Source organism: Cyprinus carpio, chromosome B10 (genome assembly GCF_018340385.1).
Source record: "Cyprinus carpio isolate SPL01 chromosome B10, ASM1834038v1, whole genome shotgun sequence".
NCBI lineage: Eukaryota > Metazoa > Chordata > Actinopteri > Cypriniformes > Cyprinidae > Cyprinus > Cyprinus carpio.
In genome coordinates, this window is record NC_056606.1 from 9,795,918 (window position 1) to 9,940,096 (window position 144,179).

A 144,179-nucleotide genomic window follows, 5' to 3' on the forward strand; every position below is an offset into this window, starting at 1 on the left:
AATGTGACTCTTATAGTACACTATCTCTCTCTCTCTCTGCCAGACATGAGCTATCGGCCATTTTTATCAAGCAGAATACCACAGACGAGGCAGTGAACGAATGTGAAAGGGACAAGTAGTTATTCAAAAAGTGATTTTCCACTTGAACATACAGGAGAAGCCTCCTGAGGCCTAAGCGACTGTGGAAAGGGGGGGTGGGCGTTTAGGCCCAATGAACGGGTGAGGAGGCACAACTGTGAGGTGTGGCGTATGGCCGCTGTGTTTGTCAGGACTGATGGATGGGTCTAGGCTGTTTCGGGATCATAGATGATTGGAAGATTGAGTTCAGGTGGGATGTAATCGGGTGTTAAATGAGACAAAGAGACGTTTTATTGACACTATTGGGCAGTGGAGGAGTGTATATAGTTTGTAGCTGGAGTGAACAAAAATTGACATGATTGCATGTACAATATGTTTTTCATGTGCAATGTTGCATGTTCCTGGGGTTCCGAACCATTCCTGCTGTGCTTATTGACTTAGTTTGCACATAAACCTTTTTAATGATGATGCTGTTTAAATCGCGCCATTGATTTTAATGCACCAATTACATCTATAGTGTATGAGAGTCGATATGTAGGACAGCAGTACAAATGGCTAAATATGAGAGGGCTTTACTCCAGCAGTTTTCTATGAGTCTTAAGTGCCTATGATCTGTGAAACACCTCACTTTCCTGAAAAATGTGCAATCAATACTGTGGAGAAAACCTTTTTAGGGCTTGCAGCTACATGCATTTTCTGCTGAAAGAAAGAATAATCAAGTTTTTAACGCCTTGTGACTACAGGAAAAGCACGCCGCCTTTAGCATCATTATGGATGCTGCCGGAAAAGGTTGAAATTTGTGCATGCATCGATCTCCGCTTCTGTTTGTTTAGGTGCGGTTTTAACTATCCTTCCTTAAGAGGCACAAATGTGTCGTGTGATAGGAGGGGATGGCAAGAGGCGGCAGTTTTGAGATACGCCATTATTTGACAGTGTTTAATTGGAGAGTACATTTGAGAGGCAGCCGTCCCCGCCGCTGGCTTTGCTTCTAATTGCCAGCAGCACCGCGCTTAACGAAGCGAGCGAGAAGGAGCGTGGGTGAGGGAGGAACAGAAAGAGAGAGGGGCCAGGTTTCTATGGCAACAGCACATCAACAGTAGGCAGTAGCCGAGGGGGTAGTTTCATCTTGAAGAAAGACCCTCTCTGCAGAGGCTCCCTCTGCAACAAGAAACAAATGCCCCAGCCGCACGCACGCATGCAAAAAAAACCCCCAAAACAACAAAAACAGCGAAAAGGCTCTTTTTAAAGCTCAGCCTGCAGAGTGTGAGGCGAAAATATATCCATTAGAAGGAGATTAATGAAAAAAAACAGTGGGTCCTCCCATTGCAGCCTCGGTTAAATAAGCTGCTACGACCATCCCTGTATGTGAAATGTGCTTCTATGTGGTCCAGAAACCACTATCATCTTGATCTCAATTATTATTCATGCAGCTTCACTCGTTTCATCTGCCATCCCCGGGAACGCGTACGCTGTAGGTGATGTCAACAAGAAACTGAAGCACACCAGCAGAAAGGAAGGCTATTTGATTCATTAATCCTGACTGTTGAGTATCAGGTATTAAACGCTAATCCTTTGCCTTTTTTGGGGAGTTGTAGTTCCCCTGACGACCATTAGAGGGCAGTTTGGCCTTCTAACCGATTCTATTCATGCACTTGACAGCGTAATGTGCATTTCTCACATTCGCCTGTTTACTCACATACTTGCTCCAAGTATTTACCTCACTTTCCATCTTGTACGTTTGATATTCTTTTTAACTTGTTTATGACTCTCGCTTTTCACAGCGTTTGTTCGCTGGCTCACATCCATTTATTTTTATCTGTGAAAGCTATCATTTCAGAGGTGCGCGAATTACATTGTGGCATATCTATAAAGACAGCACACCAAATGAAAGCCGGATTGATTTATTGTCTTTCATCTCAGCGTTATCATCTTTATGGCTTCGTCTTTATTGTGCTGTCGAGTACTGGGAGGTCTTGGGTGTAACGGTTTAACTCCTTGTAGAGAAGAGAATTAGGTTTCCGAGACTGAGAAAATTCGAGGTCTTGTGTTTTTTGATCATTAATATTGATGGACAGCTTTTGTGAAGTGAGAGCTTCACATTACTAGATCTCACATTCGCTATTCTGTTCTATTAAGTTCCTGTCAGTCTGGCGAAACCGTAACCTTTTCCTCTTTCTCTGTTTACACAGGCAAAGAGACCCAGAATGGGAGAGAGAGATAGAGAGAAAGAGAAAAAAATGAGTCTTTGTCAGACCAATTTGCTTTATTAATGAAAAAGTTTTATGGAGAGATCACAGTCCCTAGATTCATTCTTAAACAATGACTCACCAAGCAAATGTATTTCTTTGTTTTTATTTTCTTCACTCATTTTATTACAAACTTTGCAAGGACTTATTACAAGGGGTTTGTTTTCAACATGCGGAAACGGAACAAAACAAAACACATGGGAATCAAACAAACAAGTCGGATCGGACAATCCACTGTTCACAATAAACATAAAATCTGATAAAGCCCTCGGTGACAGGAGCCAGTGAATGACTACGGTGCAGGCATACGACGGCCACATTCACACTGACTCGGCAAAAAAGATCAATCCATCCAAGGCAAGATGTGCACATCTCAATAAACACTTTACGATTTTTATATGCCATCGGCTTTTGTTGTAAGATTTAAAAAGCTTCACTTGCATGTACATAAAACTGTACAAAAACAGATCATCACAAGCATTTTTAGTCCTATATAAATATAACCAACAATTAAGGATAACAAGTTTTGAACTCTCCTGCAAAAGACATACTTTCAAGGCAGCTGTCTTCAGTTTGGGGTGAAAGGTGAAGATGAGTTTTGTGCAGTGAACGTCGCTTTAGTTCTCAAGAAAAGGTTTCTGAACCGGCACTAACATTTCAGCAAGAACAGTAAACGGTTTCTACCAATTATCTTTGGAATTCATGCTCAACTCGTTGCCTGCTTGACACCACGCACGAGGAATGTGGAGAGCTATGTACAGAACACTTTTTAAGAGATGTTTACCACAAACACCAGTTTTCGTTAGTCTATGTAGAAAAGTCTCACTCTAAGGACGAAGAAAAGACTCCCTCGTTCGTTACGGTTGTCTCATCACATCCAGACATCTAACAGTGAAAGAGCACACATCTAAACACCAGTTTAAAAAACAACCACGAGAAGTGGACACTCCTCCGTCCGTCCTCCGGCATTTTGGGCCGAAGGACTCCAGGAGTCTAGCCTTAGAATTACTAGGAATAAAATAGCCGAGATGAAGCCAGAGGAGTCAAAACCTGCAATTCAGACTATCTGACTCAGGCCGGCATCAGAGTGGAGGAAGGTCAGAACCTGCTCCACTCAGAGTTTGAGTAGATGAAAGCCTTTAAGTGGTGGTAGAGTTTTGTGGTCATCTCTATCTTTTAGCCATGTTAAGTCCAGGTCAGCGATCTCACACGTTTGCCTGGGAAGAGCGTGGCTGCAGCACGAAGGAAAAGTGAGCTGGGCTAATTACGCTGGATCATGACTCTCGCTGGATTTTTTTTTCTTTCCATATCAGAGTCACTAAATGGCTTTGAAAACAGCATAATGTGCTTTCTTTCCTTAGGGTGGGATAATCATTCGCCTTATTTAATCATGGCTACGTCCAGTAATTTCCATACGTTTCAGCCTTAATTATTCGGCGAGAGGTGCTGAAGGCAGTCGCGATGAGGTAAGTGCAGTGAAAAATGCGACTCGCTAAACAATTGAAGCGTTTGGACCGAGATCTTTTTCTGTGATCTGTGCTTCCTTTGGGGGCTGGAGTGTTCACATATGCCAACTGCACCACATTCATTACTCACCCTAATTAAGGAAATGCCCATCGTCAACCCCCTGCAGACAAAGCATGCTCGCCCAAGCGCCGGGATCTGGGCAGGTACTGTGCTGTAGTAGGTGCAGAAAAAGGAGAGATATTGAGGCGATGCCCGTGATGCAATAGTAATGATAATGTCCATCAGATATATGGTTCTTGAGCACACTAGATAGTCATTGTCAAAATGGTCCCCCAGAGATTCTCTGAAATGGAGGGAGACACAGCTTTAGAGCAGGTTAGATAGTCAGCACAGTGTCAAAGAAAAAAACGAACCCGAAGAAATACCCAATTGATGGAGGACAGAACATTTATGTAAAAACAATGTGGCTGAAAATAGGCAAATGGCGAATGGTGATGTTATCATTTGTAACATTTGTCATTTTTCGATTGTGGAAAAAAACATGCACAATTGACATGCGAAAGACAAGACAGGATTATCAGTCTAATTTGTCCATTGTGATTGTTATATACAACTGTTTTAAGGCATTGATACATTTGTTCTTCCAAAAAAGTCTAAATAGGACACAAAGATTTCATTTCAAACTGTAAAAACTATGTAAACAAAGAAAACAAGACCGTGAATATGAGTGTGGTGAAAATGGACCCATTTGATGGAGGCTTAGTGTGTTTGTGGACTTAACACACCGTTGAGTTAACAAAACTCTACTGATAATTTGAGGGGAGGCAGGTGGTCTCCTCCTCACTGAGGCTATGCTGTGTGAGCCGTAGGCGTCTTTGCGAGTGCCAGGCAGCATTTGCACTACATCGTGGGAGTTCAGGAGAGATTCACAGTGCCAAAAAACACAAGTTCTGCCACATGACACAAAAGTATGCACGCACATTCTCATCTGTTGAATAGCATGTTAATGTGCCAGAAGCCACATGTGTAACTTTTCGTGACAGTAGGTCCCCTGATGCACGAATGCACACACCGGCATATGTTAAGGTCTGTCATAGTGAGTTAATCGCTGTTAAACCCACTGCCCGCCCTCACCAAACACACAACTATACACTGTGCTGCAGTGCGCATATGGACATACAGTACAGCAGGTGAGGATCTGGATCCTAGACGGACACAACGAGGGTCATGGAGCACCAACAGGACGTTTTTCCCTCCACTCCAGCTCATCTTATCACATTCCCATATGCCCATTACAAACGTTCAGACCCTCGAAAGCAGTGGTACCGACACACACTTCAGGTGTTCAGGCTGATTTAGATGTAACTTTTGTCACTATTTTTCAACTTGAGCCTGATAGTAATATTCATATATACACCATAAAAATGTATTTACAGCGTTTTACATGTATAAAGACTGCTCTCCTCTGAGGACAGGATCAAGTTAAGAGTGTTAGACACTCTGGATGTGGCTCAAGACCCTTTTACAGCAGTATCTCCTGCCCACTTCAGCACTTGGTAATCTAGTAGAAGAAGCCATGAACATTCTGTAGGCTAGCGAAGCTAAACATTGGTTAGTCACATAAAAGTATGCGTTGGATGTTTTTGATGGTATGCAAAAACAGTACAAACAGTTAAAAGGAACAATAAAACATGTTAAAAGTGATAATAAATAGATGTATGAATGCATGAATAAATAAATAAATAAAATCAATCTACTCTGACATTATGACAATAGCGTGTTTTTCCACTATCCGATTGATATCCTGTTGCAAATTCGATGTTCTCTTTTCGCAACTCTGTCTCTGTAATTTCTGATACGCGTCGATCAAAGATGGTGGGTGTGGTTATCTCACAGGTATATCTCTCTTTTCGAGGCGTGATTGGAGCGGGGGCTGGTAGGCGGGAACTCTGATGTCACGCTCAAAGGCACCTCCTCCAGTGGGGCGTGGTCACTTGGGGTGTGGTCACTGCTGGAGTAGGCACTACGGGAAGGTGGGAGGCGTGGCCTATTCTCCTCTCCTCCCAGCCTCACGCTCCCATTGGCCAGGCGTCCCAGGCTCCCCCTCTCCTGATAAGGCACAAACGTGGACAGTTTAGGTGGGTTGCGGGTCTTGCGGACGGGCGAAGGCTGACCAGGCATCCAACACGCATCTGAGTGACCCAGCTCACTGCACTCCTGACTGCAGTTTCCCGTCATGGCAACATCAGGCAGTGAGCGAATATCTGTGAGAGGAAGGCACACAAAAAAGCAGTCTTTAATGATGAGTAAATGATATTAAAGAATAGCAAATCAAAACTTGTTTTGATATGCTTGAGTTAATTTCTACCGGGTGAATCACAGAGACACTACAGTTCACCTAGCGTCAAATGCAAGCAACTAACAGGGAATACACAAAAAGCTGCCAGTGGTTGCTATGCACTGTGGTGTGGTTGCTATGTGAGAGGCAGTTGTTGCTATGCACAGTGCTGTTGTTATGCACTGCATACTGGGATTTCTTCAGTGGCTACTGTGGGTCAGATTCTTCTGGTTTGATTCCTTCAAGTCATTTGAATTGAAATGGTTTCAAATGCCGACTGACGTTTGCTAGGTGCATTCAAATGTCTGCATGCCCACATACGTACTGGAAGTTTGGTGGCAAAAGGGCGAAAGTGCAATTCACTTTTCACTGCATTTATGTCCCTTGGGCTGCAATCCCTCGATATACATGTCTTGAATATTTATGTACATATACACATACAGGCACGCTCACATTCAGTATCCTACATTCAACACTAAATGAGACCCACCAAGGCCCCTGAAGGAAAATTCAGCGCTAAGGCTTATTGATTGGCAGGTCTGAAATTAGTGAGCCTCTGATTGCTATCCATTTTCTATTCCGCTGTTCCCTAATTAATTAAATAGGGCCGAGACCCAGTGACCTCATTCAGACAGAGCCACACAGAGAGCTACATTAACACACACTCCCTGTAATCCGCCAACCACATGCACTCTTTCTCAGGATCCGTTCCACTCTGTGGACCATGTTCCTCACCCTTGGGCATTCACAACAGGTTTTCAACCTCTCAGTCATGAACCCACCTTGGGTTGCTGGATATGGGGCCGTGGCCTTTTTATTCAGCATACATTTTCTAGCAGAATTTTTATTATAAAAAAATCTATAAAAAACGTAAAATAACAAAAGGACTTAATTCTATGACATCGCTAACAATTTGGGAATAGATGCGAGTGTATTCTTTCTGCTGTTTCCTATGTTTTTCATATTTTATCAATTCTCATTTTCTACAGACATTTCTAACATAAAAAAAAAACATTAAATAATAGATCAAATTAGCACAAAATCAACATTACACATTCTTGCCCATGTGCATAGGGAAACACCAATGCTCAGCAAAGTGCTGTGAATAAAATAAAATTTATTGGAATAAAACCAAATGTGGCATTTTCCCCAATGCGTCTTCAGGATGTAATGTTTAGTTCCAAAGATATAAAAATGTATAAAACAAAACAGCTTATACTACTGTTTCAGCTATTAAAATAGTTCAGTTTTGCATGTAATGGCAAAGTGATTATAAATCGTTTAATTTTTTTTTTAATCGGTTAATTTAGAAAAATATTTGGAGCATTTTTTGTTCGTTAAAATTTAAGTTTTTTTTTTTTTTTTTTAAGTAACGACCAAGCAGCCAGCGGCAGACAGTGAACCTATGTTTGATCAATTTAGCCTTATCAAATCATCACAAATTGCCTAAAATAAAATCTATAGATATAAAACAGTTCAAGCATATAACAATGTTTAAACATTAACCCTCTGGAGTCTAAGGGTATTTTTGGGGCCTGGAGAAGTTTTGTCATGCCCTGACGTTTGTGCTTTTTTCAGTTTCTTATAAATATCTAAATGGCTAAAGTCTAATCTCACTGTAATCAGCACAAACTAGGCTATAATAATATGTGAGCAGCATGTATGTACATGATTGTGTTTTTGAGAAAAAAAATGTTATGCGTGGTTAGTGAAAAACTAAAAATGTTAAATCACTTGAAAAAGGCAATAAAACACATACAGACCATTGGTTCCCAGGAATTTTGAGAACTGGAGCTTGTAGCCTAGAATTTTTTTTTTTCTAAATGATGTGAAAATCATCTTGTTTACTCACTTACAGAAAACAATATATTGATTTGAATTTTCTAAGACACTTTTTGTTGGTAAAAGTCATATGCGAATAGGCGTCAACTATCATGAATTCACACCTGAGAAGACAAAGGCCTGCATAATGAGCTGCATAATGAGCCATTCAGTCAGCTGTGTCACTGAGAGGGATGAGTTACAAGAAAGAATGTGAGGACAAAATCAATGTATATAATTTTATGTTTGTAGTTTATTTAGAATATATTTAATTATCCCACAACATAATTTAATATTCACTTGTGAGTGCAGTTAAACAGTTTATTAGGAAAAATCAAAGCTGACTTTCAAACTGAATTTTTTGCATCATTACTCCAGTCACACAATCCTTCAGAAATCCTTTAACAATCTTATTTTCTACAAAAAAACATTTATTGTTATTATTATTATTATTATTATTAATGTTGAAAAGACCTGAGAATATTTTTTTCAGGTTTTTTAGGGGGGATAAATTGAAAGAACAGCAATGTTTGTTACATTTGTTACAGTTACATTTATTGTTACATTTATATTATTTACATCAAGCTTTTGAATGGTATAGTAGTGTATATTGTTATTGAAACTTCATAATATTTCACTTGATTGTACATTTAGTCAGGAATTATAGTTTGGAAAAAGTCTTTGGAAAAAGTCTAACTAGTAAAATGTTTACACGTTATGTGAAAACTAGTACAAGTATATAAATAAATAAAAAGAGACTTACTCATGTTTATGAACTCTGCTGAATAAAGTGCTTCATTCTTTTTTCTGAGGAAATCCAAATCTCAAATCCTCAACCACATCACATCTTTTTGGGGGTGAATTATGTCTTATTCCTCTCATCGTGAAGCAAACAGTAAAATAATAAAAACTTGAAGAACAGTCTCGCTGCGTTGTCTTCTGTTGTGTGGGCGTATTCAAAAGCCGCGCGCTTCAGTGAAACATTTGAATCTCAAAAGCGCGCTCGGCGCGGGGGCGTGGTCGCATTATAAGATAATGAAGGGAGACGTGAAAAACGGACATCGCGTTGTTTTCATATGGATTACTTTATCTCAGAATATTTGTTTTCAGCAGCACTTGTTTATTTTGGAAGTAGTAGTGTTAGGCTTTACCCCCTAGTGGACGAAAACATCCCCAACGAAAACGTCCCTGAGTTAAAGTTAGTTTTAATGACGCATTTGTATCTGAAGATCAGCGCAGACAAAGGCTGCAGACAGCACTCCTTGTTTGTTATCTTTATTTTATAAGTGCACAAAGTTTTTGTTGTTATTATGTCTGTATACAAAAAAAAGTAGACCCTTTACAGATTCGATTGATGTATTGCACGTATCTGTACGATCAAAACTTAAGGTGTAATTTAAGTTCTTTTCGGGGTTATCAGGAGAAAATACCCCAAAACGCGTATACGCGTTAATCGACTCCAGAGGTTAAACATTAAACCTAGATAAATGTGCGTTATATCCAATAGTTTGTGTGGAGAGTGGAAGCTAAAGCATGCTTTGCAGGACATGAATGCACCAGCGCGATCACTTGCATTTTTTTTCAGTGGATACGCCGTCATATTTGCTCATAAAGGTAAGAGTAATATATCATTCATAACTGCACAGGGTCTACTTTTATTTGTATGCACTCACAATATCAACAAAATGTTGTGCTTTTATAAAAAAGCAACAGGAACACTTCACAAAAATGAACCAAAACTCAGCTAATACATGCCTCACAGACATGATAGATATATCTATAGAAAGCTTTAAATTACTACTTAATGAAATAAAACAAATCAAAAACAAAAACTTCATTATAATCATAATTATAATCCATAAAGATGCACTTCTCTCTAAAGGCGAGCTTAAGCCTATTGTGTTCATTTGACCGCATGAAATGTTCAGCTGCGCTGACGGCACGCACCATACATGCTGCTGCTGGCGGGACAATAAACACAGTCGAGCCACTCTTGACAGTCACGGTAGCACGGTCTCGTGTTGTTTTCACCAGCATTGCAATTTTTTTCATCACTAAATGATGGGTGTCTAAAATATAAAAATAAGGAGAAGCCTAAAACACTGGCCATGTCTGAACTATGATGTGAAAATTGGCCCAAAGCTCGGCCCGAGGGGCGTTGGGTCCGGGCTGAAATGCAGAGCTCTAATCCAAATAGTAAGCCAACTGCAAAACAGTGTGCATAGCACAAATAATACCGGACAAAAGAGGAGTGAACACAGAGGAACTTAAATACACAGTGATAAGGAACTAAAGGGTGAACAGGCATGCTGATTAATGAATGTTCATGGTGACTGATGAGTGGCAGGAAACTAGCGGGAAGGCGATATGAAACAAACAAGTCCATAAACTAAAAGTGATAATTAAAAAAAAAAAGCCACAGGCACACAGGTCAATTCATTAATTGCATTAATCACCTCTAAAAAATTTAAATCATTCAAAAGTCTGTATATTATTGAAATTAGCTCATCATTTGCCAATCAAATTGTTTTTCTTCAAATATATTTTGTCTATGGAACCAGAATACTTAAGAGCAATAGTAACCACTAAATTATTCATGATTCCCATCTTGGAATTCCCATAGTTGCAAGTATGTTTCATCCTAAGGAATGTGTTGCGGACCACAAAACATTAAGATCTGATCTGATCTGCACTCTCTGCCTGCCATGTTACCTTTCTCTCCACTTTCGATTCTCACCACAGTTCCAAACTACTTCATCTTCCAGAGACAGAGAAAATGATGAGACAAGTAGTGGAGACCTTTAAATGTGCAAGAGCTCTACAGATGGCAGCCCTGAGGCAGACGCTGGGGCCCAGGGGACGTACCTCCACTGGCCTTGAACATCCATGCAGCTTTAATGCACTCATTAAAAAGAGTTCTGTGCGGCTCCACCGGCACAACATACAGTAACTGACAGTTCTCTCCACACGAAAACACCACACTGACTCCACCACCGCACCAACGTACGTATGCTTCAAAAAAATCCCAATAAGCAGGGGCCGACATGGTCAAGACATCAAAAGAGGTCTGGAATAGTGTAAAAGAGGGCGTTTACTGGAGGAGGAAAGAGGCTTTATATCTCACCAAGTGGAATAGATCAACTCGCCCCTCTGGAACAAACACATTAGAGTCCTACAGTCCTGTTTGTGTGTGTGTGTGTGTGTGCGTGTGTGTGTGTGTGTGAGAGAGAGAGAGTGGGCTAGAATGTGTGGGAGAAAAAGTCTGTGGTGAACTTGGAATATAATTGCGTGTGTGAGGGATAGTGTGTGTGTAGGAAAAGGAGCATGTGTGTTAGATCAGCGGTTCTCAATTCCAGTCCTCGCGACCCCCTGCTCTGCACATTTTGTATGTCTCTCTTATCACTTCAGACGTTTGTTCTATTCGAAGGCAAGTGCCCTGAGAATGTTGACATCACAGGATATTCCGCCATGATTCCAGCTCGAAGCGAACATACCTGTATATGTTCCATTCAAAGTGCATCGAAGTGTGTGAGACGTGAATTTAAATTGTATTTATTTACAGAGGTATATGATGTCACACTTGTCCGTCTGTGAAGACGTTGCGCAGCACAAATCCATGAATGGATGTTCCGAAGTGAAGTAAACTTCAACAGATTTCCCCTGCTCAGGGAGTAGGGAGCAATGAACACTGTGTAGAGACCATGACAATCGGAACACAGTTCATGCACGGAGCTCGCACTGAACGAGATGATTATCTGTATCAGGTGTGCAGAGCAGGGGGTTATGAGGACTGGAATTGAGAACTGCTGTGTTAGACGATTCTACTGTCTATGTGTTTGTGAAGTAATAGTGTGAGCACTAGTGTTTGTGCAAGAAAGATGTGTGCTACAGATGGTGTTTGAAAGGTGAGGTGTTGGGAGTGTAGAAAAGTTTGTTTGTGATATCCTTGTGGCTCTATGTAGGCAGGTATAGCCTAGAAGTTGGTTCAGGTGAACTGGAAAAGAAAGCATGCATTTAGATGTGAAACCCTACTTTCCTAAATATATCTAATTATGCATGATTGATAAGTACACAATATTTAAAAATGGCTGATGAGGCCAAAGCTATGTACTGTACATGTAGGCAGGGAAATATAACCATTATTAATACACTCTAATATTTCATGATCTTATCATAATCAAATATATAAAAGTCCAGTCCCTCTTGGTTCATAAAGTTTATAAAAAAACCTGAAACTGTTTATTCATTGGTGTAGTATTTCAGTTGCTTACCATACACCTTATCCTTAATTCATCAGTAAGTGTGTTTACATGCACTTCACAAGTTTTATTCAGTTGATTCAATTTTACTCAATTCATCTTTTTAAAATATAGTTAATAAAATGATGATAACTGGAGCACATTCTACAAGAAAAAAAAAATTCATTATTTCTGTCTCAAAATTTCATGTTTAATTCAATGTGAGCATACACATTAATTGGCTGTAAAAGACTGTAGCTTGTTTATAACTGCCCTTCAAAGCTACGAGTAGCTTAGTGCATTCATAAATGTCATTTCACATCTTAAACGCATGTGTGTTTTGGCATTAATTGTGATTGGCATTGTGTATGGGCTTTGGACTACACTTTGGTGTTTTCTCTGTACAACAAAAGCTTGAAACCATCTAGGTTTACAGCCTTAATCACACCACACAACCTGGTAGAGACCAAAGCGAAGTCAGAAAAAGGAAAGATGAAAGAGCACAAAAAAGGTAAACTGCACGCTACAGGCGCTTCGCCGTGACCACCTTAGCATGCAAAACTCGCCCGTCCTTCATTTTAAGACACATGTAAGGGTGGGTTTGCAGTGTTCTTGCATCAGGGAACCAGTGGGATGACTGGTCTCCTGGATCTGTGGCAGGTTTCGTTTCTGTCTGATCTCCAGCCGAGGGGTAGTGGGGAGGGGAAATGGGCATGTTGCTCTTCCTGAGATTTCACAGAACACCTCCTGTTTGATCCAGCGTGCACACTTTCTAACGTACCCTCAGCCTTTTGCCCTCTCTCTGTCTCTCTGATCCTCTTTTTTCTAGTGCTTTTTCCGAATGACTCTCTCTACCTTGCTTTTCTGCTTTTATTCTCCCACCCCCTCCCATCCTCTTTTACTTTTTCTCCAATCTGCCACTTTTTCTTTCCCTTCGTTACCCTCCCTCCATCTCTTTCCTTCTACCTGCTGCTTCTGAGTGCGCCACTGTGCTCTAATCAGCCGGAAATTACAGTCCAGTTCACGTAAAAGCACACCAGACGAAAAGAATCTGTCTGACTCCACAATTGTCCATGGTTTTAATCAAATGTGCAAAATGCTCATGTAATTATAAGAATCTATTATCAAAAATCAGGTGCCCTGTGGTTAACCATGAAAAAAACAATGATGTCTATATTTCGGTAATAATTTGTGGCAGTCGTCTTCTTGCGGAGGGAAAATGACGCAGCTTGGTTTTGCCTGACATGCTGAGGTTATTATCAGACACAGAAGCTCCTCTAACAAGCTGGCACTGCTGAGTACATCATGTTCCTCTCTAGAGCAACCAGGAAAGACAAAGAAAATGAGAGAAATCAGCCGAGAAAATAACACAAAATAAGACAGATCTGGGAATCCTTCACATAATGGCAAAGACATCCCAAGAAGGATACATACATTTTCAGGTGCTGAAGCATTATGGACATCTATTATCCCATGTTGTCTCTGTGACAAGGCGATTTCTGAAAGCAGGTCGTTTCTCGGTTATAAAACCCTTCATATTTGGAGTGAGAGGGGCCTTTGAGGGCACAACAAGTAGCATTTCAACCAACTGATCATGTCTAACCATCCTTCAGTCTCTACCGACTCAGCATGGGGCTTTTGTTAAGCTAATCTCAGCCTCTAAATTTTTCACTCCAGAAAGTGCAAAAAAGATTTCAAGGAAGATTTGATTCATTATTGAACACAGTACTACTCTATTTTTGTACTTGTGAGAGTGTTGATTGCAGCTTGGAGCATTTGGGTTGCTGCAGTTGTCTTTGGTCTCCATTTTTGTTTGGCGTGCTGAGCCATGGCTTTCCAATTGAGGAAGAAAAGAGTTTATGATTTTTTTGTTGTTTATTATAGTAGAGATTATAGATGTTGAGGTTTGTGGTTTGTTTGGTTTTTATTTCTCATTTCCACAAGATTATGTCCCGTTGGAGAATATCCAACCCTGCACTTGTAAACATTTTCTACCTTAAAACAAATCTGAGTCACTTTTATTTTATTTTTAGATATTTATATTTTGTGGGAGTCCCACAAGTGATTTCTTTCTCCCGCTTCCTGGACGCACATCGTTATCTTCCCTCTTGCTCTCAGAGATTTAGAACTTTTCCCGTGCTGCATTCAGTTGTGTCGAATGCAGACCTCTACCTTCAAGAGAGGATAGGGAGAGAGGTTGGGAGGTGGTGCGGCCATTTTGATGAACTGATTAGCTACTCACTTCTGCCAGGTCCTCCTGATGGGCAGCAATTTTTGGGCTAGGGATCATTTTCCTCTTGGCGCCAGAGTGGTGCTGCTTGGCTGTAGCGTGTCCTGGGTTTTATTATGGTGATTGCTGGCGCTTGTATGGTCATATCTGGCTTTGATCAACACACTTTGGCACTATCAGTTTGCTGTTGGATTATGGGGTAACAATTAAAATCTGGCTTTCTGGTGTGTGACTGTATAATCACAAAGCATTAGAGCATGGAGCGAATGGGCCATGCTGTGTATGGCCGCATCAATACGTGCGAGGGAACGTGACTGTTTTCTGTCTGCAGATTTACAGCGTATGTTTGACTACAAGGACCGTGTTGCCTTTGGCTTGCTGGTGAAGATGGAGAGTGGACGCAGTGGACTAGCTCCTCTCAGCACTGCTGAAAATAAGGAAGTACATGTCAGAGCCACACAGCTCCGCTCCCTCTAGTGCCATCCATCATTGCAGGCCAGTTCAGTAGTTAGAGAGCGCTTCGCTGGCTCTCCGTGTATGCGTGTGTGTGTGTGAGATGGAGGTATGAGCTCCAGGGCATTTCTTTGCCTGTATGAGCAGCCCAACTGGGGTGGAAGTGGATTTGGCCGCAAGCCAGCAGTCTCTCAAAAGTGCCCTTTGCTCTACCTGCTCTAAGAGAGCTTTTCTGGGCAAGTCATTGTGGTGCAGAGGTGGTGCATGGATTTTGGTTGTGCATAACCCCTCCTTGATCATCTGATGGACTTTTTCCCATTTCAAGGGTTCTCAAAGGCAGAATTCATCAAATTTGGGTAATTTTCTATAATGGTGAATGTAAACTATGATCAATAGAAATTTTCCTTCCTATTTGTGTCAATAGCAGAATAAAAATAAAACTCACAATAGCATTTCCATGACTTTACCTTGGTCAGAAAAGAGAAAGATTTCAAATTTGCTGTCAGTCCCTACCTCTTCCCGCCGCTGAATTAAAAAGCAATCAAAAATTACCCCAAAATCTGTCATCATTTACTCACCCTCATGTCATTCCAAATCCCCAAGACTTTGCTTAATATTACCAAACATTTCTGTCCCACCTCCAGGTTACCAAAATTAAAGATTCAAAAGGGTTATAAAGGCGTTGTATATACACATATCTATGTATGTATGTATGTGTGTGTGTGTGTGTGTTTGTGTGTGTGTGTGTGTGTGTGTGTGTGTGTGTGTGTAAAAAAGTCCTCAAATTAAAAAAACAAAAAACAAAACAAAGTAAACAGTAATACAATAAAAAAGCAATGGACAAATACAACATAAAATATACAAGTGAAGCAAATAATGCTTTAAATAATTTTCTATGCAAGTCTGAAGTATTCAGCTACTTCAGAAATTGAACAATCAAATGTAAAATAAAACAGCATAGTCTTCACTGTAGGACTAAAACTTGTTTGGTTTCTTCTTTGTTTCTTTTGAAAGCTACAAAAGTCCTTCAGTCAAGAGCAGTGAGTGATTTTCTCTTTGTCTTTTGTTGTTTGATTAATATGAAGCTGCAGCAGAAATATTAGCCTGGCTGTCACTTTAAGAGCTGCATGGATCCAGTATACTGTTACATGTATTTTCACTCTCAACTGTGTATGTTCACTTAAGATATAAGCAACAAGGGTTTACGTGAATTAACACCAAGCACCGCATTTTGACATTTTTGCTTTTATTTGACCATTTGAGCATGCAACCTAAGCTAAAACTTTACTTTACTTGTGTTATGTTCTCTCTCAAAGTGCATGCACAGAAAGCCGCCTGAGGAACATTGTGAGATTTCTTTGGCACTTTTAACAACACTAATAAATTTAATAAATCAAGCATGTCCCGTTTTGCGAAAGTCACATGAATTTTACTTATTTGCACATTAAGTTTGGGCTTTTAAGGAGAGGTGAAAGCGCAACGCAGGAAAGGGTGAAATGTGGCACAATAATCATTTTATCTCGAATCGAAACTGAAATCAAAACATGATTTCAATTAATCACACAGCCTAATGAAAATATAATAAACTTTTATGTATGATGTTAATAACTGTGAAAATGTGTCATCACAGTCACAATTCAACAGTGCAAATAGGGTCCATTGGCCTGTGATGTGTCTAGTTTTCTCAGGAACCCCCTTACAGAGACTGTGAAGCTCCAGCCCGAGCTCAAATATGTTGTTCTTTCCTCTTTGTTTTGAGCTAATCGTCTGTCCGGCTTCGCCTCATCACATCCCATCAGCCACTGTTCTGCAATGTCAGTCCGCAGCAACCACGCATACAAACACCGTGGAGTATTTTTATGCGCTTTGTAAAATTATCCCCCACGTCTCTATAATGTCTTACAGTTTCCCTTATACTCTTCTAAATTAAGTCTATAATGTCAACGTTCCCAACTTTGCATGTTATTTATTGGGTTATGTTGTGCTATGTGTATCGTAATGTTCTCCATCTGTCAGACAATCAAAAGTGTTTACTGTTTGAGCAATCCACATGGCAGTATAAAAGGTTTTGCTTCTGATTAGCATACAGGCATGCATGCTCACAGAAAGCATGCTCAAATCAACCGCTCACAAAAAGAATATTGCATCTATTGAAACTTGCTGAAAAAAATCTTTTGAAGCACTAACCTTTCAGCTTTACTGGTGTTTATGAATTAACCAATATCTTGGGGCCATTAAAATAAATGATAACAGAAATGACTTCAGGCTGGACCACATAAGCAGATCGAGATGAAACTTGGATCAGAGATTATTTATATGTGGCACGAAGATGAGAAATCTCACTGCAGCAAAGGTATGCTATAGTTCCATATACAACATCCAGCCAGACTTGTCAGTCCACATAATGTAACCTAAGGAAAAATTGGGCGTGAGGTTTAAAAGGGCTTATTTGTGCTTTATTGTAATGTGACATGATGAGGGTATAATCAGTTTCATAGAGGCACAAACTGAAGGCTGATGTTGATGTTCCGTGAAGGCGATAATCATCTAATTTTTATCTATGATCAGCTCACATTGCTGAGACCCTATCAAGCCCTGAACCCACTGCTGTACTTTGAGTGATCCACTTTGTCCTAATGACAGATGTTATCTCCACCACTTGGGCCAGATCACCTCGCGGCCATTACAGACAATCCTGGGTAAACATCGGAGCGATAAGTGAAGGGAGGGCTGAAAATGGGCACTTGGAGAAGAGGAAGAGAGAGAGAGAGAGAGAGAGAGAGAAAGCAGATCAGATTGGACTGCAAATTCTCACTGTTTATTTTAGAAAATAAACAGCTAAATAATATTAAAATTATTAAAGGGTTAGAAAATTCTGTCATTAATTACTCACCCTCATGTTTCAAACCTGTAAAATCTTCGGAACACAAATTAAGATATTTTTGATGGAATTTGAGACCTGTCTGACCCTGCATAGACAGTAATGCAACTGAAATGTTCCCAAGTCCAGAAACGTAGCAAAGAGATATGTAAAATAATCCATGTGATATCAGTGGTTCATCCGCAATTATACGAAGCTACGAGAATACTTTTTGTGCAAAAAAAAAAAAATTATAATAAAATAAATAAAATATTCAAAATTTGTCTCCTCCGCATCACCCTGGTGCCATTTTGGAGAATATCCGCTGGACGTATGGTGTTCTGTGTCAGCTGCGTCACGCCGATATGCTGTTTCCGTTCAGATCAAATTACAACAATGTAGGCAGCAGATCCGGCGTGACGCAGCTGACACAGAACAGCATACGTCCAGCGGATATTCACCAAAATGGCACCAGGGTGATGCAGAGGAGACAAATATTTTTTTTTTCTTTTGCGCACAAAAAGTATTCTCGTAGCTTCGTATAATTACAGATGAACCACTGATGTCACATAGATTATTTTACAGATCTCCTTGCTACGTTTCTGGACTTGGGAACATTTCAGTTCAGTTGCTGTGTATGCAGGGTCTGACAGCTCTCAGATTCCATCAAAAATATCTTAATTTGTGTTCCGCAGATGAACGAAGGTCTTACATGTTTGAAACGACATGAGGGTGTGTAATTAATGACAGAATTTTCATTTTTGGGTGAACTAAACCCTTTAAATTAATAAAGCTTTGCTGAGGTCATTTATATCTACACCCCTCAGTACTCCTTTAGTGTGACACACACTTATGGTGTGTGCACACCAAAAACTAATGTAATTATTTGCGTGAGTAGATTAAATACAAAGTCAATGCAAAGATAGTACCCGCCTCAATTGCGTCTTCCATGCAAGTTTCAAGTTTCCTGACAAATTTTCAACTCAAGCTGGAAATTCGAATGACACATTGACAAGCAAACCAATCAGCGAAAGGCTTATTGACATGTCCGATTTAACATTGTAATCCAGGTGCAATTCCTGGAGAAGACAGCCACATTGTGTGCACCTCTGGATGATGTTGTGAACCCAGACATACTGTATCTGTGTTTAGTTTTCTGGCATATGTAGGACTTCCACAACAGGTACAGAACAGCAATAGTAGTTCAATCATGACAACTCTCAGAAGATTTTAGCATGGTGATGGATATTGGTCTTGGCGGAATAGATCTGCTACGCTGCTGCTGAATTGCTGCTGCTGTTGGTTATTGTTGTAGTTGTAGATTATTGCTGCTGCTGCTGCAACAAGTATAGGAACTTGCTACTGCCAATACATATGGCGATACAGCGCCTTGAGAACTTACGACGTACTGCTGCTGCACAAATTTCATATAAAATAACCTGTAGCAGATCTATACAGGTGGAGCTGGGGAAGGTGGAGGGTTTCAGAGAAACTCTGAAAGCGCACTGCAGGAATCTCTAGTGAATGCTAACCAGCCATATAAATGCAAGGCAGCAAGCTCATTGGCTGCATATGCAGCATGAACCAATCAGCTTGTACCAAGTCATTTAACTCTCTGAATATCATCAGGTACGCTAACAACCCATCAGCCTGCGCCATCTAGGGTTTCATGACCGAACTATATATTTATCTCCCACATGATTGATAACAGAAAAAATGACAGAAAGAAATGTTGACACTCCTCATGGTGCAATGTTTTTATTCACGCGAATGATGCAAAAACATTCCACAAGTAATCTAGAGTGAGTAACATGATGCGAATATGTGCTTCACTTTTGGCATGCATACACCAATAGACACAAAATACTTTTAAATGATTGACAAAATGAACTAAGCGGAAGGTGCTGCATGCTTGAGCTGGAGGATGCAGATTGATTGATTGATTGATTTATTTATTTATTTTTAATGCATTGAGCTTTCAGAATAAAAAGAGGAAAAACTGATTAAAAAAAGCAAACACTTCAAAATGTTACTATAGATATCATTCTTGGTGAGAACTGGCCTATTTTATAGGATACTATATATAAAAAAAAACTAAAAAAAAACTTGACATAATCTTACATAAAAATAACCATATCTGGCTAGTACTATAATCCCAATTGTTTTTTTTGTTTTTTTTCATTCGTTCATTCATCTTGTTCATAGCCTTGTTCACTTTCATTATATGTGCCTTAAAAAGAAATATGGGACAGTTTAAATTATTTTCTGAACCGGAACACTCTTTTAAACCGGGCTGTGACCCACTCTCTCGATCTCTTCGCACTCAGTTTGCATTCACCCAAACTCTGTAACACAGATACATCTGAGCCCTAGTTGGTTATTTTTTCCTGCAACTGCACTGTAACTGTAAACGGTGCAGTATAGAACAATAAAGGTGGTAAAAAATGAACAATAGAACAATGAGCACAATAGCTGTGCTGGAACCTACTGGCATTAAGGCCAGAGAGCCACTGACAGATCACCTCTTGAGGGTAACAGAACCAGGACACATTGTTTCACTCCTTGCCCCTCCACCTGAAACAACCACCAGGGAAAAAAAATACTGTCCGAAAAATCCAGAGCATCACATGCGCCTCTCTCTTGTGGGGAAGGTTGAGCAGAGAGCAGAGAGCAGAGAGGCTGGCTCGGGCCTCTGCAATCAATTCTACTAACAGGCAGGGACTCTGACAAGGCCCAACGCCATCTGTCTGAACAGAGCCATGCCCCGCGTCGTCACGCCACGCTGGCACCTGGGCAACAGCCCAAGCTGGCACCCACAAGACAAACAAGCCCCCTCAGACTAACACTCTGTTCTTCAGTCTGTCCCTCTCACTTCCTCTCTTTGAACACACGCATTGTCACATACAGAACAAACAAAGGGACGTCATCTTTGGTTCGCCCAACAAACTAGTGAACGATCACACACAAACACAAATCACTCCCAAAAATAATACTGACTGCCAAAGTGGCACGAGATCTGAACACAACATGTGATTGAAAAATGGTTTCATTAAAACCCAGAGCTTGAAACTAAAAGAGAAGCTGTCAACAGAGTTCAAAAGAAGTGCTACAAATATGGATTTTATTTTATTTATTTATTTTTATTTATTTTTTAAATAAAAAAAGATTAATGTAGTACATTCTACAGAAAAAAATACTATTTTAGTCTTTATACTGCATGCTTACGTCAATGTGTTTCTTGCTGTTGTAATTATTTGTGAAATTTACTAGTAATTTCTGAGTGAAAATTTTCAAAGTAAATCCAACACCCAAGTTTTGTCAGGGTGCTTCTCCACACCTGACTCTTAAAAATGTTAAAGTGCACTTGTTAACACCACACATCTGGATATATACCAGTTATAACATTCTTCTCCACCACGTATGCCTTGCACCATTCAGAACAAACACAGATATGTCATTTTTAGTTCACCAAACAAATTAGTGAATAATCAAACACAAATCACTCACAAAAAGACCAACAGCCAAACCAGATCGAGATTTGAACATGACCCAATGAAAAATTATTTCATTAAAATCCAGAGTTTGAAACTAAAAGAGATGTCAGCATAGTTTAAAAGGCATGCTTCAAAAACAAAAAAGTTGTACATAAAACCAATATTATTGTAATACATTTTACAAGAAAATACTATTCTAGTCTTTCCAAATCTTTACATTTAATTCAGTCTTACTTACTGTTTCTATGTAACTATTTGCAAAAAATTTCCCACCAATTTCTGAGTGAAAATCCTTCAAAGTAAATCCTACACCAAAGTTTTCTCAGTGTACTCTCAAGTGACTCTTTAAAATGTTAAAAGTACACTTGTTTACTACACAAGTCTGGATATATACCAGTTATGAAGTTCTTCTACATCGCCATACACGTACGCACTATCAGATACTGAACATTAGTACGCCCAGAAACTAGCAAACGATCACACGCAAACACAAATCACTCACAAACAAGACCAACCACTAAAGCAGCATTAGATCTGAATTTGACGTGTGACTGAACGAGCTCGGGACAAAATGAAAAGTGATTTCATTAAAACCCAGAGCTTGAAACTAAGAGAGAAGCTGTCAGCAGAGTTCAAAAGACACGCTACATTATTAGGACTTCATAAGGAACCCGAAACATCACAGGAACAAAGAAGAAAGAAAGAAAAAAAATCACACGGCATTGCTAAAGTTCCTCATCATTATGCAAATGCCATTTTATTCCATTTTATCTCTGTCTCTTTTTCCACTCTGGCCATATGTGCTGTGGCTCATGTTGGGGCTTCAAAAGGAGGCTCAGCCAGGCCACATGCAAATACTCCCATCTGGGGATCAAACAGCCCAAGCTGATCACCACACACAGGACACACTGCAGGCGCAGAGATGTGGTCAAACGTCACCGCTGACCTGTGTAAAACTCCCAGCGAGCTCTCAGAGAGGAAACCTGTGTACTTGCCTCTCCCTGTGGGACGAATGAGTGCCTGTCTTAAAGACTACAAAAGCAATCTAACACGAGTAGGACTCAATATCGGTGCCTTAGAAACCAAGCGTTTCGACAACCGTGTCTAATGAGCCTTTAAAAGCGTTTCTGAGAGTCAAATTATTCCAGACGCACACAAGACTGGATTGTCGCTACAAAAACTGTGATGTCGATACAAAAAACATGCTTGATAGTTCCTTCATAAATCAAAATTAGCAGCCCTAATCAGAGTCAAACAACCACTTATCAGGAAGGAATGATTCATCAGAGTCAATCCCTCCTCTTTTTCCTTCTCTCTTGAGTGGAGGAAGCCGCAATAAAGAGAAAATCAGCATTTGGGAGCATGTCATTGTTCGCTGACTGTCACTCAGATTGCCGAACATAAATGAGTTCTGTACACCTGGCTCGTCCAATCAAACGAGTCCAATTAAGAGAGAAGATTAAAACTCTGAACCTGTTAATGCAGACGTTCTCACTGCTAACACTGCCTGTCTTGAAAAATCATAATCAAAACTGGGTGTGCCCGTATGCCTTAGTACAGAAATCTCTATTTTGGGTGGCCACTTGTGTTGCCGTAATTTTAACACAAAACAGCATCTAGAGTGAAGCGCAAGCTGTTGTATTACACTGATATTGTGTTGTCGCCAAATTAGCAATGTTTCTTTATACAGGCAGGTTCATTTGTAATGCATTTACTGTAACTAAAGCAGATGGGGCCACATACGAACACACTAACCACTCAAAGCAATCACTGGTGAGATCTGCAAGAGAAATAAGTGGCCTGTCATATACTGTACACTTTTGATTTCATGTTCATTTTTCATCATAATGCTAATATGATGCTAATAAGCATTAGCCAGCACTTAAACTAATGATGTTAATCAATTCTAATAATGTCCACAATGATGACAGATTTATTAAAAGATTGTGTTCAATATAGCTAAAATGATTGACAATCATTCAGTCCATGGGAAACGATGACTTTTTCCTGTTTATTAACTATGGAGTCTAAAATGATTTCTAATTTACATTAATCTAATTATTATAAAGTAACTGTATCATTTATCTCCCTACATATGGTTATATAGCGATGCAAAATTACTCATCACTGCATAAATATGTATGGCTGCTTGGGCAAATGTTCATTTAACAAAATCAATGATTTTCTACAAAGTTGGTTTATGGGAAGTCTTTAGCCAAGCTCTGAACCACAACAGGAAAAAAAGAAAAAAAAATAACCACAACAGGAAAAAAAGAAAAAAAAATGGAAGCATTTTTTTAGCATCCAATTAACTGACAAAGGAATTATGTAAATATTTTACACTGCATTTCCCTATTTTGCGGGTCGATTGTTTGGTTGTGGAGGATTCAGCAGACTACTGCGATATGACATGTTTTATTGGAACCATACAGCATTATCTTGTAAAAATAAAAATAAAAAAAAAATAAGATTATTGGTTTGTTTTGCTTTCTACTTCAAAATTTCATGCTTAATTCAATGTGTTACCTGCAATTTCTTTGTGAAATTTACAAGTAATTTCCGAGTAAAAACAGTTTCAAAATAAATCTTACAGTACATCTCAGTGTACTTCACTTCAAGTGTTGAAAGTGCACTTCTGCATATATGCTGGTTATAACACTCTTCTCCATAATTTGATCAATTGTAAATATATGCAAACATCTCTTTTAAATGATATTGCCATTACATCTGCCTTCCACAAACAGTAATAAAGCAATGTTAATTGTGACAGGCATGTAGTTTTACAAATTTTATAAATAAGTTTATAAAATATTTTGTATGCATTTGGCCAATCAGCATACATTTATGTCACTGGTAGTTCCTTTAGAACTGTTTTAGACCCTACTCTGAAGGAGTAGCTCATTTGTTTCCCCCAAACAGAGTTTCTATAGAACTAAAAAAGTTCCTAGTTCCTGCCGTGAGAATACACCAAAAAGAGGATACTTCTGCTAATAGTTCTAGGAATTATGAAAATGTCCCTTCAATGCGAAAGCCCCTATATACTTACTATAATAATAACATTAAATTAACTAACCCTAAACTAAACGCCAATTCTAACTACATACACAAAAAATGTAGGATTTGCTTTGAAACAATTTTTACACAGAAATTGCTAGTAAAATTCAAATAATTACAAAGAAACTTCAAGCACTGAATTCAACATTTTTTTAGTAGGACTTCACATTCTTGTAAAACATGCTTCAGTAATCTTTCATTTACAATTTTGAAAAATAATTTTACAGTTTAGTAAGTACATGTTCTTGTTCTTAAATGTATAATTACACTGTTTAAAATAATGTGCAGGCTAATCTATAATGAGCCCCATTTACACAGAAAGGAGGTGTGCTTGCATCGAAAACAGTCAATTACTTCATTTAAATACAACAGAGAGCTATTTAAATGCATTTAGCACCTAGTTAAACTGGATTGTAAGTGGTTAATGCAGGTATTTGCTCTTAAATATTGTGCACAAAAGTGCTTCTTACATTCACCACACAGTACTTAAACATACACAGGAAGATCAGGGAAACATAGTAGAGAACAAAAACCAAGAGCAAACCAAAAACCAGAGCTAATGTTAAGGCCAAAATGAGAACTGTAGAAATCAATAGCAACAGATCATGTTACATGAAAATCAAATTGTGTATCACAGATCTCAGGAAGCCCGTCTGAGCCTTTTCTCTAAGGAGAAAAGCCTTGAGCAAGCGAGAAAGAGAGGAAGACAGATTGAAAGAGAAGAGAGACAAAAACGAGACCGACAACAAGGGGAAGACAGAGCAATAGAGAGAGATAGAGAGAAAGAAAGGGATACAAAGACTCAGAGAGACAGGTAGACAGACAGAAAAAGGGAGGGGAGAGAGAGGGTGCGTAAGAGAGCACAAAACAGAAAACATTTTACTTCCACTTAATCACCGAATCCCAGAATTTAAGACCACCGCCCCTTCTCTCCCCCACCATATACCACCAAATTACATCATACACTTCAATCTGGTCCAGGATCAAAGGGGAATCGCACGGGTGCCATGGAAACACACATCAAAGACTTCCTCTTCCAGCATCTAGTGTAAACCTCTGCAACTGAATGGTGTTCGCGCAGAGGAGACGTTGGGGTTTTGTTGACTTCTTAAGAATAAGAATATGTCTGACAACTGCCTGAGCTCAAATTTGATATTTACTGATTGAACGATATAACACTGCTGCAAACAGCAAAATGAGAGATGTCAATTACATTGATGTTAGAGACAAATGTTTTTTCTACAGCACAAAATAAGACTTCATTAGAATGGGCGTCACAGTTAGAATTCACAGAAAGTCTGGGTGTGATGTCACAAAATGGCAGAGACATTTCTCATAAATGAATTTGTGATTGGTGTACTTTTTGTTATTTTTTAGGATTAACATTTTAAGGGTTGTGAGTTCGAGTCTCGGGCCGGCAGGAATTGTGGGTGGGGGGGTGCATGTACAGTTCTCTCTCCACCTTCAATACCATGACTTAGGTGCCCTTGAGCAAGGCATCGAACCCCCCAACTGCTCCCCGGGCGCCGCAGCATAAAATGGCTGCCCACGGTGTGTGTGTTCACAGTGTAGTGTGGGTTCACTGCTCTGTGTGTGTGCACTTCGGATGGGTTAAATGCAGAGCACTAATTCTGAGTATGGGTCACCATACTTGGCTGAATGTCACGTCACTTTTTTTTTTTTTTTTTCTAAACATTAAATTAGGTTATGCACAAACAATTTCACATGATCTACTAATCATTTCTGGGATCTTGCAGGGCAGCAATTGAACAATATGTGTCTTGATTGTCATTATTACAATATTACATTATTATAATAACATTATTATTAGGTTCCAGGTTCTAATCCTGGTTTATTTAATTAATAAACCAACTGTACATTGGTGGATGCATATTTGGACTGGGGTGACATTTGTTTGAAATTTGTTTTGTGAATTCACTAGAACGGATAGCAAGCTGCTGAAAAGCAATAGATTAGAGTCCAAGTCTGAGAGGTGCGAGCTGGAGAGAAAATGCCACTGTTGCTTTCCACGACTGATAACAACCGCAACAACCATACAGAGGTAAAAATAACACATTCCAGCACCGTATAGCGGTTCATTACAACACACACTAACCAAACAAATTCATGCTATAAAAAAAACTTTCAAAAAGTTGTGGAGACAAAAATTAGCCATTGCTAGAAAAGTGGGAAGCACACACACACACACAAAATGCAAAAAGCATAAGTTATAGCTATTAGATCCTGCATTAAAGGAATGTTATGGTTTAAATAGTTAAGCTCTATCACCAGCATGTATACAGTTAACAGTTCATAAAAACAATTAAACACAATTAACTATTAACTGAAATGAAATATTCAAAAACATATTTTTTTAAGGTAGCAGTCAAGGCAACATTTTTCATTTTCATTTAAAGTTCAAGCGCTAAAATAAATAAAATTTAATAAAAACTATACAGACAAATGTATAATAGTATATCAATGATACTAAAATAACAGTTTTCTTTGCTGAATAATGTTGTTGAACAATATCCTCTTTGCAATGGGACATAATTTATAACAATTTAATTGTTTTTATTAATAACAACATTTTAAATATAATGTTATTATGTTGTTATTATCATTTAATGTACTACTGCATACATACTGGCCATTCCACTCTTGGAAAAAAAAAAAAATATCTGTTGACAAATGTCAAACTGTGTGATCGACAGTTTGTGGCTGTTGTGGTGAACGCAGTGCACTGTATATGCATAATATAAATCACTAGACTCTGCTCTGTGCTGCGCAACTCTGTCAAGATGACACCAATCAATCATTAGTCGATTGACAAACGAGCGGTGTAGTGACAGGCTGAAACATTAGCGGAGCTCTTGGTACGTCAGATTGTGGTCTTATGGATGGATTAGAGGTATCATGTATATTGCGCTCTGTATTGATAGCAGCTAACAATGGTTGTTGTGTCAAATATTCCGTGAAGGGCATGTGAAATATTACATCTTCCTTTTGCTCAGCCTGAGATATGGACGATATTCGACACATTGTCCCAGGCTGCAGAAATGATTGGTTTAGAGTTGCACTCGCTCACTGAATCAGGTGTTCACTGTATATCTAAAATAAGCAAGAGAACAATGCGTTGTGTTCCAGCACTGTCAATGAGAACTGGGAATCAAGAGGCCCGGTAACAAAGGTCAGAGCAAATCATAAAACACAATCGTTTCATGCACGAAGGGGCCAACGTCGGCAACAGAAAAAAGGAGACTTTTCATAACCAAAGGCCAAACTGCTTCGGCATCCACGGTGTCATTTCTGCTGTGGGCCACAGACGCACAGGAATGTGTGTGTGAAGTTCACATATTGCTTTTCATCCAGCTTAAACGGAGTGACCCCCCCCACCTGTCAATCATCACAATGGCAGTGAACAAAACCCTCTAGCTTGTCACCCTGTCATTCAAATCCCACCAAAAAAAATAAATAGCGGGCAGGAAGCAGCACCGTATGGTAGATGGCTAGAGGGGGTGGGGGAGTGGGAACAACTGCCTTTTTAAAATAATTTTCTCCTCCATTTCTCAATGAGGGATTTCTTTATAATCTCCCTGAGGTGAGAATCATATTTTAATTAGGTCTACCTCTTGTTAACAGTTCCCCTCCCTGCCTGATCAGTGTACGTGCTAGCAGGGCTGTCAGACTCACTCACGTTCAGATCAACCTGGATCAGATCTTCTCACTCTCACGACACCCCCCAAAAAACAAAAAGCCAGCTTGTGCCACGCTAGTCTTTAAAGGAGGAGTTCACAAAAACATGAACATTTAGCAATTTTTTATACACCTTTGTGTTGTTGTTTTTTCCCTAGAGAATACCAAAATAATATTTGTAGACATCAACGGGACCAAAAAAAAAGAACACTACAAAGGTTAAAACCACCTAAATTTAAAGCATTATTCTGTGGTCAGGTTTGCAAAATTGTCACTTTTTGATAAAAAAAAACAAGTAATTTGTGTGGATCTGATGAGTGCTTAAAGCATAGCACTGTGTTTATTTACACGCAAACAGATCACTTCATTAAAAGCGAGCAGTCTGTGTTTTCAGTGTCTCGCAGCAGCTTGGTTAGCAGTAAATGCTTCTCCACAGGACTCCATCTTTGCAAGTGCTGTGAGTTTGGTTCGCTTATAATCTGCATTTTAAAATGCAAGACGTGCCAACCATCTTTCCTAGTTTGTAATGAGAATTGTTTATAAAAACTGCTGTCAACAAAAAAGAAGCTTTATGGTCTCCCTGTGGTCTTCTGCCTAAAAACTGAAAATTTGAATGCAAAGAAATTGAGACATCGATGAAAATTATTATTGTAATTTTACAGTTAAATAATTTTTTTTTTTTTAATATATTTTTTTAATCATTTATTATTTTTATAATAATCCTAAGAAGAAGAAGAATATTAAATACCATTTTTTTTATTTCATAGTAAAATTGTATTATTGTGTTATATTACTTTGTCTTATTTAAATTTTATAATATAATTGAATAAAATATTTTAGTAATAATAAGAAATAAATAACTAATATTATTATTATAATTATTATTAATAATAAATACTATTGCTATTTTTCAGTATAAAAGTATTATTGTGATTATGTTAATATACTGCTTTATTAGCTTATAATAAAAACCAGAGCTAAAATAAAAACAAATATTTTTTACAGTTTATAATTTTTTTTATAATTTAATAAAAAAAAATTGAGTACAAAATACTATATACAGTAAAGTACAATAAAATATTATGAATAATATATTTTTGTTGTTATTATTGTATAGTTATTATATGGGTTCTGTGAAATACAACAGTGTGAATATTGCTTGTCAGACTTAAATTTCTGTTCATCACACAGAAGGTTGACAGTGTGGAGATATTAAAATTTTGCTGTATTACATGACAAAGATAAGAGAGTTAAAATAATATTATTACTCCCTCTATTCATGGCTTCATGATACTGGCCAAAGACCATCATGCAAAATCATGCATAACACATCAGACTAAGGTGAGACACACAAGGCAGTGTACAAACAGAAGGTTATGTGTTTATTTGCTGTAGGATTTTGTCTGTTGAACACAGAGCCAGTCACATGCAGTGCTGACATTTTACTTCCTAAACGGTTCCCCTGGAATCCGATGCATGTCAGTGGGGCTGGCAGACACACCCCACATGCTGCGCAGGACGTTGTGTTTCACAGAGCATGTTAAAACACTGACGTGAGAAGACAACGGTATATGTGACCCTGGACCACAAAACCAGTCTTAAGTTGCTTGGGTATATTTTTAGCAATAGCCAAAAAATGACAAAAATCATTAGGTGAAAGTGAAAGTCGTGACATTTGCCAAGTATGGTAACCCATACTCGGAATTGGTGCTCTGCATTTAACCCATCCAAGTGCACACACACAGCAGTGAGATGTGAACACACTGTGAACACACACCCGGAGCAGTGGGCAGCTAATAATATTAGGATATTAAGTAAAGATCATGTTCTATGAAGATATTTTGTAATATATCAAAACTTAATTTTTGATTAGTAATATGCAATGCTAAGAACTTCATTTGGACAACTTTAAAGGCAATTTTCTCAGTATTTAGATTTTTTTGCACCCTCAAATAGTTGTATCTCGGCCAAATATTGTCCTACCATAACAAACCATACAAGCTTTTTTACTCAGCTTTCAGATAATGTATACATTTTTTTAAAAATTACCCTTATGACTGGTTCTGGGGTCCAGGGTCACATATTTCACAGCTAAAATGTTAACACAAGTTCACTGAGACATCCATAAGGATATAAGCATGGTAATTAATCTCAACAGCACTAATAGAGCAAAAATCTGAAGATTTGTGTGAAAAACTGATATTATGGAACCGTTGCTGTAGTAATAGAGCTTAAATTGAACAGAGACACATTTGGAAGGGCAAGTTTAAAGTGGCAGCTGCTGGGAGGATGTTTCTGGTTATGAGAGCGACAATATAAATGAATTACAGGAAGAATGTCTAGTGTGTCTCCGGTGGAATTTAGTAATTGCTAAATGAAATTGACGTTAGACTATCCCACTTAGTCCTTACATTTTCTTTTTTGGATTCGTTTTCTGTCTCATTGTTTTATGACCCCAGCAGCTGCTGTGAGAGCAGTTTGGCTTCAGCAAAGAAGCTGTTTACGATAAGCACACTGTTGTCTGGGCAGACGTCAAAGTGCAGATTTATTCAGAGACCAAAAGCTCCATTAGTCTGAGTTTTTAATTAGCACACTTGTGTGAGAGGGTAATTAAGAATGATTTGCTGTTGCGATTGAGGGCTTGCTGATGGGCAAGACACAGACCCTGCTGAGTCTGCTTCTGACCCCAAACTCATAGATCTAGCTTCGGCCAAAACAAAGCAGTGTTGATGAAATTTGGGCAACTTTTCACTGGATCCAGTGTTACCCTGCCAAATGAGATGTAACAGAAGTCTAAATTGCCTACCGGTTTCTGGGTGTTCCATCTCTCCGATGCTGCCATCAGGGGTGGTCCGTTCGTAGTGGTCCTCGGGCAGGGCGAGGGGGCCGATACGTGGTCCTGAAGAGCTCTTGCTGCTGGGGGTCTCAGATTCTTCCAGACCACTGTCATAGTAACTCTGCTGAGAGGAGTCCTGCTGATCTTGCACGGGATTGGCTGTGGAGAACGTCACTCTGCGATGCGGGAGCTGTGATCGAGAGGAAAGAGGGGCCTTCAGTCCAAAACAATCTAATTATAACTTTAGGCCCCAAAACTAGGCTAATTGACCACTAAATTTGTAATATCACACTTCAGCAGACGGGCATTTTCAATATGTAATTTCCAGAGGGGCGGCTAATGAGGAAACATTTTTGTTCAAATTGAGGGGAAATGGTAAAGAGGGAATCACTTATTAGAGTATCTCTCGGCAGAGGGGAGAAAGGAATAAAACTATTCTTTGATATCACTGCTTAGGTGACCACATTGTTTTTCACAAGGCCAATGAGGATATACACTCATGCTGAAATACAGGGGCGGAGAGCTCATAAAACAGTGGAAATCACAGAATCCTGCAAAAAAGCCTCCATTCCCAATTCTGTGTGAGCTCACAGCTCGCCGACTGCAGGGAGGGATCGATAGTGCCAGGCTGCACACACACGTACAAACACACACAGACTGGCAAACAGAACCATTTTAGAGTAGGAATTAGGGCCATTAAGAGAGCAATTTCAGTTCATATAAAAAGCCCATTAACACAGCCATTTAAAACATATAGAGAGACCATTAACGCTACGTACTTCACCATCCCAAAGTCGTAAGGCTTTCTTTTCCCCGTCTAATTCAGCATGTTTTTTTATAAGCTCATTCATCAATTATGTTCTTGACTTCTCCTGAAATTTAACGTCCAAATTGTTCAGAAATGCAGTGCGCACACAAATATTGCTAATCTGTACATTTGCGTAGCTAGTCATGCAACATATTGCTCATTTACATACATGCTAGAGTTTTAGAAAAAGAAAATGACAGCATACTCTCCAAACGGTGTCATACATGTGCACTCCAATTACAGACAGCTTTGTTAATTATGAGAGGACTTTTTTGACGTGTTGCAAGAACGGTGTACGGTGTAACTGTAGATTGTTAATGGTTGTCCTACAACTTGCAGCTGCAACTTACTATAGAATTCAACTGAGGTGTGATCGCAACTATGCATACATAAATGGTTGATGGAATTCAAAGCCCATAATGTTTTATATATTAAATAACCATTTATTAATGTTGTATATACTTTTATGTACTATATATGCTAGATATAAACATTTAGGGGTTCGATTTCCAGCAACATTAACTATATTGTGATATATACTGTTACCATGATATTTAATTACTTGTACCATGATATAAGATCGTGGTCATTCTGCCCACCCTAAATCTATTTACTCACATCCCCTCATTGCTCATACACTGTACACACACTTCCACTGAACATTTGTACTTTGAGCTCACTCTTTACTCTGTCACGTCCATGAGTTGTAGGCCTGTTCTTTCGTGTGCTCCCTTGTGCCTTGGTATTTACGGTTAGTAAGACACTGTAGTGCGTAGACGAACAATCTCACTGCACAGTAATTACATCGACTTCCTTAGCAAACTCAGACATGGACTCACAGGATGAGTCCCTCTGTTGTCAGAGCTGTGTGGAAGTGTTGTATGTGTGCGGAAGAGAGAAAGAGATACAGGGGAGAACCATAGGGTGTTTTGTCTTGGGGCGGTAACTTTTTAATATATTTCATTTTTAAATTTTCTTATTAATTTCTAGTCTTTGATGTGCAAGGGACCGCATGCACACCATTCTTCGGGTGGTGCATGTTTAGTCATTGTTTTATCTATTGTAAAATGTGCTTATCATGCTTTGTAGAAAATGCAAATGGCACTGCTTGATCACTGTAAAGGGATGTGGTGATTACAAGGCCACATGTAGTATGCAAATTGTAGCGTTTGATCTACAGTGAGGGACTTTGAAAAGAAAAATCCTCAAGTGTGGTTTTATTAGGGAAAGTGCGTTATTACAGTTATGATATTTTAATTGCTAATATCGTTGCCATCCCAGGTACCATCCTGGAATAATGGCATTCTCAGCAACTAGAATTGTACTTCAGACACGCTGCTATTTAAATCTTAGAGAGGCATTTAGTTATTTAAATATGGATTCTTGCTTAAACTGCTCCTACAGGCATTGCTTGAGAGTCATCACTTTTATCAGCCCTTAGTGCTGGAAGCTGCAGCTCTGCAGTTCTGCAGATGGGGTAGAGTCTCAGCACACGGTCCAGTCTCTCTCTCTCTCCCTCCAGAGGGTGCACTGCAGAGCTGAGATGGGGGGGGGGGGGGTTGTGTAATGGGGGTAGCAGTGAGGCAGGACCAAGATAAAGGAACAGGCCCTTGGCTCTGGATGTAAGAGGGCCAGTCTCCATTCTAGCTGGCTTGAGTTCTGCACTGATGCCTGGAATAAAGTGATCCCTGATTAGAATCGACCTGCATGGATTTTCATGACTGTGAATTGGGTAACTGGAGTTGGGCACTTTGAAGGCAGAGGGTCTCGTAATAGAGTCTTGGATTGGAAGAAGACTCGGAAAGAGAATCTTAAGATTGTAGAGTGGACAGAGTCTTGGATTGGAGAGTGTCTTGTACTGGGCAGAGAATCTTGGACAGGTCAGAGAGTCTTGGATTGGAGAGAGAGAATTGGACCAGGCTGAGAGTCTTGCTTTGGAGAGACAGCCCAGAACTAGGCAGGGAGTCCTGGATTGGAAAGGGTCTCGGATAGGACAGAGAGATTTGGACCAGGCAGAAAGTCTTACTTTGGAGAGACTAGGCAGGAAGCATTGGATTGGAGAGGGATCTTGGACTGGAGACTGAGACTTATATTGTAGAGAGACTTGGACTGGAGAGGGTGAGTGCTAATCTGCTGTCTCCAGGACAGAAATGGAGAACTGTATTAGGGTTACTGGGACTGGCTGTTAAACTGGACTTGAAGCCAAAGAACGGTTTGATTATGCACCACAAATGTGACTGGACAAAGTAAAGAGACAGACTATATGCCTTTTAATGAACTGGAGTAAAACTAGAACAGTGCACATTGAAAAAAAATGGAATAATACAAACATGCAATACTGAATATGCAAGAGCATTTCACTTGACAGAAATAAAACCCAGAGATAGTGGGAGAAAATGGCATTTGCTGGGCTGGGGAGTCGTGTCTCTGAGCGTATAATGGAGTGCTGCCTGATATCTGTCTATTCATCACGTACGAGGTGTGGTTTGAGATGAAATACTCCACAAATGGATAGCCGATACACGGGGTGGTTTAAGCTGCAGGCAGGGCGGCGAGGCTGAGCTTTTCCTACCAGTGATTCATTCAGCCTATTACTCCTGCATGCTGTCATACCAAATGGCGTGAACTATGAGATTTGTCATTAGAAGTGGCAGCTCGATCCTCTGTACTCTGTGTAGGGCCAATGCAGGCTTTTACTGTGTCAGCGCTGCTGCAGCCTCAAACCCTGTACCAGTTTTAAACATTCTGCTTTAGGAGTGCCGCTTTCCAGGCAGGGAGGGAGATCTATTGAAGGAGAAGCTCTCATGTCTCTCAGACACAGAGGGGTTTGTATCTACCGAGCTTTGCTGGTGCAATTAGCCACTAGTGAATGCTAAACAGGTCTGACAATGGCTTTCTCCTGCCCTCTCACATTTCAATCACCAGCCCCTCTGCTTCTTCTTGTTTCATGTCTTCACTTTTTCCTGTTTTCGTGACCACCCCCTCCATTCTGTTACTTTCTCCAACACATTCCCAGAGTGCCCCTCCCCAACTCCCCATTTCTTCCTTTCTGTGTCTCTTTGAGAAGTCTGGACTCTTTGAAGACCCTAGTGTCACACTTCTTGCCTCCAAGCTATTGCACCTACAAAAAAAAAAAAAAAAAAAAAAAAAAAAAGGAAAAAGGAAAAACACAACTCTGGAAGATGGAAGAGGAAAAAGCCGAGGAGGTGAGAGTCGGATGGAAAATAAGAACAGATCCGTATGTGCCTACAGAACCCCCCCACCACCACCTTCTTTTTCTCAGCTGTCTGTGATTTTATGCTGGCTGCATCTCTTCCGAGGTGCACTCCTTCATTGTCATGTTTGTTTGCGCAGCTCATTTTTCCTCTGCTCTACATGGCTTCTGAAGCAGCGGCTCATTGATCCTCACACACGCCTGCAGCCCTGCAGCCTGAACGCTCGCTCAGATCCCCTTTAACTAACGCATGGCGGCAAGAGTTCACCCACCGACTTTAACCAAGCGAGAGCACAGTGGTTCACACTACATCTCCTACTTGGTGTGGGTGCACAAGGGCAGGAAAGATATCTAAATTAACCATAGGACAGCAGCTGAAAAAACAACCTTCAATTTCTAACATGTTCAAACAGCAGACAGCACAACAGACCTTTCCAGACATGTCAATGAAACATCTGTACAAAAAGTTGGGTTTAATGCCTTGAAAAAATTACAAAATGTTAAAACAAAACAAACAAACAAACAAAAAAAAAAAAAACATCCGTACTTCACTTTATTGGTCTAGGGCCAAAGTTTTAAATGAGGGACCACTGGGGATCTGTGAAGAGATGCAGTATAAAATATACAACATAGGCAGTGAATTCACTTAACAATAAGCATACTACTTTTATTCGCAGCCTTTTTGTTTTTTATTTCAATATAAAATTTAGAGTCTTAGTCACTCAGAGTACAAGTTAAAGGGAGTTTATAATTCAATGAAAACTCTGTCATCATCTGTAGAACACTAAAGTAGATATTCTGAATAAAGTTCAGGTAAATGTGCTGAAATAACACCTGAATTAACTTAGTGTTATTTCTATGCAAATTAAGCCTTATTCACAAAACTCGGTGGTATTTTCCTGCTGCAATGAGCACTGCTCTATTAACATGCACAAAAAAGCTGGTAGAAATCACAATTTTATGACAAAGAGATGCTTGTGCACATTTTCTACTGATCATGGCAGCAGTTTTTAATCAAATGACGATCAAATTATAGAGAAGAGCACTATAATTGGGCATACATTCTAATGCATGGTGTAGACGAACACACATTCACATTTGAAAGAGAATCACACCTTTATATAATTTACATAATTCTTTAGTGAATTGGGCACTAAGAAAAGACAGCGTGGGCAATTAAGCAGCACTAAAAGCCAGAATAATGCTTTCTCAGTGAATTCTTCTAGTGTTAATCTTGTCAATGAAATACAGACAGAAATGTTTGTTAAAGTTTTAAGATTATAAGATTTTTAATTACATTACAATGACGACATGATAATTAAACTAATAAAAAAAAATACTGATGATGAAAATATAACAAGCAGTGCATTAATCTATTACCATTGTTTCCAAAGAAGAAAAATCTAGATGGAAAATTATTTTTACAAGTTATTTAGGTCAAAAGGAAAACTGACAGCTAAAAGCTTTTTAAATAATCAACTCTTAACTATTTGAATGAATATTAACTAGAGATCTTGTATACTTGTATACATTTAAATTCCTAATAAATTTGTTCTTCATTTAAGTTGTTCTAAAGTGAATTAATCTTCCTTTAATATATTGTGGGTTCCTGGGTTGACTGTGAGTCTTTGTGAGAGATTTGTAAAAGTTGAAATGCCCTGGTCTAGACTATATTCAATAAATGATTATGGTGAGCGCAAGACATATAACATAATTTATGTTGTCTGCAACATCAGATGACACAGCCATCTAATCTAGAAGAATCTCTGTCCTGACTGGGAAAACATACAGTAGCCGAATCCGCAACCCAGCTTTGGCATTTTCTTGTTAGACTGCGATGGCTGTCATTGTTGACCTTGCCGTGAACCCATAACCTTTCAAACTCTTCGGCCTCCTGTCCATCAGCGGGACAAGATCCGAAACAAACACTAATCTACACTCTTTATAACACCTCTCCATCTCACCTTTACTTCCTTCACACCATCTAAATTTTAACCTTTCTCTCCTCCCAATTTCTTCACACCCTCTATATTTTACCTTTCTCTCCTCCCCGTTCTCACCTGGCATCTGTCACTCCCTCTCTGCCTCCCTCACAATCTCTCCATCTCTCCCCCACCCCACCTTTCTGGAACTGTAGGCCACCATTGGGATTTGGAGGAAATTGAATTGAATTATGAAGGAATTTCTCTGCAGTTCGATTGGCATCATTTCCCCCCTCACAATAGAACATCATTCTCATATCTCTTCGTGTGAGAGAATGAAAATAGGCCCGGGCGCCATTCTCTCTCTCATCCTTTTAAATTGAATTTTTCATATCAGAGGGCACCCGAGACATCTGCCGATTCTTTTAAGGCTGGGGAGAAAAACCCATTTCATAACATATGAGAGGTTTATACCTGCGATTTTCCAACGTGAAAAATCTGACTTTCTGCGAGAGAGAAGAGTACGGATCCGTCACAGCATAACATAAAATAATACAAGTCTCTTTTACAACACTAGAAGGTGGAGCTGTGTCAGTGGTGCGCAAGTGTCAAGTTTTCTGAATTATACCATTTAATCTGGGTGGATCAAGCAGTGGATATAGCATTTTCTGCAATAAGTCCTTTATCCTGAGGGATGCACTTGGTCAGCCCCACTGCAAGTGTTTGTATTCAGAGGTGGGCAAACACTTGGGCTGGGTGTCCTAAATTGCATTTCATTTGTGCTGTGTTCTGAAAGTCCTTGTTTTGAAAATATTGAGTGACACTGGGAGAGCCAGTCGGAATATTAAGCCACAACGTGGAGGTGGAAGGGAAAGGAGAGTCACAAAAAAGAGAGAGAAAAGCACTTGCGAAATTAATCCTCAGTATCCACTCCCAAGTGGACACCTTTTTCCTTCTTAAATCCATTTCTGAGTTAATATCTCAGTCCCTAAAGCTCCTGGCTGGAAGGCATGCATGAAGCTCAGCTTCAAATTGCTTTAAGGACCTGATATATAATGGGATTGTGGTGAGAGATGACAGCGTGCGCTAGACTTTAGGAGTTCCCTTCGGAATTGTTTTTTTGCATCACTATTAATAGACTATGATGGAATAGCTTGGAAGATAGTTCACAGTTAAAAATTATACTACTTAAAACAGTTACTGTATCACAGTGGTTTTGTAGAAGTACTGTAAAGGTGGTGTGGGAAACTGCCCTAGTTCTCAAATCCTGTACGTTTCACACATTTAAATTGGCCGCATTGACGATACACATGAGAACCAATGAAAAGCGAGCACAGTTTATCTTATTGTCTTGCTATGCTTACATAAACAAAGACGTTTTAGCATACATCATTAACATTATAAAGCCTACTTGGATACTTTAATTATCGACTAAATAATAAACACAATCAAAACACAATCTGCTACATGCATTCTGTCATCTGACTGTCTCTCATACTTTTTTTTAGTAAGTGAAGGTATGAATGTGAAGGTATACATTGATATGAAGCCTTAAGTATCATTCTAAAACGTTGCCCTTTAGGTTGTGGCTCACATGTCATTTTGCAGTGAAATCTTATATTTTTATAAGGTAAAATAATGTTTATATTTAAAGTAATATTTTAAGATTAACTTATGGACTGAAATATCTTAGCTAATTATTAGAAAAATCATGATATAATGTATATATAATGCATTTTGAGGAGGCCTATTAAATTAGCATAAATAGTAGAAACGATGGTATTACTCTCATCAAGAAAACATCTCTCAAAAGAATGAGAAGAAATAAGGGCGATGATGTCATTAAAAAAATGTCAAGTTATAGTGCTGCAGAGATATCAACCTTAATTAGCATTAGCATTACTAGCCACGGCCCGACAGGTGTCGTAATACCAGTTTCGGCCATGGGAGGCGGTATGCGGGCAACATAACCACCAGCCAACCTGCAATACACGAATAACTCGCACGGCTTGTGGGGCGTACTGGAACCTGATGTCAAGCAACCGCGCTCGGAATCACAAATCAAATCCGATAAGAAAAGGAGCCGAAACAGAGTAAACATCGGCACTGCTTTCCATCGCTGGAGACAACTGATGGACTTGAAAGAAATGAGCTTCGACTCCGAACTTGCAACATTTCTTTTGGATTGGTAAGTAAGATGCTGTTAGTATTTCGCTAGAAGTTTGTTTTTATATGTTTGCGTATTTTTTTTCGGGAAGTTATAACATAGAAATGTATCGAAGGCTGTTCGATAAACGTGCTAATGTTAGCGATGGCTAACCGTAGCTGCGTTTTATAATTAGCTAGCTATAACTTACCCACAGATCCGATCCGGTTTTCACCTGTTATCTACCAAAGCCTGTCTCTACCAAGCTGATGCTAAAATGTAACATTACCTAAGAAGCTTGAAATGTCTTCGATGATAATGAACCCGAGAGAGAGAGAGAGAGAGAGAGAGAGAGAGAGAGAGAGAGAGAGAGAGAGAGAGAGAGAGAGAGAGAGAGAGAGAGAGAGAGAGAGAGAGAGAGAGCCGGAGAGAGAGAGAGAGAGAGAGAGAGAGCGCCCAGAGCGGTCAAGTTTTTGAAAGCGTGTGAAAAGAGTCAATTGCGTGTGTCTCACGGTGAATGCTTGAGAGTTGGCAGCTCTGGTTACGTTGGTTGGCGCTAGCTTGGTCAACATCAGCTGTCTGGATGTTGACCAATGATGTTGACAGAATGCTGTCTGTCAAATTAATTTAATTGAAATAATGTGTCTATACAATTCAAATTGTAATATGAACAAAACGAATATGAACATATTCACTGGTAAAGGTGAAGGGGAGTAGCTTGAAGATGTCATGTTTCAAAATCACTTGACATCACCCAACGTTCCTCTGGAGGCAAAACGTCCTTTAGGCTTCGGCTATGGCTCTAGGGTTGTTGTGAAGGTAGGGGCGGAGCATAGAGACTATGCCGTTTCTCGTTAGAGTAGACCAATTCACTTTATTGAGGCATACTGCCCCCATCTGGTATGGAATGTGGAGTATGACTTGATTTTTTTGCCAGACATTACACATGGCTCCTTTAACTGTATGCTTTAAATTGTCAATGTATTGCATTGCATTATATTTTTAACCCCCACAATAAAATAATAAAACTAAGCATTTTAATATCATCTTACTAAGACATATTTTTGGGAGATACAGAGTGACAACTTATATTTATATGCATTTTATGTAAGTAGTATTTTGTACTATTATTTTATATATTTTATTTATATTACATATTTTTGGTTGTTATGTATCTGTAACCTATATTTTATTAGATTATTGGAGTACCATTTTATTATTATTTTTTTATTATATTGTGTTTTTATTTATTATTATTATTATTAACCTTTTTTGTATAATTAAATGTTATTTAAAAGTTACTCTGCAAAACTGAGAATAACAAAAACTATTTTTGGATCAAATATTTACTAAGTAAATACACCCAATTAAATACCCCCCCCCCAGTAGCACCACTACTGTACCTAGACAGTCTTTTTTTTATCTGTATACTTTCCTACCTTCTTATTTAAAAGAGATGACTAACCACACTCTGAATTTCCTTAACATATAAAATAAGAGAGACTATATTAAAAAATAAATTTTAATTAGAAGATGGAGATCTCTTTCATCTCCTGCTCAGAGCGCTCTGCCATGGCCATGGAACTAGGACAAAATTCTTTTATTGATCCATTTGAGCAAACCCGTGGTTTGGCAGCTGCCTAAGTGTGTTCAACCAGACGTAAAAATGACTCTTACTTTTTTCTTTTTTTTTCTGCAGCGAGGCCGGCTCGCTCGCTCATGTTCTTTCTCCCTTCGCTTCTGAAATCAGAAGGACGTCTTGTCTGGAGTTCTGTTTGCAAATATCAAAGGAATTCAAAGCATTTTAAAGATCCCAAGCAAATGATGGAGTAGATGATTCTGCTCACATCTCATCCTCCGCCTACTTTAGCCAGTGGGTGAAACAACACGGCGTAGAGCTGATGAATTCAAAGCTCTGTCCTCTTAATGAATTAAAAGCTGATTACAGATGGGTGAGTATAGCTCTGGCTACAGCTGGGCCTTGCAAGTGAGCTGAGGGAGGGAGTGAGAGAGAGTGAGAGAGGTTAGTCTTTAATGAAAAAAAAAAAAAACAGAAAAAAAAACCAGAGCCGGATAAAACCACTGCCGTAAGCCAGAAACAAACTATCTTGTGAAGCCTGGTAATCAGAAAGCATTGATCCGACATTTCCAATTAAGTGAGGATGCATGTAGAGTTGAGGAGTTTGTGATTACGCATTCATGCGTGTGCGTGCGAGGCAAAGTGTTTGTCTGTGCTTAGTGTGGTGTGATAATGGCTTGAAAGTCAAGGCATTCGCTCTCTCTCTCTTTCTCTCTCTCTCTTTCTCTCTGTGTTTCTGTGCATTATCTGAATTCACACTAAAACAAGCTAACCGAAGTTCTACACTGTACTCTGCAATGAATGGAGTCAGTTTGTATAAGCAGTTAACATATAATATAGTAGGCATTTATTGAATGTGCAACCAGAGGAAAAAAAGGAATTCAAATATGTAATATATATGTACAGTTGCAATCAAAATTATTCAACCCCCTTTGACCTGCATGGCATTTTGCTGCAGAGAACAAAATTTTATGAAAACAATCCAACAAAGGCATTAGTACACTATTAGGGAAATTTTTATTAATACACATTTGAGTAATTCTAAGAATGTTGATGAAGTAATGAAGTTACTGTGATGAAGTTGTAGAATTAATGATTCAAATTGGCTCTAAACATGAATGTTCAAAATTATTCAACTCCCAAAAGTCAAAGTCTTTTATTGCTTAAAACCACCAATAAACACTGCTTGGGGGTGCTTAGAAGGTTCTGTCACCTCTTTACTGCAGTCTTGGCTCATTTCTCACCTGAAAAAGCTTTCAGATCACTGATAATCTTTGGCTTTCACATTGCCACTGCTTTCTTTAAATTTAACAAAATATTTTCAATGAGAATTAAATCTGAAGACTTAACAGGCCACTCCAGGACATTTTACGACCGATCCCTAAGCCAAGCCTTAGCATATTTGGATGTATACTTTGGGATGACTGTCTTGCAAGAAAGTCAATTGATCATCATCTTTAGTCTTTGCACCAAAAGCATCACAATTCTTGCCAAAATGGCCTGATACTTCAAATAATCCATGATGTCCTTCATACAGTCATGATTTCCACTTCCTGCAACCGTAAAACACCTCCATAACAAGACTGATTCTCCTCCATGTTTGACCATGAAGGTGGTGTTCTTCTGCTCATTAGCTTTGCCTTTTTTGGACCAGACATACCGCTGATTCGTGGGTCCAAAAAGTTCTAGTTGGATCACTCCATAAAACATTCTTCCAGAACTCCACAGGTCTATGTAAATGAATTTTAGCATGTTCAAGTCTGCATTTTATGCTCTTCTTGGTCAAGAGTGGCATTCAGCAAGATGGCCCTAGATGAAGACCATACTTGCCTTGTGTTGTTCTTATAGTCTGCATTGAAATGTTTTTCCTCCTTTCATCGGGTCACCTTTCAAGTCTTTGGCAGTACATTGCAGGTTTTTCCCTCAGTTGCCGTGATCAAACATTTTATGATATTGTGCTTTTTCTTCAACACCCTGAAAGGTTTTCTGATACAACATATTTTAAGCTAAGGAATACGGCTACAAGCTGTGTCTCTAGGAATATTTAATGACATGGAAATCTTCATGTAGCCTTAGACTTTCTAAAGTAATAAAACTATTTCTTCACTATAGCTTCTCTATAGCTTTTGTGAGAGCTGTTGCCTTGTCATATTTGCTACTCAACTTCAGCACATGCATGGGCTAGGGATTGGCCTTCCAAGCAAAAATAATATTAGAAAATTGCTGGGTATTATTTGATTATTATTCGAAAATCGCACCCCTCCCCCACATGCACGCACAAACACCCATAAACAGAGAAAGAGGGAGAGAGACAGGATTCACGATTTCAATCTGTATGATAAACTGTTTAATTCAGAAGATAGGCTACCGAAACTCAGACCATATAATGATTGTAATGTGCTGAAACATATTAATATAATATAACATTTCCATTTAAAAAATGGAACCTCTAAAGGATTCAGCATCACCTCTAACCCAGTCGGGGGTGTTTTGTGGTCCGCACAGAACTTTGTCCTTACTGTAACCGTTATATGCTATGCAAGTCTTTTTTTTTTAATGCCATGCAAGTCTACAGTGTGTGCATGAGATAATGTGTTCTTCTGTTGTCTTTGACAGCTTTTAGGTATGTTATTGCGGCGCCAACCTCTGCTTACATAAATGTGTAACCACCGCATCAGCACAGAAAACATGGGGGAATTTTTTTAAGACAATAATCGCACAACCTATTCGATATTCTATAATTAAATCAACTAATCGAATATTCGAAAATTGTGATCCATCCCTAGCATGGGCTAATTGTATGTATGTGTAACAGCTCAAGCTAATTCTGTTTTCTAATAGAGTTTCTAAAGGTTTAATTGTGTTTTAAGACAATTTTGTTCCCCACCATACAAATAAGTGATTAAAAACAGCAAAGTTGAATAGGGGTTGAATAATTATGACATAGCTGTACTATTAAAAAATCTCATATCTCAAAATATTACATTTTATATTGACATTATCACTTTAAATATGCCAGTAAAGTGTTAAAAGTCCTTAATCCACAGAAAAGCTTGTATTTGTAAAGTACTGCAGAAAATTTTTGATTGAAACTGTATGCATACATTTTGCTTCCATAGAAATATTCAACCTAGGAGTGTGTGATATACATATAACAATTTAATGTTACAGAGTTTATTCTCCAAATATAAGCATGATTGCAAATGTTATATAAATTTAATGAACAGTTCAATTAACAGGAAGTTAATTTTAAGTGACTTACATTTTAGATACAACAGTTCCTGTTTTTGCTGTATTTTAACAATGAAAAGAGTTCCAAACAAAGCCACAGCAGAACTGTTTTGCATCTCTGAGCAACACTATGGTGTTTTGTTACTAAATTAATCAGCCAGTTGAACAAACCGGTGAAATGAATGATTCAATGAGTCAGTCATGCAGTGATATTATGTTTTGTATTTAAAGTATAAACAAAATCAAATTACAAAACCATTACAAATATCAGTTTTCAAAAATTTATTTTTAAACATCAAAACATTATTTATGGATTTGTAACTGCATGTTAAATGCATTCATGTCCTGCATTAAACAGTCTGTGTAAATGCATCTGAATGCAATGCTAAATGTTTAAAGTAAGAATATGACAAAAGATGCTGCATATATTTAATTAGGTTAGAAAAATGCCCTTATAAATGTAATAAAAGGTCAAATCAATTCAAACTTGTTGTAAAAGTTCATTTCAGTTATTGCTGTAAATTAACCACCTCACATAATATGAAGAATATCAAAAGCTTTTGGGAATCAGTTGTCCACAGCAGTCCCAAACCTGTCAAAATACCAGCACAATAACGTGCTCAGCAAAATACTGTCTAATTATCTTTAGACAAAATTCCAGAGAATGTAGAGATATCTCTTTTTTTGTCATTATCGTACACCCCTAATTCAACCACTTTAAATGAATAATTTTATATCTTTCCATTGCTTTTAATTTGATTATGTCATCTGTAATGGTTCATGGGATTGTAGTTCTTTCCCTTACTAAAGCAGATATGTACACAGTCTTGTACATTGCAGGTTTATCTGAATTTCAAAACCTTTTTTTTTTTGTTTACTTTAAATAAACCCTATAAAACAGATTCTGTTCTGACTCACATTCTGACTTTGAATGTGGCTCATCCAATCATATTTCATTTTATAATTTATACACATCTGTTACCACACAGTTGAATTCTAGGTAACACTTTATAAATAACTGTCATTAATAAATCATTAACAAACATTATGTAACGCTTAACGGATCATTAGTTAATATATAATATATAATATATATATGTTTATTTAAATTTTATTAATAAATGTTTTTCAAACATTATGTAACGCTTAACGGGATATATATATATATATATATTATGTAACGCTTAACGGATCATTAGTTAATATATAATATATAATATATATATTAAATGTATTAAGCATTACCTAATAATTAAAATTTCATGTAAATTAAAATGCTTACAAATGCCATTAAACTTCTAGTTCATATGATCATGCACATCTTGAAAATCTACAAATGATTTTAACAGATGTTATTCAATATATAGAAGCTTTTGTTAATGTACAACACTTTTGCTGCTGTTGAGGTGTGATACGGGTAAGGTTAGGGACAGGTTTAGTGGTATGGATAGGTTTAAGGGTTGGTTATGTTGTGGTGTGTTTAAGGTAGTGTTTTTGATTGGTTTAGTGGTATGGGTTTGTTTATGTTTATATTGCATTGTTTTGATAAATGGTGTATTTTCTTGAAAATTAGTTCCCCCCCCCCCTTCCTGTTGGTGTAAGATTTAAGGAATATTCTGTTTAATGATACACAATAGTATACTGATATATACAGGTATGTGTTGAATTAATAAAAACATGTTTCGCACCCAAATTACAATGTGTTATGTCTTTACCAAGCATTTTTGCTAAACTTAATTAACCATCCTTTAAACAAACGTTGAATGTCATTGAAAAGTCCAATGCCCCCACCCCCCAAAAAAGAATACATTTTTATGAACATTTACAAATGATGAATAGTCTCAACTTTAGATTGGGTGCTGCAAAAACATTAACAAATGATTATTAAATGATTTAAGATGTGCAAATAGTAGAAGTCTACACAACAATCAAAGACCAAATATGGGAATTTTACAGACTGTGATTGAGCTAATAAATAATATGCAAACATGAAAAGTGTGCGAAGTGCTTAAAATGATTAATTAAGCTACTGTATATTTTCACAACATTTGTAATGTAAAATGAGCATTAGCTTATATGTGAGCTGAAGTTTAATGATATTTGTTAGCATTCAAAAAGTACTAAACAAACAAACTTGTAATCATTGTATAATTTCTGTTAAAATCATTAATAGATTTTTAAAATGCATTAAAAGTTTATTGACATTTGTAAACATTAACTAATGGTCCGTTAAGCATTATAAAAGGTTTGTTAATGATTTATTAATAAAGCTTTTAATCATTGTAAACTATCTGTGAAAATCATTTGAAGATTAAAAAAAAAAAATGCATGATCACATGAATTGAAAGTTTAATGGCATTTCTACGCATTATAAATGATGATCTGTTAATCATTTGGTAATGTTTAATAAGTTGATTAGTTAACATTAACAAGCACATTATCTCATATTTCTAGATATGTGAATATATATTAACAGATGATTTGTTAAACATTATATAATGTTTGCTAATGATTTATTAATGAAAGTTATTATAAAGTGTTACCGGTCTATGAGCCAGTATTAAAGATGATATTGATTATTGTGTATTCTTATTTATAAAATTTTTATATTGGCCATTTGTTGGTTATCAGCCATCAGCTTATCATTACCTGGACAGAATTTCAATATCACTGCATCCGTAATTATTAAAAAATTGCCATCAGGGCCCAAGACAACATGTCATTGTCAAGAACACCCATTACCTGTGCTAAAAACCTGCGGCAAAGCTTATTTGCTTTTATATCCCCAGCCCCTTTTATGTTTGTTAATTAAATATTTTGGCTAATATGAAAATGCTTCCATTTCTGCTATTTTCTTCCATAATCAGCTTAAAAAGTGTGAGAAAAGTAGGCAGGTGTTGGTCTACATGTAAGTTTGCAGATTTCACAACATTTCAAGACTTAGTTTGCTTATTAATATGAATAAGCTTAAGGGTCCTGTCACCTGCTCCCAAACCCCTGGATAACACAGGGATTGAAATGTACCAGCCTTCCCAGAACCAGTGTTTTCTTTTGCAGTTCAACTCTCTCTCTCTCTCTCTCTCTCTCTCGGATTTGTTTCAAAGATAGCCCCGTCGTTTCTCATGGAAATCAAGAAGTGAGTCAGCTAGTTGGGGATTAGAATAGCAGATGGGAGGGAAAGGAGTTTTCTCCAAGCTGCAAATTTAAATATGCATTAGTTTTATTGGAGATGTTTTCAGCCAATCAGAAAGCTGGGATTTGAGACACTGGCTTTGCTGGGCTTTATAGGGGTTTTGTAGGTCAGTGGACTAATCGTGAGCCAGAGGTGATGTTCTGCAGCAGACACTGACCTCCATTACACTACTGCAGGACTTTAAGAGAAACAGATAGTCAGACATAGAGACGGAGATACTCATTAGTCCCATGTTAAAGCAACTCATTTCAGTACATTTCTGACCACAAACTGAGAGGCAGACTGGGAGCAGAGTCTGGCCTGAGTCTGTATGTAACACGACACTTCCGTGGATATAAAGCTCCAGGGACCTTATCAGTGCAGTGATCGTATCAAATACACAGAGCGCTTTCAACTCTTCTAAAACATCCAGACTCTCACAGTCTAACTGTAAATGGCATAGACATTCACAATTGGCTTGGAAAGACAAAGAAAGAAAAAAAAAAAACATAAAAAGGACCTGACACATGGTCTCGATCCCTGCGGACATATGCAGGCTTCACCACATTTTCCACTCTGAAAACCTGGGCAACAGTATGTGTTGAATCCACTTCCAGCTCAGGAATTAAAAAGGTTTTTTTTTCACCCTCAAATGTAAATTCTATCATCATTTACTAATTTACAACCTCATATTGTTTCAATGTCCAAGCTGTTGTATTTCATACAACTAAAGTGAATGCAGATGAGCTCTGTTAAGCTACAAAAATCAGGCACTGACTGAAACAGACTGCAAATTCATAGCATTATTTTGTTAAAATCTTGCCTTCTGTGGATATATCTGATTTGCATGCATTAAGATATTTTACTTAAAAATTAATAGAAAATTTAAAAAACAATTACAAAAATTGCAAGTAAGACATTAAATGTGAAAGTTTGGTGAAAAATTATATTTTATTGTAAAATGTACTTTGTTTTATTTACTTTTATTTTTCTTTCTTCTTTACAATTATTATTATTATTTATATTATATTATTATTATTTTTTTAAACAGTGTACTAAAATTTAAAGTGATTTTCAATTAGTTGGCCACACTACACGTTACTAACAAAAAGTAGCTAAGGGGACGAACATCTTTATGAATGTACAACTAGCCTATAATTTCAATGTATTGACTAGTCCATTTACCTGGCAGACAAACATGTAAACTATTGCTACTTGCTCTAAATCAGAAATAATACAACAAGAAAACACAAATGTATAAATCACAGTGATGAATAGCAGCATTTGGTTGAATTCCGGGCGATAAGACTAAAAAGCTGCAGGGGTTAAGATGAATCACTAAATTATTTCTTTCACCATTTGAATAATTTATTTGACCATTTTACTTATATAAACCATATGAATGAACTGAATGGCTAAAATGATCTGGAATTTTTTTTTTTTTTTTTTTTTAAAGCTAAATTACTTAAAATGCTACTAAAAATGTAGGTAAATTAGTGCTGTTACTTATAGTTAATTAACCCTGGTGCCAAGTTTGACATCAATGACATCACACAACACTGATCCTTGTGTCACTTGTCGCAGTGCATCTTGATGCATCTTATTTGAACATACAAAAATACGACCAAGATGCAATTGGGTAAAAAAATGGGTTTCCACAACATTATGAACCTAGCATCTGTAAATAATTTACAGATGCTAAGGCAATAACATCTATTGAAACGCAGGTTAAACATACTTGTGAAAATAATTATTCAGTGCTAGTTTCCTGGAGACACTGTTAACACCATTTATTATAATTATAATTTTTTCTTTTTTTTGTAGCACATTCACTGCTTGTTCCTAAAGAAGGCTCTCTGTGATCACACATTAACATTGTCTGTTAATGCATTATAATGCATTGACTTTATGCAGTGGCCATTGCTCTTTTGAACCCCAAACATCAACTAAAGCAATAGGCAGCTCTGGGAACATTATGATTTGCCATTATAACGCAAAGCTTTTCAATTATTCAAATTCAGTCTGACTTGTGATGAAGGCACACACATAATTTTAAAGTGCATAGCAACAAAACAGGCTTTGATTAAAGATACATCTATGCCAACTTGGAGATAAATCACAATCTTTATGCTGGCAACATTCCAGTGTGTTCATGCTCACTGTATGCACGTAAACATCTGCATACACTAGAGTTAGATCAATACTAACTTTTTGGCTTCATTATGATACTAGCCTCTGTTTCCTCAATACTGATACTAAATCAATACTTCATGCAACAAATAAACAGCCTTGGCAAATGATGAAATGAAACGAGGGCTGTGAATAGATTAAGTCAAATGTAAATAATTCATGATTAATAAAGTAAAAAAACTAAATGTCTAAGCAATTCATTTGGATGGCAAACATGATGGAATATTTATATGGCATCAAGATGGACAGGAAATGCAAACACAATGCAAAGCTGTTCTAATTAAGTAATATAAGAAGTTTTACCAAATTTAATGTTTTTTACAGTTTTTTTTCAATTGCTAACATCCTTTTGTCCAATCTGTAGTCACATTTTCAAAACACTATACACAATTAGAACTACATCAGTCTGTTGTGACCATACCTTTAACACAATTCATGTTGTTTTCACACAATATTCAGAAAATTAACACGTTTCTAAAATGCTTAAATTTTATTTTCACATAAGCTTACCCCATACCAAAATTATAGGTCTTTCTTATCTGTTTTTTTATTTATTTTTTTTTTATTTTTTTTACAAATGCTTAAACACAGCATGACAGAAATGAAGATCTAATGTTCCAAACTTTAAATATAGTATAAAGCCTCTACTTCTGCAACAACAGCAGCTCAAAAGCATTGAAAAAATATCTCTATATAAAATGTTGTAACAACTGATAAGCATTTTTAAGTAACAGATCACTAAAATATTTAGAAATAGCTGATTCCAGTCTCAGTTGGAGGAATAGTCAGGTGTTGATGCTCTTTCAATTACATCAGCATAGAGTAAAAAGGACCTTTTTGAATTGGTTTTGTGGGTGCAGAACAACACAAAGAATCAAAGAGAGAAAAAATAATGCCTGGGAGAGGGAGAGGAATAGTTAGATCAGAAGAAGAGGTAAGGGAGGGGGTAAGAATGTGTGCTGGACTCTGCATTTTTATGTTTGTTTGTTTTTCCCTCTTTCACATGTGGAACCTATGAAAGCTTATTTCTGCCATGGAATATAAAGGGTAAAGGGTTATTGTGACTTTTTTTCATCTCACAGTTCTGACTTATATTTCTTGCAGTTGTGAATTTATCTCACAATTTCAAGATGTAAACTCGCAATTCCAAGAACAGAAGTCCAAATTGTGAGATAAAAAGTTTTTACAACATTTACCGTTTTTGCTTTTTTATCCTGTGACAGAAACAAGCTTGCATAGTAACCAAAGGCCATGTATGTTGTAATTTTTGTTGATCACTGGCATCAGCTACCATGGGGCACCATCCAAATCCAACCCCCACCCACTGGAGAGCAATTTCCAATTGAATTTCTGCATAGATGACACTATTTTTTCTATTGTAAAATGGGTTTCAGTTGAAGGTAACTAAATTATAAAAAACAATGGATTTTTATATTGTCTATATGCAGGTAGAACTGAAACATGTATGTCAAATATGTACAAGAAAGTAATGCAGTTTTTGTAAAGCCATCAACTGTTAGTATTTTGACAGTCACTGTGCTATGATTGACTGTATGTTCCTATTGGATAGTAGAAAGGTAGTGCTAATGTTTTGTCCGAATGACTCAATTTTGAATTGGGTTTGCTGTGTTTTGATAGAGTTAGTATATGTAGAAAAAGGTATTCAGCATTTCGAAATGTAGAGTTTGTATTTATTTAACAAAATGTGGTTTTGGCCAGAAAATTGACTATTTGGCTAATTGTGTGATGTAGGTGTGCTGCTGTGTTAAGGGTTTAGAAAAAGTACTTTAAGTATTGGTAAATGCTTGTTAAAACTGTAAAAAAAAAAAAAAAATGCTGTCTGATGGTGTCCTCATTATTTGTTTTACAAAAATATATTTCATATGAGCATTGTAAACATCCCATCAGGGTTTGATTCATAGATAAATTACAGAATGAAACTGTGATAATTTCAAATCAGCTAAGTGCATAAAAAGCACATTTAATGAATCTCATGGGTAAACACATTAACATACGCTTCACGTTACACTTCCTGCACTGTCAAACTACATTGAATAGCAGCACATTGTCATCTGCCTCAGGTGTCTAAATTTGTGAAACGATAATAATTTTGGTACTGCAGTTCTTTTTAGTGACAATATTCCATGCAACTCTATGCACGCACACACATAATCACATCAAAGCCATCACATTTGATTGACTTCTGTTCGTATTTCTGTGAAAGTGTTTACTCATTGGTCGAAATGAGAGATTGATTGAAACTTGAAACCATCTAACAAAGAGACACTCAATCAGCCTGAAACATTATTAAAACATCAAACGACTTCAACACTCCTCCCCTCTCATTCAGCAGCACACAAAGGCAAAACACACTTCATTTTCTCTGTTTCTCTCCCACACATATACTCACACATGCTAACACCCCCCACCCACTGCCCCATCCTCATAGTTAATACATCAAACAGCATTAGCTCACAGTATTGGAGGCCTCAGACAGACATTTCTGACAGACCGTGATCTCTCTCCCTCACAAACACACACATATATACGCAATGTGCTGACAGTGTGTAGATTGTATCTGTGTTACTAGGCTTGTGTGATATCAAGTTGAAAGTGATGTGCTGTCTTACCTGCCAGTGTAAACTGCTGTAGGAAGAGCCAATGAGAAAAAATGAAATGACAAACATCGAGATCCTTTCGCTCCAACTTTTGAAAGCTCATATATATCTATAAGGCTTCATTATCATCACTAATTATCACTGTCCAAATGGGATGGAGAGGAATGCGTCAGTATTCACAAAAGGCCTCATTATCATGCTTTGCATATATGGCTAACACATCCATATTCATGAGTGTATCTTTTATTCGTTTGTAATGAAGGTTTGGATTAGAATGCTCCTGAACAAGCTTTATTGGCTCTTAAACCCATAAAGGCCTTTGGCGTCTAATGAAATGACCAGGTGGTCCATTATATTTCGCCTCAAAAAAGACATTAATTAGTTCACAAGCTGAATAAAACTCCATGTAATTAACACTGATGGACAGAGCTCTCGTCCATTTCCCCTTTTCATGGAAAATAGTGCGTGGCGTCCGTCCTCTTTTATTTCATCAGCTCGGTAATTATGCTATTGATATTCATTATTAGTTTTCAAACAAGCCTTTGTAAACGCAGCAGGGTTGTTAAATCTAGATAGCCAAAAATAAACAAGCCCCACTGTGGACTTGCTCCCACGCTCCGCCCAAGTCTGGCCTCGCTTTCTTATTTTTTAGCGTCGATTTGCTATATTCCCCTTCAAATGAAGGAATAAAGGAGACGTTTGCTGTGTTCCGCCGCAGCCGCAGCTCTCAGTAGGCATTAGAAAGGAATACCAGTGCTCTATGAAGTCCTAAATGCGCCCTGACAATCTGAGACCCACTTGTTATGCCAACTTGGTATTAGCACTGACACGGTACTATTTGGAAGCTGAAGTGGTGTTATCTTCAATTACCTGATCATTCTCTGAGTGAGCAGGTAATCCATGGAAAAAGAGTGTTTGGCTTTAAGGATAGAGAATGTCGACAACGTCTCTATTTTTTCACTCTGTTTTCCCCGTCGTCCTCTGTGGACACATTTCATTAGCCTAAACCAGCTGCGGTAGGAAACTCATTGGGATGACACTTAGTAGATGGATTTCTCGTGTTTGAGAGCCATCCGGAGAGAGTTCCTCCGGCCTTGGACGTGGGTGGGTTTGCTTGGGAGTGTAAATGCATAAATGCGCCAGTCGTTTCTGGAAAGCAGGGAGCACACAATCACATCACATCACATGACTGCACTCTGGTGTCTCTGGAGCATCTGAAAAAGAAATGAGTGTGGGCCATTATCTTTAACCCTCCAACAGTGCAGACACAACATCTTCTCGGATATAACCCGTTGAAGTCCTTCCCCCAAGACTGCGTTCAATAACGCAGCTCGTAACATCAGATTAATGAGGCCTGCCTGGCATGTGCACCAAACTCTCTCTTAATAACTTTTTTTGTGCTCTGCAGAACAACGCAGACCAATTTAGCAGAACTGAAGTGGCCTGATTTCTCCATAAATCTCCTCCGTCATTTGGCCTGCCACCGTGGTATCTTTATGGGGATGGCGAGATATGCCAGCGAATCTCCCTGGACCTATTTGCGATCTACTCGGCTGACTAAAGGTGTCTCAATGAGCGTGTGCGTGTCTGACGAGGAAGCGTGTTCGCCTGCCTGTCTCTCCTCATTGCCACCCACGAGAAAATGAGAGGCTTGATTTAATTTCCACTTTGTTTTCGGTGATCTGTGTGATTCCAGTTAAAGATGTCACATGTCTGCGGACCCATCTCACCTCCAGCGGCTCGGTGACATTTTCAGAGCTGCTTTCATCAGTGTCTATCTGACAGGCTTTCTTTTCTCGCTGCTCTCCATAAACATATAAGGCAAACATATGAAAAGACACAGCCCCTTGCGCTTTACCAGAGTTCCTATCAAAGAACCCCGCATTAACTTGTCAAGCTAAAAATAAATAATGTATTGAATTTAAATAAAAAGACAGAGACGCCAGTGGTGGCAGCTAGCGTGGCAGTGCTTTGATCCACTTCATCAAATATAGAGCGTGCTGTTCCCCCTCTTCCACTCTCCCTCGCATTCTGTCTATCTATATTGAGCCTGCACTTTCTGCATTGTTTAAATGACAGTCCTGGAAAAGAAAGGTTTCAAAACCGATAAAAAAGAAATGCTTTTCCCTGGTTCAAATCTTACTCGGTTTTTTAATTTCCATGGACGTCTGATGTGGGGATAAGTCACATGAAAGGCGGTGGCATTTTCAGGTGAGGTAGATAATGAAGAGGATGTGAAGAAGGTTTGCAACTGCCAGCATCTTTCCGCTATGAATGGCGGTCTGGTGAATAATGCTTCCATTTCCCTGCTGGCATTTTTGTGGCATTTTGATGTGAGTACGTGAAGGGTCCCAGGAGAGAGGGGAGGAGAAATCCAATAGAGATAAAACTCCCTCTTCTCTGTGTGCATTTATAGTTATGCCAAACATCAAATATCAATATCCATGCTTGGTCTTCAGTTGGCTGATGAGGGAGAAAGAACGTAAAAAAAGAAGATCTGATCGATTGTGATGCATAAGGTTCCATTTGCACTCTTTGTGTGCCTACCTTAATGCTTTCTGATTGTGTGTGAAAAAAAATAAAGTGGGGGCTCATCATTCGGTAGGTTCTCTTAGGACACTCCTCGGGCCTTTGCGAAGTGTTTTTGCTGGGCTTGTTTTCAGTGGTTACGTAATGGGGATTGAGCGATGCTGTGTGACTTCGAAAGAGGGAGTGAAAGAGAGAGAGGTTTCGTTCCTCCCCTCTTACTTTATTTATGAGGGCTGCTGGTCCTCTCATGGCTCTGATTCATGAATGGAAGGGAGATAGGAGAGGAGAGCAGAAAAGAGGAGTGGAGCATGAGTGTAGACCGCGAGCCACTCCGGAAACCACTTCCCAGCTCATCGCTTGCACTCCACTTCCCTTTACTACACATGGCCAATTCAGGGTGTAAGATTTCGCTCACCTGATGATGCTGTGGGGCTTTTGGTGCCGAGTTTCCTTGGTTGGAGTGAAAGTCACTTTCCGAATTTAGTAATTGGAATATAAGTGTGGCTCCTATCTTCTTGAATGGGGGAAACCAAAATCTACCAAATTTAACAACAGCAGTATCAAATATAATTTGTATTGTTATATCAGGCCAGTCCAGTTAATGTGCACGCACTCTCTACATCAAACACTATCAAAAAAGCAACAGAGTGCAACATTCGGTTTCTGGAAGTAAAAATGCATTCATTTTCTCCGTAGAGAATTGTTTTTTTGTTTTGTTTTTTACATTTTTGTGTAAACCTTTCAAGACAAACCCTCCATCAGCCTCAAGGTTATTAATAGTTGGTATAAGCTTTTGTTGAAGCCATCAGTCAATTTTCTTTTCTTTTAATAGTAAGAACACTACTCACAAATCCCGAAGAGAACATACACAGAGAAAAATTTGATTAAGAGAATTAAAACAAACAAAGACCTCATCAGCTGACTACGCTATATGTGTGTGTGTTCGTGTCGGATGGATTTTTTTTTCTTTTTTTTGTTCTTTTGTTTATGCAAAAGAAAGAAAGTCTCTTTCTGCTCACCAAGACTGCATTCATTTAATCAAAAATACAGTTAATGATAATGATACTGCGAAATATTATCACAATTATTATCACAAACTGTTTTCTATTTAAATATATTTTAAAAAGTCATTCCTGTAATGTACAACTGAATTTTCAGCAGTCATTTCTTCAGTCTTCAGTGTCACATCAATGTTGAAAACCTTGATGCGCTATATTTGGGATAGATAGATAAGAACAAAAGTGACAGGAAAGACATTTATAATGTTAAAAAAAAGTTTTTTTATTTACAAATAAATTTGAACTTTCTATTCATCTAAGAATCTTGAAAATAATATTAACAATTATAATTGATATAAGTTAACAGAGCATATTAAAATGATTTCTGAATGGCTCATGTGACACTGAAGATTGGAGCAATGGCTGCTTTTTCAACTTTATATATGGGTCATTCCTGGGATTCTGTAATATTTCAGTCCCCCAGAGTTTAAAGTGGTGGTTCGCCAAAACGAATTGTTAGAAGCTTTTCACAATACTTTGGTATGCCCATTATAAGGAATAAAAATAATTTCATTTTAATATTTTTTAACATTAATTAATGTCTTACATTTATCTTAAACCAAGCATTTTGTCATGTCCCCGAGGCACTTCATTGAGTTTGTACATAGAAAATTATTAACAAAACATGCATAGTTTCTATGATTTTTGACAATAATGTATTTGAGTTCATTTCTTGTGAAAATATTTTACAACAAAAAAAAAAAAAAAAAAAAAAAGATATTTTATTTAAATGTAAATTTATATCCGCTATGAGTCTGCAGACTTCTAAGTGCATTACCACCACCTATCTCTCAAGTGGACCATTGACACTCCTAATTGAGATTGTAGATAGACTGTCAATGGTCCATTTGAGAGATAGGTGGCGATAATGCACTTAGAAGTCTGCGATCCGCCATAAAGCAAGAAGAAGAAGATGCCTCACTCGCCTGGCCGCCTGCTGCTGAGAACACACAAGCGGATGCACTCAGGAGAGTTCTAACAGTTCGGACATTGCGTGAATCAGAGGTAAAATATTATATAAATACTGTTAAGTTTCTTGTACAGACTGATCGTTTTGTGCCTTTACAAATCAATATATCGTCACAAGCTTTTATTGTTTGTATATGTTTTTTAATTTTTTTAATTTTATGTTTTAGCCGTGATTCCCATTCACTTACATTATAAGACTGCAACGCTTTGAGCTAAACACGTGGTTTGTGTTCTACTAAAGAAACAAGTCACCTACATCTTGGATGCCCTGGGGGTAAGCAGATAAACATAAAATTTTCATTTTTTTGTGAGCTATTCTTTTGATATATGTGTCTGCCGTATTTAATTTTGTGTTAGTTTTATATGTTCCTTTTATGGCTTAGGTTTGTGTGATTTTTTTTTGGATGTTTGAATGTAGTTGTTAAAAAAAAAAAAAAAAAAAAAAAAAAAAAACACTATATTCCAACCTGAACTGTTACTGAATCCCAGGAATGATCCATAAGTTATACAGAAACAGATACAGCAGTATGCTTCAGAGTGTTTTGCAGTGTAATAGTAGTTTTAAATTGCTCACTCCTCTCCTTGTCACTGACAATTCCTGCTGGTGACAGCTGTTTTGAATCCATTTTTTTATTTTAGTAATCCAGGTATCTCTAGTGCTTACTACACAGATGGACTTCTTTGTCATATGGTAAATGGGACGGTTTTCAACTTGGCTGCCGCCGGGGAGGCCGAAGGGACTCTAAGGTGTTTCTTATTTCTCCCTCAGCCTGCTTAGTAAAATGACAACCCAGACCAAAGCTCGTGTTAAGGAGGCAGAATCTGTCCGGGCAGCCTTGTGGCTGCGAGCTAGCCAAACACTCTCTTTCCTCATCATGACATCTTCATCTCAACATCCTCTCAAAGAGAAGAGTGACTTGTCTTTCACTCACTCTGACTCACTTCCTTCCTCCAAGTCTGTATCCCTCTCTCCTTCTCTCCCTTGGCTCTGCAGCATACCTGTCACTCACTGTCGACTGGGTGGAAGCTCATGTCTGACATGCTTCCATTAGTAGGGAGACTGTTCAATTACCTCAGCTCATGATGTTTAAACCCTGCCAATTACTGATACATCTTCTATCTAAATTATGCATACACAGGGCTGGGCTGCTGCGTGTAATGATTTTCCCCTTTTGACACCGTGCTGTGTCGAGACCAGCGCGCCTGCAGTTGGAGTGAAGGTTTATCCTGATGCAGTGCTTGCTGGTGTGCTTACAGATCCCGGTTTAGTATCTCGCTTTGCTGTATCTTGTGCTCATTTGGTCTGATGCCTTCACAACGGCAGCTTTCTGCAATCACTGGCACAAAGCTTGCCGTCTTCAAACTGGCACACTATCTCTCTGTATGCGCTCGGCACATCTCTTCTCATCCCGCTGTCTCCTAGCAACCTTGGCTGTCTCCGGCCCATGAGGCTCCCTCGTATCTTCACTCGGCATGACTTATCCCCCCTTTATTCTACTCTCCACCCCCCTCCAGTAGTTGACCCCCATTTCACATTTGGGATGTGACCCCATCTCTTGCATGAGTACTCCTTCGCTACGATCTCAATCCAAGGCTAACCTCTCTTTTTAGTTTGCTTGTTTCTTTCTTAGACTGTCTCGCTCCATCGCCATCTATTACTCCTTCGAAGGCACCCTGTAGTTAATCTCTGATCTCTGAAACCACCACATGTATCCGGACCCCAGTATTCCTTTAAAAGACAACATAAAGCTGAATTCAAGATGCATTTAACTTCTGTAGCGTAGCATTTTTGAGTAAAATACACTCTTATAAACAAAGGTTCCAAGAGGGAGTTTTTACAAATAAAACATAAAAATAAAACATCTTTTTCCACTATAAAGAACCTTTTGTGCAGTGGAAAGTTTCCAAGGATGATAAAGGTTCACCATAGAAACCAATTAAGAACCTTTATGTTTGAAAGTGTAAAGTAGGGCAGGAATTTTTTGACTGGATTGTGAAAACTGGGCAATACAGTACATACCAGAATGGTGCCAAATCTTAATATAAATTTGCTAAAACAATGTCTAAATCACTATTTAGCGATTAAATTATCCAGTATCCCACAGGGCTGAAAAGGAAAGTCGTTTCAGAGTTTGATAAAGGAATTTCATTTTTTTTTCTTTTGGAACAATAGCAATGATTTATACACCGTATAACCAGAAATGTTAATTAAGAAAGTGATTTTGTTGACTTTAAACACATGAAATGGCATTTGCACCACATTTAACACTCATAATGTGACATATTTCTAAATGAAGCACAATAGAAAAGGAAATAATGCAAGGCAGAATTTGTTTTTATCCATCAGGATTTGATTGGACAGTGATCCCAAGGCAATGATATTATTGGTTCATGTAATTTTTCCCACCTGCCCAGCCTTAGCTACATGAGCAAGGTTATTACATTTTTATGAAAGCAAATGATTATGAAAACAAACATTTTTCTTCAGAATAGCACGACTTGATGAGTCACGCAACAACATTTGTTAAGAAATTAAACAAGGTCAGTTTGATTTCACATTGTTTTTAAACCATCACTGTACCATTCTGAAAAATTCCTCCACTTTCCTCCAAAACACATTTTTAAGCTTGACTGTGAGGCAGGCATTATTACCAGTGAAATCAAGAAGAATAAACTGAATTACTTTCAAATCATCAAAGTTCCCCATAAGTAATTGTTTCTGAGTCAGTGACCACAGGCAGCGGGGGGCAAGGGATGGCCTGCCTGCCTGCAACCAAATAAGCCTGCAGCAGTGCTTGTAAGTGCATACTGCCCTATTACGGATAAATGCACAAAGAGCTCACATTAAATTACATTCAATTCAGACAGACTTCATCACACAGCATTCCTATATACAGCTAACACAGGCCATATCAAATGAGATAGAATCACTTGCAAATAAGCACTTTGATGAAATATATATTGCTCTATCAACTAGAAGCCACATTTAATCTAACACAAATGTGCAATGTGCAGAGGAAGACACAGGCATTAAAAAAAAAAATTCACCCAAATTAAAAAACAAAAAATAAACAAAACAAAAAAGAACTGAAAGAACTGAGTGAGAGTAAAACAGAAACTCATAATTACAGAACTCAGAAAATTTGCTGGAGTTATTATATAAATTCAGGCTGAACTTTAAAACACTTTTATTAATGTCATTTATTACTTTGTCATTATTAAAAACACAATATTTTTTAACAGCAATGTTATGTTTTCACCAAATTCACCTGTTTATATCTGTGAATACATAAAATTAAAGAGCCAAGAGGAAGTTTTTTTTTTTTTTATTTTTTTTTTTTTTGAGAAAACAGAAATGAAAACATTTCAAATCCATAGATATTATGGATATCAGAAACGTTGGTTAGAGGTGGAATGGTGGCTATTGGTGGCTATAGGTTAAAGAGTAAAGAATTTATGTTTGTGAATGATTATGTTTATTTATATGTATTGATGTCCTCTTTGAATACATTTGCATTTTGTGCTAAGACTTCAGTAAATTTGCAAATGTTATTAACACATTGACTGGTGCAACATAATATCGCACATGCTAAAATTCTGTCTAAATATGATACAATTTAAAAGCAAATTCAGATACTTATACTTTTGCTAAATATTGAAGTAGCAGGTAGTTCAAATAAGCACAAACTCTGAGGCTGGCAGGAGAAAGATTGAAACTGAGTTCAACTGCAATCCAATTATAATATCCTGATGCATTGCAACGTATTGTATTGCATTGCAACATACTTATTGAAATGTGTATTGTATTATGAAGCAGTCTGCACTACCCAGTCCTAATTCCAACCTTGCCTGTGAGTATCAAAACATACCAGTATCACTTTGAAAAAGTATTTCAGTGATGGTATGAAAAACAACAGTTGCAAATAAAAAAATTTCCTCCACGAGAAACGCTTTAAAGATTAAAAAGGGAAGCTCATTTCATATGCTGTGTTTGAGGTTTTCAGTCACAGTCAATTCAGGCGGATTGCCCTAAGACTTGTGGAGGCTCAAGCTGTGATGCTCTGGCAGAGGTGGTGTAGGGGGCTGTATCCCTCCCCAGCTGTGCTTCCATGGAGATGGGGTATGTAGAACACAGCCAGGGCAGGCTGGTTTGAATCCTAGCTGTGCTGCAACCACAACAAGCGAATACAGGACAAAAGCGGTTCATACTTCATTTGGACCCCAGCTGGGTAGCTAGGGCGATGCCGGAAAACAGTATGGGCTCAGCACACACCCTTGTGGAACCCCAGCTGTGCTGTGATTGTGATGGAGAAATAAAGCCGAGGGGTGATACAGATGTGGCACCCAGAGCCTTGTACACCAAGCTGAAATAAAGGGCACTGGATTCTCCAACACTGGAGCCAATCCGTGCCTCCATAATGATGCCATCTTGAACAACAAAGCTTGAACACAGAAAAGTGGGGCAGACCAGTGTTCTGTCAATATATCACTGATATGCTACTTTTTTCTCTTCCCACAAGCCACAACAAAACTGGCACAGACAGGTTTTTAAAAAAACATGGCCAACATGACCAATGGGTTGAAGCTAATAATTAGCTTTATCACACAATGACACGGGTCATCCAGGAGGGCGCATCTCTCTCTTTGGTGAACAATAGCAGACAATATGTTTCAGCTCAGGAGAAGGTGAAAGCGGGGATTTACTGCTTCATATAATACTTGTCAAATCCCGGTTGACACTTCATATGGACTGCTAATCAGAGACAATCCATCCCTAGGCAAGACCCTGCAGTTTCCACAAATCTTTTTGTTGTGAGCATAAAAACCCACAGAGCTGGTGCTCGGACTTCACATTTCTGGTCTTTTGTTTACTCTGACATTAATCCAAAAGGGAAAAGAGGAGAAAAATATGAATTTCTAAACAGGTATTCAGTGTGAAGAAAGCTAAATGACTGCTGAAAGACTCTGTGATTGCATACAAGGATAACGAAAGTATGCAAAACTGACAAATAAAACAAATGGAAATAGACTGTCTATTTTCAGGATCAGTGCTCTGGAGACTCGTGCCTCCACGCCGCTTTCTCTAGTCTGATATTTTTAGATTAAAATTGTAGTGTGAGTATGATATCGTTTCCCCAACCTAACAATTATGCCTTGGGAAGTTTGCCACCCAGTTAAGGTGCGAGTAGTTCCTCATCTCCTGGTAAACCTTTAAAAAAAAAAGGCAGACTTGGGAAAAAAATAAACATGTGCAGGAGCAAGACTCCACTGGATGTAAATGTTTGTGTGCTGCTGGTCCACAAAATAGAAGAGTTTGTGATATACAGTGGTGTTTTGTAAATATAAATGGGGTAGCAGCTGACAAATAAGGTAAGGGGAAGAGTTTGATTATAGACTTGTGCTTTTCTCCTGTGATTGGCATTCCAAGCAACCAAAAAACAGTCATCTGTTTTAGAACGTGATTACATAAGTATAGCAATTCAGACCAATTTTGTTCGAAGTGTTCATGTATTAGCAAAGTAATGAAAACATCTGCCTCTCCAAGGTCTTTAAATGCTGAAGAACCATGATAGTCTTACAAACAATCTAACACATAATTGCACGCCACAGTGAACACTAGATAATTTTAAAATCTCGCTGAAACCCTTCTCAAAGGGACCGAATCCAATCTCCAAAACTCTCTCATTTCATGCTATACTGCATTATGTTATTGTTAATTATCTTCTATCTATCGTCCTGTTGAAAACAGCCAATATTTTTTTTCCCAATCTTGTCGATACCAGAGGCTATCTTTAGCAACCACACTCTGGGTGAGGCGGTTTTGTTAGCAGCCTATGCTTTTTGGAGAAGATAGATACTGGTGTGCTGCTAAGTGAAGTGGTTCAGCTTTGTGACGCATTGTCGTGTGTTCTTGGTTATGAAGTGTAGAGGCTTTAGCAGACTGGCCCATCGCATTAGCATTACCACAGTGAGCATGGAGAGGGGGAGATAGACAGGCTCAGTGAGCATCAGGGTGGCCCTGCTCTTCTTTTCTTATCAGCCTGCAGTGCTTGACATCCAAAAAAAGAGGCAAAGTAGGGAAGGAAAAACAAAGTGCAAGAGAGAGAAAAAATAAATGCAGATGTAGCCAAGCAATTAATAGTTGCCTTGCCTGGCATTTCAATTCAAAACACAAGCAGAAATGTCTATTATAAGGATTGTAATTATAGATAGAAAAGAGCTTCCTCACCCACCGTATTACCCTGAACCTAAAATCCCATATGGACTGGACTACATTATTTTAAATACACATTAAGTCACTGCTGGTAATAGAATATGTAATACAATATGGCTCACTTTCCATTTATGAGGTGGAATTTGAACTGAACTGAAGGTTTCCTGTATACTGGCTCCACTTTTACAGTATTTGAGCATATATATATATATATATATATATATATATATATATATATATATATAATTGTTTAATTAATTTTAAAAATGTACAGATTTTTTATCGTCCCAAACACATGGTAAATAAATGCAGACTAAATACATGTTTAATAATATTATTATATTATACATATTTCTGTAGGTGGCAATTCAAGTATGCATTATACTATTTCAGTTCAGAATGGCACACCACCCTGATTCAGACCAATTTCTGAATTAAGTGTTTTGTGCTACTCATGTCACACATTGAGACCTTGCCTTGGGCCATTTCTTAAGAGACACGCTCAACACAAAGACATTTCAGAAACGCAGACAAAGACAATATAAGCAGGAAACAGAGGGAAAAGAGGAATAGAGGGAGAAGAGCGGGTAACGGGGGGAGCGTACTTGGAGGAGAAAAGGTTATGGTTCATTTGTCACTGTCCGATTGGTTCGCTTATTCCTCATAACAGCAAGCATGAATCCTTTCCCTAAAACCCCTTCAAAGTTCCCCCAATGGCATGCACACACACACATACACACTGATATACTTACACTCTCTTAGCCTGTGGAGGAGCTTTATAGGATATCCTCAATCCTGTTCTACAGAGCTTCTCAAGGATCCTTTTGATTGTCTTTATCCGGGCCGGACATTTTATTTATACTTGATAAAACGGAAAAGATCTTTGTTTTAGATGAAGGACAAACCTCTTGGACGTTCTCACACATACTGAGCCGGACAGTTGACCCTGCCAAACTGTAGCTGAAATACAAGTCTAGGGATGGGCCATGATGATATTGAGGTTGACTAGTTTGTCTTGATTCATTCATATATATACATGTTGTTAGGCTTTCCTGTAGCTCAAACAGTAAAGCAAGACCCTAATAATGTCGATGTTGTGGGTTCAATTCCCAGGGAATGCAAGATATGTAAATGTTAATTGTTAGTGCTATGTGTTATTTGACCAAACATGCAGTAATACGGTGACTATTTAAAATGGCTGTTTTCTATTGTACTGTAGTTTAGAATGTAATGTATTCCAGTAATGGCAAAGCTGAATTTGTCTTTACTTAGGATTCAGTGTCACATGATCCTTCAAAAATCATTCTAATATGCTGATATTTTCTTATTCTCTTATTCTTATTATCAATGTTAAAAAAGAGTTTAGCTGCTTTATGTTTTTGATGAAACCATGATGTTTTTTTTTTTTTCAAGATTCTTTGATGAATAGAAAGTTTGAAAATGAAATATTCTGTAATGTCGTAAATATCAGTTTTACACAATTAAATATGTCCTTGCTGAATAAAAGTATTATTTTCTTTCAAAATAAAACAATATTTTACCAGCCCAGCTTTTGAGCTGTAGTGGAAATGTTCCTAAGAAATATGTCTGATCAGCTTCCAAAAGTTTGATTAGTGAACTAGCCATTCAGACAAAAAAGGTCAAGATTTTGCTGGTTAGTGACCCTATTAGCCCTCTGCTGGTAGATGCCCTAACTACACCAACAGGGGGAAAAAAAAACTTTTTATTATAGTTCAGATTTTTTTTTTTTTCCTAGGCTTTTAAAAAGCATAACAATGTTCTTTTTGTCCAGTGTTTGCTGCTTTTCACATCACAGCTTAACATAGTCACTACTGAAGGGTTTGGGACTGAGCCCACAAGCATAGATGGTAGATTTCAAACTGTGTCTTTCCAGGGGATCTTGTGCAAGGTGCCACAAAGACAAATAGTAATGCTATTGGATGGCTCTCACCAGGTGTTATAGCCCTCTTTGGTCCAGGCAACCCTCCAAATAGTGGATTTTAAAACATTTGCAATATACAAGCCTAGGTTATTTTTTTTTTTATAGAAGCAGGGGTGGTAACAACAAGCAAAATATTTTTTCCCACTCTCTCTCCCTCCTCTTATGTTTGCTCACTATCTTTCTCTACCCTGCTGGGACTGATATGACTGTAGGATGTGAGGAAGGCCGCAGCTGAGGTAGCAGTCCAGAATGCACTGCTGGCAGAATTGGATAAACTCATTTATTGGTATTGTGTGTCCACTCAGAGAGCATCAGTGTGTAATGAATGGCAGAGCACAGCTACTGCAGTAAACTCTCTCTGTCTCTCTCTGTCTTTCAAATTCACATCCAATGGAGCTTTAATGATGTCACTGTCCAAACTATAATATTGGCAAGGCAATGCAGAGCAATTTCTGAATATAACACAAACCTTTCTTTCTCTCTTTCATGGTGCACGGTCAAGCAGGTGACCTGCTGGCTGCAGGTTCAAATCCCAACTGGGAACGAATAGAGTGTTTTCCAGCAGCTAGATAATTAACCTGAATTCTTCTGTGTATCCAAGCACATAATGGACAACTGAGAGCTATGTCAGCGACTGCAGATAAGGGCATCTGCTCTGCATTCTGATTACAGTTATAGAAATAACACTGATAATGATGTGTTATTATCATCAATTATCTTCTCATGATATGGAAACAAAAAACATGAGTTAAAGAGATTGGATGTTTGTCTAATCTGTACTGATAGTGTGGCAATTGTTGTGAGTCTGTGTTGTATCGTCGAGGTTCAAGGCTCGAGAAAATGAGGGCAAAAAATCCTACACAAAACATGTCTGTCTGTCAGGGTCAGAGATGAAGGAGCTAATGAACGCAACCACCATCCGTGCATCGACTCTGTGGTTTTATCCTATTTTCCGGCTTTTTTTTAAAGCGCTTTAATTGGATTTCTTCATCCTGACAAGTGCTTTGAACAGATAATTATCACGGGTGCATTGTCCAGTGCTATCTCTGCCTCTCTTCTCATTGGCCTTTGTGTTTAAACATGCCTTCTATCCAGATAAGAGCATGAGACTGCCATGCAAATAATCATCTCTGAACGTGCTTTAGTGCACTCACCCGAAGAATCTCTTACCACGGGAAATAAAGGATTAGACCACAGTGGACGCTTTCCCTGCGTGTCTCTTCTCTCGTTTTCTCTCTTGCTCTCTTTCACACCAGTGCATAGTTATTAGTCAGACAAGGGATTCCAACATGGAGGAAAATATTGGATCTGGATCAAGTGTAGCCATGTTATTCAACACCAGTGACCAGTTCTACAGGGGGGCGGGGGAAAAGCTTCCGGAATCAATGTAGTAAGAAATATCATCCATTTAAATAGAAATCAACACCGCATACACAGACCAATATAAAATTGCAAATGTACCATTCCTTGGTCCCAGGTGGATTTGAGCATGTTACACCACATCGTTGAGTTCAAGAAGTTTATTTTGCAGATGGCTAAACCGAAGACTGATTCCATGGGGTACTTGAAGAGCTGGCTTTTGTCTGAATGCATTCAGTGTTTCTTTCTTTTCCTCGTCACCCTTGACTACATTCCGGTTGACATTCTTGCTTTTGAGACTAATACAAGGAGGCGCATCAGAACAATTTACATTGTCAGAAGCTCTTCTTCCTCACCCCATTTTATAGACTTACGCAATTAAGCCTTGTTTCTTTTACTGCCAACATGAAACAGCAGAGAACATAATTTCTGCCACTGCCAAAATGCCAGGGAGAGCTCAATATTCATGGAATTTTCTAATATCCTACCTTCCCAGTGGGGTGAAGACAGTGAGAGAAATAATGATCACTGCTCATGTCAGCAAGGAAAAGCAGGAGAGAGAATTATGCAACAGCATATCTCTTCAGCACTTTTTTTTTTTTTTGGTGGTTTCTCACTTTTTTCGCGGTAAGTGGATTATACTCCAATCCAGGACACAAGAAAATTAATGTTTTCCATCATGACTACGAATAGTTTTGAAGCCTTGGATATTAAACTAGGCCTTAAACACACTTGCCGCTGAAGATGTGGGCTGAGCAATTTGAACATAATTGGTTTGCTGGTTTCTCCAAAACTGCACTATGTAGCAATTCTCTTCAGGGGTGGAGATAAAGAGTGGAAGATCTTATTAGGACTTGTATTTTGACGGGGTCAGGTGTTGAGCCTGCTCGTTGACATCTCAGTAAGAGTGAGTCCGTCTTGGGGCTGTCGAGGGGCTTGACTGACAAGCCTCTGATGATGAGCGGTGGATTTGAAGAATTGATTTAGTTGTATCTCCTTGTTTGTTTGTGCCAGGGTGTGATGCATGATTGAGTCACTGACAGCTCAAAACCAGAGAATTAGAGCAAGCGCATCATGACTGCAGGACTGTTCCTTCATTTCCTGACACCCTTCCTGTACAAAAAAAGCATGTCCTGTAGATTTCCAATGCAAATTGCAATCGTGATCAGGGTATGCTTGCAGAAAGTGATATTAACAGTAGGTTTATAAAAGCAAAGCTCTACCAAGTCTGCCCCCAGGCATCTTTTCTGCGGCGACACATATCATGGTCAAATATGAACCCGTGTTTTTATGGTTTGTAACTTGCATTATGTATGAATGGTATGTCTGAATAATGAAACTTGATTGTAAGTGTAACAACACACCACTCCTAGGCTGTGAAGGTGTTAGTGCGTGTGTGAATGTATACCTCTCTAATGGAGCTTAATGGATTGCGTTCAGATCTCTACTGCTTTAATGGGGTGAGATGTCTGAGAGGTCTTTGTCCTTGTTTCACTCTCTTCAGCTGACATATTCCCACTGACCCACAGAAGAGACTGACACCAGTGTCCACTAAACCAACTCTGGTTGGATGCCATTTTTGGGCTGGCATGGACTGACATTAGTCTTCAGGTTGGTTTGTGCTTTTTTTTTGTGATACTCTACCTATTAGTTTAGCTAGTTACGAAGCATGGTGGGAAGCCAACTTCAAAAACATGTTACCAGCCATCCTCAACGCTTGCTTAAATGAAGTATTGTTAGTGAGATGGCAAAGCAAGATCTTCTCAGTCTGTCAAATCTGAAAATTATATTAAGGAAATGAAAATATATGAGGCTCAGGGCATCTTCAGTCTTCGGGAGATTGTTTGCCTTTTTATTTAAAGTGCCTTCAATTTTAATATCATCAATATTTCCAAATAAGCCTCAGCAAGTGCAGAGCTGCTGCCCATTTCTCCATGGCAACACACCAAACAGAGAAATGTTGTGCTTCACAGTTATCATACAAAGCCTATGACGAGGCAATTACATCATGCAAAGTAGATTTTTCATCGCACTGAGAGAATGAGCCACTTCATTACTGACACCTCAGAAATCTGACTGGCCTTGTTGGCCTCTGAATGAGCAAAATAACAACTTATATTTGCTTATTGAAAGATAAAGCAAGATGAAGGAAGGGTGAAAGAACACAAAAGACAGAACTAAAAACTGAAGCACGAGTGAAAAAAACTAATTATATTTTATCTAGCATACAGGGCTTCTTTGAGTCACACAGATACAAAAAAAGTGTCAGTTTCTACTTTGAAACACAATATTCCCTCGAATGTAGTCCCAACTAACCTAAAAAATTGCATTTACAAACAGTTTCATATTGTACAATAGTTATCAATCTTAAACCAACAACGGAACTAGTTGTCAATGATGCAAATAAATCACTCTACATATAAATGATGCATAGATAGCGCTCTTCTCGGGGACAATGTTGCCAGAAAACAAACAAACAAACAAACAAAACAAAAAATGCATGTAGGTCAGGAAAATTGACTCGCCTCACCAATATAAGCCTAAATATATATATTGTAGGTCAGATATATATATATATATATATATATATATATATACTGTATATACATACATACATGTACATACATACATATATATATATATATATATATATATATATATATAACACACACACACACACACACACACACACACACAAACATATAATTTAGGGATAATTTCTTAATTTAATATGAACTGTTTAACACATAAAAATGAATTAACACTATTTATGCAGCATTTTTATTTTATTTTTCTCTTCCTGACCCAATATATTTTCCAATCTGCACTCACAGCCGGTACAGTGAAACTGTGAATGGCTCAATAAATTAGTAGGGATGTGTGGATTTATCCTAAAATATTGATACTGTTACGAGTGTTTTGAAGGATAGTTCACTCAAAAAAAGAATAAATCTGTCATCACTTAATGTTTTGATTTGTGTTAATTGATTTATAATTTTACGAGTGTTTTGAAGGATAGTTCACTAGAATGAGAAGAAATAAGGGCGATGATGTCATTAAAAAAATGTCAAGCTATAGTCCTGCAGAGATATCAACCTTAATTAGCATTAGCATTACTAGCCACGGCGAGACAGGTGTCGTAATACCAGTTTCGGCCATGGGAGGCGGTATGCGGGCAACATAACCACCAGCCAACCTGCAATACACGAATAACTCGCACGGCTTGTGGGCGTACTTGAACCTGATGTCAATCGTGTGGAAAGTACAGACCCACTACTTCATTTCAGTTCAGGGAAGAGAGCGGAAGGATGGCTGAAGCCCTTGGCAAGAGACACCTACCACCACCACCCGCTACAGGGAAACAACCGCGCTCGGAATCACAAATCAAATCCGATAAGAAAAGGAGCCGAAACAGAGTAGACATCGGCACTGCTTTCCATCGCTGGAGACAACTGATGGACTTGAAAGAAATGAGGTTCGACTCCGAACTTGCAACATTTCTTTTGGATTGGTAAGTAAGATGCTGTTAGTATTTCGCTAGAAGTTTGTTTTATATGTTTGCGTATTTTTGTCGGGAAGTTATAACATAGAAATGTATCGAAGGCTGTTCGATAAACGTGCTGATGTTAGCGATGGCTAACCGTAGCTGCGTGTGATAATTAGCTAGCTATAACTTACCCACAGATCCGATCCGGTTTTCACCTGTTATCTACCAAAGCCCGTCTCTACCAAGCTGATGCTTAAATGTAACATTACCTAAGAAGCTTGAAATGTCTTCGATGATAATGAACCCGAGAGAGAGAGAGAGAGAGAGAGAGAGAGAGAGAGCCCCGGCCGCGCGCACACTCACTCACTATATTCAGAGCGGTCAAATTTTTGCTAATGAAAATCAAACTTGATATATGACAGAATCTGATATTTTTTTATATCATAACTAACCTGCTCTGTCTAGTCTGTTGGTCTCCGTGTCCTCTTTGTTTCGTGGTTTTTCTGTGCGTGAGAAAATTGATGTGTGGCGTGAAAGCGTGTGAAAAGAGTCTCACGTGAATGCTTGAGAGTTGGCAGCTCTGGTTACGTTGGTTGGCGCTAGCTTGGTCAACATCAGCTGTCTGATGTTGACCAATGATGTTGACAGAATGCTGTCTGTCAAATTAATTTAATTCAAATAATGTGTATATACAACTCAAAATGTAATATGAACAAAACGAATATGAACATATTCACTGGTAAAGGTGAAGGGGAGTAGCTTGAAGATGTCATGTTTCAAAATCACTTGACATCACCTAACGTTCCTCTGGAGTCAAAACGTCCTCTTAGGCTTCGGCTATGGCTCTAGGGTTGTTGTGAAGGTAGGGGCGGAGCATAGAGACTATGCCTTTTCTCGTTTGTTACTCTACAGTAGACCAATTCACTTTATTGAGGCATACTGCCCCCATCTGGTATGGAATGTGGAGTATGACTTGATTTTTTTTGCCAGACATGACACATGGCACCTTTAATCACCCTTAAGTCTCTCTAAACCCTATTTAGACTTAGTTAATAAACTATTAGTTAGTTAATATAGTTAATAAACTATTAATAAACTTACTTAGTTTATTAATTGCTAGTTATGTTGTATTATTGGCTAAATTAGACATTTTATCATTTTATGCACACATTAAAATTAATTAAAGTATTGTTAAAAGGGACAACTTAACCTCTGGGGAAAATGCATTATGTTGACTTAAAAAAAATAAAAAATAAAAATTTAAAATTAAATTAAATATTAAAAAAAACTTTTCCACATCACTGTAAAGGAAAACAACTAAAACCACTCAGACGGTATAGAGGAAGGGCGAAAGAAAGAGAAGCATCTAGGAGTTACAGCAGCAGGAGAGAAATGGCATAGGACATTATTGAGAGAAGCACTGGTGCTAAGCTGCTTATTGATAAAAGCACTAATCTGCCTGGCGGAAGGTAAAGGAGGCTGGAATGAGTAGTGATAAAATATTTGAGCTAAAGGCAATGCCACAAGGGAGCTGAGCCTCTACATAGCTTTCCCTAAAGGAGCTTCTCATTTTTTATTAAGTGCAACTCTCACCATTGGTGACTCAAAGAACGTGTTTCTGTCGGTGGTGAAATGAGACAGGGGCACAGAATACAACTGCCACTGCCTTTCATCTGCTCGGGCAAACAGTTAGGGAAATGGAGAATGTCACTCTCTATAGGCCTGTCACAGTTATTACAAAATCACCTGATTGATCTGATCGTAATTATCAAGCACTTTAAATTCCAATCTCATATTACCATCCACAGTTTAAACCAATGTTGAAATTCCATGAAATGTCTTTAAACTGTACATCAATATATCACTATAATATAATACCCAGGTTGGCTGAGTTTCAAAAAGCTGTGCTGTTAATGGAAAGTGAATTAATGATTGCTATTATTTGTATGAAAATTATTCATAATTGTGGCAGCACAACCTATCTACATTCATGCTTATCATAGCTTTCTATTCTCATATCATAAGCAAGAATGTAATATGATGAAATCAGAGATGCTCTGCCTCTGGCGCAATACAAAAAAAAATGACAGCACTTCGTAAACACCCATGTAGAAAAATGCTTCCAAGACAACATTCGCATAAATCAAGCTCCTTGTGCTTGTGTGCAGAAATATATTTGGGAGGAAATGAATCTGACTGTGAACACTTGCATATTACCATAATCATTATCATTATTGTCATCCTTGTCTTCGACGACACTATCATTAGTCGCACATCTGTGTGCTACTATGGTGCGCTATGCTTTGCTGTCGAACAGCTCAACAGCATCAGCCATCTCCTTCAGAAACCGTCTCCTGCCAGTGAAGCACCTCCTGGGTAGGGGCTGTAATCCCTCTTAACAGGTAATCATTGTGATAGATCGAAATCACCAACAACACATACAGGGACCGGACCAGAGGCGTGAAGATTTACGCAAGGCCTTTCCAGTACTCAAAACCCTAAGTTTCTGAAAGAGTTTGTGTCCTTTTGAGATGAAGGGAGGAGGAGAGAGACAGAGAGAGATGATCCAATTCTACTGTGTCAGTTCTGCAGGGCCCATCCCAGTGTGCTTGTCAAGATCATGAGAATCGATTAGCCCAGGCTGAAAATGTCATGGCGGTCTCATTTATTTGAAGTAGAGATCCAATAGAGTGGTTATATCTAGTGAATCATTTTGGAAGAAGAACCAGCTTGAACATACTAAAATTGGTTGGTGGCCAAAATTTGGTTTGACTACAAAATGTCTACAACCGTCTTTCTTGGCTATACTTATCACTACTGGACAAGATTACTCATTTGGAATATGTCTGCCCAGTGCACTAAATCCCTGAGCACTTGTCCAGGTCAATCGATTCTGAAGTGTCAGCCAAGACCAGTCAGTCCGTAAGTGCCTGCAGAGACTTGTTAGTCCCAGTGAGACCATAATGCGAGACTCCAAGAGCAAACAAGACTGCATATGTGACCCACCCTGCTGTCTTCACGACATCTGCCATGTTGACACAGTAATACTGGCTGTATGTGCAATGGAATTTCTTCTTATTGTGCTAATTTCCCTCAGTGTGAGCAATCTCTGTAGAATATAATTGCAAAGTATTTCTTGATAATTGCTTAGTTGCTCGCTCCCACAGGCTGGAGGCAGAGAGGGTGCCTCGAACTCCTGAATCCCTGTAAGTGCAGCAGTTGCCTTCACGCTGAGCATGAGCCTGTGAGGCCTTCGCACCTGACAGTAGATTGGTCCACCGAGAGGGAGCTGAGTGCCGGCAGTATTGTGCTCTAATGAGGAGCAGTCTGAGAGTATTATGGGCTGTATTCACTGAGGGGAGATCTGAGAGGGTGGGCGCCAGGTTTGAGGTTTACGGCTGCATTCTGCTATGGATATTAGCCAGAGCTGGGTTGAGCAGATGCTCAAAATGTGGGATTTTGGGAAGGGCCTTGAGGCAGCCTCACATAGTGAATATTTGAGTAGGAGATGAACCATACAAAGAGTATGGAGCTCTAAAGGTACTGAATATTTACTCTTTTAGTTTCTCTTGGTGCTGGGGCTGATTTACGGCCATACTGGATTTGTTATATAGGGTGCATAATTTAGTAAAGGGAAAAAGGAAATGACGGCGAGGAAAAGGAAGAACGCTCGGTAGAAAGGCAACATTTTGATGGTAGATCCTCTTATCTTAAAACTTTGCTTGCCAGAGGATTTGAGGCGTGTGTGGTAGATATGAAGATAGAGAGATGGAGTGGAGATAACAGGGAAAGGCTTGGCTTGGAGCAATTTTTCAGCTACAATGGTTTGCTAGCCTGCACATTAGTGCTTTTACTTAGTTTTGCCGTGCCCTGGATGGTTAAAGCAGCCTGAATGAGTGAGGGTGAACTGAATCTTATAAATCGTATATCAGGTTATGAGAAATTTTATACCACTTTATCTGTAGTGTATGACTGTATCACAATCAGGGCCGTGCACAGGGGGGTGGCCCGGTGGCTAGAGTCACTGCCCCTTTGCCCACATTGGCTGAGGTGCCCCTCTCACCAATCCCCCCATCACCTCAGCTCAAAGCTGTCTGATATCGAGCTCCTAAATATCCACTGATTCCGCGAATTCGCTCCGTGTTTCCCGCCCGCTCCACAGCCTCACTCAATCTGTGTGCCGCTCTCTAGAGAGTGGAGACCATAGTCCCCGAAGCTCGTTCATTAACAGGTAGATGCATTACGATCCACATTAGTCAGTGGTTGAATCCACTGAATTAGTAATTAGTTGGTAGTTTGTTCGTTTTTGTCAGTAATGACTCGGCCTTCTAAAAGTGTTGTACAAAATATCCATGTTCTTGGAATTAGAATGTCTAATCAAATTATTGTACCTGATCAGATCTAATATAGATAACACCAAATTTGCTGTTGTTGGCACACTTTGTAGACAAAAAAATAAAAATAAAATAAAAAATGCCTTCACAAAAAAGAAGACAGAGAGAGAAAGAGCGACTGCTAAAGGCAGTTTAACATTACAAACAAGAATACAAAGCTCCAGCAAGCCAGCAGGTAAATCATCATATAGCCTAGATTTAGCAATTTGTTACACTTTAATTCTTGTAATTAAGTATATTTCCCATTATAATCACTTGTCTTGATACTAGTAATCTATAACACATCATATTTTATGAAAACCATATTAATAGTAGGCCTATAAATAGTTAAAAAAAAGTAGTATAAATGTTCTAAATTAGTTTTTTTTTATTAGTATATAATATAGATTTATGGTGTAAAATATTACATTTAATGTCTAATACTTATAGGGGAGAGTGCAATAAGATTAGCCCTTTTTTACTAATGTGGTCCTCAAGATAAGGGAAAATTACGCAGAAGTACAATTAAAGAATATATCCTATCCTAATTAAAATATTCCTATCATTTTAAATGATCAGAATGTATCTATGACAAAGGGTTCTAAAAATATGGCTTCTTATAAAAAACTGTTTCCATGGCTCAGTTTACCCCAGGTTTGGGGTAAGTTGACCCGAGTTGAGTCAGTGGGTAAGATGCACCATTTGTGTGTAAAATGACCATCTGACCAAATCTGATGAAGTGAAGTGACGTGACATACAGCCAAGTATGGTGACCCATACTCAGAATTCATGCTCTGCATTTAACCCATCCAAAGTGCACACACACAGCAGTGAACACACACACACCGTGGGCAGCCATTTATGCTGTGGCACCTGGTGAGCAGTTGGGGGTTCGGTGCCTTGCTCAAGGGCACCTCAGTCGTGGTATTGCCGGCCCAAGACTCGAACCCACAACCTTAGGGTTAGGAGTCATACTCTCTAACCATTAGGCCATGACTTATTTCAAACCCATGTGAAATAAATAATTTAAAAACTAATTTAACAATTTCCTTTTACAGACAGTCATATTTCTTTTCTTAAAGTTAACTTTAACAACATAAAAACAACCAAATGAAGATTAAATTTCAATATTTAATTGTTTGTTTCTGAAACAATATGTTGAACACCAAAGTTGTAGCCTTCCTAAAAACAGACTAAACAGAGAGTTTGCTGGCCATTAGTGACTACAGGTGGAAAGATATTTTTATTTATTTATTTTTATTTGCTTTCATAGCAATATATGGCAGCACTGCCAGAACTTATACTGATAGTTAAACTGATTTCATATTGTAGTTAAATCTTCTCAAAGTTGTGCCAACAACATTCATAAGGGCACTAGACAAAGTTATCATCTATCGTATATAGAAATGGTTATTAATGAAAACTATAACAGTAATAGGCCTATGTATTGCAGAATGAATAATAAACAACTGATAAAATTATATACCCCTAATCTAAAGTGATGGTGCAATGTGACATAATTTAACAATGCTCATTCCTCCAAAACAGAGAAAACATCTTTCACAATGTATTAACAAGCACCCAACATCCTTGTACCCCTTTTTTTGGTTTGGGCCACTGCCCCTCAAAATGTCTGTGCACGGCCCTGATCACAATTATTATTTGTCCTGTAAAATGAACTAAAATGGTTTAGTGAATTAAAGGTAAAGTGTGATATTTCTGCACCCTTAGCTGCATTACATGGAATTGCAATCTGTTTGTTTGAGGGACCCGACTGGAGTCTGGATATATAATTAATGGCTGAACTAATGGTGTTAGTTTGGGACAGAAGTACCTGTTCGTCCAACCAGTTTTTTAAATGCGTTAGGGCAAACATTATTTTTGCAACTGTGTTTAATAGCTTTAGCGGCTCAGAAATCACACATTTTACCTGTAAATACTTGCAACAACAACAAAAAGACTAAGTTTTTTAACATTTACATTAAGTAACATTTTAAAAAGAAACACTAGAAAACCGATAGTTCCAATGATAAATTCCAGTTGTCCGAACCACATTTGAAGCCATAGTAAAATAGCCAATATACTGTAAATATATCTGTGACCAGCTTTAATGTTAAAGGTATTGTTCACCCAAAAATAACAAAACAAAAATAATGAATTTATTCAACAATTTCTGTGCATGTGTGTGCATTCCTCTGCTGGTAAACATGGCACAGTACATCTGGGTTCTACATCAGAACATGGTAGTTGCGTTGCACAGCATAGATGGAATAAAACAACTAACCTCTGGAAAAAGTGAACTTATGCATTATCGTTACCTCTGAGTTAGAATGTGTGTCACATTGTCACAGACAATAAAGCATCATTTTTTCTTTGACTTAAAGAATGTTATTGTCAAAAATAAAAGAAAAAAAAGCACACTCCAACATTTCATATAACTGCATTCTGCTGGAAAGTTTTGAAACACATAGGTAACATAAATAACTAAACTGTGCTTCACACTGCTCCCTTTATAAAACTTCCTCCTCGTCAGTAAAAACAAAGCAGTCATGTATACGATTAGGTATAGATGCGAAATCTTTGACAGATGAGACATTTCTGCCATCTCTTAATTTATACCATAACCTGCCCACCCCAAGTGTGTGTGTTGAGTGTTTTATGAGCGTTCTTCTAACACACTGGCACTTGCAAGGTTAAGAGATGTGTTTCACTTATTAAAGCCCACCCCAAAATCCAACCTGAATCCTTGCCTTCCAATCTTCCTCCCTCCAGTTGGAGATGAAGGGCAGCCCATGGTGAAGAGGGGGGATGTTGGAGATGAAGGGCAGCCTGTTATCTCTGTCTAATAAGGCATTTTGAAGAGGGGGGTTTTATTTAAGTGCAGATTTACAGCTTCACAAGCTCTCATCATGCCCATTTAAAAATAACTGGGAAGGTCTCTCCCTTGATCCCTGTCTATGTGCTATGTCTCTCACTCAAGGCTGCTCCGGAGAGAGAGGAACACATCACAAAAAAGGTGTTAGATCTTTGCCATGACCAAGCTAATTATCAACACTGTACTTGATGAGCCTATGCAGTCCCCTCGGTAACTGTCACACAGTCTAACACATTTAGAGGTTATAGGGAGGGAGTTTTGGGAAGATCCATGAACTGTGAAAGACACACGCACAAATACAACACACAGCAACACATTCAAACAAATCTCTGCTCACGGAGTCAGGCCATGCTACTGTGAATTGAGCGTTGAGTTTTTTTTTTTCACACCTCAGGAGAAGTCTTTCAGAACAAACAAACTCCTCTTAATGAGTTTTTTACGGACCAGGAAGGAAAGCAGTGAAGCCAGTCATCACGCTCAATCCTCACTGGCAATAATCGGCAAACAAGGCCACTGTGTTTACACTCATCAGAGCTTAAACTAGGAGAGCTTGAGCCAAGGATGTCACGCACCTGAGCACATTGCCACGCACACTGAGTCATCGGTGAGCGTATTACCATTCGCTCTGTCACGCTCCACTCTCCACATCTGTCACTCAGTTTGGCTGAGATTTTATTTTTTTATTTTGGTCAATCTGTTAAGCCTGATGTGGGTTTGGGATGTGATGGAGGGGATTCCCTCACGAGTTCACATCTGCCAAGAAATGTCACACGAGTCAACATCTGTCCCTTGTTTATACACCTATCAGTCAACTCTCACAGATACAAATATCCATTTATGTAACTTATGTCACATTGTAAGAATCTGATTGGTTAGGTCGACTTGCTGAAACCAGTCCACACAGAGGAAACTCAGCCCACATTCACACAAATGGATTACATGAGTACATTCAAAAGCCTGGAAGTACACACACACAAACAATACACACCAGTGCAGCACACTCTCCATAGCTAGAGTCTATTGTCACTTCCATGCCATATGCTGTCCATCACGGTGTGGGAGCTGCCGTGGGTAACTATTCTCCCCAGTCAGTGAGTCTGCAAGGCCTGCACTCACCCTGACTGTCATCTAGCATCTGCTGGCTTTATCAAACACCAGACTGGTACTGACGGAGTCAGGACCCATGTGCCCTTGCTTTTTGTCTCAAGCCTCTGCCCAGTAAACTTCACTACCACTCTCACTGGAGATTACACTCAATTTGAAATTTCTTGTTTTCCCTTGATCCACACACAATTTGTAGCACCAGTTGCTTTACTTTTATTTCCCTTGGATTTCATCTGAAATTAGCATGTTGAATTGGCATCTAAATGGGTCAGACTGAATAGGCATCTGAGCCAAAGAAAATGACTTTGGGGGGGGGGGGGGGGGGGCAGAGTGTTATCTCTGTCTAATAAGGCATTTGAATTGTATGGGTTTAATTTAAGCGCAGATTTACAGCTTCACAAGCTCTCATCATGCCCATTTAAAAATAACTGGGAAGGTCTCTCCCTTGATCCCTGTCTATGTGCTATGTCTCTCACTCAAGGCTGCTCTGGAGAGAGAGGAACACATCACAAAAAAGGTGTTAGATCTTTGCCATGACCGAGCTAATTATCAACACTGTACTTGATGAGCCTATGCAGTCCCCTCGGTAACTGTCACACAGTCTCTAACACATTTAGAGGTTATAGGGAGGGAGTTTTGGGAAGATCCATGAACTGTGAAAGACACACGCACAAATACAACCACACAGCAACACAGTTCAAACAAATCTCTGCTCACGGAGTCAGGCCATGCTACTGTGAATTGAGCGTTGAGGTTTTTTTTTTCACACCTCAGGAGAAGTCTTTTCCGAACAAACAAACTCCTCTTAATGAGTTTTTTTTACGGACCAGGAAGGAAAGCAGTGAAGCCAGTCATCACGCTCAATCCTCACTGGCAATAATCGGCAAACAAGGCCACTGTGTTTACACTCATCAGAGCTTAAACTAGGAGAGCTTGAGCCAAGGATGTCACGCACCTGAGCACATTGCCACGCACACTGAGTCATCGGTGAGCGTATTACCATTTCGCTCTGTCACGCTCCACTCTCCACATCTGTCACTCAGTTTGGCTGAGATTTTATTTTTTTATTTTGGTCAATCTGTTAAGCCTGATGTGGGTTTGGGATGTGATGGAGAGGGGATTCCCTCACGAGTTCACATCTGCCAAGAAATGTCACACGAGTCAACATCTGTCCCTTGTTTATACACCTATCAGTCAACTCTCACAGATACAAATATCCATTTATGTAACTTATGTCACATTGTAAGAATCTGATCGGTGAGGTCGACTTGCTGAAACCAGTCCACACAGAGGAAACTCAGCCCACATTCACACAAATGGATTACATGAGTACATTCAAAAGCCTGGAAGTACACACACACAAACAATACACATCAGTGCAGCACACTCTCCATAGCTGGAGTCTATTGTCACTTCCATGCCATATGCTGTCCCATCACGGTGTGGGAGCTGCCGTGGGTAACTATTCTCCCCAGTCAGTGAGTCTGCAAAGGCCTGCACTCACCCTGACTGTCATCTAGCATCTGCTGGCTTTATCAAACACCAGACTGGTACTGACGGAGTCAGGACCCATGTGCCCTTGCTTTTTGTCTCAAGCCTCTGCCCAGTAAACTTCACTACCACTCTCACTGGAGATTACACTCAATTTGAAATTTCTTGTTTTCCCTTGATCCACACACAAATTGTAGCACCAGTTGCTTTACTTTTATTTCCCCTTGGATTTCATCTGAAATTAGCATGTTGAATTGGCATCTAAATGGGTCAGACTGAATAGGCATCTGAGCCAAAGAAAATGACTTTGGACTTATTCATTAGCGGCAGGTCACACAGGCCCCTCTCACCGAGTAGATCGGATTTCATGAGAAATCTGAGAAAACATGAGCTCTAGCAAATATGCCCATTTTGCACTCTACCCACATTACAAAAAATATAATGAAATCATTTCATGACTGGACCTTTGCAATTGTCTGATCACAAAGTAAATTGAAGTGTATTTTCAGACAGTGAACTGGTGGCCAGATAATATATAAAAGGGTACATGATGCAATACAAGAGCCATTTTTGACATCTTTCAAACAGACAGATTCTTGTTGGCAAGATGGTCTTTTCATGTCATATATTGTAAATTAACCCACAATGAACGAAATGAGGAGAATGTTATTTAGCATATAGCAAAATATTCATATATCAACACTCACTACTTTAGCACAAGTACCACTCTGAACAAAATTGAAATGACCCATATCAGCATTTGCAAGCAAAACTATTTTTTCCATCACAGCATTACACATATAAAATCAGAAATAAATATTGGTACCGTTTTTGTGCTGTATTTTGGTTGATTGGTCTTGTAGCTGTAATCCGAGTACTGGTCTGAGCCGGTGGAGTTGTCATCACCGCCTGTTCCCACAAAGGTGTTGGCGGCTGGGAGCTCCTGGACAGCCTGATGCTTTTGGGAGGCAGATGGGGACTGGGCCTGGAGCTGGATGGAGGGCAATGGGGAATTGGAACGATAGTGCCTGCCTAGGTCAGGGCTTCCAGGCGGATATGTCAGAGGCAAATGGATCCTGGGGCTGTCGTTGACCCCATCAAGGTTAAATTTCAGACTCTTTTGAAGGCTTACTTCCTCATCCTCTCCAAGAGGTTTAGGTGACTTTGGTGGCTTACCTTTTTTACCCTTTCTCCCCTTGCCACTTTTTGGCCCTTGCTTGGGGGCATACAGATCTTTGGTCTCCTTCTTGCCAGCCTGATAACCACTCTTAGCTTCTCTTTGAAGGCGATGCCTGATGAAGACCACTACAACAATCACAGTGACCACTCCCGCCACTCCAGCTAAACTGCCATATACAATGTTGCTTCTTTGGGCAGCCAAACCATAATCTGGGTCTCCTGCAATGTCCATGTCCAGTGGGGTGTACAAGCTATGCCCCACAAGTGCCTCCACGTGACTTACGTTGGCAATTGTTTCATTTACGTAAATATGTACCAAGGCAATGGCGTGACGGGAAGGTTTGCCCCTATCGCTCACTTTTATCACCAGTCGATGCAGACCACTGTGCTTCCGAGTTAGTTCCTTGGTTAATATGATCTCGCCATTAGATGGAGAGATGTAAAAAAGGTCATGTGGATTTCCCCCAGCAATGCTGTATACTAGCTCAGCATTGGAACCGGAATCAATGTCCTCCGCTTTGACCACTTCCACAACACTGTCTGGAGCAGCCATGGGAGATAGACGTATGAAGGATGAGTTAGATGGTTTGGTGACAACAGGTGCATTATCATTCTCATCGAGGACATTGATGGTCACGCCAACATAGGATGATCTTGGTGGATCCCCTCCATCTACAGCTTTCAAGCGGAACGTGTAACTGCTCTCCTTCTCTCTGTCAAATGAGATACTGGACAGAATAGTGCCAGTACCATTCTGGATCACAAATTTGCCCACATCAGGTTCCACAGAAAGTTGCACTTGAGCATTCTCACCCTCGTCCATATCCTGTACTGTTACCATGCCAACGGGGCTAAGGGGTGGCATGTTCTCCAAGACTGAGAAGCTGTATCCACTCAGCATGAACTTGGGATCATTGTCATTTCGATCAAGTACCTTGATTACAACTGTGGCAGTACCCCTGTGACTGGGAACCCCTTTATCTGCTGCAGTAACACGGAACTCGTAGCGCTCCTTGTGCTCACGATCAAGAGGGCTCCGAGCACGTACTTCACCTGAGTTAGGGTCAATCTCAAATAGTCCCCTTGTTGAAGAGTCCGCAATAATGCTGTAGACAAGCTCTGCATTAGTGCCACTGTCTGCATCTGAGGCAACCACATCTACCACCTTTTCTCCTGGCTGGTTCTCCTCAGCAAACTCTACTTCAAACAGAGTCGGTGAGAAAATGGGGGAATTGTCATTTGTGTCAGTCACTTGGACTTTTAGAGAGTTAGTGCTGGACAGAGCCGGATTGCCTGAATCCACTGCCACGATCTCCACCCGGTAGTCCCTAACCCTTTCATAGTCCAGAGGTGTTGTGGTCTGCAGAAAATACTTCCTCTTGTTGTCAACTGATGAATCACTGGCTGGCCGAAGCTGGAAAGGAACATCACCAGCAACCACACAGGTAACCACGGCATTCTCTCCCTCATCCTTGTCTGAAACCTGTACCAATGCCACTGCAGTGCCTACAGGCATGTCCTCTGAAATGTTTGCTACTCCATCACTATGGGTCACAAGACCAATGCCTCGAATCTCCACTGCTGGTGCATTGTCATTCTGGTCAGTTACATCAATAGAAACATATGTTTTAGAACTTTTGGGTGAGGGGCCTTTGTCTCGTGCAACGACGTAAAACTTCAAATTGTTGATCTCCTCACGATCCAATGAGCCTTTGACATATATGATGCCTGATGAGCGGTCTATCCGGAGAAGTTTTGGCACAGGATCAACAGCCTGATGCAACGTGTATTCAATCTCACCATTAGGACCCAAGTCTGAATCATTAGCCTTCACCTGCAATAGAAAATATAGTTATGAAGACTTGTACTGAAATCGGTTAAAATGTCAAGTACTAAAATAACAGCAAAATGAATTTTACACATACTCAAGACAATGTACAAAGAATACTGCAGGACAAGACTGCAAAACTACATTAATTAGACACTGTGCATTAAATATTGGGTATTTAAACAGAGTGAATCTATTTATAGCACAAAACTGGGAACATAGTCAAAGCATTGCATAACAGGATTTCTGGGGCATAGGCTATCTATAGATAGTGGGGTTCCTTAGAAACTTCACAGACTACTCAGATCATTTCAATAATCTAATATTTTATATACAACTTTAGTAGTTTACAGTGATTTACATATTTAACCAATTGAGCATGTATTTTATTTAACCAAATTAATGTGTATTTTTACTTATTTATTGTTTAACTAGATTAACATGTACGTGATGATCAAACTGGATTATTCTAAAAATGAAGGGAAATGAAATTAGTAAGTCAGGTCCTGCTCCACTGATGTAAGGCATCAAAGTAAAGAACAGACATCTGGGAGGTTGGAAATGCAGCACTCATTAAATTTTCACACTCCAACATGATGCAAGAGGCAATTTATCTTGCCTTGTTCGGATCTAAAGGTTGACTTAGCATGTTTGCCATTTTACCTGTAACACAGAGTGTCCAATTGGGCTGTTCTCTGCGACCTCTGCTTCGTAGGAGGATTTTTCGAATTGGGGTGCATTGTCGTTGGCATCAGCAATGACGACCCTCAGCAAGGCACTGCTGTAGCGAGGTGGATTGCCTCCATCCACAGCTTTGATGGTGAGATCGTAGGAGTCTTTCCGTTCTCGATCAAGGCTTCCCAATACAATGAGTTGAGGTAATTTTTCACCTCGGTCCTCTGCCACTTGTAGACCAAAGAGTGCTACAGCCTCTGGTCCTGCTGTTAGGGTGTAGTCGGCTACTCCATTTCTCTCCGTATCTTTGTCAGTTGCCAGTGGAATTGAGAAGAGTGCCCCCACGTGGGTGTTCTCTGGAACTGAGAGGGTAAGGACAGGTGAGGGAAACTGTGGTGTGTTATCATTGATATCCTGCACTTCGATCCTGCCCTCTATCAGCCGTGGACTCTGATTCTGAATGAGGTCTGTGACGGACACCTCAAACTCCAGAAAGCAGGGCTTGCCTTTATTACGACAATCCTTCAGTGTCTCTCTGTCTATGGGGATCTCAGTGGTAAAGATATCTCCAGTTTTGCCATCCACCCGCAGATAGGGAGTGCCCACCTCCAGTTTGTACAGGTGTCCAGTGTCTGGTAGGCCCTGGTCAGCAGCCAGACTGCCAATCAGTGTGCTTGGAGGTTGTTCCTCATGCACACGGTATAGAATGCCACCCACCGCACCACTCAGCAAGTCCAGTAACAGTCCCAACAGCAGAAACAACACTACAGGGAGATCCATGGGCCCTTGGAGAGGTAACACCTCAGTCTGCAAAACAGTGTGAAAAACATGTTAAATCATAAACAAGTGTGTCATGCGTTGCTCTTTTGAACAAACATAGAAAAACAAACTTAATTTGCTTTTTTTTTTATTTTATTTGTGAGTGAGTGGCTGGGGGTGGGTGAGAATGAATGCACTGTTTTTTTTGTGTATTGTTTGTGATAAATAAATGGATGGGTGTTGTAAAAGCTCTCTGGAAAATGCCTCTTCCCTCGACACCACTAAAAGCCTCCTCTCTCATTATCTTACATTATTAATCATCCTCATTTTTGAGCAGACGATTACTTGTATGTAAAGAAAGACAAAGAAGACCTACTGTACAAATGTCGTTCAAAATAGTGTTTGAAACCATCAGCCAATAATTTAGTAGCATGACTGCTGCAAAAATGATTCATTTCTTAAATCTGGGAGTTAAATCATCGCTATTAATACCACACAGGAAAATGTTAATTATCACCCTTTTGAGTGCCTGTCCAAGCTAAGCTGCTTTTGAAAATTAATGATTTAGAACATGCAATAAGACACTTCTTAATGGGCTTTTTAATAAGAAGGTATGGGTTACTGTTAGGCTCAAAACAACAGCTCAGCAAGCGTTGTACTATTTACAACATAAATTAAACCATCTTATATGCAGTTTATAATGAACTTTCCTCAAACATATGCTTAATCCAGTGCATATTCACAGCCAGTGATGGGGCTATTATTTTGGATGACTTCCCTTTAATGAAGGTTACACTCATTTGATTGGCCCATAACGTAAAATAGGCAGTTTCTCAATGCAAAGTGCTGATGAGACAAAAGGTCCGAAGAAGACTGCTAACACAGCAAAGGAACCATTCAGCATCACAGACTGTAGGCTGAAAGATTCCCCTCAGTGAAACACTGGTATATTAAGACGGTGCACTCCCAGGTCACAGAGTACCTGAAGGCCAGCCCTTATCTCAAAGTACAGATTTACACAAGACAGATGAGAAATATCTGTCCTATCAAGGCTCAGAAGTTTTAGGCTAATTTACACTCTGTAATGCTCTCATGTTTGATTTTCAACCTGCTTGGCCTCCTCATTAATCACAATCCTCTATTTTAGCATCTGCTTTGATCTGTATTCCCCTGGATACAGGTTTCACTCCTTTTTAAGCACCAAATAGTTTTAGAGTTTAATTATTTCCTGAGTGAGAAGATGTTGTGCCTTTAAATGACATCAGACAGTTTATTGAGCTGGGGCACTTAATGCTGCGGTCTTTGAAGCCCTTGTATGTTTATATGCAAAACATCCATGTAACATCTAGAATGGAGCATGAGTCAAACCAGAATCAATACAGGCTTTGCAAGCGGCCATGATCCAAAGGAAAGTAAATAAGTGTTATACAAAATAGCTAAACACAAGAATGCATAGAAATCCAATCAGAAATCCAATTCCTTCGTATCTGTTAAGATTTGGAGTGCAGTGTATTGATGCACTAATTGCCCAGGTATTGATGTGTCCTCTTTTTGCATTTACAGGGCAGCCTCCTGTCGATTTAGCTGTGCTGATAGGGTATAGGGTAAAAACATGATTAGGGACTGTGGCATAAAGCACAGCCTCTGAAGGCCCAGACAATAACTTGTGCTCATGGCAGTGGGAAGGTGGACCCTAGTAATGCAGTGAGACTGGGACACTGGATCTACTTCTACAGATGTGAAAATACTCATAACGGTGATGATATGTTGGCCCATGCATTGTGCCTAGTAGAGAAAATGCAATTTTGTAGTGTTTTGGTGCATTGTTTTTTTTTGTTTGTTTGTTTGTTTGTTTTTTCTTCTCAGAATTTATAGACCTTAAGGGCTTTAAGTATGCTGCTCCAAGTCATTGAATTAATGCATGCAATGATTTGTGAAAGAAAATGCAGGCAATAAAACTGCCCACAACCGAGGAACCTACAAGCCAGTTCTACTGTATAACCACTCAATTCAAACTGAATAGAAATTCACTGACGCTGCACTGCCCTACAAAGACAAAAGCACAATAACTACACATTTAGTCAAAAGTGGGTTATGACTGAAAATGGGTCTCTTAGTCTATGATCTGTCCTCTGACAGACAAGTCTAGCTGAACTATCCTCAGATTCAGAGAAAAGTGTAAAAATCAATCAAAAAACTTTGAAGCTATTTTTCCTCAGTTCTAGCATTGATGTAGTTATTGCATTTTGCCTTTGTTGGGGCGGTTCACAGTGAAGTGAACACATTTTGTTGAAGAAATGTGGAGGGGGGGGGGGTTTCATTTGATTGCTTTTTCATGTAACCTTTCACAGGATGTAGAAGCTATTATAATTTTTTTCACTCCCTCAATAGCCACAATAAATTGACACAGATTCATACATGGATCCAGCAAATCATAATAATAATAATATTAAAAATGTAAAACACGGAAACACACTTTACATAAGAGACTCTTCAAATACCCCAAGAGCATAAGCATTTCATCTCATCATTTCAGATAAGAGTCTACAAACACTATACAAACTATTTAAGTGCTGTTAATTTTTAGCTGTTCAGGGTTCCCTCAGGAACAAAAGGTTATTATAATAGTTCTGAACTCAAGTTTAAGCGCCAAAAAATGTGTTGATGAAAACATTAACTATAGGGTTTGTTTCAAAGACATCAGTTTGTTACACGCTGTGGAGAGGCAAAGAGAGCATATGTTCACTATGCATTACTTCCCTAGTGAACGCTGGTAAACGCCTAGACAATCTAAACGAAGCAGCCTCATTCAGCCAGTGTATCAGTATCACACAGTACTGAGAATATTCAGAGGTCTGTTGAAAATACAGCACAAGCACTTTCAGACAGAACCCTCAGTTGTACATTTCAAGCCTTGCTTACACTGCACAAGATGCCTGCAACAATTTCAGAAATGAACATGCATGAAAGCCACCCTAAACAAGTTCTGGAGTCATTTTCGCTCTGCTCTTGAGACTGATAGTTCATGCAGACATTTTATTTTCCCTGAAGTATTGTGACCTTTTATTTTTATGCAGTGCTGTAAATCATCTGTTATCGCATTTATTCAGGTTCAACAGGTTTAGAATTTCAGCTCAGTCCAATTAAATCAGTTACCCATATTATTAGCCATACCTTTCCCTGTGGACAAATGTTAGGTCATTTTACAGGCAAATGAATTCAGTAATGGCTGTTAAAGTCCATGCACTATTTTTATCCTTGGCACAAGATCATTAGGAGTAGAATCATTTCTTATTTTCTAAGTGCATTATTAGTTTTCTTTTTTGTTACTGATATGTGATCATATATGTAGCAATAATAATAATAATAATAATAATAATAATTATAATAATTATTTTTTTATTATTATTTCACTTGGGGTATGAAAAAATTATTTATTTTGATTTTTTTTTTTTTTTTTTTTTTTATAAACCCCACTTTGTAGATGCACACCATCCTTTCCTTTGAGCTCAGACAGGGCTGTGGGTGGAGATGGTGGATGGGGGAATCCTGTAATCAGTCTTACAGGGATTTGACCAAACATTGATCCTGCTGTTGACCCTGCCAGCCCAGGTGGGCGCTCCACTGCGATTTCCTTTATATCTGCAGCCCTGTGGAATACAATCCAACTCAGTGCGGCTAGATGGCGAGATATTAACGATAATAATGTTATACATGACTTGCAGTTGCCCACGGCAAACAGCACATTCAACTGGTCGTTCGTCAACTATCTTCATCGCAGCTGTTTTCGTAAGACTAGATGTTGGGTACCTTAAAATACGCACCAAAAGATCTGCAAAACGTTTACTGCACTAATACATACGATTTGTGAATTCGCGTCGCATTAAATACTAGCGGCAACAAACAAGTGTCATTTGGTTATTTGCATGTAATCCTAAACAGCCCGATTGATTCTGCAGCACAATAAACCCCGTCTAAATCTAAATGTGGTCAGAATCTCTAAATAACAAGGGCTGCCACAATTCTCTGACATCGATACGTAATCTTTCAAAATCACTATAGTTTCTGCAACGGCTTACAGCCGTGTATCGAATATTTAAATATGACCCATCGACATATCGAACATTCCCTCTCAGCTTTATTCATTTTCTAGTGGCGTCAATAAAGTTCGTTGCCTACCTTCGTCGATCACTTTTTTTCCTGCCGAGAATGAGGCTTCTTGTCTGAGGATCAACTACAGCTGACGTTTCCTTCGTGGTTACACGGACCCCTAAACACCTGCTTTAAAGAATCCAGACATCAAGAAAACATAAAATCCCTTCGTTGGAAACCAATCCATAAGTGGCCGCGTTATTTTTCCTCGCCATTCCCAGGACTCCGCGTCAGTTTGGTAACGTCGGCACTCATCTAAGTGTTAATGAATCAGAAATTACGGCTGATGATGGGTGTTGAAATGTCTTTTCTGTTGTTTCTCAACACAGGAACAGTTCTAATGCCAGCAACTTCCCCCGTTTCAGTCCATAAATCCTCAAACAATCATTTTAGGAGAGTACAGGTTCTCACAAAATTTATCACACTCGTTATTCGTTACGGAATGATCGCGTAATCTACCGGAAATAATGTAAAAATGTAACAGTATATGGTAGAGCGTATAGAGTCGGGTTTCCCCCTTCGCTTTCCTCAGAAGTAGACTATCAACGCAGTTTTTGCACAGGGATCTTCTCCGCACAGGGTTAATCCCGCATTTCTATGCATGTGAGAGAGTGAGGGAAGAGATTTCTCAGCACCGCGCGCTGTTCCCCTCTAGAAGCGCGCGCAGGCGGACGCGCAAAGCGAGAGGAGGTGGGGCTCTCGCGCGCCACAGGCTGTTTGATGAAAAAGGCACATTTAGATTAGGAAAATAGTATAATTGTTAATAGCCTAATATATGTGGCCCATATCCTTTTCTATTGTGTTTCATTGCTTCCCATAAGCAAGTCAGAGTCGTGAGAAAATCGGGTCAGACCTTTTCAAGGAATTATTTGCACATAACCAGAATTTGACTGAATTGGTTCACGAGTCATTGATCTTTGAACTTTCTTGTGTTCAAAACTGCCTACTTCGGAAGGAGAAATGTGGTCTGACTGTAAGAGCCTTTGGACTGAACTGAGGATTTGTCTGAAAAGTGAGTTACTTAAATTGCCGAAAATCAGTTGGGAAATATATACAACAGAGATTTCCAAATGTTGCAAATGTTTCTATAATTTAATGAGCTTTTTGTTGTACTGGGCTGGTAGGCATAGCATTACACTAAATGCCTATAAATCAAATCTAATAATAAAAAGTGTGCTTTTAGAGCACGTGGCATGGACCACGTGATAGCCTTATTAAAATAATCGTTTCTGAACCTACTATTCGCGTAGAGGTGAGTCTCATCCATCATCATTTCTTTTAGCAAACATCTTTATCTGTTTTTCATTTAATGAGCTGTTAGTTTTAAAAAGGTGACTTCAAAGTCTTTAAGCATCAGACCCAAGGGTCACCCACGGAGCTCTGCTCGCTGTGTCATTACTTGCTCGTGCATGGATCGTAATACTGAGCAACTGGGTCGTAAAATGTGATGAGTATTGATCGAGTTGGAATCGCATCCAATGAACAAATACAGTTTGATGCATTCAACAGTTAAGAGCTGAGCGCTCTTTGCTCTTTTGGCGCCACCCACGGGCGTTTGAATGTACACACGACTGGCAAAGCGTGTTCACGTTTGCTCTAATCTACCCCATAAATCCACTCCCCCATCGCCCACGCACGCACGCACGCACACACGCACGCACACACACACACACACACAGCGGCTGTTGTTGTTCTCATGCTGAAGAAAGGATGCTAGATTGTGTAACAGTTGGTGTGAAGAGAAGGCTAGACATCCTTCCTGAACATACTGTATAGAAATGAGCACATATAGGAATGAATGGAGATGTGTGATTAAGCTTTGAATGAAGACACTTACAACAACAGCAGAAAGGAAAGATCTACTGTTATATAGCCTATGTTTATTTTCTTGTTTAAATTAGGTGCAGGTGTGGGGTCATGCCATAATGACATCAGTTAAATCAGAATGAAGACAAAAAACACTGTCTTGTGTCACAGTAGCTATGTTTACATGCAACCAAATAATCTGATAGTAATCCGACTCATGGCTTAATCTGATTGAATAGCCTTCATGTAAACACTTCAATTCTCATTAACTGGTCAGTGGAGAAGACCAAATGTTGACTAAATATCTGCTAAAAAAAGCTCTTCCTACATATGCCAGATTTGTTTTAGATTTGTCGTTAAAGCAAAAATGACAATTGCACTCACAGTAGCTTCGATGACATCATTTCGGTGACCTTATCTAGTTCTGAATGCAGTGAAGTCTTTTTTTTTTCATAATACATACAGTGTATATTTAAATGAATAGGTGAATCGGACTGTAAAGTTAAGGATTCATAAACAGCACTTTCAGAATCTGAAAGCAGATTGGATTCATTCTGATGAATCCATGCAAAATGGTGCATGTAAACATACCTAGTGTCTAAGTGTTTTGTTAGCATCATTGCTATCTTAAGAGCCATGACAGCAAGAGAATGTCATGCAAATGCCAGTGATTTGATACTTGTGATTGTATGCTGACATTAAGTTCTTTCATCTTGGAGTTCTACATAAAATTTTGGAAGAAGTATGTTCGTCTAATCTTGTCAATCACCCTAACTCCACCTCTGTTTCTACTCATTTCTATTCTGTATTCAGTGTTTAACTAGTCAAGGAGATCATTGAGAGCTTGAATCATGCTTCATTCTCAAGCCCTCCATTACAAAGAGCAACCCAGCAAGTTTACCTTCATCTCTTTCAAGCATTATATTAACGTGAACTTGATTCTTGAACTTGAACCTTCATTCGTGATTGATATCATCTACCTGAAAAGAAGATTTACTCACCCTCATGCCTTTTGAAAACGGTGCAATATGAAAAATTGTGTAAAATGAAAAAATGACTGAAGTTGTCAAGCAAGATTTTACACAAAGCTACCGAATAACTTCTGAATTTAGCGCACAAGTTTGTATGAACTACTTTTAGTATGCTTTGTGTCCTTGTTGCAGCTTGACAGCCCCTGTTCCCCATCCACTTTCATTGTAGAGAAAACATTCCGCTAAACATCTCTTCTTATGTTTTGGAGGTTTAGAACAACATGAGGGTAAGTAAACGATGACAGAATTTACAATTTTGCCATAACTATCACTTTAAGTACCTTAAAAACAGTCTGCCAAGGCACTTTATTGATTGTCGTGAAACCAGCGGAGCAGAAAGTAGAACCTGCTATGCTTAATTCAGTGTTTACATCGCAAAACTGAGGATTCAACTCAATATTTTTAGCCCTGTATGTTTTCAACACGGTAGATGTTTCCTACACTGGGTGTAACAGCATGCCACCTGATGCTGTCTGTTAAAATCATGCAGCTCCCACCAGCCGAGAGGAGGTCTGTATAAAAGAAAGACAGCAGGCAGTTTGTCCTTCGGAAAGAGTGCAACAGACGTTTATGATTTTTTTGGGGGGGTTGGAAACTACACATTTAATTATTTCCACCATGCTGTGGGGGGTTTATAAAAACTCAGAGAGAAAGAACAATTGAAGTAGGATTCTGTACTGATAAAACTGAGCCAATCCACCATGCATTGTTACTAAAATCACATGACCTAAATCCTTAAAATGGTTCATCATCTTTTTATATCATAATCTTTTATGAAAGATCAATACAAACTTGTTAAACCTAATTATCACAGACACAGGAAAGCTTTGACAAGCCACATCTCCCTGGTCTCTGTGCAAACATCAAATCCGATCTGTGGTGAACAGCGGTGGCAGTTTTGAGGAGGGTGCAGTGTGGAAAATTGTGTAAGGCCCCCAAGCACGGCCCTCAGGGAGAGGTAGGACTTCTTCTTTTCTGCCAGGCGCTCTGAAGGCAGACTCTTTCAAAGAGTTCCAGTGTGTGAGCCTTTTTCTCTCCTCTACCAGTCTCTCATTAGCAGCAAACAAACAGCTGTCGGGTTACCTCTCCTGGGCTCTCATTAAGCGCTGTCAATCATTCACAAGCCTGGCGCCAGCCAATCAAGGCAAGGGCTTTCACCCACAGTGCCCCGCCTACATGCAACAGGGAGGAGGTCAGAGGTCAGCTACTTATGAGACGGCATTGTTTCACTATGTCTTTGTGTCTCACAAGTGGGGCTGCAAGATTAATCAAAATAAAAGCAAGACTGTGATATGATTTAGTGGGATTATGAACTCGCTAAGGCTGTGATTTAATAAAATAAATTTATGTGCTGTGTTTTTCAGAGTGAAGCATGGCACTGTGTTCTTACACACCAGCAGCTCATTATTTGAGGTGTCTGCAGTATCTCAGAGCAGCTCAGTTTGCAGTAAATGCTGTTCCACACAAATGCTCATCTCTGCTTCTGCTCTGAGTTTGAGTCGCTTTAATGTGTATTTGGCAACCACCTTCCCATACTTGTAATAAGAAGCACAAAACAGAAGCTTTAAGGGCTCCCTGCGGTTTTCCATCAAAACAAAAGGTTTTGGTTTGGTTTAACATGTAAAAATGAAGAAACTAAGACAGCCTTAAATATTAGCATTGTAAATGTACAGCTGTAGTGTAAAACAATTTTATATATATATATATATATATAATATATATATATATATATATATATATATATATATATATATATATATATATATATATATATATATAGTTATTCTTATACTTTACTTAAAGGATTCATTCACTCAGAAATGAAAGTTTACTCACCCTCGGGCCATCCAAGATGTAAATGAGTTTGTTTCTTTATCGAAGAAGCTTTGGAGAAATTTAGCATTACATTATTTGTTCAGCAGTGGATCCTCTGCAGTTGATTGGGTGCCATCAGAATGAGAGTTCAAACAAATGATAAAAATGCCACAATAATCCATAGGTAATTCTCCAGTCCATCAATAAATGTCTAGTGAAGAGAAAAGCTGTAATAATAATAATAATTATTATTATTTATAATTATTGCTATTAATAATTATTATTCGTTATAGTTATTAATTTATAATTAATTACTGCAAAAAAAAAGACCCCCCCCCCCCCCAAAAAAAAAAACAACAACATGCAGTCCTCGCAAGCATTACAGCCAAAAAAAAAAAAGGTAACAAAAGACACACTTGCCACTAAATTGCTTTTTTTGCCCCTTGCTGAAGTGGTGTTGGAAATACAAACAGTAGTAAAGACATATTTTACAGAATTCTGTTAAATGCTCCAGACAGAAGCAACTTGTCTCACAAAAGAAAGTCTACATCCAGGTTTTGCATAGCCTGAAACCTGTTCTAATGAAAGGTGAGAGACTTTAAAATCACCCCTCTTTTGTTCTTTGATTGTGTAATAGCAGTGACTCATTCTTCACACAGTTTGCGATAATGACACCCCCCACTGTCAATCAGTATATTCAGAAATATTCAAAGGGGATAAAACTGCATAATGGCATAGCAAACTCAGAGGGGGGTGCAGAGGAGTTGCTTTGGTTAGTGCTCTATTTCACAAGCAAAGCAGTTTGATTATTCTCCTCTTTAGAGCATGAGATGGTTTTGACATTTCCTCACAGTCAACTTCACAGAATATGCATGCGGATGACATACGCATTGTTCTTTTGCTGCTGAAACTCACTCTTTTGCCATCTTTTTCTATCTCTGACTATCACGCTGATGATTTTAGTAATGAATAGAAAAGCATAATGTGTGTGGGCATTTTTTGTTTCCACAAACTGACATTTACACATTAAAACGACTCTGTTTCTGAGAAACTCGTGTGAATTAATGCTTCAGCCTTGAGGCTGACTCACGTGACAAGACCGCGGGGAACAATTAACTGGGCTTAGGAACAGAACCAGGCAGAAACCTTTTCTACACATTTCAGGGTCAACAGCTTTATGACAGCATAGAGCCAGTGCATGAAGAACAAGATATTCCTGCCCAAGGAACCTGACAAAATTGCAGCTTCCGAAGCGTTGGATCCAGCCTTGAACATGGTACAGGAGAGTAATGTTAAGAGAAGGCCAAACAGTTTAAGCTAGTAGTGCCACATGGGTTTCTGAATGTAGTATTCAGATGGTTTGTTGACCTTATGTAAAAGCTATATTTTGGTTGACCCACCACTTTCAGCTCTGCCGGCCCCTAAAAAACACCACTTAATGCCCCATTCACACTGACAGAGATATTATTATTGGAGGTCATCGAGTCACTATACTGTTGGTCACTATCTATCTATCTATCTATCTGTCTGTCTATCTGTCTGTCTATCGGTTTGTCTATCTGTCTGTCTGTCTAAATAAGATGTTTGCTGGTAAAAAATAAGCTTTCATTCTATTTTAAACAGAATCTGTTTTCTTCCTGCTCAAAATTCATTCTGGAGGCGAAAGTGTTGGTATATAAATTACAGTAGTGCATAATTCATCATATCACGAACAAGATGAACAATTATCAATGCATGAATCAAACTCAATGCTGACGATTTCTAACATAGTTTCCATGCATAATTATATCATTCCATGTGAGCACAGATAAATCATATAGAACACTGAAATCATCCTCTATTGACAGATCACATGAACTCCATTGTTTTCATTTGTACTGTTATCTGCTGCATCGAGTTGCTGTTAATTTGCATAAAGTTAAACTTTTAACACCTTTGTGACTTCACTGGACACGCCCACAACTGGCACTTTCATCCCTGCTGCCAGAAATCACAAACTTTCATAGAAAATGAATGACTTTGTCTCTGCAAATCACTGTCAGCATGAAGGCCCCTTTACTGACTGCAGATGCTGTGCTACAATAATAAATAATAAACACTCTGCAGAATACATACACTCTGTAATGTTTTATTAGACTTCTACAGAACACATAGTGAGTTGTCATGACTGCCAAACCTGTGATCTTCACCTGAAAGCTTTGAATAAAACAGAGCAGGTATAATGATTGAAAACTCAGCGAGTTTGCTTTTCAAGCCGACTGACTTTATGGAAGGAAGCTTCACATTCTACAGATAACAATTCCTACAGTCCCATCAAATACCCTATCATCTGAAGCCTTGAAAGTATAGAGATCATATAATGTAAGAAAAATCACTGACATTGGCTGTTTCTCTGCGAGGGCTTGTTGCCTTTGCTGTGTCAGAATGCTGAACGGTTTTATTCCACATGCGGTAGACAAAAATCACTGACAGCAATGCAAAAACACTATAAACCTATGAACATTTTTTACAAAAATGTGAAAACCATGTGAGCTGCTACTAACTACATAGGCAGCTCCCTTCTAAGGCATCATTCTAATTGAAATGAAACCTCATAAGTGACTAATTTAGGCAGCAACAGTGAACCACACAACTCAAAACACAATTGATTTAAATTCACACAGCATAATAGGAATTACTTTAATTAGCATAGCATACAGGATGTTTGGGTTAAAAAGTATTAAAATATATATATATATATATATATATATATATATATATATATATATATATATATATATATATATATATATATTTATACTTTTCAGTATTGAAAGAGGTGAAAAATCTTTATAATCAACTTTCTTTCTTTGTTCATTTCAGTGCATTCTGGGAATACTTTCTCTGTGAAGGATACATATGATGTTGCCTTTCCATTTGGACAAAAGATGGTGTCTTAGGAGCCAGCATAATTACATTTAAGTTTAATAAATTACACTTTGGAGCAGTCTTTACATCGAGTATGTGCCTATGATGCTTTAAAATGCTGCCTATACAGAAGCAGCTCACTAGGTTTTGGAACAGAGCTGATGTCTTGGCTACCTCAGTGGAGGACTAATTTTCACAGTAGCTCAAATTGCTGAAGCAATGCTTGAAAAATGTAAATGAATAAATAGTAATGATGATTATAAACCTTTAGCTTTGTTAAATACAAAGACAAGGATTAATGTGTGTGGCATTCCTCCAAAGGAACATTAGCCAACACAATGTAAAATTGCACATTCTCACTTAGAGAACAAGCTAAAATAATTATTTTTCATTAGAGTGCTTCAGACAATGGTGCTTGGAAAAGAAAATGCGCTGGTAGCATTATGTTTCTACCGTTAGTTAGCAAACAAATATTGGTGTTATCTGTCTCTTTCCTTTCCCTAGTGGCTCATGTCTTATCATTATGACTGCACGTGATGCACTTTCCTCATTCTAGACACAATGCTGTCTCCTATTTCCAATACATTCTTAAGTCTAAAGTCCATCGTACCACCATGGTTGGGTTCCCAAACAATCCTTTGTTGGAATATTTTCTGAGTGCAAACAATATTTTATTAATCTGAACAGCTTTTTCCACCTTTGGTGCAGTGGAAATTGCATTGCAATATAATCTAACAGTTCTGAGAAATTAAGTCAGAATTGCAAGAAAATATCAGTCTTTTCCCCTTCTCAGAACTGGACTTTATAACTCGCAATTGTGAGTTTATATCTCACAGTTCTGACTTTATAATTCACAATTACGAGTTTATATCATGCAGTTTTGAGAAAAAAAAAAAATCAGAATTGCCAGTTTGTATCATGCAGTTCAGAATTTTGAGACAAAAAAATCACAATGACCTTTTTTTTTTTTTTTTAGTGGCGGAACGGGCTTCCATAATAAATAGGTATTTGCTAATGATTTATTTATTTATTAATGAATTATTAGTATATTTTCATATTGTTAACACTTTATTTTAAGGACCAATTCTCACTGTTAACTAGTTGTGTATTACAATAGTATGTGTATTGCTAGCATATTGACTTATTAGTACTTATAAAGCATATACTAATGTCTTATTCTGCATGATCATATTTTAGATCCCTTTAATCCAACCCCATACCTAAACTTAACAACTACCTTTAATAAGCAGCAAATTAGGAGCTTGTTCATTAAAAGCGATAGTTAATAGTGAATATGTGTTCCTTATTCTAAAGTGTTACAAAGAGAAAAGCATCCATAATTAAATATCCAATATCAATGCTGATGAAAAAAAAATGTATATATATATATATATATATATACATAACAAGGGATAAGCTATTTCGGGTTTGGTGAGAACATTGTGCTAGCCCATGCTGCTCAAAATTGTAGACAATTCCTTCTCCTTTTCCCACATAAGGTAAAGATTGAATCAGCTTCAGGGCTTGGATTGAATATGTTCATATACGTAATACATTTTTATGTAACAGTTTGGAAGTCTCCATCTTCTCCAATGGCAAGTGTGCTATTTAAACTTGCCAGTTTCACCAGAGGCCAGTATTTGTCCTCACTTAAACTGAGCATTGTCAAATATGAGTCCTGGCACCATGAACAGGTGGCATAATCCCCTCGACTCTATGTTGTTGCGATCTAACCGGCACTTTCCTGTGATCTACCCCAGCGAGACACAGAAATTCCAAAAGCAAACACTAAAACCGTATGTGGTCATCGAATGGGTTTGAAGACTCCATAATGCCTCACTCTCTCTAATGAGAGGTCTCTTAACGCGATCCCCCGCAGGTCTTTTTCAGCTCAGACTGACCAGCCACTGCACAAACAGGTCTAAATGAAGTCCTTCATCAAAGGTCTGTCACACCTCAATGCTCTGAGGCGGCATACGCCCCCACAGATTGTGACAGAGGTAGATGGCGTGGAGGCCTTTTATCGTATTATAGTGTTCAATATGGTATAATAACCACCATATATCACAGAGTAATTATAACTGGCTTCTATGTCCATTGTAAATCAGTGGGCTACAATCTGTAATGGGAACAATTAGAAATTTCATAGTAACAATGGTGTACTGCAGATGAATGATTATGTGTCTATTCTTGTAGCGAAAATACCAGAAGAGAAATTGATGGAACAACATGCATTATTGTCATCAATGTCTTTGTTCTGGTCACAACGGGATCTTGAAAACAGAAGAGCTCATTTGCATCGAAAGTGGTGCTGATTGCAACTAAAGTGTTTTATAGTTGATACCTCCAAACAATAGAATTGAATGTTGGAAGCGTACCGAAAACATGTTAGGACAAATCAGATAATGTCTTTTTATTGTGTTGTCATGCTTTCAGGTGTATTCTTGACAACTACATATGGTGAGGTGTTGTGGGTGGTTACCAGGGCATTGCTACATGGTTGCATGATATTCCATGTGGCTGTTAAGATATTTCCAGACAATTTGGTGTAATGTTCATGATGACTGTACCATAAATGGTGGTGAAAATGTAATGTTTATGATCAATAAAACATCTCTATGTGAAAAGATGCAGTGTTTATTTTTAAAAATTATGTATATTAATTAAAAGAGTTCTACAAACCGTAAGTTTACATCGCCATAGTTCCTTCGACAAAAACTCAATAGGATTTTTCAATTGGCTTTTGGATTATTGCAGAGCAGAAAGCTCTGTGACCAACAAAATGTTATGATTATTACATGTTTTGTTCATCATAATATTTACAAATGAACACAAATTTCATAAATTTTTAAGCCTAAATAAAAAGCTGAACTTGGCCTATAAACTAACTATGGGCGCATGGTTTTAATGTCACCACCTTTATCCTTCCAACAACTCTTTCAATTTCATTTAAAAAACATTATGTTTTTTTCCCGAATGTTTGAGTTAGAATAGTCTGCAAGGACATGGTTATAAATGCAATGAGACTGTGAAAGCAGAAAATAGTGAGTAGATGAGTTTTTCTGTTTGGTGTTTAATGATAACGTTTAATCTCCTTGAAACCTTTGTAGTCCTATTTAGCCACTTGTTAGCAACTGCCTTTTTTAAGGCAAGGAAAAGCTTTAAAATTTCACAAGGGAGTATAACTGATGTATTTTGTATCATAGCATAAAACATGAAAATATCTTGAGCTTGTGTAAATCAGGCATTGCACCAAAAACCTGTAAAAATAAAAAATAAAAAAAAAAACCACGATGGAACCATAATTCATTATAATTCATAATTTTCATTTTTGTAGCATAATATCATTGAGAGAAATAGAAAATAAAATGTGAAGAGAATCAGTGTTTATTGCATGATCCAAATCACCAAGTCCAATGGGACAACAGGGTGCCGAGCATAATTAAACATTGTAGTCAAAATAAAAACAGCAATCGAAGAAACAAAAACAAGGTTAAACAGTTGTAAGGGGGAAAAGGCATTCAATATCCTGAAAAAAAAAAAAAGAGATGTGAGAGCACAATAGACTTTAACAAGAGAAGTACATTAGTGTTTTTAGGAAGTGGAGCAATGTCACGCCAATGGCTGCCGATTTTGCTTAAGTATAAATGTGCAATATAATCAGGCTTAAAGGTGACATATTTTACACCTTTCTGGAGTTTTATTTTAGGTTTTGATGTCCTTAAGAATATATATTTAAGGTATAAGTACCAAAAACCATCTCAATATATTTTTAAAGCTCCTCTCTCAGAAGCTCTGCTAAGAACAGGTTGATTTTGGCCTGTCTAATTAATATTCATGAGCTTCTCTTCCAATTGGCCTGTTGTTTTCTGAGTGATGCACAGCCAGGCCAACCACAGGTAACTAGGGTCATGTATGCTATCACCTGCTGTGGCTTGGTGATACTCAAAGTAAGGTAAATAGAAACACTGGTAATGATGGTCACTGCCAAGGGAAATGTTGTCCGGCCTTACATGTTTGTGCTGAACTCAGACCCCGAATCGGCGATGACAGGAGACAACCAACAACCTCCACAAACACGCTTACAACAGGATGTTTCAGAATGCTAATTAATGTTTTGTTTTTTTCAAACACCGAATGCAGTAAGCTACATAACTATTGCTTTCTTATTGATACAGTATGTTGATGTTAGCATCATGTTAGTGTTGCATAATCATTTACAAACTATAATTTCAGATTATGCTGGCTCCATAACATCAAATGTGTGAGAAGTTTACTTACGGGTTGCTGATTTGAGGTCTGACCCAACAATGTAGGGACTCCAGCATCTTTGATGAGTAGCTTCTTTGAAAAACTGGCATTGAACTTTGTATGTTTGATTAAAGGTTTCACTTGTGAAATGTGCAGAACATACGGTTAAGTTCGAACTAAATTGCTGTGATATTTCCGAATAAATGAACATTAGCCAGTGGTCTCTTATATTAATGTTGCTCGGAAGCCTGTGCAATGATGTAGTTTCCTGACATCCATCGACTGAACAGCGTTTTCTTGACATGTTTCCGTGTTGTTGTTGCTCAGCAATGGCATGGACGCGATGTTGTCTGGTGGGATGGTGGGCAGTACTCGGGGTGGTGACTGAAGGTGGTGACTGAGTAATTCTGACGTCACATTTTTATGGAAGACACAACGGCTCGTGAAAAGGCACAGCTACTTTATGCAGGCTGTGTGCAGTCACATATTCCCTTGACCTCAGTTATCGTGAAAAAAGCCAGGAAATTTCAGTTTTGACAATATGGGACCTTTAAAATGAAAATACAATGTAAGCTAATTAAAGCTACACATCTCCATATAGATGTAATAAATAGATAAATCGACATTAACATTTGTCATGTGCTAAATTAACTCTGCATTGATAAGACTGACCAGAGGTCCTTTAACTGTACTTTGCACAAGTTGTTTCAATTTCTTTCTTTCTTTCTTTCCTTTTTATACTTATCTCTTATTGTACAGGTATAATGATAACTTCAGAATGTAAAAATCAGCAAAGCCTGTTTCCATCTGAGGTAAGAAAATGCAACTTGATTGCAGCTCCTTCTACATTGTTGTGGTATTTGATTTATGTAATATAATTGCTTTCTACTGGTCAGCCTCCATTGACATCTATTAGATAGCTGCTCATGTGATTCTGTCAGTTCGTATTGTATTTGTTTTCATGTTGTTGATAATTGTGTTTGGCCTTTACGTCTCAGAGCAGCAAAACAAAAAATGGTGTGTAATTGATTTTCTTCCTGTTTGAGAGACATCAGCATCTTATTTGCTTTGAGATGCTATTTCCACATCGATGGGCCTATTAGCTATCCAATCTGACATCTCAGATAGGTTTGAGAAGGAAGGAGGGGTGTGAGTGTGTGTGTGTGGGTGTGGGTGTGTGCGTAAACCTGACTGACAGCTCAAAGAGCCTGGTGTTTTGGCTCACACACGGTGTTATCAACTGATGTCAACCCCCTTATCACGAATAGCCCCTACATCTTCACCACGCTTCTTCTTCCCTTACACACATACACAGATTTGATTCCACAAATCCATCAAACATCTGCATCTGGACACTTTTTTATGCTTTTTACTTGACTAACGTTTGTTAAATGAACATCAGCTGTTTTAGGTAATATTTACCATGCCATCATCATTTATTTTGCCTTTTTAAACGCCTTTTAATTTATGTTATATAAAGTTGTGTTATGTTATATAAAGTTTATGTTTGTTGACTCTATGAAAAATATTTTTATTGTATTTATTTGTTTGTTTATTTAACAGGGACAATACACTAGGCATTGTTACACATAGACAACCGATGCCGTGTACATAGGTCATACAGCATAAAGCTAGTTTGCAGCTCTCATCCCCGGTTAGGCTTTTACATAAAATCAAAACAAGCAAACAAAAACAAACAATAATCACAAGGAACAAAACGAGCACAAATAACACGAATATACAGATATCTATATCTGTATATGTTAACAGTCAACAATGGCATATTGACATACCTACACACATATATACTGCAACTTTATATAAAGTCACAAACATAAAATGTAAATCAACCTGAATAAAGAAGGAAAATGTACTTCACCAGCCCTTTATAAGGCTAAGGTACTCAATGTTCACATCGCTGTAAAGATTTCAGCTATTGTTTCAGCTTTATAGAGAAAACTTTAAAATCTGGTTGCAACTTTAAATCAAAAGACATACTGTTCCATAGATGTGAACCTTTCACCGTAAAGGATGATTGACCCACAGTAGTTCTGCATCTCTGAACTCTACAATTTCCACTTACTGCCCCTTTGGTCTTTGCCCCATCGCTACTGAATTTTTGTATCAACTGACAGATTACATCAGGGGCAAGGCCATATATACACTTAAATACTGTTTTTAGAAATGAAAACTTTAAAAGATTATCAAAGCTTAACAAAGTGTACTTTTGAAGAATTTGACAATGATGCCATTTCATTGGTTTTTGATCCATTACTTTTAAATTTTGTTTGTATAATGACATTACAGGCTTAACAACTGATTGGGAATTGCAAATCCTGCATTACTGTTTGCATTTTCACTTTCGCAAACACAAAGTTCAAAGTCCATTTGCAACTGTATTGGGGAAAGCATATTCTTGTGAGCATGTGTATGTATGTATACACATACATACATACATACATATATATATATATATATATATATGTATGTATATGTATGTATATGTGTATATGTATGTATGCACACACACATATATAGAGACTGGTGACTATTTCTCAGTTGTTGTGCTATTTCCTTCTAAAACCAACCATTTGTCCCCAATAAAATGTTTTCATAAGTTAAGGTTCATTCCAAATTGCATACTTGATCACTATTCTATGAAATCTTTTAGTATAAATAGTGTGAGTAGTGCATTCACACTGAACATTCCAAAAAGAAAAAGTGCACTTTAAATACCCGTATGATGAACTGAAATAACCCAAAAAAAGTGTGATATGTGGACACTTCATGCACTCAGCTGTCGCAGCTTTAATTACATAGTGAAGGGGGAGGGGCTATCAGACTCCGATTATGAATGACAAAATTACCTGATATAATTCATGCACTACATGGTTGAGTACATAATGCATAAGTACATAGTGTATAGTGCGTCATTTTGAACGCTGCTTTAGTGTTCTTGGTTACCGTGGAAACAAACTGTCAGTGGACCGGCTGCTTGAAATGTAATATGTAGTGTGAAGAAAACAAAGGGAAATCAAGGAAGATTTCACTTTTTTTTTTTTTTGTTTAATTTCCAATCGAGCTGAAATTACCAATACCAAAAGTATAAACATATTATGTGTATGTTATCTATATTTCATATACCTGTACGTAATATGCTACCTGTGAAATTCACTTTTGGGAAGACAAAGGAGGGAGCCATTTTATTCCAAAAAACATTTAACATCCTTTCTGCTATGTCATTTCCATCTTAAATTGATATTAAACAAGACATATTATGAGATAAAGTGAAAATATTCTTAATTTTCAGAAAAAAATGACAATTCTTCTGTGAAGAATGTAAATCTACTTTACTGAACATATTTGGTTTTCATGGGATAAATATGAGTTTGGTCAAAAAACGATGAAGCATGGTTTGGTCTTGTGAAATTATTGTGAAATTAACCTTAGGGGAAGACAAAGTCATTGGCCAAATACACACTGCAGCTAAATTTGGTTCCCAGTTAATCTTTTAGTGCTTGATTCTGTTCTGTACACAGTCACTCCTGTAAATTCTGTTCAGAAATTTACAGGAGTGACAACCACATTCTACAACAAATTTGACTCCAGATTTGACTAAATTCAGTGAGAACCGCATTTACAAAAATTCTGTGCTGTGTGTATGGAACTGAACAGCTGTTAATGACTTAGTTAACATGTATCATAGTGTCTCTTCTGTATGTGCAGTGTACAAAATCACATGATCTATCTATCTAGTGTGTGTGTTTTATTTTAGTTTCACGCTTTGTTTTTTTATCAACACTTGAATGTAGGTGGGTTTCATAAAAAAAAAAAAAAAAAAAAAAAACATTTTGAGCTAAAAGCTGAGAAAATTGCTTTTTTTTTTTTTTTTTTTTTATCTTTATTTTTTTTGTCAAATACTCCATCTGGATCAGGATATATTATTAAAGCATAGATGCTGTAGATGGCTTCCATCAGTACTCCCAAAGCTTGCACAGGCCTTTACCACTTTCTGGATTGACATTTCACTCTGTAACATTAGGCTGTTTATATTTATATGCGGTTAGTGCTGATGATTATTTTTCATATTATTAAGCTTACATATGAGATTGCTGGTTTCTGCATCTTCCTGGCCTGTGTTTTTGATCTGCACTTTCAAGACTTATTCAGGAGATATGTAATAGTGCGCCCGAGTGTATAACAGTGAAAACATTGAAACCTGGAAAATTCTGTGTTTGGCAGGGAAGAGTTATCTCATGAATACGGAAAATTCCGTGTTTGGCCAAGAAAGAGTTAAAAAGCAATACTTATAATAAGTAGACATGGCAACCCTTCAAGAGCACGCTCTGTGAAGTAGCCTTCCGAACATAAACAAAACACACTGGCCCTGTTGACGGTGGTTTAGTTAAAAACACTTTGGCCGCTGTAATATTACTTTGATTAAAAATATTGAATGCCACATGTAATTTCTGCCATCTTCATTTCCATGTCAGATCAACATTAAACACAATAAAGAATTGCAAATATGCTGGAAATATTCTTGTTTTTTTTTAGAAAACTTGAGAAAATTCTCCTGTGATGTATGAATATATACACTGTTGAACTTTGTTACTGGACAAGTTAAACTAGCGAGAGTGTGAAAAGTTTGTTTTAAGCGAGTTTAGTCAGGGCCAAAGTGCCCATAGCTGAAGTAACATTTTTCCCATAATAGATGAAGTCTCTATATTTTCCTCCTCCTTGACTGTGGTTAAATATACAGCGCTGTCCTTGTCAGTATCATGCACATTGAACTTATATACTCTCTCTATTCTAGTGTCCAGAGGAAGCATCTGCCCGGGAAGTCATGCTCGAGGCAGCTGTGTGTAGGCGATGCTGAAGGCAGCTGGGGAGGAGAGGTGATGAAAGCTTTAGAGAAAACGCAACATGCCGAGATGGCTGAAAGAGGAGAGGTACTGTAGGGGAAGAAACATGGGTGGCCTTTAAGAAATAGCTTGTGTGAGCAGAGAAGTGCAGAACTTTCTGGCTTTGCTTTGTAATATCTATTAAGTAGGTTTCCTCTGGCTGCTGGTGAAGCCACTACAGCAAGCTGACTACTCCAGCCATTTGTCTTGTTGAGTAACGCCATGCCAGCCCAGCCAGATGAGCTTTTAAATGACTGTCACTTCACCCTCTATTTCAAACAGCCTCATGTTATGGCATCCTATAGCAATTTACTTTATTTACGCTTCCTGCCTCTGGGTGCCTTCGTTTATGGGCCGGATATAAGTTTGGTCAAAAACAGTGAAGAAAGGTTTGGCCTTGTATTTTCTCAGGCGGTGTACATAGGTTATTTAACTCACAGAGGAGGGGGGAAAAGCCCATAAGAAAGAAAAATCACAATTGGGATCTTAATATCTCAATTGCGTAGACAACAGTGCGATTCAATGGAAAGGAAAGAGACTTTCACATAAAGGAATATTCTGGGAATATCATTTATAGACAGCATTTCTGACATAATATTGATTGACAGCTAGAGAAATTATTTCCCACTTGTAGCTTCTTTTCTTAAAAGAAAAGAACAAAAATCTGTTACAGTGAAGGACTTACAATGGACGTGAATGGGGGATATCCATATAAAATCTCTGTTGCATTAATAATGCCACAAGATATATAATTTGTTAAAAGTGAAAAATTGATTACTAACCTTTTCTGGCTTTGTTGCCATGACAACATAACACCATAAATGCCAATAATTTACACATCTTTACAGTTAAACACTATAAATCCTACTATATCGTATTTGATACTCAAATTTGTATGAAATATACTCAAATACTGATCAAAATTTTGCTATAAAACCTATTGCACACATCCCTTCTCTCATCTGATTAATAGTTTAAGCTTTTATAATTAGTAAAAGACCTTTTAGTACCATTTTAAAAATATGGTTCACATGTTGCTTTGAATAAACCTATTGCACTATATATATATATATATATATATATATATATATATATATATACACACACACACACACACACACACAGACTGTTGTTCCATGTCAGGCTTTACAAGGTTAAATAATATGCAAGTTTAAATTATTGTAAGTGCTTTTATAAAATTACGAGTGCCAGATTTTTCTCTCCTTTCAAATGAACTTAACTTGTAGATTTAAAATGCACATTAGCTCAACCAGTTGTGTAATATGGGACTGGCGGTCTGTTTATCCAGCCAGTAGAAGATGCAAGTGTTTGTATTTCTCACAGGAATTGCAGGAGAAACATCAATGTTGCTACTCATATGAAACATATCTTTAAAGTCTCCTGTGCTATAAAAGACCCTTTGAGCAGTACCGTTTTCCTCTGGGAGGAGAAAATCATCTCCACAGATCTATTCCAGAGGTGATGAGCTGATTAAAACCACATTATAGTTTAATGAGCATGAGGAATAGAGTGAAAGGGAGGGGTTTGTTTCTGCTACGAGGGGGAGGGGCCAGGTAGGTTTTAGATGGAGTGGATTAATTTGGAGAAAAAGAGAGATGACTTAATTTAGAGAAAAGAAAGAATGAGTCTTTTTCAGTGACAATTACCAACTTTGCTGCAACATGAGCCGTCATCTGCTACAGGAGCACAGCAGGTCAAACAGAACATCCTGTAAGTTAATTAAAGAAAAGCTAGTCTAGATGTAAGCTGGGTAGTCAGCGCATAGATGCCCTGTAAAGGTTGGTAAAACATGTCAGTAGAGACAGAGGGCAATAGGAAAACTGGCAGAGGGAGATGGTTTTTTTTTTTTTTTTTTTTTTTTTTTTTTTTTTTTTTAGACATCTATTCTGACATTTCAGCCTAAACTTTAAGCGCTGTGAATTCAATTCAAATTCCATCCATTTTATATTATTTATGTTCGCTCCTTCGGCTGGATTCAGGACATGACCCACCTCAGTTCCCCTCTGGAAGAGCTAACAGGGCAGAAACTGTTTGCAGGTTGTAGGACAGACAGGAGAGTATCAGACTAGAAAGAAGCAACTTATAAATTCTGTATGTCGTGACTTTGTGCTGTAGACATCAGGCAACTTTGAGAACAGCTTGAATACAGACAGAATAACCTCAGTTACACTGGGTCCTCAACGTCCAGTGTTGGAGAATGTTGTTTTTGACTGAAAAACATCACATTATTCTTGAACAGTATAGTTTTATATATGGCTTGCAAGTGATTGCTATTCAAATCTGAAGTGGTATTTATTTATTCATTGATTGAATATTGATTTTCATTTCTACGTATACTAATGCATTTGAACATAAGTGGTATTTATTTATTAAATATTATTTTTAATTTCAATGCATACTAATACTGTATACTAAAACTCTAATTATAAAAAAGACAAAATATATAACAATTCTAATAATAGAATTCTACTTTGAAAAATTACAATAATTATTTTATAATAATTTTTATCCTTTTACAATACTAGAGTTAATAATGTCTCAAATTGTTTACTTCTAAATGTAAAATCCTTAAGCTCTTATTTTGGTGGAAGGCTTAAAATCTGTGTATAGTTGATGCTTCTCATTTCAAATCTGGTAAAATAGTGAAAACTTATGTTCACAAAAATGTTAGAAATTATACAAATGTGCAAATAAAGAGATCCTGAAGCCTGATCCATTTCCAAATACACTTTATAAGTGACACTGAAACCATCGGATCATGAGCTGCTGGTGTGTAAATGAACACAGTGCCACTCTTCGGTCTAAACATTTACCAAATGTCTGCAATTTGTTAACTGTGCTAAGCTATTATGCATTCGTCTTTATTTATTTAAATTTTATATTCTCGTGATTTTATTAATTAGTTTTAGTCATGATTTTTTTTATGTTTTGTAAGTGATTTTTGTTAATATCTGTTTTGGTATTTGTGATTTTGTAAATTTATCTAATAGGGTTTTTGAATAGGCATTTGTCTTGTTTAAATCATTGGCCAAGATAAACAGACTTTTTAACTTTTTCGACACATATTACTGTTTTGTCAACTTCCCTGTGATTTTCCGTGCATCTGTGCAATTTCATAAAAACACTTCCTGTGTGAACAGCTCAACAGATTTGTTCCATTGAATTCGAACCCGTGACATTGGTATTTGTGCTAGTTTAGCTAGTACGAGTGATTTTACCTCAACACTGCAGTCCCGCACATCACACACTGTCATCCACAGCAATTACCACAGAGAAAACAAGAAAAAATGACATGTCCTAGCATGTCTTAACTTGCATATCAAAGTAGTTGGTGTTTGAATTAGTCATCTTGCTTTTGAGATCTCTCTCTCTGTCTCTTCTCTCTTTCTCAGATATATGTTTAATGTCTGTGTACATGCTCCCAGCCACGTTTCACCTCTTTCCCTGCCGTGCTGTTTACTCCTCCAGCAGATGCTTGTTTTCAACCTTCTAGGCTATCTGCCATCGGGTTGTTTAGTGGGATTACATCTGTGTGGATCTGCGGTGGGGCTCTCGTCAAACCGACATGGCCAACAGTGATAGAGCTCTGCTTTAATATCTATCATCCTCTTTTTTTTCCCACGCACCAAACGCAGAGAAGACAGCCAGCAAGGAAACAGCATATTAAGCCTCTTAACGATACAGTGGTCTAATGAAATGGTTTGTCATAAAGAAGAGAAAAGAAAAATGCTTTTGAATCAATATCACCAATTTAGTGGATTAGCACAAACAGTGTCTATTTGCACATTTCTCTAGGTTTGGTATCGTTTTAAGCTTGTTTTTACCATTAGGATTAATTCTGCCCCTTGGAACACTATTAATTTATGATCGCGGTGAGCGTCTGTAATTAGTTGTTAACAATTGGCTCTTTGTACAAATCCTTAGCTGTTACCCTGTTGTCTTTTGCAAACAGTTCGCACCTAGTTTTGCGGGATATCAAATTTGCATATGTGTTTTCTTCTGAATCGCATGCTTCTCACAGTCTCATTTGCCAGCTTATCACACACACTCTCTCGGAATGGCTGAATGTCAATCCAGACCAGCTTTGAAGATATGATCCCATTCCACCGGCGGAACATCCTGATAATATATGAATCCACCGGCTCCAACTTTGCGGCATATGTTTATCTCGGACTTTAATATATGGAACACGTGTACATCTGTTCCCAGGGGCATGTGGTACTTTATGTGCTTCTGCAGATTCATTGCATGTTGCATTGGATAATATTCACAAATGCACTCGGAGGAGTTTCTTCATCTGGGAACAAAGAAAACATTTCCCCAGCAGCCAGAGCATGGTTTTCCGAGCCGAGTAGAGTGGAAAAACAAAATAACCACGACTGGCCCTATTTGCAGAGTAAATGCAGGTGTTTGAATAGAGAGAGGAAGAGGGAGTCAGGGGGTATAAACATGAAGTCTTCTGCTTTGATGTAATGTGCTCTGTGTTTACATGATCTGTACCTCTTTGATGTTGTAACAGAAAGTGTTGGGAGCGCAGTGTCAGGGTATTATCTGCCTCTGAAGGCATTACCTTCACCTCGCTGTGAGCAGCACCTTAAGAGAAAGGGTATCCTGAGCACAAAATTTTGCCTGAACTCTAAGCACACATTGTATTCATTTTAAAATTGCTTCAGATATGCTGGACTATCATGAATCGTAGCTTAGCAGAGAGTGTGCATGCTGCGTTCACATAGTCGGTGTTCGAGATTCAAATCTGGTGTGACTCTCAAATCATCCTGTTCATACTAAACCCTATTCACAGACTGTGATTCCTGCAGGTAAATGGTTGGTTCACCCAAAAATAAAGTTCTGTCATTAATTATTCACCCATATGTCATTCTAAATCTGATGTCCTTACTACCTTTCTCGGCCTTGAACGTGGTAGTTGCATTGGTGTCTAGGTAGGATCAGAGAGCTCTCGGATTTCATCAAAAATAATTTAATTTGTGTTCTGAAGATGAATGAAGGTCTTACTAGTTTGAAATGATATGAGGGTTAGTAATTAATAACAGAATTTTAATTTTTGTGTGAACTATCCCTTTAATAACATTGTACATTCTTAAAAATGAAGGTCCTTTATTTGGCATCTATTGTTCCAAGAAGAAACTTTTAAATGCACAGAAGGTTCTTTAAAATGGAAAGTTTCTTTAGATTATTAAAATGTTCTTTACACTACCAACCCCCCCGAACTGATCACTGAAAGTTTTTTTTGTTTGTTTGTTTGTTTGTTTTTTGAGGAACGAACAATGGTTCTTCAATGACATCACTTTAGAAATTAGGAAAAACTTTTTAGAAACTATTTAGGAGTGTAAATCTAGCAATGTTTTTTACATTTGAATTTTTAAGAAGGGAGTAATGTCAAATTTTTTGTAATTCTCTTTTCTGACCAATGTAATCATAATCTTTTGTATTTAATTTTAAGGATACTTTGTAGAAGTTTACCCAACTACGATAACTTTTGCTTCTGAGAACCATAGAATTGTTAAAAGATTCCATATCCATCTGTATGAACAAATAACCAAAGTCAAGCAGCTCTTGTATTCTCAAGCTAACTGTGAATATCACCCTTAACCATATAGCAACAGGAATTAAATAACAAACATAGTGACGTCCATAATTTTCTAAAATCTTAACAAAACGACACAACGTTAATTAATAGACGAGTCTAATGGAGGTGTCAGTTCATCTGTCAAATCTTAATTAACCAACAGTGGCTCTGAATGCTGTAGAGCAAAACACAAAACGTATGATACTGACACTTAAAATGAGACTGAATCTGATTAGCAACATTTACAAATTATGTTCCTCCTCTTCTTTCTTTTACTCTTCAACTGTGTTGCTGCATGTAGATATCATTCTGCAAAAAAATTTAAAAGAGACTTTTTAATGTTTTTTTTTTATTATTATTTATTAATTTTTTTTTTCTAGATACAGAATAAGATACATTTAGTGGAGAAGCAACATTGCATAAGATATGAACATTAGTTTTTTGTGTCTATTATGTCTTCCAGTCTTCCTGCAGATGTTTTTTAAACTTGTTTATACTTAAAAAAGAAAAATCTGCCAGTGCAGAAAGATAAAACACACTTGTATTAAAAATACATTATCTGAAAACAAGTCTTAATATCATATGCTGTCTTGTTTCCCAAATAAATTTCTTATTTCAAGAAATAACTTGAAATAGGGAGATATTTTTTTCAAGTATAAATCTCATTTCAATGACTTGACTCCAAAAAATTATTCTGTACAACACACAAAAAAAGCTGATTAGAAATGCCTATGTGGCTTTTTTTGTCCATACAATGGACGTCAAATGTTGAACATTCTTCAGAATATCTTTTGTTTTCCACAGAAGAAAGAAGTTTTCTTTTCTAAAATCTTAAATAGTAGCATTATACAAAAAAAAAAAAAAAAACAAACAAAAAAAAAACAAACACAAAAAAAAAAACCTACTACCAAGCCTATGTCCTGTTTCAACCATGCAGAACACTTGGCCAGATGTGCCGACCTCCCTTCATACCGCCTCCTCAGACACACCCTGCAGCCCTGCGGCATGAGGGGGATGTTCACGGAGCGGAATAAGAAGTGGCCAGACCTTACAGTGAACTCTGGAAGCTCAGGAAGAGTAGGTATACTGTAAATATTCCGTCTGCTTACGGTTGGAGAAAAGGCCATTAAGACTTGGCAGGGGTTGGGGGTCAAGAGAGGCTCGGAGCGGCGAGAACCAAATATGGAAGTGTTTTGACATTTAAACAGAGATTGTTGTTTATAGAGAGAAGATTTGGACCACAGGAAAAAAACAAAGCTGTCATAATTACTCACAGCAAAAAGTAATTGTGTGCCACAACTAGAAAACCTTGAACTTAATTCTCTGCAATAGTTTGCAAGAACACATCATTTAAATGTAAATAAAACATGTCATTTTAACAATAAGCCTGTTCCACCTAAAACAAGTTCTTGCAACTGAATGAGCCATCTTAGAAATGATGTTGTGATGCAAATAACAGCTTTTTAAAATGTAAATGCTATTTTGCACTCAGCAAAAAACATATTTGTGACCACTAAACAGTTTTAAAGGGAAGTAGATTTTAACAGATCTGAGTTTTGGACCTGCTGTAAAGCATTATTATACATTACTTTTGGAGTTTTCATTTTAGACTTCTACTGAGTTTCGTAATTGCTGAAGCTTAAAAACTCTCTAAAAGTAGAGATTCATAAAGCGTAGACAATGCCGTTCCACCTAAAACAAGGTTGAAAATTGCTAGAGCTTATAAAACACTATAAAACCTTGTAGTAATTTCCTCGCCGGAGAGAACATTTGATGTCTTGTTTGAATACTTTCATTTTGTGAAAATGGCCTTTTGCGGATCCCTCAAGTGTAAAGTGGCATTATGAAACTTTTCTCTAAAAGCTGTCGATTTTAACAGCGTTTTGAAAACTCATCAATGGCATTTGTACAGTTTGGTATAATCAGGATCCGTGAGGTGTGTCAGTCTGGTGATTTCTTAGTAAAAATCCATGAATTGCAGGAACTGTAGTATCAGTAGATACTAATGGTTTACATTATGGATCCCATGTTGCTAATAAATTACTTTTAATTAATGTAATTAACAACAACCACAACAACAAAAATTACAGACTGTTCTACAGCACAATTACATAAAAGTGCATGTTGTTCATTATTTTTACTGGGCACTTCCATATGTAATTACACTGTAAAGCTTGCAGAAGTACTTAGGCTGGCCATGGGCACTCGCCACTTATCATCGAAGGGCAGGGGAGAATTTTCTCTTTGATGGAGGAGGCTATAAGCAATAGGCCGCAGTGGGGAATTTGTCCAAGGTGCCAGGTTATCACCCTAGCTTTCCTGCAAGAGGTGCCCTGGGAATTTTAATGATGACAAGAAAGTCAAGAGAGATTTCTCAGGTTATCTTTGCCCACACTTGCTTAGCCTCGACAGGTGTTGCTGACATCAGGCTCTGCTAAGTGCTTGTAGTCTGATATAGTAATGTAATTTAGTACTTGATAAGGAACTAATGAAGTTTCTGTACAATTACATAAAAATCTTAACGAATAGCTCAATTATTATTATTATTTATTTATTTATTTGGGGGGTATTTTTAGATGTATAGAAAAATGAAGTGTAGTTTCATTATTTGATGGGGAAGAGAATATAGAACCTAGAGAGAGAGCCTAGAGAATCCAGAGAGAGTGTTTCATGAATCGTATTTCATAAATCATTTCAGAGCTGTCAAAAAACACTTAAAACTTTAAACTGAAGAAATGTTATGTTATTAGAAGTGTTATTTCTGCATGTCTGCAATAAGCTTTTTTCTCATGAAAGAGCTTTGATTTATGAGCAGTTGGTGATGTTTTCAAGTGAGCGAATTGAGTTGGGAAGCACTTTTATGGACCTTTAAAACTTTTTGGTGTAATGAGGACTCAACACCACCAATGTGTACCACTTGGATCATTCATAGTCAACACATCAAAAATAATCTGCAGAATAGCTATCTGTAATTTAAATCAGGATGTGGTGAAGGTTGTGATTTAATATTTCAAAACATTTTTTTTTATGTGGTGAAGGTTGTGATTTAATATTTCAAAAAAAAAAATATGTGGTGATGGTTGTGATTTTTTTTTTTTTTTTGGTAAAGATTTTTAAAATATTTTTGAAAGAAGTCTGTTATGCTCACCTATAGATTGCATGTATTTGATCAGAAATACAAAAAAAGGGAAAAAAAGAATATTTTTTTAAATGTTTTCCTGTGATGCAAAGCTGAATTTTCAGCATCATTACTACAGTCTTCAGTGTCGCATGATACTTCAGAAATCAAAGAATAGAAAGATTTCTTATCATTATCAATGTTGAAAACAGTTGTACTGCTTTATTCTTTTGTGGATTTGTTTAAGGATTCTTTGATGATGTTCAAAAGAACAGCATTCATTATGAAATCTTTTGCAACATAAGTGTTTTTACTGTCACGTTTGAATAATCTAAAGCATCCTTGCTAAATAAAAGAATAATTTTTAACAAAATAATTTGAAATAGCTTTTATTTTTATATTTTGTTTCTATTAAGCTTTATTTTTATTTTAGTTTTAGTAATTTCAGGACTTAAACTTAAACGTTCTGTTATTTATTTCCAAGGCTACTGAGCCCCTAAAGGGACATAGTGGGAGGAAGAATTATTTTTCAAATCTTTTGTGTTCCACTGAGAAACTTTGCATTCACCCATATTATGGTGTTTTAAGATTTTTTTTTAATATGTTTTTTTTTTGTGAGGTGTGTACTGAATTTGGTCTTCCAATGTCACATTAAGCATTTTAGGATGTCCCAAAACTGTGCTCTGAAATAAGCACTGACTATGTTGTGTTTCTTACTTGAGTCCAAGTTCAAAATAAAACTTTATGAACTGCTCCGTTGTGAACGTACTGAGCTGTATGTACCACTGCAAGCTGTAAAGTACACAGGAACTGTTTGTCCGAACTCAACTGGTTTTATGAGAGATCACAAATATCTTTGAGAGGGAACACAAAAAGTTTGCAAGGGAACTCAATTATCTTTGTGAGAGAAAGCAAACGTTTTGCGAGTGATTGCAAAGTTTCTTGGGGGAAACAACAAAAGTGTTGTGAGAGAACGTAAAAGGTTTGAAAAATATTTTTTCCTCCCACCCTGTATTTTTTCCACCACCAGTCTCCGTACTAAGGCAATATTTACACACATGTATATATGTACGTTTTGTGTGTGTATATAAGAGAGAGAGAAAGAGAGAAAAAAACAGGATTGGAAATAAATGTTCCAAGTCTTGTTTGCAGCAAAATTTTATTTTGTTGTGAATAGGCCCAAGTCAGTCTTAGTAAGGAACGCAGTCATCCGAGTCCCTGTCAGGCCCACACAGCTTAACTGTAGTGGATTACCAGAGACGAGTTTCAGGCAAAGTGTGTTCAAGCTTTTGTTTATTTAAAAAACATATTTTTGACAGAGCTTCACAACAGGCCGACAGTGGCGACTAAACGTCAACTTGTGTTGCATTGTGCATCTGACTGACAGATCTCATTCACACTCTGCTGCTCGTTTCCCCAGGTGTTTTTCAATACCGGGTCATGACATCACCGTTCTGAGCGGGAAAGTGGGCCACTTACCTGGACGCTTCACAGCACGAGTGCATTCACCTGTTCACATCGACGTGGCTGCACTTAAGGCCCGGGTGTGAAAACGTCTCAAGGACGAGTGATAAAAAAAAAAAAAAGAAAAAAAAACACAGCGTCCGCGCTCAGGGCCTTGGGGCTGCACGCCAACCCAATCCCAATCACGACGATGCTCCACTTTTGAGGATTCCTCCTTCCGTGTCTTTGTTTGCGCTAAGTACAGTGTGACAGGCAAAGAGGCTTAATAAAAAGGAAAGCAGATTGAGGGAATGACAGACCTGACAGGAGTTAATGGGCTGGTGATAAAAAGAAATGTAGAGCAGAAACAAAATGTCGTTTTAACCTAATTTAAATGTACATCTTCCCTTTCACTGTTATTCCCAAAGGGGTCACAAACACACGACTCGGTTGCCTGGATACATGGCGGAGCATTCTGCCAACTAAAATGATTGTGTACAAAATAAGCAAATCACTCAAACTGATTTGTGATATTAATTTAATGCATGTCAGGCTTGATTCCGTTTGGAAAAGGTCACATTCATTCTTCTGCATTTCAGCATTGTTGCTCCTTGTTTATTTCTCTAAATAAAGATCTCTGAGCAAGCGAGGATTTGTAAATGTATCGGCCCACGTTTGCGGCGGCTTCTTGTCTCAGCAAATTTAGAATGTCAAACACTGACCTGTGATAAATAGAAGCTTGAGTGAGAATTGCTCTTTCTTTTTTCGCTTATTTTCCAAAGGGTAGAGTGCTCTCCTCCAGATATTACCACAATTGTATGAGTGTGCTAGTACGTATGTTGATTTAATTCATTGCGCAATGGAAAAATAACACGATTAATACATATTAATAAAAATTCCTTCTTAATATTTATAGAAGAATCAAAACCTACTGTCAAAGATTGTGCAGTTGTTGTCTTTAAGGAATAGTTCACCCCAAAATTAAGTGACTAAAATCCTTGATTTGACCCTATGTATAACCAAACCCTGATCCTGAACCAGCCTAAGCCAGTTTACTGGTTATAGGGGGTCTCCCAGGCTGGTTTTAGAGGAGTTTTAAGAAATTTTCAGTTGGTCAGGCTATAACACCAGGTTGGGCTCAGTGTTATTTATTTATTATATACACAATTATAGTATTTATTTATTAATATTATTAATGTTGTTTAATGTATTAATGTATGTTTTTACAACAGTTCTTTTTGGTCCTCGAATCTGATTGGCTGAGAGAAGTGCGATATTCTAATGATAACAGAACTCCAACCATTTGAATGACTCTGTTTTGCTCTATTTCTCATTGCGAGTATCATGGCGGACACCCAAATCCACTGTAATTGTACAAATAGTACTGGTTTTGTGTCACGGAATATAGTTTTATGAGTTTTATTTTAGGCGAGAATGTACTTGTTTAGTAGTTTTATTTTTAGTTAACAATAGCAACATTGGTCAGGTTGGGAGACCAGTTTAAACCGGGTAAGACCAGCAACCAGTTCAAGCATGTTTTTCAGCATGGAATGTTGTACTCACATTAGCTTACTCTTAATAAATATTATTTTTATTTTAATAAGACCAGTTAATTTAGATATTTACCACATGAGGCCCGTTTTAAGTTACCTTAGGTTAGAATTTTTAACCTATTTTTTATCACAAAAGACTTTATTAAAAATAATTATTTCTAAATTACAGAGCCCTAATTATGTGTATTCTTCCTGTCACATCTTAAACCGTACTAGCACAGAACACACATTTTTTGTTATTAACATTTTTTTTTCCTTCAGAAATTCGACAATCACTATGGTCATGACTTGAAATATGAAAAAAAAAAAATATATATATATAAATCAAATTAAATGATGCACAGGAAAAATAACACAGTATATTATTTCAGCCACATTAGCCAGAGAGGTTTTAATATATTACATTATAACCTGGAAAAGAGTGCTACAAGCCGAACGCTCTGCAAATAAAGAAGATGAATACTGAAGAGAGAAAGAGCAAGAGCGAGCATGAGAGAGAAAAATAGAGGTTCACATGTGTTCCTTCGGTCCATTTAAGACATGTCCTGTTGGGCAAACCGCACTGCTCTTTCAAGCCTGCCTCACATTACCATGGCAACACACAAACCCCCGCTGGCCTCTGCCAGACTCACTGTCCATGTAAGAGAGTGCAAGCAAGACATGCTAGCTTGCTCTCTCACCTTCTCCTTCCTTCGCACACACCAAAACATGCATGAACACACACACGTTACAGTAGGTGACAGCGCACACAACAAACCCACTTTCCACGTTGTGACACATCATGAGTAGTGTACCGTACAGAGCGTCTAATTATCATTCAGGTGCAGGAAGCTTTATATGTCACCGACAACACTTATGGCGCAGTGATAAGCTGCATTAATTCCAAGGAAAGCAGAAACCTTGGAGTCATGTGTATCTAAGCATGCAGATCTGGCTAATGGCTCTATGCAGAGATAGAATCAGGGCTCAAGGGGGGATCATGCAGACAGGCAGCCGATCACAAGCCCTTCCCCGCGGGGCGTAACGGCATTTTCCAAGGATGAGCTGGGATGTCGCTGCTCTGTTCGGGGAGCTGAGAGAAGGACAGAGACGCAGTGTGACAGTCTACCACCTTCTGCAGTGGATGAACAAACTGTGAACTGTTGTGCCGCCATTAGTTTTGTACCCAGTGCACAAAAACAAAGATAGAATCAGGCCCGCTGATGGTGTTGTTTATTTGCACATGCCATCTGCTGTGTTTTAGCACTTGATTTAGTGAAGCTGGGGTCTTTGACCATTTATAGGCCTTTTGTGTAATGTAAAATTGCTGAATTTTAAGCTTGGCCTATAAAAACATGCCTGTAGTATCATATTTATGTAGGTTAAATAATGAATATTTTTATTTAGCGCATATATATATATATATATATATATATATATATATATATATATAAATAACAATAACTGGCAGACCCCCTACAATACCGCCGTTGATAACTTGTTGAACACCTATTAACTAAGAGTATATTGCAATTAATGGCAGAATGCATATAATGGCGAAAAGTGTTTTGCGAATTAGGTTTTAATGGAAATTTTTTTTTTTGCAGGTTGGAGTGTACCAGACTACCAATTTGGCATTGTTTCACTGTATGTACACTGCTTTGGCTTAAATTGGCTCTTTGAAATGGTAGTTGCTTTTTGTAATACCTTTTGATTTAATATCTGAAGAGTTTGATTCCAAAAGCTATAAATTCATTTTGATTAATTTGAGTAAAAATGTGTTTTCTTTACCAAAAAAGTGACAAAATGAAAACCACTATTTTCTGTTTCAAACTTTCACATAGCATCTTTAGGTTACAATAACATTAAAAATTCAAATCCAGATTTTAATTTTCTAAGATTTATTATAAAAACAGATTATTTTTTTCCCAAAATGCAATACATCCATTGAATCAATATAAAAGTTATTTTTCGTATTGACACTGTTGAAAATACACAACAAAGTAAGTTGATCTACATATGACAGCCTCCATACTAATCATATTATTACATTACATTTCTTCCCCACCGCAGAAAACACTACAGGTTCATCAATGCGTCAAAATTATTCTTATTTTTTTTTTAGGGCTGCACGATAAATCGCATGTGATTGTCATGCGCCTCTTGTCAGTAAAGGCGGTTCTGTGATTAGTAGTAAATCTCCATTACATGCTTTCAGATGGAGCGGCATTTAATACACAGAGCCATAGATCACTGACAAGTTACGCTATATAGCATTCATAATCGAAGGCGATTCATCTGCAATTATGAACGCGATATTGTGTAGCTTTTCAGTTACTGTTTACAATGCATGGAATGGTGTGCTGTGATTGGTTGAGTGGATGTATCACATTCTGCAGAGAAGGGAGACTGCCGTTTGTCATGCTTTGGAAACATAGGGAGAAAATGTGACAGAATAACATGGCGGATATTGTTTTTTGAGTAAGGTTGAATGTTGTTTTTTGAGTTTTGTTCTGATAAAATGGTGTTTTTGGCCGTAACTCAGTTTTTAAAAAAATATTTATTGCATTTTGGAACCAAACTCGTCATCTGTAATTTTTGCGCTCTTTATCTCAAGTGTTGATATAACTGTCCCATATAGTATTTGTCTGCTATAAAGAAATCTAAAGAAATCTACAACTGTATAAATCACAGTCAAGTCAAAGCGCTGACGTACTATACTGTAACAGGTGGGGTGGGTTGTATCACTATTGGAAAACATAGACATGAGATTAGATTTTATGCATGAATTTAATTTTCTTGTTCAAAATTATTTTTATACCATCCCTCATTGACTCATTGTTTGTCCAGTAGAAGTAAATGTGTTTTGTGTTAAAACCAATGCACACATGAAATTTGCTGCTGTTTTGTGTTTTGATGAATTGGTGGCAAAATCGTATGAATTCCTACAGTGTCACACATCTATTTGGACCACTGAGGGTTAGATTTAGGGGTGGACCTTCATGCTTATTTTCATTCATTCATTCATTCATTCATTCATTCAAAAAGATTGCTTTTTTTTTTCCTGACAATAACTTTCACTGTCTCCCCAATGGTGATCATATATGACGTTCCTTTTATTAGGGTAAACGGTCATGATTAATTAATTCATTTATTTATTTATTAAAATAATCTTTACTACATTTTCGTACATCTATGCCATACATACTTAAAATATATTCCCTGTCATCTGATAATTACTGCAGCCATGATCGCTAGAAAATGCACATTATTATTATTATTATTATTATTATTATTATTATTATTTTTACTAAATTAAGCTTACTGCCTACTTTTCATGAGTATTTATAGTTAATTGCAACAGGAAAATAGAACTTACGTGAATAATCATGCATAATGAACCACATTTACATAGAAAGGAGGTGTGTTTGCACTCAGATGACTTATATATAGCTCCTGTTTAAACATGATTGCAGGAGTAAGACCTAGATTTTGTGAAGTGGCATGTGAAAATCTGAGCATAGTGAAATTAATTCAGTCAAACTTGTGTTCGAAATGTACACAGAGAAAGAATATTAATCAGAAACATGTTTAATACAGATGGCTGGACATGTGACTGGCTCTGATGATTCCTTTGTCCTCTTCCGTTCTTTCGTTCATTCACACCCACCGGTCCTGCACCCCTCTGCTACGGAGAAGAAGAAACTGATGTGCACTCGTTAAATTAACAGTCTCCAGTGCAGTCTAATTAGCATGTAATAGGACACCAAATCCAGTGCAGGAGGCTTGTTATTTAAGGATAAAGCTCATCTCTCATTTGAATGCATTTTTCATTAGCCGTGCTAATTAAGTTTCATTAGCATTATTAATTAAACATGAAAAGTTCCTCATCCCCTTGCTATGATTATGTCTGCATTACAGTGGAGCTGAGTGACAGCACTCTATGGGGTGGAGAAGGAAATGATTAGTCCCAACACTCAGCATTCGACCTGGTCAAAAATGCCTTCACTGCCAACATTTATCTCCCAGTGCGATGACTCTGCTTCCTCACAGAGCGAAACGAATCATGTTGTCTGAAGCCATGCCGTTCCTGTCTTATGAATGTATTTATACCGTTTGAAGATTGATTTCTCCCCGTATATGAATGGAAAATGTACGCAGGTTGAAAGGCCCATTGATACAGACAAACTAAGTGCTTACAGCACCCAGCAAAAAAAAAAAAAAAAAAAAAAAAAAACATAATAGGCTTCCCGGAATTCATATGGCGGATTATAAGAAAGTGTCAATCAAAGAGAAGTTCGCTTTGTGCATGCAGGTTTTATTGAGAACGGGCCTGACACTCGTGATTACTCACTCTCAATCACACCAGCTAGTGTCATCACCCGTAGCCGCTAGCAATAAAACCTCCTGCCAACCGCAGAAGAGGTTCTCTGCTGTTCCCCCTTCCAAAAAAAAAATAAAAAAATTCTGGTGCTCGATCCTGTCTAAGCAGAGCAGGAGCATGGCTCTGTGGAAATTGAGGTGAGCTTCTCAGCGGGAGGCTTGCTCTGAATCTGTTATGGATACCCCGCAAACTCATCTCTCACTAGACTCTGATAAGTGAAACCGAATCGATTTTGCATCTCCCTGGGCTAAGTGTCCTCCCATTGGTCATACGCCCCCATCCCAGAATCCCATACACTGTGGTTTGCTCCAGTTGCCCTTGGAGCGGGTCAGGGTTATGAACTCTTTTGGTAGTCGTTTGTAATGTAGCCGAAGAGAAACGGTGGGTTGTGGTGTCAACTTCCTCACACGTCTCTTTATTTTATAGCATGAAGCTCAGACAAAAGCGAACATTTGCACTGTCCCTCTCATTTCAACAACACAGGTGCTTTCGCGTTGTTGTCAGGTGGTCCGCAAGGAGGAGAAATCCCTCACCACCTGAACTAAAAATAATCCCAGAGGTGAGCAGGCTCTAATTAAAAACTAGAGGCCAGATGTTTTGCCTTCTCTGTTTCTTTTCCCAAATGCTTTCACTTGGCATCCGTCGACTCTTTTTGCTCTTGCAGCGGCACACATATTTGGATGCTCAATAAAGCAACATAACCTGCTTTAATACCCAGCCAAACTGATGGTGTGATTGGGTTTGTTCTGCCGCTGATAGCTAAACATGTGCTTCCTCCCAAAAATAAGTTGATTTTGAATACAGCAAGCGTTTAATCATTTTGATGCCGAGTATTTTTTGGAGCCTGTCCAAGCATGTGACAGCTCAACTATGAATCTTCTCACCCATAAATCACTGCATTAATTAGTGTATTTCACACTAAATTTCATTAAATCAAGAAAATATATATATATCTGTGTGTGTGTGTGTGTTTTTTCAGTGTCCAAATATGGACCTGTATGTGTGTGTACACTGTATATATATATATATATATATATATATTTACACACACACACACACACACCGATCAGGCATAACATTATGACCACTGACATGTGAAGGGAATAACACTGATTATCTCTTCATCACGGCACCTGTTAGTGGGTGGGATATATAAGGCAGCAAGTGAACATCTCTTCAAAGTTAATGTGTTAGAAGCAAGAAAAATGGGTGAGCATAAGGATTTCAGCGAGTTTGACAAGAGCCAAATTGTGATAGCTAGACGACTGGGTCAGAGCATCTCCAAAACTGCAGCTGTTGTGGGGTGTTCCTGGTCTGCAGTGGTTCAAGAAAGGAACAGTGGTAAACCAGCGACAGGGTCATGGGTGGCCAAGGTTTGTTAATGCACGTGGGAGTGAAGGCTGGCCCGTGTGGTCCAATCCAACAGATGAGCTACTGTAGCTCAAATTGCTCAGGAAGTTAATGCTGGTTCTGATGGAATGGTGTCAGGATACACATTGCTGCATAGTAATAATTATAACATTAAATTATAACAATACAAATCTATTACAAAAATAAATCATTATGAATTAAGGGAGGTTTCTGCTTAAAACATTTTTTATGTATTTTTTATCTTTATTATTATTATTATTATTATTTATTTATTTTAGAGTAAACCTCATTTATCTTTTATATAGTACAAGGTGATCTAATTAAACTCATGGTCAGACAAAAAAAAAAAAAAAAAAACTTTTTTTCCCCCTCAAAAATAAATCTATAAATATATCTGCCTGGCCTCTTAGAACAAACCCCAAGTGAAAAATCAATGTTCTAGATTTCGCCCCATATGAATAAACAGTGGCATGAATTAATAAACAGATTTGGAAATGTAACTGTATCTAGGAGGAATGTTGGCGTGGCTGTTTGTGAGGGCTCCTGGGACTGTGGGGTACACAGGATGAGTGGGTGAGTTGTTACCAACTAGAGGGCTATCAGAGGAATATCACTGATGAGACACTTTCATTCTGCACGGCTGCTTGTCTGCACTGATGAGCTGCACTGATGACTTACTTTTGATTGGGTTTTGAGAGAGACAGTGGAGAGACCTTGGGGAAAACACAAGGGCTATGTGTGGAGAATTAGAGATTGAGCTGTTTAGATGCTGAATTGGGAGCTCCTGTCTTAATCAGACATGTGAATCACATTAAAAACCCCAGTCTCCATTCCCTGATTGCTGCTGACAGCATTGTCAGTGAAGTCTCATATGTAGTACTATGACAAATCATCAATGTTGCTGGTCTAAATGGCCTCCCGCAGGGCCAGCTGAGGGTATAGATGACACTTATCTGCTAAGATAATATACTGTGATCCATATTGCACAATGCATTTGCTGCATAGACTACTGTACATACACATAAGAAAGGGCTTTGAGCTGTTCTATCTTTTTTTTGCAAGCACAAAAATCAGTCACCTTCACCTGTTCATACTGGATGTTCTCTATTTTTCAGGGTTTTCTTCGTCACAGCAAGTGGCCTTGACATCCTGTGAAGTGACCTGGCAGTGAACTCACACCCTGCTCTATTTCCCACCTACTCCAATAGACTTTTTGACTCATATCCACTAAAGGAAACAGTACAGTCAGATGAATGGATTGATAAAAAATTAGATAGAAAGCACATATCATTTATAATAAATATAATAAAATGTAATTGTATTAAATATTTTGCTTATATAGATAATATAATAGAACAATATTGTACAGAACTTCTATATCTTGATACAGACATAATTATAAATAAACAGATAGAAAGTATCATAAACAATTAAGACCAGTCTAATACACACACACACACACACACACACACACACACACTCTCTCTCACACACACACACTCTCTCTCTCTCTCACACACACACACACACACACACACACACACACACACTGTGTAATACAGACATTTTTATGCAAGTTAATTATTTATAAATATACCAATGATATATACCAATGATGGTTGGACAGACGGACAGACAGACAAAAGGATGGATGAATAGAAGGATGGATGGATAGACACAGACAAATAAACAGATAGACAGACAGACAGACAGACAGACAGAGATTCTTGTCTTCGACTAATAAAATCATTATGAGGAAATGTAAGAGTAAACTACTACTCTGAGGTCTCTAACTGACCCCTTAAACACAATATTGCAGTCATATTCCTGACATCCGATCTCATCAGTTCTGTTTATGAAACTCTATCATCTTCACTGTAGAAAATAATTAAGTCTATAGATCACAAAATAATTGGCCCACTGTTTATTCTCAGTTTGAGGCATTCTGGGAAAGAAGAGTTTATCCTTTGATAATTAGCCTCTCAGTGAAAAGCTAAAAAAATAAAAATAAATAAATAAAATAAACAGAGGTGTTAGTTATGTGTGAAGATATAATTCCATGCTTTGATAACAACAGGACACCCTCTAGCAGAGAAACACTAGTAAAGCTACAGCTAATTAAGGGAGGATTTGGCTGTTTTTCTATATTACACATAGATTTATTTATAAGAGCGTGGACCGAATGCAGAGTCGCCGGCCAAAAATGGTCTGGTGCGAGTCACACACAGAGCGTCTCATTATTGTTGCAAAGTGGTAATAACCTTTGAAACAATCCCTTAGATAATAAAAGACAAACGAGCTGCAGGGCTCAAAGCTGCTATCAGCATCTCGCCGCTGCATTTAGATCCGTCACCCTCCGTCTTACATTACAGAGCCTTTTGATGGTGTCTCTTTAGATTTGCTAAACAGCACAGAGGGAGATCATTTTTTCCATTCTGATGTATAGTAAATGTGGACAGCACATTGCATTTCAGGGACATTACAGTGTCCTTGTTGCATATACAGTAGTACACTATATAATATAATAATATTATAGTAATAATATCAATGCAACAATTGTAATTACAAGCAGTTCTACCACATAATTACATATTAGGTGCATGTTTGTAATTAATATGACTTTCATGTAATTATTTTGCAAAGTGAGAACTGTAATGTAAAGGGCAAACCAGTACCTAAACAATTAAAGGGGTCATATGATGCGATTTAAAATTTTCCTTTCTCTTTGGAGTGTTACAAACACTTGGTGCATAAAGAAGATCTGTGAAGTTGCAAAGACTAAAGTCTCAAATCCAAAGAGATATTCTTTATAAAAGTTAAGACTTGTCCACGCCCCCCTGAAATGGCTCGTCTAACATGCCCCCACGTCTACGTCACGATGTGGCAAGACTTGCATAACGCTGCCCAAATGTTTACGCAAAGAAAGAAGGCGTAACTTTTATTCTCGCTGTTGCCACCGCTGCCATGTTGTGGAGTCGCTGTGTGTTTCGTTGTGAAAACAAAACTACTTTGTTTGGCCTTCCAAAAGAGTACACAACTAGAAATCAGTGGTTAAGTTGTATTTACAACACTGTTCCAGAACAGTTCATCCTAAATATTCAGATGTGTGCAGCACATTTTACAGAGGATGAGGTGCACAAAAGCCGTTTCTATAAAGTGGGGCAATTCCAACTTTGCAAGGACAGTCTGGCTCTTCTGATTCACGTTTACATATTTAAAGTACGTTTACATATTTAAAGAATTTGCCACTGACGATTCAAACGCGAGTTTTGAGCAGTGTAGAGTAGCGCTTGTTGTTTGTCGTTTCTCGTTTTTTTTTTTTTGTCATGTTTTTATTTTTGAGATGTTTTTATTTTTACGATATGCGTAGAAATGCGGTATAAGTCATTATAATCAGTAATTATGTCCCCACTGGATGCAACAGATGCCTCGTTTGTGGGTTTTAATGGTTTTGTCTCATCATGTCAGGAGACACCATCACAGTATGGCAAGGGGCGTAACATTTCTGTCACACGCTTGAGGCATTCAGCCAATCACAAAGCACTGGATAGCTGACCAATCAGAGCACACCTCGCTTTTCAGACCGATGAGCTTTGTAAAAATCGATGCGTTTCAGAAAGGCGGGGCATAGAGGAGAACGGTAATGTACATTATGTGGAAAATATTGTGTTTTTTTGAACCTTAAACTGCATAAACACATTGCATTACACAAAATACACAAAATAATGTTCTTTTTAGCAACGTCATATGAACCCTTTCAGGCCTTGTCTAACAGATATCCGGGGCAAGTTGTCACATGGGGAATTATCAAGGTTTTCTCTGAGACTTTTTTTTTCTAGTAATTTGGCCTAAAATATTTATTGCTGTATCCATTCTATAAACAAGTGAACACAATAAAAGCATATTAGCATGCATTCAGGAAAGAGTCAACTATATTAAAGCAATAAGCCATGAGAGGCCATGTGTTACAGTGTTTTTACACAAAGCAGAGTGTCTGAACCCCCCCATGCATGCTGTAATTCACTACAATGCACAGACTCCAGCGGCTTATTGCTTTTATAAAACACCAGCAACAGCACTATGATAAAAGACTCTAATGTTCAATAAAGGTTTACATTTATTATAAACAATTATCGGTATAATTCATCCGAGTTCATTATCCCACCTGCAGGCTGTTTATGGACGCAAAGCAATATGATATATAATGTGCAGTCACAGGTGTGCATGTTTTGTGTATTTTCACTGTGGTTTAAAATTTACTGTCAAATTTGTTTATAAATAAAATTAGCTATAGCAAAGAAATTTGCAAAAAAAAAGTTTGTACTTTTCATGTGTTTTAAATGGTAGAAAGGTATAAAATTGCTGGCTAAAACATAGGTTTGGCCAGCAAACCTTTGCAGAAAATCGAAGTGAAAAAAATAAAAAATTTAATTGCATAAAAAATGAAAGTTTTTGTTAACATAAAATATGTGTGTGTGTACTGTGTATATTTATTATGTACTGTATATATAAATACACACACATGCATGTATATATTTCAGAAAAATATGCTATGTTTATATATTACATATATTTATATATATAAATTATATGAATATAAATATATTCATGTAAATACATGTAAATATTTTCAAATATATACTGTATGTGTGTGTCTTAATATATACATAAAAATATACACATCACACACACATATATTATGTATACAAAAACTTTTATTTTGGATGCAGTTAATCGCGATTAAAGGGGTTATATGATGCTGCTAAAAAGAACATTATTTTGTGTATTTGTTGTAATGAAATGTGTTTATGCGGTTTAAAGTAAAAAAAATATATATATATTTTCCACATACTGTACATTATTGTTTCTCCTCTATGCCCCGCCTTCTGAAACGCGTCGATTTTCACAAGGCTCATCGCTCTGAAAAGCAAGGTGTGCTGTGATTGGCCAGCTATCCAGTGTGTTGTGATTGGCCGAATGTCTCAAGCGTGTGATGGAAATGTTAAGTTTTGCTTTCACAGTTAAAACACAGCGTCTATACAACATAGCGGTGGCAACAACAATTCTACAACGAGAATAAAAGGTATGCCTTCTTTCTTTGCGTGAACATCTGGCAGGCGTTATGAAAATCTTCCTACATACTGACGTAGAGATGTGGGGGTGTGTTAGAACGAGCCGTTTCAGGGGGACGTGGACAAGTCTCAAATTTTATAAAGAATATCTCTTTGGATTTGAGACTTTAGTCTTTGCAACTTTACAGATCTTCTTTATTCACCAAGAGCTTGTAACATTCCAAAGAGAAAGGAAAATTTGAAATCGCATCATATGACCCCTTTAATTGTTTGACAGCACTAGTGTTATATAGTGTTAGTATATATATATATATATATATATATATATATATATATATATATATATATATATATATATATATAACTGTTTGAAACAGTTTCACTGTAGAAAAATACAATCATAACTTCCATGCCGAGTGGAAGTTGTCATGTGTTTTCAATTTCAGTGTTTTCTTGCACATAAAAACCAGTTTTCATTTTCACACAGTTGTGCTTTTCCAGTCAAGATAGACAGATCGACAAACAGAGATATGGATAGATGCATGGATTGACTAAAAAAAACAAAACAAAAAAAAACATGATGGGGCTGTGCTGCTTTGTAAAAACACTGCCCTATACAACATCTATTCATGCACCTCAAATGCAAAATGCCTCATATAGCACATGTTTATTATTCTGAGCGATTATACTTTGGGCAAACCTTCACATTTACAAACAGACAATTTAATTTCTGTGAAAGAACGGACCCCGCATTGTGTGCCACATTTGCCCACTCAATAGGAGTGGGAGAAGGGCTTTTCAGTCCATCTCAAATGTAAATCAAGAAAGGCAGTGTATTAGACAGCAGTTTAATGCCACGGCACGTTTCCTCATAACCACAAACAAGAACATTGTCTGCCATCAAGGCCCCAGTGAGCAGGTGTGCTACTTCAGTGGAGCAGGACTTGAGTACTGAAAACTCAAGTGCCCATTCAGATTTGCCCTCCTCTAATTTCTCTCAGGCTCTGAGGCATTTTCATTTTTTGTCTTGGGATCTGGTTTTCAGGTTTTTGCTCTTGTGTGGGCACCGAGACCAACCATTAATCACACACCGCTTGCCTTGCACGGTCCATTGGGACCGAATGAGTAATGAATACTTTCAGCTCACCTAAAATGAATCAGCATTGTATTAAAACAGGCTAGCTGCACATCCATTTTTATCTTTTTGAACAATACTCTGTACAAGCGATCTAAAGTGGTGTGAAAATGTGCGGGACTTTGTCAAACGAGTTGATAAATGACACTTAAGCTCCATGTCTATTGGATTAGCATACATTAGCAATGCAGCACACTTTAGCCACACGGCAACACTCGGCCACTTAGAACACGCACGGACGGACTAAGGAGCGTTGGACCCTCCCAACACTACATTATCTCACAATAATGAAGAGTACTCATGCACATAGGGCGCACTCACACACTCTCGTGCCAGAATAAATCTCAGACGGTGCCCAGAGAGAGAGAGTTTACAGTACATTAGCGATAGCAATATGGAGACCTTTCCGGATAGCGGTCATTACCTTGCGCAGGTATCATTATGTTTAATGAAAAAAGAAAAACAATTTGAGGGATTAACCTCACTGACTGGATTTGATATCAGTGTTCTTTGGCGACAAATCGTGAGAGACCACGTAGCAGCCAGTAACTGCAATTGTCATGGTTTCCTGGCCATAGATATTGGCTCTCTGAGAAAAATGGCAAAAATGTATTGTCCATTCAATGGAAAGCATTTTAAGACATCATGTACTATATATTCATATTCATATTGATGACACAGTTCACAACATATCATCATAACCATCCTCTAAACTACTACTACTACTACTGCTACTACTAATAATAAAAATGTATAAATATAATTATTTTTACATAAAAGACAGACATATCGTTAATTAATAATAATAAAATAAAAGATTTTTTTGTTGTTTTAAACAGTTAATATTTAAAAGTAACTTCCATGATTATTTCAGTTAAAAAAAATGAATTTCTGAAATGTTAATATGCATTCATACATAAGATTTTTTAATAGTTAAAAGTAACTGCCATAATAATTTCCATTTGTTTTGTTTTGTTTTGTTTTTATTAAAGACTTTAAGAAACATAACTGTCCTAAACTGTGATAATAATACAAATATTAATGAATGTGTAATTATAAAAAACATAAATTTTTGCTTTAACAACTAATGTTTAGTAATTTCCTTAATCATTACAAGTTTATTATTATAAGATTCTAAAACGAACTAGCTAAATAAATTAGTTTGTTTGTTTTAAACAATTATTGTTCAAAAGTAGCTTCCAAAATCATTTTTAATTTAAATTTCTTTCTTTTCTTTGTTTTCTTTTTATTTACATCTTTCTTTCTCTCTTTCTTTCTTTTTCTTTCTCTTTCTTTCTTTCTTTCTTTTTTTTTCTCTTTCTTTCTTTCTTTTTTCTTTCTTTTTTTCTTTTTGATTAAAGACTTTAAAATGGAAAATGCTTGAAGACACCATAATACTATTTATTCAATACCATTGACATTATTTGCAATATTACTGTCCTCAAACTGTAATAATAATAATAATAATACATGTGTAATTATTTAAAAAAAAAATACAAAAAAAAATTGCTTTAAACAACTAATGTTTAGTAAATTCCTTAATCATTACCAGTTTATTATTAAAGATTCAGTAAACTAACTAACTAACTAAATAAATAAATAAGTTTTGATTAATTATTATTTAAAAGTAACATCCATTATTATTCCAAGTTTATTATAAAAAAAAAAAAAAACATTTTTAGTTTGGTGTCAAAGAAGGTGCACTTGAGCCTTACTAATGGGGCTGTGCTTGTACATAAAAAGCAAATTAATTTCATGTTTCATTGGCAATGAATAGCATTAAGTGTGCTTAACTGTCAGTGACTGCAAATGTGAGATTTCCTTGGCCATGTGTATTGTCTCTCTGAGAAAAACGGCAGATTTACTGTCTGTTCAATGGAAAACGCTTTAAGACATCATGATACTATACATTCATCTTCGATGACACAATTCACAATGTATCAAGTTATCTGCAACATAACTGTCCTCCATATGCACTCATACGATCTAAAGCAATCTCTCGGCGTCAGCAGCCGCACAGAGTTCAGGAGATATCTTCTCGCAATCGATAACCATCTTCTCGGCACACAAACACACTTCACACTCTTTTGATATTGCTAATAACTGATAGAAGGAAAGTTAATGAAATTGCCTCTGCCGCAGTTCTGACACTCAAACCAGGGCCTGGGCTGTCAGGGTTTTATCAGTCTAATGTTCAGGCATAATGCCCGATCTAGTCAGAGAAGCAGTGACTCATGAGAACAAGAGCGAATGGCTCCTGACCAGCATCTGCATTTTGTCTAAGCAGAGCGTATTTGATTAGCAGAGGCTACACTTAAGAAAGTAAACACAATACATACAAATGATATATAATCACCCGGCAAGCGGCAAGGCCAATAATCGATCAAGGCTGTCGACCCGCTTGCTGATTGCCTCTAGCTCTCTCCGGGCTCAGATGTGTTTGGTCAGCAAAACACAACGGCAGCTGGGAATGGGGATATTAGCTAACTTAGCGCAAGGCTGTTACGAGGGATTGCAGGAGGACACACCCATCCAAGCAGTTTGTGCCTGTAGAGTGTTTACATATCATTCTTCACCACCTGCCTGCAACTCCGTTGACCATTCGACCCAAGAGATCAAAGCCTGGTGTGGTCACGTTAGCCCCTGTGGGAAGATGTTGCTATTGCGCAAGATCTTGTTTCATTTGGAGCCTAAAGGGATGCTTTTTTATGGGTATGAAGATGTAGATGGCAATAATGGAAAAACGTGATCATGGAACTACAATTCATTAATTCATATAATTCATAGTCTTTTGAAATCATATCATGTATCATATTACCCAAGTTAAATGGTCAAATTAAACATTTCTCTCTCTTTTTTTTTGCACTTTCAATTAGCTTTCAGTTATCAAGCTTTTTGCCAAACTTTTTTTCCCTCCCTTTTCAAATCTCATATCACATCAGAAAGGCATTTAAAATGAAGGAAATTCAAAAAGTTGAAAATAAAGTATTGGGAAGGGTTAGGGTAGGTGTAGGGAAGGCTTTATTGTCCCAATAAGGTGGTGTCCCTTTAATCATTTGAATTAACATTGTAATTTACACTCAATATATTATTATTGCATACTGTTTTATAATGTACTACAATATTGAGTTGCAGATAATTTCCACTATGTGCAATAAGTAGTATAAATAGCAGAAAATCCATAGTGTAAATAGAATCTTTGCACTTAGTGTAAATAGCATATCGATAAAAATACTACTATTTTCACTTAGTGTAAATAGATTCTATTGCTATTTGCACTTAGTGTAAATAGCATTTATCACTAAGAAAATATGCTGTTTTCACTTAGTGTAAATAGCATCTAATTGCTATTTACAGTTTGTGCAAATAGCTGCTGCCAAAAGATATCGCAATTACATGGTTCATTTTTCATAAGGCATTTTGGAAGTCAGTGTCACAATTATGGACTTCTGTTCTTTCTGAGTTTCCTTATTCGTTCATGTTCCTTTTCTTGTTTAGTTAATTAATTAGCCCCACACCTGTTTCTGTTTCCCACTGATTGCGTTCACAATTTAAAGTCTGTGTTCTTATTCCTTTGTCCGCTACTGATGTTAGATTATTTGGATTTGTGTTTGGTTGTGCCCTTTTTCTCCTGTGGATCATTTAAAGAACTACTTTGATATCTCCTTCGTCGTGCGCTTGTTTTACACTCCAGCACGTGTGACAGTCAGGTAGAAAAATTTTTTTTGCATTCCATTAGAGGTTAACGGGGGAACTACAAGAAATTTTTGAGTTGATGAAAAGTTAATAATTAATAAAAATGTAAAATTAGAATAACTATATCATTTTAAAATATAAACAATCAAAATAAAACATTTACTCAAAGATGAAATGCTTGAATTGTTTAAATCAGCTTACAACTATGGAAGACCTTTCTGCCACAGAATAATAATAATAATAATAATAAAGTTATAATAATGACTTTATTTATCTCAAAATGCTGATTTTTTTTTTTCTCACAATTCTATATTTTTATTAAAAATATAATTGCAAGATATAAACACAGAATTGTTGATTACTTTTTCATTTTATTCCATGGCTGAAATGAAGAAAAAAAAAAACACTGCAGAGAGAGAGAGAGAGAGAAAGACAGAAAGAAAAATCTGAGAAAGAAATGTGAGATATCTACTTTTTAAAAAATTGTGAGATACACTGAGAATTTTGAGAAATCAAGTCATAACTGCAAGCAATTCTAAGCTATATCTCACATTTTTTTTCTCTTTTGAATTTACATCTTGCAATTCAGTTTTTTATGTATGTACAGTATGTATGTACTGTACTGAATGTATTGGATTAAATGCAAGAAAAAGTCTGAATTTTGAGAGAAAAAGCTGTATATTAGCATATGTCTTTATTCTATGGCAGAAATCAATCCATAAATCAGATTTTTTTTATTATTATTATTATTGAAATATTAACTGAGAATTTCAGAGCATACTTCAAATAAGAGAGGTTTGGATTATGCGTACATTTTTTCCCCCACTGATGGTTATTCAAAAGTAGTTTTTCTGAATACTATAAATTATTGTAGATATTTTACCATAAGTTAATATATAATGTTTAACATATAATTTAATCACTTTAAATGTACATATAATTTAATTACTTTTATTGTATTTTTTGGATGTCTTACTCTAGGTTTTATGGATCTTGTTGGCTCTTGTCGGTCCTCTACCGGTGGCAACAAGCACCTACGTTGATATCTAACTTACTAAAGTTGAGGATGGGATAAAAAAAAAAAACTGAATATTATTTCTTTATGAATTTCCCATTCACAATGTTGCTAGGGATCAAGGGAGGCAAGTGTAAACCAATGACACTGCAAAATGATGTGACCCAAACGCTGGACAGAAACAAATCAGTGCTCTACAAACCACCGCAGGATACTCCTCAATTTGTAATGTTGCAAGATTTCTGGAACATGAGGAAAAATGAATTTCTGACTCAATCCATCACACTTGGCAGTTTTGTGAGATGGTGGTCCAGGGAGGAAAATGAATTAGATTTGCAGTGTGGCCTGACGTGGTGAAATGAGCAGCCGGACCCCAGTCCTGTATCTCCTGTCAATATTCATGATCTCTGCATTGCAAGCTGCTGGCTGGCAAGATGAGAGCTGAGATGATTGTGTGCATTTCGGTTAACAATGCCAATCTGATGCGGGGTGGTACAAACAAGAGGCTTGTTGGTGTGGCATGACCATACAAGTTCAAATGAAAGATGGAAGCTGTCCATCAAAATGAATGACCCTATTTAGAGGGCAAAGGGGCCTTTAAATTGATCAAATCAGTGCGGCACTCCAGAACACTGTAAAACATGTCATGTCCTATTCTAAATTAATGTATTATAATTTAAAATCTAATTACTAATTAAAAATTTGTGTTGAATGTTAGATGAGAATGTTAGATGTTGGCATGTGCACTGCAATGTCACTCCATTCCTATTACCTGCATTAGCAGACAAACAAGATGGTGTTTGTTGCTTTTGTACAAAAAAAGGAGATGGAGCGAATCCAGTGTGTGAAAGGCCACACATTGTAATGCCATTTTCGAATATGTAAGGTCTGATACAATATTCATCTTATTTTTAACAAGCAAGGTAATTTTTACCTCAAATATGTCAGGGCAAATAGGGGGCAAATTAGGGCAAATAAATAGGCCGAATTGTTTTTATAGTGATTTATCTATAGGTCAGGAGGTGAAATTCTATGGCCCTAAAGGGTACATTGTCTTCTGTCAATAGTATAGTGACATATGAAGCACTGGTCACACAGAAGTCACTTTATGTCACTTCATGGTTTGACCAACATGAACCTGTTGTGAAATCTGCATGAGGAAAAATTACTTATAGCGTGACAATTCACGTGAATTCCTATTGAAATATATGGATTTCTCCTGCAAAAACTCAACAAACAGCAATTAATGTGACCTAACCACCATAATGAATTAAAAAGTCTTGTGTATTCACAGGAAATTGCTTACTACTGAACTGGAATATAAGGTGGATACTGCATTGTCAAAAACAACACTGTTATGAAACATCTGAACTCTGAATGCTTTAACTGACCATTCAGAATAAATACAGAGTGCTGTGTAATAATTAAAAGTAAATCTTAAATGCAGTGGTCGATGTTGACATACTGTATGGACTTGTTGCGTAATAATTAATCAAAATTCTTGCCTGAATGTTTATTCCAGTTGTGTGTCTCTGTAGGGCTTAGTAAATAGGACAGCGTGGGAACATTTTTCAATTACAGAGTTGACCATTGCTAGTTCAAAGAAAAGATCTGCATTAGCGAGATGAAAAACAGGGTTTTTAAAAGAGTTCCAGTGTCTAAATGTCAATAAAAGCCAGATTACACCCTTTTAAAAACCTCTGCTTATTAAAAAATGCTGTTTTCCACTGTGTGAATTTGTTTTAACTGCCATATCGTTGACCTGCACTTCTGGCATCCAACATCTCTAATGGAGCTCTAGCACACTGAACTTACTGTGGAGTGTATGTGTGTGTGTGTGTGTGTGTGTGTGTGTGTGCAGGTGTCTGACAGCAAGCCCCGTGTGGGTGGGTGGATCTGGGAGTGCATGCTTGTTAAAAGGTATTTGTGTCTTAGACCGTAATAGGCCGGTGTATGTGTGTAACAGACTATGCTGAGATTGTGTTTGAGAGAGCATTTTTGCCAGGTAGCTGTGTGTGAATTTATAAGAGCGACTAAGACAAGCGTGTGTATGTGTGCTCATTCAGCTGGAGCAGAACAGGCGCGTTGGGTGTGTGTGTGTGGGAGGGGGAAATATGCATTGCTACAAATCTGTCTGTCTAATTAAATAGTCTGAACGCCACATGCAGTGCTATAGCCCTGAACATGAAAACCCTTTGCTTTGTGCTCTGGTAATTATTGAGCCAGTCCTCTCTTGTTCTGAGCTTTAAGGGGCCATCGCCTTCAAAGGACCGAGTTCATTTTCTCTGTGCCGGGCTCGCCTAAGGCTTTGGCAGTGTCACTTGTACTGTGAGAGGAAGTGGTAGTTTGTATTATTTAGTTGAGGCATTGAGAGAGAAGGTGTGTATGGAATATGGATTGAATCAGAGGACATAGACATAAGAGCTTACTGTGAGACCAGAGGAGTAGAGGATGGCGGGATGATGTCATAAGGAGTGTAGAGGAAAATCACAAAGGTTTGCAGCACATTTAGCTTTGTTCAGAATGACAGGGTCCCTGCACATTGTTCAACAGAGAGTGTCTGTTGAAGTTCACTTAACGTGGCAGATTGTTAACGTGCATATATACAGTACAGGTCAAAAGTTTGGAAACATTACTATTTTTAATGTTTTTGTAATAAAGTCTCTTATGCTCATCAAGCCTGGATTTATTTGATCAAAAATACAGATAAAACAATAATATTGTGAAATATTATTACAATTTAAAATAATGGTTTTATTTTAGTATACTTTAAAAAAATAATTTATTCCTGTGATGCAAAGCTGAATTTTCAGCATCATTACTCCAGCCTTCAGTGTCACATGTAACATCCAGTCTATCACATGATCATTTAGAAATCATTCTAATATTCTGATTTATTATGAGTGTTGGAAACAGTTCTGCTGTCTAATATATTTGATGAATAAAAGGTTAAAAACAACTGCATTTATTCAAAATAAAAATAAAAATTCTAATAATATATATTCTAATAATATATTTTCTTTACTATCACTTTTTATCAATTTAACACATCCTTGCTGAATAAAAGTATTGATTTTATGTAAAAAAAAGAAAAAAAATACTGCACCAAATTACTGACCAGTAGTGTATATTGTTATTACAAAATATTTTTATTTTAAAAACATAGCTTCTTTTTTTTTTTTTTTTTTTTTTTTTTTTTACTTTTTATTTATCAAAGTATCCTAAAAAAGTATCACATGTTCTGAAAAAATATTAAGCAGCAGAACTGTTTCCAACTTTGATAATGAATCATCATATTAGAATGATTTCTAAAGGATCATGTGATAATGATCCTAAAAATTCAGCTTTGCATCACAGAAATAAATGATAATTTAAAGTATAAAAAAAATTAAAAACAATTCTTTTAATTTGTAATAATATATCACAATATTACATTTTTTTTTTCTGTATTTTTGATCAAATAAATGCTGGCTTGATGAGCAGAAGAAACTTCTTTCAAAAACATTAAATATAGTAATGTTTCCAAACTTTTGACCTGTACTGTATATATATATATATATATATATATATATATATATATATATATATATATATATATATATATATATATATATATTATACATCCATCGTGTATATGTAGTTCAGTAATATATGGGCTGTCAAATGATTAATCACGATTAATCACATCAAAAATAAAAGTTTTTTTTACATAATATATGTATGTGTACAGGGTATATTTATTATGTATATATAATAATATACACACATAAATTATATATTTAGAAAATATTTACATGTATATACATTTATATATTTATATTCTTATATTTTATATTATATATAAATATATTTAATATATAAACATAACATATTCTTCTTAAATATATACATGCATGTGTGTGTATTTATATATACATAATAATATACACAGTATACACACATATATTATGTAAACAAAACTTTTATTTTGGATGTGATTAATCGTGATTAATCATTTGACAGCCCTAAATATATATATATATATATATATATATATGCATCGTGTATATGTAGTTCAGTAATATATATATATATATATATATATATATATATATATATATATATATATATATATATATATATATATATATATATATATATATATATATATATATATATATCACACACACACACACACACACACACACACACACTTAAATATAAAAAATAATGCATATGCATATATAAGTGCATTGTGTATGTATAATAGTTCAGTATTACAGAACTACTACTACTACATTGCAGGAATACTTCTATATACTATGTTTATATGTTTAATAATACTAATAATAATAATAGTAATAATAATTTTGTTATTCTTGTGATGCTTTTATCAACTGTTTGGACTCTTATTCTTGAATTGATTACATTTTCTCAGAAGTTGCAAGTAGCCTAATAATTTTCACAAATACTTATAAAGAAACAGCAAGTAGCACATTGATTTAAACAAAATTTAGTAGAAAGATTGAAATACTATTTTTTTTTCAAAAACATGAAAGATTTACAATTTCCTTATGTGCATATGTATGCATGTGTGCATCAGTTTAATTAAGTGTGTGTGTGTGTGTGTGTGTGTGTGTGTGTGTGTGTGTGTGTGTGTGTGTGTGTGTGTGTGTGTGTGTGTGTGTGTGTGTGTGTGTGTGTGTGTACGTGGGTGGAGGTTTTGACTCCGCAGGCGCGTGGCTGGTAATTAGTTTCTTCCTCTGCTCTTGGCTGGCAGTCCAAACACAAGCCCAAACTCCAACATTTATATTATCCAGAGGCTAATTACTGAAATGACACAACATTTATAAGAGAGAAACAGTGTGGATCCACACAAAATACAAATCAATATATATTTTGTCTTTAATTGGAGCTGTGTGGGATTTACACGGTGTCAAAAAAAAAAAAAAAAAAAAAAAGGTTGGGGGAAGGCAGAGGAAATAAAAAAATTAGAGTTAATACATTTTTTAAAACTACCATGTTTTAATTAAACCAACACACTGTAATCCTCCATAAAATTATCTCTCTCTCTCTCCTTTTTTTTTGGTTCCTATTCAAAAAGCTAAAGTTCCTTAGGGAACTCAATTTTAGTGTAGACACCAAACAGCTTTCATGGAGTGGGCTGAAAAGTTCAGGACCAAGGACAGTGACAGATCTGCATTGTACCGTACATTTGAGGACATCCTCAGGCAAACGCTGTCATCATTTTCTCACCCTCATGTCGTTAAAAATCCACTTTTTTTCCTTTCTGTGGAAAACAGAAGCAGATGTTAGACAATGTTCACGCTGCTTTTTCCCCATACATTTAAAATGAATGGGGACATGTGCTGTCAAGTTCTATAAATGACAGTAAGAGCAGCATAGTACTAAAACATAGCACAAAAATTGTAGCAAAAATTGACTGTATTTTTCCTAGTTTTTGTTGCTCAGCAGCACCCATCACATTCACTTTCATTGTATGGGGAAAGCAGCATTTACATTCTTTCCATCATCTTCTTTTGAAGAAGGTTAGAAGAAAGTAAACATACAGGTTTGAAATTACATAAGGATGGGTAAATGATGACAGAATTTTCATTTTTTTGTTCACTATCCCTTTCACAATGCAAAGGATTCATTTGATTATGTTTACATGCACTAATTCTAATAACAAATGCATATTCTGAAAAAAAAAAATAAAAAATTAACAAGGTATTAAAATCTGATTGAGAAAATTAGATGAAATAATTTAAATGCTATTTTTTTTTTTTTTTGATCATTGATCATTTTAATTCAGGTCTACACCACACAAAAAAAGTTGACCCAACTTAAAAAATAAGCTAAATCCACTAACAACTCACAACTTAAATACTTCGGTTCACCCAGTGAATTAATTTTTATTTTATTTTTTCACATTTATGCTTGTTTTTCAAATCACAATACTACAACGGCATTTTAGTTCCACATTAAAACATCTAAAATTACAGATGTTACAGGCGTGACAGATTGCTGTATTCATGTGAATCAGTTTATTAAATTTTACTGTTTTCTTTGTGAAAATTCCACCATCTTCTCAGCAAAAAAAACGTCTGTGGTGTCCAACCTTTCATTCCTCACATGTATTTAATTAAATACAACAAAACGTTCAAAAGGTTGAAGTGGGCTCCACATTGTTAACATAAGTTATGTTGTCTTTTCTGAGATAGGCTTTATAACGTGGCTTTTATAAGTGACTATTTGCAAGCTGTTTTGAGAGATTTTGAAAGCTGAGACTTTGGAAAACCTCCCAATGCTCCCAAATCAGGCCATTTGCATGTGCAATAGGCTAATATTCTTTCAAAATATTATAACTTTAATCTCGTAATTGCTCCTAATCTTGGCCCCGTAATTGCTGCTTGCAGCTATAATATTTTGACTTTATTCTCAAAACATTTAAACACTGTTTTCAAAACAGTTCGACTTTATTCTCGTAATTTCGACTTTATCATTTCGATTATTTATTATCTTTATTATTTCGAGAATAAAGTTGAAATATTTCAACTTTATTATCGTAGTATTTCGACTTTATGCTCATAAAATTTTGACTTTATTCTTAAAATATTACGACATTAATCCAGTAATCTTATATTTTTTTTTTTACATTTTTTAACATGGTACTTAAACGCCATCGTACAATACATGATATGGTCATTATTTGCCTCTTAAAACTAGAGTTAAACATATTAACCTAATAGTCAAATATATTACATCCAGCAGTTGCAGTGAAATGCACATATACCCCAACATCTTAAACACAATCATAATCAACAAATATGAACAGCTAACTGCAGCAGCATTAATTAACTCAGTAATTTAATGCAAAGCAGTGATCTTTTTTTAATAGTTACCACAATATTTTCAAGATGCAATGCATTCTAGGAACTTGCACAATATTATGCAACATAGAATTGTTCAGATGACTTAGTTTGGAAAGCTGGGACAACATTTGGACAGGTTTTGAACATATACTTGAGTATCTAAGTAAGGCCAACAAACCACATATTGTTAGAGACTTGTTTACAGTATTTTTGTTCATAGTTCACACTAAATAATAAATTGACTTCCACTAAAAAAAAGCTACTTTTTGCAAGTTTGATTTTTTTTTTTTTTTACAGTGCATGCCTTTCAATCCAATCAAAAGCTCAAACGGATTGATTGAGGTGCTTATTTGAAGGATTTTCAGTCTAATTGAGCCATTAATTGGATTATTAATGGATTATTTGGTTGCATGTAAATGTAGCTAGTAGATGTTTCAGCACCATGGACAGAGCTGCACATCTGCATCTTCAGATCGGTACAGGAAACATGCCTTATATGTGCTGGAATGAGAACAGTGAATAACGGCAGCAAATGTACACTCAGCACAGATTTTGCAGAATGTAAATACGCAAAATTGCCAAATTTCCTCTACTGTATTCATCTTTTCTATTCCAAAGAGAGAGCAACGAGAGCCCGTGTGCTCAGCTATCTTGACAATAGCAACTGCTAATGTGCCATTGTGACATGTTTTGGCTTACTATGTGAATAATGAGCTAATTACATTTCCTCCATTGTGCATTGAGATAATCCTCAGTGAATAGGCGAAAATGATTGTGTTGTCATTTTCAAATTGTAAAGTAATGTTCAGCTAAACCAACTCCAGCAGCCTGAATTCCTCTTTTTGTGCGCCTGCCCCAGAGATCAGCCACTCCGGAGATCAGCAGCTCTGACAGCCTGTAGTGATCTCTGCGCACGCTGTCTCCAACACTATCGGCTGGGGGACAGCATCTCAGTAAATGGAAAATATTCTGGTGTACAGTGGTGTTCTCAGAGGCATAGTGCGTGTTTAACTGCCAGCGCGGCTGCGACAAGCTCTGCGTAAACCTTCTTTATGACACATCTCCTTGTGATGAGGCATTGCGGCATCAGTGTGGCTTACAACCGTGGCCTGGAACAGCCCTGAGCTTGGCTGTTTGTTTGTCATATTAGCGCCTGCTGAATTAAATCAATCCTTCAGATGCGCTGTTGTCATCCTGGGGCCCCTGGGGGTTTGTGAGGGTACTACAGGGAATCTGAGACAGACAGACCGATAGATAGATAGATAGATAGATAGATAGATAGATAGATAGATAGATAGATAGATAGATAGATAGATAGATAGATAGATAGATAGATAGATAGATAGATAGATACTATATAAAAATAGTATAATAAATACTATATAAAAGTATATGTTGTAATATATAATACAAATCAGTTATTTGTATATGTCTGTCTGTCATACATAATATAATTATTTTATGTGTAAATGCATCTCTCTGTCTGTCTGTCTATAATTGTTAAATACTTGTTATATATTAATAAATATTGGTAAACATCTATAAACATCTATGATCACTTATCTCTAGGAACACAGTTCTACATCTGTCATGTAGCATGATGACTTCAGGACATAATAAAGTTGGTCAACACTTTAGTAAAATATTCTTTAATACTATTAAAAAAGTTATCCAGTGTTTCAGGGGGATTTTTATATCTTTGGTTCCTGGACTCTTGAGAGTCTGGGGTGGGAGGGTCCCTGGGTCCACAAATGTTGACAGCCCCTGCTTTTGACCAGCGGATGAGGTTACCCCGAGTGCCATCCAACCCATCCCCCCCCTCCCCCCCCCCCAGACATCTAAAGGCCTAATTACTGCACTGGCTCAGTCTGCAACCGAGCTGACCATTTTTGCTCTGGCTTTTATTCCGCATCTCTGACACTGTCGTCCCCAGGGCGCTCTTCCCAGAAAACTCGAGGAGGGAAGCGCTTCTCTGGCTCTCTGGTCTCTGGCCCTGATTTGGAAAGGGGGATGGGTGACGTGAGAAATCGAGTGCCCAGCTTCATATCGCTGACAGCTCATTACCACGGAAACAGCACTGTCCTGACATCAGCACTCCAGACTCATCTCTGGAAGAAAAATATAGAGAATGAAAGTGGTAGGGTAGTTTTATTCTCTCCCACTCCCTCTCTCTCCAATTAAGATATTAAACCAAAGAGTAAGGGCATCTGAGCTGGATTAGTCTGTGGCTTTTTTCACTGGATAATCAAGCACTGGGACTCTAATAACAGAGAGAGCGATTGAGAGAGAGAGATGGGGTAGTGGCTTTACTGGCATTGCATCATAACTGCATAACAGGTGAATGTTGCCCATAAGTGCCATGCAGCAGAACATCATTAAAACTTGTGAGCACAAATCTAATTGTACCAGGGAAGCACATCTAAAACAATATGTAATTTTCATCCCGGATACTATAGTAAGCCTGACTCACAGGATGTGAAATCCACTACATTTAAAAGTCTCTGATTAATAAATGAATTAATTAAGTGATAGATTAAATAACTTGTGATTTTCTGGCATGCACTTAAGTGCTTTAAGTGAGTGTTTCAGTTCCCACTGTCCCACAGAGTGAATCTGGTAATTAATGGTCTCTCAGCGGGGAGCGCTGAGCATGGCAGATGGCATGAGTTACTCGGAGTGAAAGCAACACTGCTGAGCTCGCATCCGAAACAGCGGCGGAGGGACGAGATCTCACTCTGAACATGAATCAGCGTTTTTGATCAGACCCCCATGATATGAATGACGCTATGGCTGTCTTGTTTCTTAATAAACACACAACAAGTTTTTAGTTTTATCTATCTATCTATCTATCTATCTATCTATCTATGTTTTTATTTATGTTTTGTTTTTTTTTTTTCTTTATATATATATATATATTTAGTATATATTTACATACTTTATATTATATATAATATATTTAATATGTACACATATTTTTTTTTTATTTATTTTTTATTTTTTGTTTTTTTTTTTTTTATATATAAATATTAAATGTACACACTCATATATTATGTAAACAAAATTTTATTTTGAATGCAATTAACCGTTTGACAGCACTATATGTGCCCTAATCCTAGAAATAAATATAATATTAATATCTGGTGCCTCAAACCTATACATTATACCATTAGAGTATGTGCACTGTATATATGGGTAAAAGGAGGGACGTACCATTTTGGTGTCCACATCAAATCAAATTAAAAAAAAAGTGATTTTATATACATGAAGTGTAAAATGCAAGTAAAGTGTCTACTTTAATGTTTCAAATAACTTTTGTAAATAAAAATAAATAAAACATAATAAATAAATAAAATATCAAAATATGGATTAAATATTGTTCATTGTCATTCAGCATAACAGATACATTTATGCAAAAATTGAAACAAAATACATATTATTTCTTGTATTTATTTATTATATATATATATAAGAGAAGGTGTTATTTTAAATTTTTTTTATTTTTTTTTTGATTATTAAAAAAAATTTTCTGACAAATGGGTAAATCCTATTGGTTTGAAAGATAGTGTCAATTTTATTTTTAATTGCAGACTTTTTTAATGTGGTTAATTTATTCTATTACATTAAAAAAAAAAATGATTGTTATTGAAATCCAGAGAATCCGTATTTAAAAAAAAAAGAAAAGAAAGAAAGAAAAAGAAACATCTAAAAAGTTCAGATGCAAAAGCCTCTAAATGCCATTTGAAATTTTCTTCTGAAATGAGCATTTTTCTCAAGGTCCTATGTGTATGTTCAGTAATTTCACTTTAATGGCAATGAATAGGTTCTTTTCATTGCCAATAAAGTGAAATAACTGAACATAAACATAGGAGCCTGACAAAAATGCTCATTTTAGAAGAAAATTTCAAATGGCACTTAGAGGCTTTTGCATCTGAACTCTTCATCTGTGAAATATCTGGCGCCCTATACCTCAGTTCTCTGGGGTCGTATCACAGAAACATCCCGTCTTAAGATCTGACAAGTTGTGCATTTCTGAACTGACATCTCCATGGTAACTAAACAGATAAGATAGGCATTATGAGGATTTGTGAATTCTTTTTTTTTGTGTAGCTCCTACAACAAGGAGGATTTAAAACATTATCCCTTCACTTATCTGACACTTACTGAAAAACTATGGATTTAATCAGCTTGCATAAAACTAAAAAATCATAAACAAGTTTTGTTCTTCAAATAAATGTGATTATTCTAAAATCAACCTTTTGTCATTGACGTCATGCATCAGGAAAATTGCAGTGGATGGTGACAAGCAGGTGTTTTGGAAAGTGCTGTGGTGCTATTATGTATTTTAGGAGAAAATAAAACCAAAAGGGACCATTTTATCCCGGGCAGCTTTTAGCCTCGTTGTTCCCCATGTTTGGATTAGTAATTTCACAAATGGTTGTAGTTTAGAAAGTTTTAACCAAGTCGACTGTACAAATCACTGTCATCTTGTTCCATTATGTAAATGAGCTGTCAGTTTGTGGTATTATGTGATGATCTTCATGTTGGAAAAGCTTTT

General features: G+C 37.5%; 1 protein-coding gene across 1 annotated transcript; it reads right to left on the reverse strand.

The window, feature by feature from the left end:
* Positions 1-2,414: 2,414 nt before the first annotated feature.
* Positions 2,415-88,351, reverse strand: LOC109093379 (protocadherin-1-like). The gene is made up of 5 exons (XM_042732399.1): positions 87,713-88,351; positions 82,763-83,581; positions 79,919-82,105; positions 30,782-31,001; positions 2,415-6,055 (listed from the first exon to the last, which is right to left on the reverse strand). The coding sequence occupies exons 2-5, from the start codon at positions 83,552-83,554 to the stop codon at positions 5,682-5,684; spliced, it is 3,573 nt and encodes a 1,190-aa protein (XP_042588333.1). The 5' UTR covers positions 83,555-83,581; positions 87,713-88,351; the 3' UTR covers positions 2,415-5,681.
* Positions 88,352-144,179: the final 55,828 nt, after the last annotated feature.

Bases quoted from the DNA above. Each gene is read 5' to 3' on its own strand.
- LOC109093379 (XM_042732399.1), bottom strand. From the start codon at position 83,554: ATGGATCTCCCTGTAGTGTTGTTTCTGCTGTTGGGACTGTTACTGGAC. The intron at 82,106-82,762 runs GTAAAATGGCAA...TTTCTATTGCAG, and splicing joins TTGGACACTCTGTGTTACAG to GTGAAGGCTAATGATTCAGA. The intron at 6,056-30,781 runs GTAGGCAATTTA...TTCCTCTCACAG, and splicing joins GATGGAACACCCAGAAACCG to ATATTCGCTCACTGCCTGAT.